The 108,638-nt window shown below is 43.2% G+C and overlaps 1 protein-coding gene and 2 pseudogenes across 1 annotated transcript; 2 read left to right on the forward strand and 1 right to left on the reverse strand.

Moving 5' to 3' along the window:
• Positions 1-11,765: 11,765 nt before the first annotated feature.
• On the reverse strand, positions 11,766-15,959 carry LOC119811457 (annotated as a pseudogene).
• Positions 15,960-18,581: 2,622 nt separating this feature from the next.
• Positions 18,582-88,936, forward strand: LOC119813648 (NACHT, LRR and PYD domains-containing protein 1a-like). Its single transcript, XM_038329044.1, is given in 20 exon segments — positions 18,582-18,652; positions 20,697-21,529; positions 22,324-22,464; positions 23,776-23,940; positions 42,931-44,578; positions 48,943-49,113; positions 56,034-56,204; positions 58,480-58,569; positions 66,945-67,027; positions 67,573-67,672; positions 68,819-69,042; positions 74,037-74,102; positions 74,105-74,146; positions 74,149-74,282; positions 74,284-74,295; positions 74,816-74,941; positions 75,796-75,937; positions 86,434-86,478; positions 86,886-87,155; positions 87,284-88,936. Coding segments are annotated over 19 exon segments (4,011 nt in total). The 5' UTR covers positions 18,582-18,652; positions 20,697-21,384; the 3' UTR covers positions 87,520-88,936.
• Positions 88,937-96,525: 7,589 nt separating this feature from the next.
• Positions 96,526-97,173, forward strand: LOC119813236 (annotated as a pseudogene).
• The last annotated feature ends 11,465 nt before the right edge of the window (positions 97,174-108,638 follow it).

Genomic DNA, 108,638 nt, shown 5'->3' on the forward strand with positions numbered 1-108,638 from the left:
TCCAGAAGCTGGTGGAAAGTCTGTCCTAATTCCAGGACAGAATTCACTTAGCATCTCTTTATGTAACTCACCAACAACACAAAATACAATTTTAAAACCAAAATGTTCTCATATAATACAATGTAAAGATATGCTAACTTGATTCTTAGATGCTGAAGAATCAAAATAGGAAAATATTTAAATCTTTATATTCCATAATGAAGCTATCACGTTTCCGTAAGAGCAGAAAATCTTGTATGTACAGGGGGAAGGGTCTGAATTTCCCATCACTTTATACAATTGAATTTAGGTTTCAATTCCTTAAGGATGAACAAGTTCCTTTCCCAACAAAAGACTTATCACAGTCGACAGAAGCTTAAGAGAGGACCCATGTCTCCCCCTCACCCCACTGTGATAAAGTTCACCCCAAAAGGAAAAATACCCTAAAATGGGAAGAGAGAAGGACCTGGAGTCCAATGCTATGCTCATCAGTCAGAGATTTTGAGTTATCATTCATTATCATAATATAATTTATATTATCGTTCATATATTACATTGTCCAAACTGTTAGCCCAAAATAGATCCCACTGGGACCCAACTCCATCCTCCTGTTGGTACTCCAGATGCTGGTTCCTACTCAACGCTCACAAATTTCTGCTACAAAAGATTCATCTTGGATCTGATGTCCATGTGCTTATTTCCCTGACCCGATCTACTCCTTAGGACCTGCTAAAGACAACCTATAGGATTCTAAACACCTCTCAGCCTGAATGGACCGCTGATTGCCAACTTTGCCTGGATTCACAACCCCCTTACTCTGAGGGTATAGTAGTGTCCACTAACTATATGCAGAGGGTATAGTAGTGTCCACTAACTATATGCAGAGGGTATAGTAGTGTCCACTAACTATATGCAGAGGGTATAGTAGTGTCCACTAACTATATGCAGAGGGTATAATAGCGTCCACTAACTATATGCAGAGGGTATAGTAGTGTCCACTAACTATATGCAGAGGGTATAGTAGTGTCCACTAACTATATGCAGAGGGTATAGTAGTGTCCACTAACTATATGCAGAGGGTATAATAGCGTCCACTAACTATATGCAGAGGGTATAGTAGTGTCCACTAACTATATGCAGAGGGTAGAGTAGTGTCCACTAACTATATGCAGAGGGTATAGTAGTGTCCACTAACTATATGCAGAGGGTATAATAGCGTCCACTAACTATATGCAGAGGGTATAATAGTGTCCACTAACTATATGCAGAGGGTATAATAGCGTCCACTAACTATATGCAGAGGGTATAATAGCGTCCACTAACTATATGCAGAGGGTATAGTAGTGTCCACTAACTATATGCAGAGGGTATAGTAGTGTCCACTAACTATATGCAGAGGGTATAATAGCGTCCACTAACTATATGCAGAGGGTATAGTAGTGTCCACTAACTATATGCAGAGGGTAGAGTAGTGTCCACTAACTATATGCAGACTTCAAAAGAGTCCTATTATGGATGGGCTAGGGGACAAACCCAGGTGTCACCTTAGAAATGGCGCACAGCATTGACAGTATTGTCGGCCAAAGGAAACAAATTCCCCTCACTGGTATACACCTTTGTAATGAGAGCCAAATCTTCCTCTAAGGTAGCTCAGACTCTCTGGTACCTCTGATCATGCCTTCAGGGCCTGCTCCTTAGGCCCCACCTCTTGTGTTCACTCCCAGATACTGCACCAAATGGGAGAATCCTGTATCTTGGTTCCACTCACACCTTGCATCCTCTATTAAACCAATGAGAAAGTAGAAAGACAGCTCCTTCCCTCCCCCAGGCCAGGCATAAAGGAGCCCTGGGAGTAGTCACTGCTCTGGTCTCAACTCTACTCAGATCTGGGGTAGCTGGGTCAGCAAGACTAGGGACTTCAGTTCCCACACTGCAGGACAAAAAGTTAACTCCCTAAGAGAAGCCATTGATAATGGCCTCTTAGAGCTAGGGAAATCCATCGTCCACTTAGAAGCTTCCTTCTCTTTCCTGGCTGAAGTTGTTTTGCAAAATCATCATGGCCTAGATTTATTGTTCTTCCAATAAGGGGGACTCTGTGAAGCCAGGGGAAATAGCTGTTTTTATTCTAACCACTCTGGAGTAATTAGAGAATCAGGGTCAAAACTAGCTCAAACAGCTGTTTAACTGGTGCTTTTGGTTCACCATGGTCCTCTCTGCAATAGACAGACTGATTTTGTTATTTCTCATTTCACTCTATGGTCCCTGCATTCTCAATGCCCCTGTAAGATTCACTAAGGAGTGAATCTCCACAGTTCAGCTAATGGTTTTAAGAATCCCAATACCAGCCCCTAAAACTGTCTCAAGGATTTGAGATGGAACCAAACTCAAGAGGGAATGAAGAGACTGAACTTCCCACCATTTGTACAACTGAATTTAGGTTTCAGTTCCTAAGAATGAACAACTTCCCTTCCTAACAACATCCCCTCTGACAGCAAGGATGAGGGAGAAAGCAGTACAATACCTGAGCCAGCCCCCACAGTGTCTCAAGGCAGTGACCAAAAAGGGCAGTTCTTGTTATTCCCCTGAAACATGTCCCACTGACCTGGCAGCAGAGGGATAGCAAGCAACCTCCACTAGCCATGAAAGCCCCCTGGGTCATACCTGGCCCAGCTTTGAAGTTTTTACTCTGCCCCTAATCCATCCTTTGTGTTACAAATAGCTTTGTTGCCCTATGTGAATCTTGTCTGAGAGTTTCTCATGGATACAAAGCCTATGCAAAATTTGGTTTAGAGGGAACCCAGAAAACCATGGTACCTCGGGAATCATATATTTGCACCTGGCATTGTATTTTTGGAAGCTTCATTCAATTTGTTTGGAGATATGGAAATCTACTAGCTAAAGTATAAATACAGGAAAAAAATAAGATGCCTAGAGATGAAGGGAAAATGGACTAAGCCCCCCTGCAGGTACAGAGGCCAAGCTCATTCTCCAGTGTCTCTGAGTCTTCATTTCAGGACCCGCGTGAGCCCACACACCTGGGGCCAAGTTACACACCACACCCAGACATGCCCAAATATGTCCAAAGAGGGTAAAACCAGAACCCCAGCCAGTGAAAGGTATACTAGTGTATACTGCTTGCTTGACCTATCATGTTGGAGATGACCTAACTGTTCGTGGAATTCCCCTAGCTATGCTTAAAAGGAGCCTGCATACTCCTCCAGTTGTAGCCATTTTGTACGAGTGGCCAACCCTGCGTGCTGGTTGTTTCTGCAGAATAAATGCTCTTGTTTTTACATACTACTTGAGCCTGCGGTCTTCCTTCAGCGGTTCTCGAACCCTCACATGCGAAAATGCTGTAATCAGAGCAAGCAATAGCCTGGACTATGAGCCGAGATGGTCAAGGGACATTCGTTCTTGTTGTGTGGTGTGCCACTTCATGCAGTGCCAAGTACTCATGCTGTGTGGCCAGAGCCACAGGTGCGCACCAGTCACGTGGTGCAAACCATAAGAAGCACTGCAGGTTCAGTGCACAGTGTGAATTAATCTTGGCCATTGCATACGCTCAGACCTGTTTGTTCTTGGCAAGATATTGCAAGCGCATTTAATTCTGTCATCCTATGGGGAGGGGGGGTCACAGTTTAAGAAACTGATGTGCGGTGCTAAGATGGGTGGCCGAGCAGCACTCACACCAGACAGCTCACAACTAACGCCATGGAACATAAACTCCGCGGGAAGCAGCACACTATTTTGGACTCCATGGGAACCCACACACAGCTGCACATTAAAATGCACATTTTCACACACACACACACAAACTTTTTAAATTTCTTAAAAGAATGATAATTCACAGTTGTCTCCACTACTCACACATCCCCCAGGAGTATCTATCTCACCAACTCTCACAGTGGCACTTGAGGCTTGAGAGGCTGTGTGTGCTTGTCCTGAGCGTTACCATTCTGCTCACCTTCCCTGTCCCCTGCTTCACAGCTTTCCCGCCCGCCCTCTCTATCAGACCAGGGAGGCTCATATTATCGCACAGCACATCCATCTTTTCAGAAGGCACTGGCGTGGACGGAGAAAAAAAGAATATGCAGAGCAAGCACACCAGTAGAATTGCTATAATCAGAATCATCTGTAACATTGCCAAGTGCATATGCAGATGCCATCGATGCGTTCCTGGGGCACGAGGTGTTTTCTCCTTGGCCCGCAAGTAACGCTCTCATTTAGCTGCCACCGGGTGCCAGTGGGAATGGCTTCACGCACCTGGGGAACTGCATGTGGAGGGAGGCTATGCTTTGCCGTCTCCAACATCAAGAGTCAAAAGTATTCAAAGTGTTTGGAACCTGAGAGCCACTCACTGAAATGAGTCTGTGGGCTGGACAGGCTACAGGGAGGAGAGGAAGTACAGAGATCCAGAGCACAAATCTGGGAAATCCGGGAGCTTTTGCTGTTGGCAATCTTGGGAGGCTGCGCTTTAGAAAGTGAGTGAAGTAAGGCTCAGACATGAGCCCTGCGCTCAGGAGGTGGGGCCTCTGCAGGCCTAGAAAAAGCTCTCAACCCTGACGCCTCCTCTATCCCAGGCAGAGATGTCTCAACAGGAAATGAGCCCGGTAATGTGGCGCCTCCACACCCAGGGTTCAGACAAAGAACATCTAGCAGTCTCTGACACCTGATTTTCTGGAGGACCCACTTTTAAAGAAGAGGCTTTCTAGCTGAGGAGCCTTGGCCAGGGACACACACATCAGTGAGCCACATAGAAGAGCAGGATGAGTAGTGGGAACACCACAGTCCACAAAGCTATGTGAGTTATGGAAAGATAAGTGTTGGCATGACTGCACTAAGGCATACTGTAGCAGAGATAGGGACCTGTCCTGAGAGCCAGGCTCCAGGCTCCAGCCCTGCTTGGAGAGTCTGCAGGCCAGCTCTGGGGTGGGAGGTTGCTGGGTTCACCTGTATGATTCATGTGCCTGTTCCTGTCATAGCCTATCCTGTACCCCCTCTCTCCTGTCTGACATGAAGCTGCAGGAATAAGGGTCATGAAGGAGAAAAGTTATATGGGAAGACTGGGGATAAGGAATAGAGAAGACAAAAGCAGCAACTGGGACCAGCAAGTCTTGCCTAAGCTGATGAATGAAGTCAAGCAAGCTTATGAGGAAGTACAGCATCATCCACACCATCTGAGGGATGGTGAGGCAGAGAGCTAAGTCAGACAATGTGTGAAGAGAACTCAGGGTCCATCAGACACGGCTGCCCAGGGGGAAGAGTCACTTCCCCAGAAGCTACAACTTAATTCCTCGGAGACACTGGCTCCAGTGTCAGTCAGCCCTCGTCAAGCCCACTCCTGGAAAAGGACAAGGAACTAATATTCCGTTTGTCCTTTCAAAAAGGCCTCTGGGAAAGTCTTGGGTGACTCTAAAGCCCCACACTTGCCCATGTTGCTCTTTGGTTTTCTCTGTGTAATGTGTTCTTCCTGCTGAGTTGTCTCTGCATTGTTCCCCTGTATGGTGCCCATGGATAAGAGACTTCTAAAGATTCCTTCACAGGGCCTAGCCTGAACTCAGACTGAGCTCTCGACTCCCCCTTTGCGCTACCTCTTCTCATTCTACCCTCAGATACAGTGATGGCTGAAGGATTGATCTCCTTAGAGTGGGACACTAGAAAAGGAAGAGGATGAGGAACACAGAGCAGTGAGTGTCCTGCACGTTCCATCCTTGCATCCTTCATCCCAGTCCTTGTGGGGGGAGGGGGGATGGACGCATGCATTTGTCAGATCAAAACCAACCCCGTGAGCTCCCCCTCGGCCCCAGCCCTGGGGCGGGTGCCAGAGGCTTTGGTGACTCTAGATAACCTCAGGCCAATCAAACGCCCACGGCCCCACTCCACCCCACCCCCACCCCGTGGCTGCAACAACCCATTTGAACATCTGCTCCTGGCAGCACCAGCTACTTCAAAAGGAAGATGGGCACTGAAGAGGCTCCTTACGGAGTTGGTTAGCCATTTGGGCAAGAAACTGCTCTTGCCTGGACTGATGCATAAACTGGACATAAAGAACCCGCAGAGAGAGGACTGCTGAACTTGCCTAAAGATGAGATGATCTTTCGGGGTTCCTGATTCATGAAAGGGTCTACGAAACATTCTGCAGGACACAGCAGATAGTGACTTAACTGTCTTTGAAATTCCCTGCTTCATGGAAAAGTCTGCTGGATACTATGGGCCTGAAGGCCAGAGATGGATGCCCCAATGGTACAGAATAACTTTGGGTGACTGTCCAGGCAGCGAGATGTCTCTGTCATTTCTAAAGTTTTGGAAGTTGCTTATTTCTTATTTGCTTAGGTAATATTATATCCTTCTGGAGTCTTTGATGGAGTTGAAGAATAGATAGTTACAGTTATAGTTTTCCTTTGTTATGATAAAAGATAAAATAGATATAAATATTGTAACTGTAATTCTTGCTTGATAACTGTTTTGATATATGTAATTTTACTATGTTAAAGTGAAAGCCTTTCTTTTTTGTTTAAACAGCAAAAGGGGAAATGGTGTAGGAGGGTTTTCTTTCTATGTGTTGTTTTCATTGGTTGAATAAAGGAAACTGCCTTGGTCTTTTGATAGAGCAGAATTTAGATAGGTGGAGTATGAATAATGCTTTACTAACTTCAAAATTTTTTTATGCTATTGAAGCAGGGACAACAGCTGCTGAAAGGCATGGGACTATGGGGGAAAAAAAAACCTGCTGAAGTGAGTCAGCCTGTGAACTACAAGGATGTTTTAACATCAGAATGGAAACCAAGAAAGGCGCTGTGTTGGGACTGAGGTTATGCTTATGTTTCTGCAGGAGATGGCAAGCTGTGGAAGAAAGATTCAAAAGCCTTTGAAGTGGATGACTGATTCTCCTACCTGGGGAAAGCTTAAGGAATTGTCTGATGAAGAAGAAAGAATAGTTCCACTGGCTGGGGAACCTTTGAATGCTACAGTTTGTTCCTTGTGATGCTTTTTATAGTAACTGCATAGGTAACAGGGACCAAGCACGCACAGGGGGCCAATATTCCAAATCCCCCAATTAACATAGGAGTAAATTGGGGAGATTTGGGTATCCCTGTGGTGGTTAATGAATCTTCTTGGCTACCTGGTCTTTATGACAACCGAGGGCCTGCCAAGCCTATGGGCAAGGTTAAGGAAATCATAAATTACACTTTAGGAGTGCAAGGAATTTCTATTTGTATGGGAAATGGAATATAATGTCTAAATATAACCTTTCAAGTGTGGTGATCTATAGTTAATACTACCCAGGATTTTTGTAAGTTTTACATGTTTCATGCATCTGGTTTTAGAGGACAGGAGAATAATGCTACTAGTTCCTTAAACCTACCATTTTGTGAGATGTGGGTTACCAACAAGGAATCTGGCTGGGTACATTGGCAACAATGTAAAAGTGAGAAACCTCAGTTGCTTATTAATATCTCTCGTGAAGAAATTGTTGATTGGAGCCCTTTTAGCTTCCCTCGGGGAAAATATTCTCACTCAGAATTGAGACAGCAATGGTGTAATTCAAATGAAACTATGGAAATTAGGTCTACTGTTGATGAACCTATCTGATGGCCTGGAGTTGAAACCCAAGTCAAGGCCTCTCTTTGTCAGATTATTGAGCTGATTATTACTGTGATTACAGGAATTCCTGCATTAACTACTGTAGCTGCTATGTCTTGGCCCATGCATCATAAAGAAATTCGTACTGTTGAGTTAGCTAGAGACAGACGTAACCACTCTACAGAACTTTGGACTCAACAGAATAAAATAGACAGTAAGACAGTTAATGAAATAGCTGACTTGAGACAAGCTGCAATACTAATGGGAGAGCAGGTAGATGTGCCGAGGGAACAGATAAGATGAAATTGTGATTGGAATGTTACATCCTGTTGCATTACACCTCTAAAGCTCAGGAATAGCAAGTATGACTGGGGAAAGACTAAGATGCATTTGATGGGTCATCCTAATTCTTCTCAAATGATTTCTGGTTTACAGAAAGAAACTAAGGAAACCTTTTCAAAAAGGTTACCTGATATGACAGGCATGGATGTTATCAAAAACCTTACAGATACCTTAGCCTCTTTTAATCCTGCATATCATCTTAATAAATTTCTTCTTCTAGTGATTGCTATCCTTGTTCGAGCAATAATAACTTTATTGGCTTTAAAATATATTTTGGCAAGGCTGGAGAAACGGTTCAGTGATTAAGAGAACTGACTGTACTTCTAGAGATTCTAAGTTCAATTCCTGGCAAATTTGAGGTGGCTCACAACCATCTGTAATGAGATCTAGTGCCCTCTTCTGGCCCAGCAGGCAGAACGCTGTGTGTATAATAAATCTTTTTCTTTAAATGCATGTTGGCTTATTTGCTTACGACTATGAAATAGAGAGAGGGCTGTATTTATTGTAAGGCTACATAATCTTCAATGTAATTAATTATAGCTTAAACAAAATGAGGAGACATAGTAAGGGATTCCACAGAGCCCTTGCACATAGCCTGCATTTTGTAGTGATAAGACCTAGGCTTTGAACAACCTTTTGTATATGTCAGAGATTGTTATCTAAGCTGCTCTTTTGAAGGCATTACAGAGCCTTTGCATAACTTATTCTTGGAGTACCTGGCAAACCAGGATGTCTCATGACTGAGAATTGCTTAGGCAAATGGTTCCTTCAAACAACTCCAGATAAGAGATTTTTGTATGCAGAAATTGGCTTGCTAGAGGTGTAATTTGTGTAACAATAAAGGCTTCTTCTAGCAATACAATTCTTTTTTATTATTAATTTTTTTAGGGAAAAACATGCTTTCTTTCCTTTCCTTTTTTTTAAACAGCACCTGTAAAAAAAATGAATATATATATGGATGGATTTGTAGATGCTGGATTGTCTAAATATTAACTGCATCACATTAATAGTTACTGAAGGCAAGGTAGGCTACACAAGGATATAATATTAAAACTAAAAATATTCATAGCAGCAACTTTTGAAAGATGATTTTTATTAAAGTCATTGCACTTGGTCATTTTATTGCTACAGCACAAGGCCATTCAACTGTAACACTTCTCAATTCTGATTGTAAAGATTGTCTCATTCTGCTCATACATTGTTTAAAAGTAAGCATAAACATTCATCAAAAAAATCCAGAGTACTGGCCGGGCGGTGGTGGCGCAGACCTTTAATCCCAGCACTCCGGAGGCAGAGGCAGGCGGATCTCTGAGTTCGAGGCCAGCCTGGTCTACAAGAGCTAGTTCCAGGACAGGCTCTAGAAACTACAGGGAAATCCTGTCTCGAAAAATCAAACAAACAAAAAAAAAATCCAGAGTACTTGGAGCATTTTCCTGTATGTGACCACCGTAGGGGAGTGTTAAACCAGGCCCGTTCCCTCTGCACCTTCCAGCTTCCCAGTGAAGTCCTGCATAGCTCTATAAAGGTGACAGCTTTATAGTAAGAAATAAGCTTAGTGGTCACAAGCACACCAAAATAACATTGAAATCCCATTAGAAACGTAGTAGTATTGTGTTTCAAAGAACAGCAAATCTGACATTCACTAGTAATTTGGAAATAATAGATTCAATGCTGTCTTTTATACTCATATGTGGGGAAGATTTACCTCAAAATAGAAGTTATTATTAATATCATTTTGTGATATTAACTTTAGGGAGAATAAAAGTTCCCATATCAGGGGCAAATACTGGCAAATTATTATTTTAAGGAAATCATTTATTCCCTTTAGTAAGTTCAAGCTTGCTTGTTTTTTTCTGAATTCTTTTGTTAATGTCAGAAAAGCAGACATACAGAATGACTTCTCCATTCTCACGGAGAAGGCAAAAGTGTGCACTGCAGCACCCACTGCCGTTCTGACTGTACAGGCGAGTTCAGAGCACACACTGTCACCATCATCACCACCAAAGGAAGATGGTTTCCTTTCTTACAGACCCTGGGTCCCTATACAGCACAGGCTGGCCTCAAACTCATGGTTCTCCTTCCTCGGTCTACAACCTACAGGCATGCAGTCACCATACATGACTCCAATAAACCTTTCAGTAGTTCACAGTATTAAAACATATGTGTCGCCAGGGCCAAGATCACCAAGCCGATAAGTGATGCATAATAGTTCAGAAAGGAACCACACTGCACAAATTTAATATACAATAGCGGATTGCGCTTCTATTTTCCTTACTCATGCTTATATCACATAAATTCAGTTTCCTGTTATCTTTTTCTATAAGAATTATTTTCTCATTTTCTGCATTTTAATTAGCATCTGTGAGCTACATATTTGTCCAGAAAGCATACATTAGTCACTTGCCTACTGTTGAATATTTACTTTATTTTTCTATTAAAATAAACTTCAATGGGAAAATAACAAAGCTTGACCTGCTGGAGCCTTTCCCATCCAGCATTGTGGAGGAAGACAAATCTCCAGTGTGGAAAGCAGGGGGTGATTCCTAAGATGGGATGATTTACTTTTATCTGAAAACTGTCATTAGGAGCTAATTTATTAACAAAAAGCAAATTGATTCATTTGACTAATTTTTTTTTTTTTTTTTTGGTTTTTCGAGACAGGGTTTCCCTGTAGTTTCTAGAGCCTGTCCTGGAGCTAGCTCTTGTAGACCAGGCTGGCCTCGAACTCAGAGATCCGCCTGCCTCTGCCTCCCGAGTGCTGGGATTAAAGGCGCCACCACCGCCCGGCATTTGACTAATTTTTTTGTTCATCAATAACCCCTCATTAGATGAGCTTAGACTTGAAATGGTTAAAACGGCTAGGCACAGTGGTGTGTCTGTCATCCTGGCACGCAGTGGGCAGAGGCAGGGGGATCAGAAATCTAAAATCATCTTTGCTACGTAACAAGGTTGAGTCCAGCCCTATCAATATAAGACCCTTTTTCAAACAACAAAAAAAAGCTAAGATGCACACTTGATGTACAGTCAATGCTGTCCCTAGAAGTTAATCAAGTGTAATTTTGTGTTGGCAATTCTACTATTTTCTACTTCAGTTCTCTTTTATTTGAAGCAACACAAGAAATTTTATTTAAAAAGATTTTTCCATTTTAAGATTAAAATGTAAAGAAAAAGTAAATTTTAAGAAGTATGATACCTCCAATCTGACATTAATTTAATTTAATAAAGTAAACCTTAAAACCTAGCTTGATTTTTACCAAATAATAACATTTCCTCAATGATTTTAGACACGTTGCCCTACAGATACAAAGTTTTAAATGTTTGCCTGGTCTGAGCCATACCACCCTGAATGTGGCTGATCTGGTCTAAGATGTTCCACTATTGATTTGTGATGCTGGAAAATGGCTAAGCATTCATTCTGAAATGGTGTTCAACATGGTCAATTATATTTGATTTTCATAACCCATAATATTACTATTTATGAAATACTAACACTCTTTTAGCAGTAACAATCCAAAATATCTCTAGGAGTTAGTGTGTTCTATTAGAGAAATTATGTCTGTAAAACCTGAGTTTACATTATAGCTTTCCCAATAAATTTCATTCTGAAAGTTTGAAAAGAGGCTTTGCTTCCTAAGGTTATCATTAGTGAAAATTGATGGAAGGATGCAAGGAGCTAATTATAAGATAATGAAATGAGTAATATTTAGAAGTGTAAAATGAGCACAGGAGTACAGCAATAAGGCTGGGGTTTACATTATTTAACATGTGCTGCAGTGTCTAGGCACAAATAAGAATTAGCATAACATTTTTAGATTCCTTAGGCCACATGAATGAGAACAAAGCTCATATTTTCCCAAAGATTAATTCAGTATATTTCAACTAACTTCCTTTAATGAATCCTATAGTGTGAGCATTATAGAACACCCTAGAAGTTTAATTTGCTTTTATTATCTCATTATTTGCTTTTTTGCTTTTATTATTTCATTATTCATTATGCATGGGTGAGATACCTGGTAATTAGGAACTCCTATTTTACCATCCAATGTACAAATAGCACTGCAGACACAGGTGCAACAGTGTAATCCTGGGTAAGAAGCTAAAAATGTGTGTGTGTGTGTGTGTGTGTGTGTGTGTGTGTGTGTTGTATGTAGTGCATTTTGCAAGTGTATGTCCTTATGTGTTACAGGAAAGCAGTGGTTCTAGTTGCTATAAAGCTAACCCGTCCATCTCAAATAGTTTATCTTACAGCTTATTTGTAAAGATAGTACAATATTTATAATATAGAACTCTTTAAAAATAATACAAGTTTCAATAAAAAAAACTATTGTGAACTTTCATTCCTTTTTATACAGATTCAGTAGTATTTTCAAGCAAACAACATAAATGATTGCTAGCCCAGCACAGTAGGAAATAAGGCCTCATTTCTCATATTGACAAAACAATATATATATTATTATATATAAAATTGTCACACTTCCTAACTTTTCGGTAGATATCACAGTTCATGTCCTCTCATTTCTTCAACACAACACCACATCTGCTGTCTTAACAAGCCAGTTAACTTCATAGTGCTGCTCCTAAATCACTGGAGCATTAAGAACACCGGGTCCACACCGCCTCAAGAAGACAGAACAACTTCCTTCAGCTTTACAATTCCCACCTCTAGATTACTCCTCGTGGCTTTCTCTTTTTCCAATTCTTTGCATAGCTTTTCCAGCTCTTTCCCATGATCCTTTTTCCAGTGCATCTACAATAGACAGTAATTCAATAATCTGGGCTCTAAATTCATCCAGAAGACTTTTTTTTCCCATCGCCTGTCTCTGCTTTAGCTTTGCGTTCTAAGGGAGTTAGGAAAACAGCTGCATTTACTTTAGAGGCACTTGCAGGTGTTGGAAGAGACGGCTCTGAAGAGCAGCGTGTATCCCTTTGAAGCTCCGCCGGCTTTAGGTTGCCACTATCTTCTTCTTTTGGTAACTACAACATTTTTTTTTTTTCTGGTCTTCAAGTTGGAGAATGTCCACCATTGAAGTGGCCAGGCAACCTGCTTCCAGGCATCTTGGGTCTATTTGTACTGAGATGTAACAAGTTCCCTGAGGAAGCTATGTCATCAAAATGTACCGTATCTGTTCTTTGGAGTATCTGGCTAAAAAGGCATCAAAGTCTACTGATTTTGGCCTGACTGGCAATTGTTCAGGATCTAACTTTGGTTTTGATACTGGCTCAGTTTCAATCTTGGAAGAAATTGTAGAAAGTTCTCCATTAATTTTGGCTGCTGGAGGTAGACGAGGAACTGGTTTGTCTGGTCACATTTGGGTTGCAGGAGACCCCCCCCCCCCCAAATTATTGTCTTTGGTAGGTGGAGTGGGCTTTTTGGGTGGGACTTGAGGAGCTTAGAAGATTTTCTATTCCAGTGATTTTTCATCTTTTTCTTCAGACTTTAGAGGAAAAGCTTTCTTCTCTGCAGCTAACAGGTCAGGCTTTGGAGCTGGACCCTTTGCGGAAGGAGGTGGTTTCTTTGGTTTTGGAAAGTCTTTATCTAGCTCACTTAACAGAACTGGGAAGTTGTGTGGAAACACTCCTTCTCTGCCATTATTTCACCCTTCCGCCAGCCTGCTTCTCCAGTGTCCTTATCAAATGCATTATCTCCCCTTCTTTAAAGGTAAGTTCATCTCCATTGGCTCCGTCATAAGCGAATAATGTTCTACAATGTTCCTTAGCTTTGCTCTGGTCATCAGTGTCTGCTTTGTCACTTCCACGTTCCAGGGTCTGGATCCCAGTGACTGCAGAATTAAGGGCTTTTCTGGTTTTTTTTTTTTTTTTCTCTCTTTCACTACTGGATGTTCTTGTCCTAAGTTTCACAGAGGCTTCTTTAAAAATATCTCCAAATCCAACTCCTCGGAAAACTTTCTTTGGCTGTGTATTGATCCAGGATCACTCCCGTTTCCCGGAGACAGTCATGGTGAGGTAGGGCCAGTCAAAGCTATTTCCGAGTCATCCTAACCTGTGTGAGTTTCGCCATCATCTGTGAGCGCTCTTTCACAAAGTTGGAGGGGGAAAGTCCCAACTTAATGTTCAGGGTTCCGCTCCACCAGCCTTCCTCCACCTCTTCATTAATATCAGCAATACCCCCCACTGTCAGCACCTGTTCATCCTCATTTTGTGGAAGGTAGTCAAAAAGAACTTTACACTGGTGCTTTTTTTTTTTTTTTTTTTTTTTTTTTTTGTCTTCTTGAGGGTTTTGATTTGTGGATGTGGCTGAATTCCTCCAGCTGGAAGTCCGTAAGTGCTGATTCGCTGTACAAGACTCGCTACATTTCCATGCCTTTCCCGTTTGATGGGCAAATTGTTATCCTTGGGTCCCGTCTCTCGCTTAATTTCCTTAACAAAATTATCAGGGAACATCCCTCTTCTCCCATCAGCCATCCTTCTTCCTGTGGTTTTCTCACATTTCTGCTGATTTCCCCAACTCGAATACTTAATTCATCATCATGTACAGCGTCAGAGTCATACTCCACCATATAGTCAACAATGCTGCAGCTCTGGCGGGGAGAGGGCGGAGAAGCCTCTTCTGGGCACCACCAGCTCAGGCACGGAGGGGAGGCAGCTACATGTACCAGCGAGCACTCTCTGCCACTCCCCACGCCTGCCTGGCCTCTGCGACAGTAAAGGAGACTTTTGCAAAGCCAAGATTGGTCACTCCATCAAGACTGACGCCTCCTACTTCTTTTGCTGAGCCTAAATTACATTTTGAAGTGAGCCTTTTTCTTCAAATGACCCATGAAAAACAGAACACCCACAGAGAGCTAACTGGGAATGGTGTGAGGTTTTGAAGCCTTTCGGGCCACCCCCTTGATACACCTCCTCCAACAAGGCCTTCTAATCCTTCCCATACAATCCCACCAAATGGAAACCAATCATTCAAATATATGACCCTGTGGAGGCCATTCTTACTCAAACACCACAGCATCACACACACTAAATAAATTAATTAATTAAGAATAAGAAAGAACAAGAGGGGTTCCCAGGTGTCCAGGAAGACGCCCCCAGCTAGGTCCTTGGGCAGCTGAGGAGAGGGTGCCAGAAATGTACAGATCCTATTGCCATACTCATGAATATCTTGCATATCACCATAGAACCTTCACCTGGCATTGGATGGACAAAATGACAGAGCCCCACATAGGAGCACCGGACTGAGCTCCCAAGGTCCCGATGAGGAGCAAAAGGAGGGAGATCATGAGCAAGGAAGTCAGGACCGTGAGGAGTACGTTTACCCATTGAGACGGTGGGACAGATCTAACGGGAGACCACCAAGTCCAGTCGGAATGGGACTGATGGAACAGGGGACCAAACCGGACTCTCTGAATGTGGCTGACAGTGGAGGAGGACTGAGAAACCAAGGACAACGGCAATGAACGTGAACTCTACAGCATGGACGGGCTCACTGTGAGCCTTGTCAGTTTGGTTGCTTACCTTCCTGGACTTAGGGGGAGCTGGGAGGACCTTGGACTTAACATAGTGAAGGGAACCCTGATGGCTCTTTGTCTTGGAGAGGGGTGGAGTGGGGGTATGGGTGGAAGGGAGGGGAGGGAAGGGGGAGGAGGACGGAAGGAGATGGAAATCTTTAATAAAAAAAATGAGGAAAAAAACAAAAAAAAAACAAAAAAAGAATAAGAAAGAACAAAACAAATCTCTCTGGACTCCAGCTAGAAGGCTCAGCAGGGGAAGGCACTGGTTTATAGCAACTTTATCTGAACCGAAATCTCCATGTTGGAGGGAAACTTGTTAAGACAGAGGATGTGTCACTGTCTGGTTTCCATTATCTTGATTAACACCGTGACTGACCACAAGCAGCCTAGGGAGTAAAAGGTTGATTTCACTGTACAGTGAAAGTTTCTGCCTTTCCTGAGGAGACAGGGCAGGAACCAAGGGCCAGAAGACTGCAGCAGAGGAGGGCTGCTTACTGGCTTCCTCAACCTGCTATCTTAAATGGTCCAGGACCACCTGCACTGGGATGGCACCACTCACAATGGGCATGGCCCTCCTGTATCAGCCATGTTTTCTCAGAAGAGATGCGCACAACGGGTGAAAGAGCACCGACCCACTCCAGCTAGCGGGTCTGGCAGACCTTGCCCTTCTCCCCAGTTCTCTCTGCCTTGGTTTAAAAAAAAAAGTTACTTTATATTCCTGCAGCTACTGCCCAAGGTCCATTTCCTTATTGTGCCAATCCCTCCTCTTGAGGCTGACTACCAAGAGCCAGCTAGTAAAATATTAAAATCCAACAATCAAAAGCCCCCTTTGACTCACCTAATTAATATGTCCAATTAAAATTAAACACCTCATCCTAATGCAGGGTTCCCCTTGAACCTTTATAAACCACCATTTCCCTATGTTGCCACCTTTCTATCCAGAGGCAGTTCTTTGTCTTCCAGGACAAACATCCCTTCCCCTTTCCATTGTTGCCTTCTTCTCCCTCTTCCTCTAGCTCCTATCTTTGCCACCTATCCCTGGCCTCTGTCCATCTGGGGCAAATAAATCTCCTTTGTGCTGAGAACGTGGTCTAAGAACTTGATCTTGGGGGTCTGAGCCAATACTTTATGTTTAAACGGGCGCCTGCCTTGAAGCCTCATGTCCTGAATTTGATTACACAGTTACATATGGTAGAAAGAGGGAACTGAATCCCAAGAGCTGGCCTTTATCTTGCACATGTACTCCATGGCATGTGCACACATACCACACACATACCAAACATACACACACATACACACACACACACCACGAGTGCACATCGAACTCATAACATTCAGACAACACTCACCACACACAGATACACACACACATACACCACAATCACACACCACACATATACATGCATACACATACACCACACAAATGCACATACCACACACAAACACAAATAAATGAATGTTAATATTAAAGAAATAACCACCTCTCAGAGACTGTGAGCACCTTCGTGCTGTTATTGTAGGTCAGGCACTGACTTGGGCCCATAGGATATAACAATCAACAAACATACTTTGCCCTGTCTTCCAAGAGTTTCCATTCTCTTTGTAGGTAGAAGTGACAGAAACAGATCAAGTTTGTGATGTTGGATAACAAGTGTTAAGCAGAAAAATAAAGGAGGGTAAACTCTGGAAGGGCAGTGCTGTTTCTGAAAGAGGGTAGCAGTCTTCTACCTAATAGAAAGTCATTCCGAAGGGGTGATGAAGCCAGTGCAAAGGAGAACAAGTTCCTGGTGTGTTCAAAGACTATGAAGGTAGAGCAGATAACACACAGCAGTGTTGCAAGGAGAGCCAGGCCACTTGTTCGTCCAGCTAGCTTAGCCCCAAAATAACTACACAGAAATTGTTTTCATTAAAACACTGCTTGGCCCATTAGCTCTAGCTTCTTATTGGCTAACTCTTATTCTAACTTAATCCATTTCTATTCATCTATATATCTCCACGTGGCAGTGGCTTACCAGGTAAAATTCCCAGTATCTGTCTCTGGCAGATCCATGGTGTCTCTCTGACTCTGCTTTCTTCCTCCCAGATTTCAGTTCCATTTTCCCCACCTACCTAAGTTCTGCACTATCAACTGGCCATAGCAGTTTCTTTATTCATTAATGGGAATCACAGCACAAAGAAAGGACTCCCACATCACAGCAGAGTGAGTGAAGAGTATGAAGTGGTATCTACTGTCAGAAAAGGGTAGGGTAGGATGGATTAGGTCATGTAGAGCCTCATGAGTCACTGAAGAAACCAGGATTTCATAGAACAATAAGAAAGTTTGACTAAAAGGTAACTTAAACTAATTTACATATTAGTTATTTGATTCTGGATTCAAGACTGAGAATAGACCATGAAGCATCAGCAGGAAGAGGTAGGAAGCTGGAGCACAGACCCAGGATGCTGGCTGGACCAGCAGTCTCCTTGAACACAGTGAGAAGGGTCAGATTACAGATGTGTTTACAAGCCAGTGTCAGGGCTGCAGCAATGGCTCAGTGGGTAAAGCAGTTGCTAATGCAGGCATGAGGACCTGTGCTCTGATCCACAGCATCCTCACAGATGCCTGCTGGGCATGGCTACAGGCTTGTGATCCCAGAGCTCAGGAGGAGGAAACAGGAAGTCCCCCTAGCTGTCTAAGTAGCTAGACTAACCATATTCATACACTCTTATGTCACACACATGCACACACATGTGACTTTACAAACACGTGCACATGTACACACACCACAAACCTAAAGGGAAAAAAATGTTAGTAGGAACCAAATACCAGATTTGAGATTCAGGAGAGTCCAGGAGTGAGAAAAGCCCCAGAGTTTGGGGCCTGCCAGCCACTTCTTGAAATGAAGAGCTTGTGAACTGGGCAGGCTACAGGAAGGAGAGGGAGTGCAGAGATCCAGCGCACAAACCTGGGAGATCGGGAACTTTGGCTTCACTGGGACCTGTCAACAAACCTGGGGGGCCCCACGTCAGTAGATGAGTGAAGAGAGGCTCTTTACTCAGGAAGCTGGGCCTCCGCAGGCCTGGAAGAAACTCTCATACCTGATGCTTCTGCAGAGACTTCACAACAGGAAATGAGCTGAACAATGCTCAACCTCCACTCGCAGGGTTCAGAGGAAGACCATCTACGTAAGCTCTGATGCCTGGCTTCCTGAGGGACTTCCTGGCTTCCAGAGTCTGTTTCACTTTTGAAGAAGATAGTTTGGCCAGAGATTCATGCATCAGTGGGCCCAGCGGAGGAGCAGGTGAGTAGTGGGACCAACAGAGTCCACAAAACCATTTGAGTTGTGGGAAGGTAAGTGCTGGCCTGACGGCACTAAGGCATACTGAGGCAGACATGGGGAATTCTTCCTTAGAGGAAGGATGGAGGGTTGAGCCACTGCTTGGAGAGTCTGAAGGCCAGCTCTGGTGGGTGGGAGGTCATTGGATTTCCCTGTATGCTTCATGTGCCTGTTCCTGTCATAGCCTATCCTGTACCTTCCTCTCTGTCTGTCGTGAACCTGCAGGAATAAGGGTCCTGAGTGGAAAGGTGTTAAGTGGGAGGACGGAGGATGAGAGATAAAGAACACAAAAGCAGTCGCTGGACCCAGCAGGGCTTGCCTAAGCTGAGATATTAGGCCAAACTAACTTACTAGTTAGTACCGTACCATTTATATTATTTGAGGTCTGGGTGGGTCAGTCAAGGTCAGCAGAGAGCTAAGTCAGATGATATTGGTAAAGAGAACACAGGATCCCTCAGACACAGCTGCCTTAGGACTGATAACTGCAGCCCAGGGGGAAGAGTCAGGCCCCCAGAAGCTACAACTTCAATTCCTCCAAGGCGCTGACTCCAGTGTCAGACTAGTCTTGCTATGTCCATTCCTGGACAAGGACACAGAATTAAACTTCCCTTTTACTTTTTCTCAGGTCCTCTGGGAAAGTCTTGGGTCACTCTAACCCTACACACTTGCCCATGTGGCTCTTTGGTTTTCTCTGGGTAATTTATCCTTCCTGCTTAGTTGCCTCTGGATTGTTCTCCCCTGTTTTCCCAGAGACAGGAGACTTCTAAAGATTCCTTCACTAGGCCTAGCCTGAACTCAGACTGAGATCTTGACTCCCCCTCTGTGCAGAATCTCCTCCACCTCATCCTCTGTCACCTCTGTCACCGTAATGACTGAAAGGTTGATCTCCTTAGCATGGGACGCTTTGGAAGAATCTGAGGAACACAGAGCAGTGCGTGTCCTGCACCCTCCATCCCTGTCTCCTTTATCTTCTCAGCTCTTGTAATCACAGCACTCCTTTCATCCATCCCTAACCCCTCACCCTTGATTAGCATCCTCTAGTCCTCCCAGCTGTCATGCTCCATGCCCTGCATCCTTCCATCCTCTTGCTTTCCCATCCCCACATTTCCCCACCCTCCAGTCTCCAGATGGCCACCTTCCCATTCCCCATCTCCATCACTTTCCATGGCTAGTCTTGGGCCAAGTCTTTGCTAGTGTGGTTCTTCAAAGTTTGATACCTAGATCTCCTGTCTGCTGCTGGTGGTGGGAACTGTGCCCTCCTCCAGGGAAAGCGCAGCTTCTGCACCAACAAACCCAAGCTGGTTGACAGGGCTCCAAGACTTAATTAGGGAGCTAACCAATCCCTTTGTCTGAGGGGCGTGCCCCCTCCAGGGCCCAAAATACCTTTAAAACATCCGTGTGCTTTTGTTTTCCGCTCTCTTTATTTCCTGCACTTCGCTGAAATTCTGGCTCTGTAAGTTTCTCCCATTTCCTCCTTTTATTAAAGCTGAGTATTTTAAAATAAAGCTAGTCTGGTTAATCATAACTGCCGATCGACCACGCCCTTTCATTTGGCACCCAACATGGGGCATTTGGGAGCCTTTAGCTCCTGACCCCAACGCCAGCCACACAGCTTTGGGCTTTTGATTGATTCAGTGGTCGCCCCAGCCCTGCTCCTACAGAGCACAGGACGCGCGTGACTGCCTGCCTCCTGGTGTTTGAGCTTGGGCAGCCGCTGTAAGCACAGGTACTGCTGTTTGCTAGGTTTGGCTCTCTTCCTTATGTCGATGACAGTCATCTTCCTTAAGATGGGCTTTTGTTCTCTACCACTCCAGCTCCTCCCCTGATCTCTCCATTCTTCCTCATCCTCATCCTTCCATTTTCTCTGCCCTTTAAAAGTTTCACACAAGTTCCTCCTGGATCAAATCACTGCCACCACTAGGTCCATATTAGGACAACGGCTACTGGGTGCCCTGTCTTCGGTCTCATCTTTCTCACTGTAGCCCCTGTCTATTAACTCTTTTCACAGGTTTCTCCAGGAGTGAATGACAGCAATCACAGGATCCACTGCAGCAGATCAAGTTACAATTGTTTTCCTGCTACATGAAGCCACCCCACAACTTAAACCCCCTTAAATCCAAGGACAGAGCCTGCTATCATCTCCATCATCCCCCTCCCACAGGAAGCAGCCAATGAGAGAGTACACCTCCTCTTCTTTTTATCTGTCCTCAGGGTCAGATAAATGACCTTAATGACCTAAAAGAAGAAAACTTAGACAAACCGAGAAACCCCTGGCTCAGCATAACAGCACACTTGACTGACAGGAAAGCCAAAGCAGTAAAGAGAACTTCCGCTGGCATCATTCATGAAACTATAGAGAACATATCCACTGATAAACTTCACTTCCCAGAGTTCCCTCTTCTGCCCTATAAAGACCAAGCCCCTGCACCTGGACACACAGGCTCCATCCCCAGGAAAGACCTGAGTCCTTTAGCTGTTCTGATCAGAGGACAATCTGTCCCTGTAGAGGCTGCTCTGCTCTTTCTTTATTCCCAGATTCCTCCATCAGTTCTGATCAAACACCCTTTCCCAGAGCAGAAGTGGGTGGCAGAGACAAGAATTCACTGGCCTCCTGCTTGGAGTTACAATAGAAGGAAATTGTGAAGCTGTGTGGGATTTAGCTGCATAGCCAGGCATCATCTGAGGGCTCTATCACCATGGGAACCACTCAGTCCAAGAAGGCGAGTGGCTCAAAGGAGGCTCAGCATAGGCATCTACTACTCTTGGAACAACACAAAAGGAGACAGATGGACCTGGAGCTGCAAGGGATCAAAACCCAGGTCAAGAAGGACTTGATGCTAAGTAAGTACACCAAGAACTACAACCCACCACTGCTGTGACCCCTTCATCACCACTGAGCCCTCCTGACAGGTTTCTATGGGCAGGCTAACCCCCTGTCAAAAGAGTTCACAGGCCCCAGGAGAGGTTGGAACAGAAAAACTGACAAGGTAGAGAAAGAATGCTGACTCACACACATTCTCCTACACTGGTGCGTTCTCAGGCTCGTGTGGTACTCAGAGCCCCTGGGGAGAAGCACTCAGAAGCTGTAGTGGGGAGAGGATTGTTTTTAGAAGGACTATGAGAGGGGTCAGCACAGGGTTCAAGCCATCTTCCTAAAGGAGTACCTGGTGACACTTAAGTTAGAAACCCAAGCCTTGGAACTGGGCAGAGGCTGACTGCAGCCTCTTGTCTCCATCTGGGAAATGGGGACTAAACAGCTGTCTCCTTGAGCTGTGGGAGTAAAGTGACAACCACAAGGAATATTCAACAATCTAATATTCATTAAATGTTCAATATATATAGTTTACAACCCTGTGGGACAGAAACTCAGAGCCCCACACGAGGGAGCTGAGGCTCAGAGAGGAATAGAGACTCACACAGAGCACTAGTGTAGAACCAGGACAGGTGAACTTTATGGTCACAGAGCAGGACCATTTCCAAGCAACACTTGTGACAGTGTCTCTCTACTCATGCAACTATAGAGAAGCACGTGAGGGTAAGCAGGAAGGACCCCAGCCTTACTTGCCTGGCTCCTGCCCCTGCCTCTCTGACTCTCTGTTAACACACAACCACTGTTTCTTCCTCCACAACCACAGCTCCAACCAGCATGGAATTCATTCAATGGATGAATATCAGGGAACGATTGTGCATGAGCCAAGAGTCTTGGAGACAATTTCAGATCTCAAAAAGGATACCTGGCGAATGGGAATCTGAGGACTCTGGATTTGGAAGCAGAGGTAAGCGAGGCTGTGGATGGAATTTCAAGTCCACAGAGATGATGTTTCTTCACAGGTGAGCCTCCAGTCCTATGGGGACCTAAAATAAAAGACTTAAATGGAAAGTCAAAGGAGCCATAGTGAAGTTCTAGGAGTCACAGGCTACCAATGATCCTTCTGAGTTCTGCAGTGCTGAAGCAGCATTGGACACAGAGGAAACTGGAACCCATGAGGTTAACAGTGTGTCTAGCCCAACTGATACCCAGAGCTCAGTGGAAATTATGAGTGGGAACTGAGGATCCCAGGGGGTCTATGTCCTGAAGGTCCGTGGTCTCTTCTCTTGAGCTGGACCCTGAAAAGAGGATAACCTCCTGCCTCAGCTGCAGCCAGTGTCCTCTACTGACTTCCTTATTTCATTCTCACTTATCCAGATCACACCCTTGCCTCTTCCTCTTCTCAAGCATAAAAGGAGCCACCTCTCTCCGGTCCACAAGGTCTAGAGATGGAGGTTAACTTGTCCAGGCTCACAGCACATAGAGGCAGATGCAGGGCTGAAACCTAGAATAGTGAGACCTGAGAAATGACTTCATCCTCCTTCATCCTGCTCTTGCTCTATGAAATTCCTGCCCACATCAAACTCTTGTCTCTCCCTTCAAAGTCCATTCTTCCCACTAAAGCTGGAGGAGCCTGGCTTCAGGACCAACCTGAGCTCCATAGTGAAATCCTATTAAAGTTACTAACCCCAAGGTGCTAGTCACTTGGTATGTCACCATGACAAAGTTACTAACCCCAGGGTGCCAGTTACTTGCTGTGTCACCGTGACAGAAGCAATTTGGAGAAGACAGGGTTTTCTTGGCTCACAGATCAAGAACAGAGTCCATCAGAGCAGAAATGTCAGAGCGCAAGAGAATGAAACCTCTGGCTCACGTTGTATTGAATCAGGAAACAGATGAATGCTGATCTCAGCTCACTTTTCCTTTGTATTCAGTGCAAGACTCCAGCCCTTGGGATGGTGCTGCCTACAACTAAGGTGGACCTTCCTACCTCAGATTACCTAACCTGACCCCACACGTGTTCCCGGGGACATTTCTGCTAGGAGCGTCTAGATCCTGTGTTAACTGACAATACTGGTCATCATACCATCTGACAGGATCCTTGTAAGAGTCCAAAGGGTAGCAGGACTGCTTCCCAGCAGCACTTGTGCCTGTGCTTTTCTCCTCATGAGATGACAGAGAAGGGTATGAGATTAAGCAGGAAGGACCCCAGCCTTGCTTGCCTGCCTCCTACGACTGTCTCTCTAATAAACACACAACCACTGTCTCCTTTCCATAGAACATTCTTCCTCCACAAACACAAGCTCAGCTGGCATGCAGGTCCTTGAATGGACAGATACCGAGAAACTATTGAACACAGACCATGAGTCTCAGAGACATTTTCGGATATCAAAGAAGGAACTTGATGAATGGGAACCTGAGAACTCTGGATTCGGAAGCAAAGGTAAGCTGATGACCGCGGAAGGGACTTCAAGTCCACATAGATGAGGTTTCTTCACAGGTGAGCCTCTAACCCTATGGGAACCTGGGACAGAAGACTTAGAAGGAAAGTCAGAGGAGCCATAGAGGAGTTCTAGGAGTCACAGGCTACCGGTGATCCCTCTGGGTTCTGCAGTGCTGAAGTAGCATTGGACACAAGGGAAACTGGAACCCATGGGGGTCAGCAGTGAACCTAGCCCAACCGGCACCCAGAACTCAGCTCAAAATATGACTGGGAACTGAGGATTCTGGGGTTCATACAGGTCCTGGAGTTCAAGGTCTCTTCTCTTGAGCTGGACCCTGAGAAGAGGATAGCCTCCTGCCTCAGCTGCAGCCAGTGTCCTCTACTGGCTTCCTCTACTTTCAACTTACACAGGTTATACCCTTGCCTCTTCCTCTTCTCAAGCACCAAAGTAGCTTCACAAGTGAGCCTCCTCTCTCCGGTCCACAAGGTCTAGAGATGGAGGTTAACTTGTCCAGGCTCACAGCACATAGAGGCAGACGCAGGGCTGAAACCTAGAATAGTGAGACCTGAGAAATGACTTCATCCTCCTTCATCCTGCTCCTGCTCTATGAAATTCCTGCCCACATCAAACTCTTGTCTCTCCCTTCAAAGTCCATTCTTCCCACTAAAGCTGGAGGAGCCTGGCTTCAGGACCAACCTGAGCTCCATAGTGAAATCCTATTAAAGTTACTAACCCCAAGGTGCTAGTTACTTGGTATGTCACCGTGACAAAGTTACTAACCCCAGGGTTCCAGTTACTTGCTGTGTCATTGTGACAGAAGCAATTTGGAGAAGACAGGGTTTGCTTGGCTCACAGATCAAGAACAGAGTCCATCAGAGCAGAAATGTCAGAGCGCAAGAGAATGAAACCTCTGGCTCACGTTGTATTGAATCAGGAAACAGATGAATGCTGATCTCAGCTCACTTTTCCTTTGTATTCAGTGCAAGACTCCAGCCCTTGGGATGGTGCTACCTACAACTAAGGTGGACCTTCCTACCTCAGATTACCTAACCTGACCCCACACATGTTCCCGGGGACATTTCTGCTAGGAGCGTCTAGATCCTGTGTTAACTGACAATACTGGTCATCATACCATCTGACAGGATCCTTGTAAGAGTCCAAAGGGTACTTGTCTGAAGCACAGTGGGCGCTAAGGAACTAGCTGTTTCCTCCCAGTCTTTTCTCACTCAAAGACCCCTGTTCACACTCTCAGCAAGCTTTTCCAGCCACACCCTCAGACCACAAGTTTCCGGACCAAGAGTCACCCAATCTTTCAATTTCAGAGGGGGTAACTTGGGCTGGAGAACCTCCATCCAACCCATAGAACAGTCAGAAAGCTCCTAGAAAGAAATGGCCTCCAGCAGAAAGTCTAAATTCACTGCTCAGGTGGCACGAGCTTCTTAAGGTGACACAAAGATAAGAACAAAGACTCAGTCCCCTGGGGCAACATGCCAGCATAGCACCCAGAGCCTGGAGAACCTTAGAGGGGCAGCCTAGACATCCTATCCCTGGAGTCTCTCACTGTTGGGCTCAGTGCTGCTCCCAGGAGGCCCGTGGAACTAGGGACAGTGTCTTCTCCAACACAAGAACACAGCTGGCGTATTGAGCAGGGAGCTGACACCAGGAGAATCCATTACCACAGGATCCCTCAACACTCATGTTCCCAAGGGCCAAAAGGTCATCAGGGATTTGCCAAGCACCCCACTTATGTCCGGCCCTGTGCCCAGGGCTTCACTTGCATCTCACAAACACTTTTGAGAGACTGCTAATGTCCCTCCTTGGCGAGAAGAGCAAGACTTAGAGAAGTGGACACTCACAGTGGAAGAACTGCATTCAACCTTCACTGTCACGATTCACATTTAACACCCCTCTCTCCCGCTCTCTTATGTCAGGTCAATGAGGACAATCACACCAAAGTCAGGGAAGTACAGGCTCTGAGTGCCAAGGGCCTGACCTTGAGCAATACAGCCTCTCAGTGCTAGGAGATGCCACCTTTGAAATCTGAGCTACACTCAAAGAAAAGCATTCCAATCCTGGTGGTAATGGCGCACTCTTTTTTTTTTTTTTCATTTTTTAAAGATTTTTATTTCTTTTTTTGAAAGCAGATTTTTTTATTACTTTATAAGTAATACCATTCAAAATTTCCACCTCCTCCCCTCCTCCCATTTCCTTCCCACTCCTCCACTCCCTCTATCCCCTCCCCCTCCAGTCCTAAGAGAGGGTACCCTGCCCTGTGGGAAGTCCAAGGCCCTCCTTGCTTTATCCAGGCTTAGGAAGGTGTACATCCAAACAGACTAGGAACCCAAAAAGCCAGTACATGCAGTAGAATCAAATCCCAGTGCCATTATCATTGGCTTCTCAGTCAGCCCAATTGTCAGCCACATTCAGAGAGTCTGGTTTGATCACATGCTCATTCAGTCCCAGTCCAGTTGGCCTTGGTGAGCTCCCATTAGATCAGGCACACTGTCTCAGTGGGTGGACGAACCCTCGCGGTCCTGACTTCCTTGCTCATCTTCTCCCTCTTTCTGCTCTTCAACTGGACCTTGGGAGCTCAGTCCAGTGCTACAATGTGGGTCTCTGTCTCTATCTCCATCCATCACCAGACGAAGGTTCTATGGTGATATTCAAGATATTCATCAGTGTGGCTATGGGACAAGACCAATTCAGGCACCCTCTCCTCTACTGCCCAAGGACCTATCTGGGGACATCCCCTTGGACACCTGGGAACCCCCCTAGAGCCAAGTCTCTTGCTAACCATAAAATGGTTCCCTTAATTAAGATATCTTCTTCCCTGCTCCTATATCAGCCATTCCTCCATCCCACTCCCCCAAGCTGTACCCAATTCTCCCCTTCTCCACTCCTTTAATCCCAGCACTCAGGAGTCAAAGGCAGGCAGATCTCTGTGGGTTTGAAACCAGCCTGGTCTACAAGAGTTAGTTCCAGGACAGGCTCCAAAGCTACACAGAGAAACTCTGTCTCAAAAAACCAAAAAGGAAGGAGGAGGAGGAAGAGGAGGAGGAAGAGGAGGAGGAGGAGGAGGAGGAGGAGGAGGAGGAGGAGGAGGAAGAAGAAGAAGAAGGAGTGTTCCTTCTACTGCCCACTTGCAGTAAACTTGTAGAATCCTTAAAATGTGGTCCATGCTTAAAGAGCACCAACTGACTCAATCAGTCCCACCACTTCCCAGAAACAGAAAGAAAGGGAAGAAGGAAAGCAAGAAGGACTTGAGGCATATATAGACACATACAAATGCAGTAACATCCGTGCAGTGCAGCAACCTTAGGAATGACAATAGCAAGTGTGAAGCCACGAGGACTAAAGAGTTGCTGTAACTGCACAGCCCATGGATTAGAGGACCCCGGCAGGCAGGGTGATGGGGAAGGGGGTTCCGTATTAGGTATTATCAACAGCAGAAACCAACTGAAGAGACAGTTTTCATTGATTCTAAGTCCCGACGGGGTGTCTTATCTGAGAACATAACATAATATCTAACAACAGCTTCATAGCAAATGTTCAGTCCACATGACATGCTTTGTGACGTATCAAGAGGAAAGGAGGGAAACTGAGTAAGGGACATGATGACCGATACTGTAGGCTCTATGGGTCTCAAAGATGAACAGATGACAGAACAACAAACAACCAACTGTGCGCCATGCTGTTTGCGGACACTACTTTTTGTTTGATTTTATGTTCTGCTGTGGTTGCAGTGCCATGCTATTTCTCTCATTGTACTGATTAGCATCCAGAGATGGGTTTCATGGCATACATACATACATACATATATATATATATATATATATATATATATATATATACATTCAAACTTTGTTCATATTTTCCCCCTGCTCTCCTCCCCTCTGTCCCTCCCTCTCTTCCTGAACCCTTCCTCTCCCAGATAGCCTCCCTACTTTCATGACACATGGGCTCTATTACCCTTTCTTGTCCCTCCCCCTCCCTTCAGATTTCTTCCTTTCCTTCATGGTCAGTCCTCTTACACTAAATAGTAAATTTTGGATTTCATATACTTCTTCTGACATGTAGTATTCCTCTCATGATTTTATCTGTTTACACTCATATCTATTTTTTCTATTATTTTCAGGTTTCAGCTAGTCATTATATACCCAGATTGCTCCCTCCTCGGTGTGTTTTACTGGGGTTTGTTAGCCCCTGGTCATGGGAATATAAAAGTGAACCTCATCAGGAGCATAGGAGCAGGGAATTTTCTAAGGGAAACCAAACTAGAGAAACAAAAGTTTTTCTCTTTCTCATATTTTAGATTAACATTTTTCTTATGGCCCCACCCTGCTCCCTCTCAAATTCATAATAGTCTCTTTTTCTTTAATTATTGTCACATACATATACGTATATATAAATACATATAGTCAAACAAATATTTACATATAACTGCTGAGCTCATGTAGTGTTGCTTGTATGTATATGATGAGAGGATTTCTCAAGACCACCTGGACCTGGATAACCATGAGGATATCATCCCTGGAGAAACTAAGGCTTCTTCTCACCTGTCATTAAGTGAGCACAGCTCTTCATCTAGGGATGGGCCCTGTGAGATACTCACATCCACAATGGCATGTCGTCAACTGGTGCTGTCATTGGTTATGTCTTGATTTCACGGGTGCAGCTTCCCTGCTGCATCTTAGACACAAACTTACAACAGACTTCCTAGTTTTCTGGCTCTTACAGTCTTTCTTCCTCCTCCTTCCACGATGTTCCCTGAGCCCTAAGTGAAGGAGCTGTGTTGCAGACGCATTGATGGGAGATGCTTGTCTCAGCAGTCAATATTCTCAGCATTTTAACCAGGTAGACTTTATGTAACAGTCTCCATCTGCTTCAAAAGAAGCTAATAGGTCATGGGGAAGAGCTACACTTATCTGTCAGTGTAAGCACAAGTCTTTAGAATGCAGTGAGGGATTAGACTGGTTTAGTACAGTGACAAGAGTAGACTCTCCTCTAAGCTCCATGATCTCACTAGCCATGGGTGCTTGGCTAGGTCTACAGTACAAGCCCAGAGATGGCACCACCCACCACAGCTCGGCCCTCCCTCATCAATCATCCCATAGGCTTGCCCACAACCCGATCTTATAGAGGCATTTTCTCAATTGAGACCCTAGCTTATGTCTATGACATAAAACTAGCCAGAACAGAAGGACTACTGATTACTGTCAGCCCTTGGTAATTCACTTAGCTCCTTCCAGACCTAAGAAAGCTAGTCCTCAGGGAGAAGTCTCCTGTGTCCAAAGTGTGAGGTGTTTCTGCAATAAGAACTTACTTCACCTTCTAAGAGGTAATCAAGAGCAATAGCAATAGCTTCTACTGTTTTTGGAAACTGTTGTATTCCCTTGACTAAAAACTAAAAGAAGATTTCTCATACCTCTTACTAGAATTTACATTAGAATTTACATTTAAATTTACATAAATTTCATTTGTGGCTTTATGAAACAATATCATCCCAAATGGATTATCTTCATTAATGTGTGTGTATGTGTATACACACTAGAATCAATATGTGTAATTTTAAATACATACAAATTGATATGATTCCTTAGTGTGGTTTATTCCTCTCCCCTCTACTTCTATATTCTCCTCCTTCCCTTCTCCCATTTACAGACCCCACACTTCACTTTTCCCATTTCCCTTTTAAAGAACCTGTATCATTCTATTCCCCTCTCTAGAGCTCCTTCCCAACCCCATGGTCCTTTCTTCTTGGTTTCTGCAGTTATTTTGGGTTACATAATGACTTCTGAAGATTTGGAACTAAAACCTACAATTGAGAAAAGATGAGCATGTTTTCCTAGGTCTCAGTTACCCCACTTAATACATTTTCTAGTTACATTCATTTACCTGCTGTATTAGTTTGGGTTTTTATTACTGTAAACAGACACCATGGCCACAGCAATTCTTAGAAGAAAAACACTTAATTGAGGGGACTCACTTACATTTTCAAGGTTGGGAGCAAGGTGGCATGCAGGCAGACATGGTACTGGAGAGATAGCTGGGAGTCCTACATCTTGCAGGCAACAGGAAGTCACTGAAACAGTGGATGGTACCCTGAGCATAGGAAATCTCAAAGCCCGCCCCCACAGTGACACACTTCCTCCAACAAAGCCATAGCTGTCGCTCCCCATGAAATTATGGAGGTCAATTACATTCAAACTACCACACCTTCCAAATTCATGTTTTCATTTTTTGCAGCTAAATAGCATTCCATTTTGTATATACACCACATTTTCATTAACCATCCACCAGTTGAAGGTTTTGCATTGTTTCTATTTCCTAACTATTGTGAATAGAGAGACTGACCATGGCTGAGCAAGTTTCTATGGAGTAGGATGTTGAGCCCTTTGAGCTTATGCCAAGAAGTGGTGCAGCTGGATCAGACGGTAGATCAGTTTTCCACACTGATTTTCAGAGCAGGTGGGCCAGGTTACGATTCACCAACAGCGAATGAGGTTTCTGCTTTCCCTGCATTCTCCCCAGCAGCTGTCATCCGCTATTTTCTTCAGCTTAGCCACTCTTACTGGGGTGAAATGAAATTACAAAGCTGTTTTATTTGCTTGTTCCTAATTGCGAAGGATGATCAACACTTTTTAAGATATTCCTTGTCCATTTTTATTTCTTCTTCGAAGAACTCTCTTCAGATCAATAGCCCGTTTTTAATTGAACCATTTGTTTTGTTTGCTTTTATTAAATTCATTCATTTTTCCATCCAGACTGCAGTCTCCCCTCCGTCTTCTCTTCTCATCCCCTCTCTCCTCTCCCACTCACCTCCCAATCCTCTCCTCTCTTTCTAAAACATATCAGAAATGAGCAGGCCATCTATGGGTATCAAGAAAGCATGGCATATCAAGTTTCAGTAGGGCTAAGTGAAAGACTCATAGAGGCACAACCCCTAGCAGGTAAAAAACAGACAGCTATACCATGCAGAGGGAGCTTGAATAGATAGTCTATCTAATGGTTAAGAGGATTGTGGAGGAAAGAGATGAAGAGAGAGAAAGAGAGAGAGAGAGAGAGAGAGGAAGGGAGGATGGGGAGGCAGTAGTTACCTCTTCAGAAGAAGGATGGACAGAGAGAGACAGAGAGAGAGAGACAGAGAGAGAGAGAGAGAGAGAGAGAGAGAGAGAGAGAGAGAGAAGATGGAGAGAAGGTACAAGATCAACTTACCTTGAGGGGATTAGGGGTGCACAGAGCTTGTCTCTTAAAGGGACAGGGTACACAGGTGACAAGGAAGGTCAGCAAAATGATAACATTTCCATCTTTGTCTTATAATAAAAAGGTAGAAATTAGGCATGGCAGGTTGAGGGGATAGGGACGTTGGGTTCTCAAGACTGCTCCTTGTGGATGTTGAGTCTTGGGGAGCCTAAGAAAGCTGGGTGCTGGGCACATTCTGGGGGTAGCTGACTGCTTTACTCTTGTCCAGGATTTGCAGTGTGAAACTGTCTGGTATCTCTTGGACCTGGTGAGGTGTTGGCAGAGCAGAGGACAAGGTTAAGTTTAGGGGGAAAAATGAATTTTCAGGACCAGGGAATTGACAGGTGTGTGTCTGACCCATGTAAGGTGAATCCTTCAATTCGGATCCCTAGAATCACAAGAATTTTTTGAGTTTGTAAAAATGTAAGTTTTAGACACATACATTGGATAAACAGCAGTATATTTATACCAGAATGCCCATGACAAATGTTTTTGTACAATGAAAGTGTCTTTAGAAAACGACAAAAGAGAATTTAAAATTTTGATCTTGCAGTAGTGGTGTAATAGCACTCTGCCATAGTTAGATTAATGCTTTATCGGCATTTTATTGATAATTTTAAGACTATAAAAGGCAGTGTGAGAGAAATTTGATAACTTGCATTTATTCTCAGACCTTCATAACTTGCAGGTCTTTAATACTTTAACAATTTGCATTAATATATCTTAAAACATCTTTTATTTAGAGCATGTTAAGAAGTTTTACTGAAATTTGTTTAGTGAGGTTGTCCTTTTAAACTGACAAAACCTCTCAGCTGTCAAACTGCATCAGAGATCTTTGAGAAGGATAAAATTTTACTTGAGTTATTGATTTTAAAATGACAGAGAACTTACTTGATTGGCACCTAGAGCTACTCCTCAGGGGCCTCCGTGGTCATTGAGGGCAGGGACTTTTAGGGCTGTATTTATCTTTTGCTGTTTAGCACAGGGCCTGCTAAGTTTTAAAAGATCCTGTGGGTTAGTAAATCTGTGGGAAGACAAGCCTACCTTGCCCTGAGCAGCTAGGCCGTTGATTCCAGTGATTCTGTCCACTGTCTCGAGATCTTCCATCTTTCATCTGGAATCTAGATGAAAGGCAGTTCTTCCCAGTGGTTAGCGCTTTCACTTGGTGAAGTGAATTGCCAATGGACGTTGTTCTGTGCCCCACCTGTCTTCTGTCTTCTTTGGAGGAGAAGAGGTGCTACTGCTAGGAATCAATCTGTTTCTCTGTTATGAAAAGTCTTTTAATAATTCAACATTTAAATGCCATATTTCCCAGAGCTCTGAGCACTTGAGGGCTGTTGATTGGGTATAGATAAGTTATGACTACAGTATAGGATCTTCCTGGAGAGCTGGGTCCAAGTTTGACTGTACTGGTTTTTAACTTAACAGGTAAGATTTATTCTTGTGAAAGACAGAGAAGAAAAACTGTTTGCAATAGAAGCTTAAGGGCAGAACTGACAATAGTGGAGAACAGCTTAACATATTTTAAAGCAGGGTTGGATTACATATACCATATTTTTGTAAGAGATTTCAAAGTACATACCAATTTAAAATATTTGAGATTTATTGCTTCTTTAATCTGAAATGAGATGCGATGGAGAGACTACTTAAAACATTTAAAAGTAAGTATACATACATTTACACACAGTTGAACTTAAGTTCCACATAAAGTAAAATGAAAAGTGAGTGAGAGAAATCTGGCTTTTGGGGGGGGGGAGTAGAGTCGTTGCAGGGACAGAGATGCACTGCAGGTGGTTCTCTGTGTGTAACAAAAGCTTCTGTGGGCCCTGCCAAGGGGAGCCATCACACAAATACACCAGACACAATAGAGCATAAAAGTAATTTTTTAAAAGCATAACTGATAGCTTAAAGGTAGCTGGTGACAGGTCACAGCTGGGCTAAGCCAAGCCACTACCTGAGTGCGCAGTTACCTGTTAACAGGCTGCCTGCACTGTTTGGCTAGGGGCCGGACTTCATGTGGAGAACCTGTTGCAGGTACTCTTTGGCTAGGGGTAGAACTTCATGAGTCTGTGGATCCTCCCTTTCTTAAGCTAAAAGATAATGGTGGCAGTCATGGTTGCCCACGTGTGTAACTCTTCAGTACATTTAACCGTCTGCTGGTAGAAGTTAGAAATGTCAGCCTGTGTCCGATGGGTGAGGCAGAAAAATAAATGACTGGCTCAGGCCACAAGATTCGTTCACAAGATGGGGGGAGCGGGGAGAGGCAGGCAAAGGGAGGGTAGTTGCCTGAGAGGTACTAGGCTGAAAAGGAACAATATCCCAAAAGGATCCATAGATCCGAGGGGGCCTGGGCCGGAAAAACAAACATGCTGCTCAGTGAGTGCAGTGCTAGCGGAGAACCCGAGAACCTTGCTCCTGGGAAGTGTCCCAGCGGACTGAGGGAAAGTTGAGAAGTGGGCTGATAGAAGGTCCAGGTCCAGGATTTTCGCGTGGCTTGGACCTTATGCCTTCCGTGCAGCGGTGGCAGAAATAGGGCTCCGTGAGTAGAAGAGAGACAGACTCCTCCAGCGCTGTGCGGGAGACAGCGCAGCACTGGTGGCTGTGGGACAGAGTGATTACGTGCCTGGGATGAAAGGCAGATAGGAAAACGTAGAAAAAGTAGGCTCTATTTCCAACTAACAATCGTGGGTAGAATGTAAGCTGATGATAGGCAGCTATGTAGCTTGATGGGGGAGGGGGGCACACTCCATGAGGAAAGCAAGAAGATCCAGAGACAGAACTCCAGCATCCCAGAGGTTCAGCATGGAACCCAGCTCAAACTGGCTTTGGGTCATCACTCTCAAAGTCCAGATGCCATAAGAATGGGTGGGCACAAACCATACCGCTACATCATCATGTGGAGTCAGGGGTCTGAGTGAGGGGCCTTAAGCCTGAAAGACAAGCGTTGACCAGTACTGGGCCATTCTTATGTGGGGGGGAACTACTTCCAAGGGATTGCACACTCTTGGAGGCATGACCAGATGTGTGGGAAGAACCTACCATTTGATGTTGGGTGTAGAATTGCAGCGATTTTAAGTTAGAAAAGCGACAGTATTGAAGGGCAGAGGATTATAGGATCCCTAGCAGTCCTCAGCTGCAAGGGATAGCCTGCTGGGTTCACAGCACTAATGAAGGATTTAAGAGGCTGGATCCTGGCAAATGGGAGACCCAATGGGAGACAGACAGATACGCCATGCAAGAGAGCTTAGGTATAGAGTTTATTTAATGGGTAAGGGGATTATGGAGGAGAGAGAGAGAGAGAGAGAGAGAGAGAGAGAGAGAGAGAGAGAGAGAGAGAGAGAGAGAGAGAGGAGGGAAGAGGAAAGAGGAAGGCAGTAATTACTTCTTCAGAAGAGGGACAGACAGAGAGAGAAGATGGAGAGAAGGCATGAGATCAACTTGCCTCTGTGGGAAGTAGGGGGACTGGGGATGGACAGAACTTGTCTCTTAAAGGGACAAGGTATACAGGTGACCGGGAAGGTCAACAAAATGATAACACTAAGCACCTCCCCTTGTATTAAGGCTGGGCAAGGAAACCCAGTATGGTGAGTAGGGTTCCAAAAGTCAGCAAACAAAACTCAAAGACAGCCCCTGCTCCTACCTTTAGGAGTCCCCGAGGAAGACAAAGATACACAATGTCACGTATATGCAAAGGGCCTAGGTCAGTCCATATAGGTTCCCTGGATGTTGGTTAAGTCTCTATGGGCTCCTGTGAGCCCAGGTTAGTTGATTCTGTAAGCTTTCCTCTGATGTCCTTGACCCTTCTGGCTTGCACACTCCTTCACTTCAACAGGATTCCCTGATCTCAGCCTAATGACAGCTGTGGGTCTCCGCACGTTTTCATCAGTTACTGGATGAAGGCTCTGATGTCATTTGGGGGTAGTCACCAATCTGTGGTTAGAGCAGAATATCACTGGGCATCATTACATTGACTTTTTTTCTCCAGTTGTATTTAGTTCTATCGTAGGTCTCCGTGCTACCCAACCTCTGGGTCCTAGCACTCCAGGCAGTGTCAGAAGTGGAGAGAAATCTTCTGTCAGATGTATAGACGGCAAATATTTCCTCTTACTCCATGGGCTTCATTCAGCTTATTGTTTCTTGGATGCACGGAAACTTTTTAGTTTGATGAGGTCCCACTTATCAGTTGTTGGACTTAATTGTTGGGCAAATGGACTCCTATTCGGGAAGTCCTTTCCTACACCATATCCGGTAGCCTGCTTTCTTCCAGCAGTTCCACACTTCAGGTTTCACAGGCTTTTGATCCATCTGGATTTGCTTTTTGTGCAGGATGACGAAGAGGAATCTAGCTTCATTCTTCTAAGCATATCCAGTTCTGCCAGGGCCACTTCGCGAAGATGCTGTCTTTTATCTACCGTACACTTTTGGTGTCCTTGTTAATTATCAGTTGGCTCTAGTTAGGTGGATGCATGTTAGAATCTTCTATTTCCCCCCCCCCCCCACTGGCCTCTATGCCTATTTTTGCTCTGGTTTCAAAGTGCTTTCATCACTATACCTGAAATTACCTGGCACGAGTGAGAAGGAAACACGGAACACGCAACAAACCGACTTAGGAGTTTATTAAAGGGGTCATGTACAGACCTGGGGAATTGGTGTGCACAGAGAGAGAAAGATGGAGTGTCCAGCTATTTAAAAATTGCCTAGTGCATGCACATGTGGGGGGGGGGAGAGGGTTGACATGGCTACATCATATGCAGATGATGTGGCTCACACATGCACGCAAGGGCTTAGCTGAGTCACACATGGATGTAACCACATGTGCACACATGGGTCACAAGGGGCCCTTTAACATTCAGGCACTTCTGCCTAAGGGTTTGTCTGCATGTTTGGCTCTAGAACCTGGAAGTGCAGCCTTATTTGTGGCTGAATAATTACATTCCACCCTTTTGTTTATTATGAAAATTTGGAAGTTTGGGGGTCTTTAATGGGTGGGAATGGGGCCGTAAGGTCTTTTGTGACTGCTTCATGCCAATTTTGTGGGCATCTTGCTGGTTTTGTGGGCATTGGGAAGTTGAGATGCTTGACCACGTCCTGGGGTGGCTGATTACTTTTGTGTTGTTTCCGGGCTCTGTGGAACTGGCTGACTGGCAGCTTGAACCTTGCAAGATGCTGAAAAGGCAGAAAATTACATCTGGAAAAAATTTTAGATTTTGATTAAAGTGATTAAGGGAGGACAGTCCCAAAATGGAAGATAGAGAGGGGTTCTTTTGGGGGAGGGGAAGAAGGAATTTCCCAGGGGTTCCCAAGACCAGAAATGATAAGGGAAGAATTAAATGATACTTATTCTGGGCGAGACTGATCTGTTTAGGTAAGTTCAATTGGCTCCCTGAAGCTTATGAAAAAATGTTTGAAAAGAAATAAATTTTAGACATATTAAAAGCTTATGATTACAATGGTATAGTGTTGGAATGGAAGATGGTGGGGAGGGGGAGGAAAAGAAGGGGGAATTATTGAAAAAGGGAATTATTAGACCTCTTAATGTTTTACCTGAAGTAAATCTTAAGTCACTTGTTTTCCTTAAGCATCATGGTATTACCTTAGTGATAAACCTGTATGTTAAAGTCTGTTTTGTGAGTTTTTGGAATTTGGGGCTGCAAAATCATTATTGTTTCTTACCACCTGGGCTTTTGATAGTCCTTGTACCTCCAGCTCTATGTTTAATGATGGTCCCCATAATAACAGCTGAGCGGTTAACTGGAAAATTAAGCATGACATTGGAGATATAGAGAAGTTGGTAAAGCAGATAGGAGAAAGAGGAAGAGGGAGAGTATGTGGAGATTTTGGCACAGGAGAGTTGAGTACAGTGATGAGACTTTTATTTTTCTGGAACTGGAGAAAGAGTGCCTGATCTTGGTGCCCTCTGGAACTTAAGGGAACAGGACCCCGTTTGAGTTACTGTATACAAGGGACTATCTTGAGCTGGAAGAGTAAAAGGTTTAAGATGGGACAGATGGATCCAATGAGAGTCCCTCAAGCTTGGCAGCTGTGGAGTTACAAGAATTACTTTATAGGGCCCTGCCATTTAGGGGAAAGGGCTTGCTGGAGTCTCTGAAAGGGTTTAGTAATGGGATAGAGAAGGAGCTCATGCAGAAAGCTGAGAGCTGCCTTGTATAAGGGGCAGGAGAGGAGAGAAAAGAAGAGGATCCAGAAACACAGGAAGCCAGCTATTCCTAGGACTGATGATACCTCTTCTTTTGTAAAAGGAATTCCAAGGAACTGAATTAGCTTTTTTCTGTCTACGGTAATAGCTTTTTGGGTTGGGGTAATAGTTAATCCCAAATAAATAACCTGAGAGGTAGACAGTTGGGCCTTAGAAGGTGAGATTCCATAGCCCCTTTTGGACAGAAAATTTAAAAGAGTGGAAGTATCAGTTTTGCTGATCTCCAAAGATGGACTGCAAAGTAAAATATCACCTATATACTGTGTGAGTTTAGACTTAGCAAGAGACAGTGAAAGTAGATCAGAAGCTAAAGCCTGACCAAACAGGTGTGGGCTGTCCCGGAATCCCTGGGGAAGAATGGTTGAGGTGAGTGTCAGGGTCAGTCCAGGTGAAGGCAAAGGTATTTTGAGATTGAGAGCTGAGTGGAATAGAGAAAAAAGCATCCTTGAGATCTAGAACTGAGAAGTAGGAGGTTCCTGGAGGGACAGTGGAAAGAAGTGTGTAAGGGTTAGGCGCTACAGGATGAAGGGGGGCCACTGCAGAGTTAATGAGCTGGAGGTTTTGAACCAGGCGATAGATTCCATTAGGTTTTTTAACAGCAAGTGTAGGGGTGTTAAAGGGAGAAGAGGTGGAGCGAAGTAGCTTTTTTTCTTAGAAGGTCAGAGATAATAGGCTTAAGTCCCCTAAGGCTCTGGAGAGAGGGGGGGTACAGAGGTTGGGTAATGCACTTAGTAGAATCCTGTAATTGGATAACAATGGGGGAATGATTTTTTAGCAACAGAGGGGTTTTGGGTGTCCCACACTTGGGGGTTCATCTGAGAGGCTGGTAGAGGAAAAGACACATTGGGGCTGGGAGGTTGGGAGATCAGACGGAGGAGGAGTGGAGCTGCTGGCGAGTCTGGAGTAAGGTGAATGGAAGGAGCAAATGAAATGGAAGCTCCTACTTTTGCTAAAAAAAATCTCTTCCCATAAGAGGTACCAGGGAGGTGGGCATGACTAAAAATGAATGAGTGAGATAAATACCCCCAAAAACACAGTTATGTGGTGGAGTCTGCTGAGATAGATAAGGTTGTCCCCATTCCCCGACAATAGGGAAACCAGAAGGAGAGGTAGCCCCCAGAATTTCCTCAGTACTGAATATGTGGTTCCAGTGTCCAAGAGAAAGGAGATGGGCCATCATGATACCATAATGTTTACCCAAGGCTCCCTGTTACAGATGACAGTTGTGGTTGAGTCAAAGGAACCCAGGCAGCCTTATTTGTCCATGGCCAGACCTAGAAGGTCAACTTGGGAGTTTTCTGGGTTTGATGTCTCCATGCCACTATGTGCACAAGGACAATCGACTGCCCAATATCCTTCCCTATGGCATCTCAGACATGATCTTGCGGGACCAAGATGAGGATTAGGGCATGCTCAGGCCTGGTGACCAGTTCCACAACATTTGAAACACGAACCTGGTGATTCTCGAGCCCCCGGGGGCAAGGCACCAGAATCATCACAGAAGAGTCCTGTCATGGTGTCAGAGACCAGCTTCAACAAAAATACCATAGACCATAGCCTCGACAACCTCAATGGTATCTAGATTGCTGACCTTGCTCTAAGAATATATAAATTTTCAAAGGTCGAATTTAAAAGCATACTTAACACAGGTATGAGGGTATAGCATTCACAAACGATGCTGTAATAATCAGGCTGACATTGTACAGGCTCCTTGGGTAGTAAGTGTTAGGAATATTTTCCTAAAACGAGCCTCCCTGCTGATGCAAATAATCCCAATCAGACTGAATCAGACCAAATTAAAAGATATCAAGGTTTAATTGAATACCTGAGCTCTCAGGTGGCCCAAGGGGGGAATGGAAAGCCACCAACATGACTACCAGAGAGGAAGAGGGAACACCATGTGATTATTTTCTAGGGAGCAGTTTACATAGCCTGTGGGAGTGCTCTTGACCTGTGCTGGGGAGGGATCAAGGTTTGGCAAGCTCCTTTGACCCTCCCTGAGGAGGAGTCATGGTTTGATGGGCTCAGGGGAGTGGACTTCTAAAGATGGAGGCCTGAGGCTGGGATTGCAGTAAGGAAGTGGTACACATGGCAGAAAAGGACAACTTTGATTTAGTCTAAAAGACAAAGTATATTTACCTTCCTTAATGTTTCATTTTCCTTCTCACACCTTACAAGGGTTGAAGCAAGTTAGACAGGATGGAAGAAGATAAATGTCTGTTCCAACTTATTTTCTTTCCCTAAATCCTGTAACAAAAGTATGTTGTGTCTTCAGCAATAGAGTCTTACTTAACTCTAGTTCTGATAGACTACCAAGAGCAACAGCAACAGATTTTGCTGTTTGTGGAGTTTCTGCATGACCAGTAACTCTTAGGAGGTATACCATGCTGGGCATTTTGCATCCTCCTAGCCAGTAATTCTTAGGCGGGTATGCCATGCTTGGTGTTCTGCATCCTCCATGACCAGTAACTCTTAGGGAAGTACTCCATGCTAGGCACTGGGATCTCCCTTTAATAACTCATGTCTTCTGAGGAAAGCACTGTGCACCCATTGCTCATCAGCCTATATTTATTTGAGTTATATTTTTGATTAGTTTACAAAATGGTGTGTTCCTTAGGGACTTTCATACATTGTTAGTTTTGGTTAATCCATCTCCACCCAGTCCTCTCCCCTATCCCACAACCCCTATCCTCACTTCAACTTTGAATGTCATTTTCATATCGCAAGTATTCTCCTCTACACACACCACTTAAGACCCCTTACCCTACCTGTCTCTTGGGCTCATTATACTTTCCTGACCTCTAGAAATACCCTAAATAAGTCTCACATGGTCCCACCTCTAGTTGAAAAGCTACAGGCAATCAATGGAAGCTGAGAGAGGGAGACTCAGTTCTCTCCAGAGATGAGTACCTTGTAGGTTATCAAATTCCAAGAGGTCATCATTAAACACATAACAGTAACACTAAATGGACTCAGCAGAATGTGTGTATGTATGTATATATGTATGTATGCATGCATGCATGTATTACCAATCAATAGAGAAGAAAAGGTGATCTTAGTGGGAAAGAGGGGACATAGGAGGAGTTAGAGGGGGTAGAGAAGTTAAAGAAGGGTGAAGATGATGTAAATATAGTATAAACGTAGGAGATTAGAAAAAGTTAACTTAAAGTAAACTTTAAAAAACAAAGTAAAAATATAAATTTAAATATACCATGCTAATATCCACATATGACAGAAAATTTGGCATTTGTCTCCCTAGGCATGGGTTATCTCACTTAGGATAAATCTCATTTTCTGTAGATTTTTTTAAAATTGGACTTTCCTTTTTATGTGTATTTGTATGCTGTGGATACATATGTGCATGCATATTTGCATGTGTTGGGCATACATATGTTGGGAGTTGCACTGTGTATGTATGTGAACACCCTAAACTGATGTCAAGAATTTTCCTCAGCTGTTCCTCCCTCTTTATTCATTAAGCAGAATCTCTCATCATCCATATTCAGAGCTTGTCAATGGAACTAGTCAAGCTAAAGATTTGCTCTGGGGAACACCTGACTCAGCTTACTGAGCCTGAAGTGACAGGTGCCACAGTGCACACACAGAGTGTGCATGTAGAGTCTTAGAATCCAAGCTGTCCTGATAGCTCTTTAACTTCTGAACTATCTTGCTGCCACGGGGTCTTTTGACGTGTGACAGAACTGAAGAGGATTTAGATGTGTGCATGGAAACAGATACATTCCAGCTGAACCTACCCCTTTGCACCTGGGTCAGACATGGCCTGAGCCAGGCAGACCTTGGCCACAGATAGGAGTGGGCAGCCTGTTGCACTCAGGAGATGGTAGAAGTTTTCCTACAAAAGACAACAAGTGCAAATCTATAGATACTTATTTCAGAGTCAAGTGACCCCTGAAGCCAGTTTCTCAAGGGCTGATTGTGGGAACTGATGCTATACTCTGTGCCCTACCCAAATTTTCTTCAGCACTTTGGCCAAGGCAGGACAAACAGCTGCCTTGTATTTTGGGAAACCTGCAGATGCTGAGGGATGAACTTGGATTCTGGTCCATGAGGCATTCTCCTGTCTGTCTTGCCTTGAGTTTCTTAAAGAAGAGGCTGAGATGAAATTTATTTTCAGGCCCAAAAGTTGTGAGAAGACTCTTCAGATGCACTGGTTGGAGGAAGGGTGAGTAGGGCAAGATGCAGGAAGCCAGAAAAGTGTGCTGTGTAACAGTGGAGCAGGTCACATCAAGAGCAAATGTGTTCATTTGATTCTATTGCCAGCATAGAAACCAGAGATTGGGTAACATTTGTTATTCTTGTTCTTTGTTTGATTGACTGACTGGTTGATTGATTGATTGATGATTGATTGATTGATAATTGATGATTGATTGATTGATTGATTGATTGACTGATTAGTGATTGTAGCTCAGGAAGTTTCCAAACTCACTATATCTAAAGCCTGGCTCTGAGCTCCTGATTCTCCTGCCTCTGAGTGAAGAATTACAGGGCTACACCACCATACCCGGGGGGGGGGTTGTTTGCCTGTTTGTTTGTTTGTTTGTTTAGAATATGTATATTAAATCATAGTTCTGGAGTTGGGGAGTCCAAGTGGAGACTATGACTCCTCAGCTTAAGGAAAAAAAGGTATACAGGCAAGCAGGTGCCTGCAGGAAAGAAAGGAAACCCTTTCCCCGAAAAGCTTGAACATTTGTTTAAAAAATATTGATCAATTAATAAGGGCCCTGCCCCCATGACTACACTAGACCTTTGTCCCCTTACTGCTACATTGGCAACTAAGTTTCTACACGAGTTTCAGTGGGGACAAAGGACAATCCAAACAGTAGTCACAAACAAGGCTTGTTGTTACAAATGATGTCTGGAAGGCCCTACAAGATAAGCTTGGGATTGCCAGTGCTGGGAACAGGAGCAAGTCTACGTCCTGAAACACACACTCTAAGGCATCCCAAGATCATCTCATCAGACCTAGAATCTCAGAACCTACAGAACGATGTTGTCAGGACTGCAATTGTGGGGTCTGTGCAATCTATCAGGAGCAGACATTGACTCCACTGTCTGTAATCACCCCATTACTCCAAGGCCTCCTACAGGAGAGACCACAGCCCCCAAATTCCAGATGGGAACACTGAGCTCAGTGGAGCCATGGTATCATCACACGGACGGAATGAGGACAAAGCTGTGTCTGTGAACTCACCCTTTATTCTCAGCCATGAGAGCAGGTCTGGCACAGAGTAAGACTTTGGTGAATACCTGACATGTGGATGAAGGTCACACAGCATTGTTACAGGTGAAGTGATACTTAAACTAGACTCTTCTATTCTCTAAAGTGCAAGTTCTTTGCGCTGCACTGTTCAGAATCTCCCAGCACCCACAGCCAGCCCGTTGCACAGCTTAGACAGATGCCTAAGCAGGTCCAGTTGTGTAGATTGGAAAGAAGGAAGATAGGAAGGAATGAAAGAACAAACAACTCTACTGTGTACACTTATATTTCATCTTTTTCTCCCTTATTTAGGAAGCGTTCCAAATAAGGAAAATGATGATCTTTATAAGACAGAGTCCTTGAAAACAGAGGGCTTGCTCCAAAATTTCACACAGCTACAACTCCTACAAAAATCTTGTCCAAGAGACTGGGAGACTATGGTTGGGAAAAGCTGGAATGAAAGTGTAACAGAGAACAGAGGACATCTGATTGAGATCCAAGACTTATTTCAGCCAAACCCAGATACACAGGAAACACCTCAATTAGTTGTATTACAGGGGGCTGCTGGCATTGGGAAGTCAACACTGGCCAGGCAGGTGAGGAGAGCATGGGGAGAAGGCCAGCTCTACAGAGATCACTTCCAGCATGTCTTCTACTTCAGCTGCAGAGAGCTGGCCCAGTGCAAACAACTGAGTCTGGCTAAGCTCATAGCAAAAGACCAGACTGTGCCCCCAGTTCCCATCAGGCAGATCCTGTCTCACCCTGAGAAGCTGCTCTTCATCCTGGATGGCATAGATGAGCCAGCATGGGTCTTGGAAGATCAGAATCCTGAGCTGTGTCTGCACTGGAGTCAGACACAGCCTGTGCACAGACTTCTGGCCAGTTTGCTGGGGAAATCCATCCTTCCTGAGGCTTCCTTGCTGCTCACAGTTCGGACCACAGACCTGAATAAGATCATTCCTTCTTTGGGGCAGCCACATTGGGTGGAAGTCCTGGGCTTCTCTGAGTCTGGACAGAAGGAATATTTCTACAAATATTTTTCAGAAAAAGGAGAAGCAATTAAAGCTTTCAACTTGGTTGCCTCAGACCCGGTTCTCTCAACACTGTGTATGGTACCCTGGGTGTCCTGGCTGGTCTGTACTTGTCTGAAGCAGCAGATGGAACAGGGGGGACAACTCTCACTCACCTCAAAGACCACCACAGCCCTCTGCCTGAAATACCTTTCCCTGGTTCTCCCAGACCATACCCTGCTGACCCAGCTCAGAGGGCTCTGCTCCCTGGCTGCTAACGGGATCTGCAGAAGAAGGACCCTGTTCAGTAAGAAAGATCTCTGTGAACCAGGTTTATCTGATTGTGTCATTGGCACATTTCTGAAGATTGGTATCCTTCAGAAGCAGCCCAGCACTCTAAGCTACAGCTTTTCCCACTTGTGTCTCCAGGAGTTCTTTGCAGCAATGTTCTGCATCTTGAGGGATGGTGATATGAAAATATACAGAATTGTGGAAACACTGATAGAAGTGTATGGGAGAGAAGAACTGTTTGAGGCACCCACCATACGCTTCCTGTTTGGCCTGTTGAGTAAACAAAGGGTGGGAGAAATGGAGAAGTTCTTCATCACCCGCTTGCCTCTGGACACTGTGTGGGAAACACTGTATAAAGCCAGGGCATTGCCCAAGCACCTGGATCTCTGTTCTCTGGGGTTGTTTCACTGTTTTTATGAGACTCAGAATGAGGGATTCCTGACACAGGTGATGCACAATCTTCAAACAATAAAGTTTTGTGACCCGACAGATATGGCTCACCCAGTGTTCCAGACAAATGTGAACCACCTGATGGTCCAGACAGACGTGGAGCTCATGGTATTCACTTTCTGTATTAAGTTCTGCCGCCATGTGATGAGGCTTCAACTGAGTGGGGATGGACAGCAGAGACCAACACTTTTGGTCCCCAGGATGGTTCTGTGAGTATCCAGACACAGCCCTCTCTCCAACTTCTTTGTGAATCCCATGCGCACACATGTTCTGAGCACCAACAGCACCCTAGGCTGGCTCCAGGGCAGCAGGATACAGGTCACCAGTGGCATCTAACTGGTCACCTTTCTCTATTTGCCTCTGTGTGCCTGACTATACAACGGGGCTATGAGCGTTTACCTTTCTCTCTGTCTCGGTAAGGACCACACACCTGCTCTGATTCAAATCTTCTTCACCCTTCACAAGGTTCAAAAGGCCCACAGTTATTGGTTTCACCATGCTTTCTTTCTAAGAGACTGTTCATCCAGCTCCTGCAAGAACCATCCTCTCGCCCCGTGACAGTGACCTTGATGCTGATGTCTTGCCCCATCTCCTCAGAATTCATATGTATGAGAATCCCTATGTTTTCCCTACCCAGCTTGTGTCCGTGTAGGCAGTCTAGTCCTGGAACTCAGCATGAAGGATTCCTAACTTCCTGACAATCCAGCAGCAAGATAGACCTCCCCTTCCAAAATAGCCTACACTTGGCAGAATGCTGACTGGAATCAGCATGTGTCTCTCTCCCTTCCAGATGATTCACTCCAAAGCATTGTTTTTATGGCTGGCCCTAACAATCAATTACAAGGGGAAAAACTGTTGCTCTCTGAGTACGTCAAAAACTGATAAAAATTATTCTCTGATTAAATTCATCTCCACCCTTCACAAGGTTCAAATGGCCCACAGTTAGCTGATCCTCTTCCACACCATGCTCTGTCTCTAAAAACCTGCTCACTCAGCTCCTGTAGGCACCATCCACTATCCCCAGGACAATGACCTTGGCCCTAAGGTCTTCCCACCAACACCTCAGGATGCATACTTGTAAGAGTCCCTGTTTTTCCTGCCCAGATGTCTTTCTTGTATGTGTCATGAAGGCAGCATGGCCCTGGCACTAAGCCTAAAGGCTTCCTAACTGCCTTCCAGTCCCAGCAGCAACACAGACTTTGCCTTCCACTGTACTATAGTGGTGACTCAGTGCCAGGATGTGTCTCTCTCCTCTCTAGATGACTCACACCCATCAATATTCATTAAGCACTCATTTTATGGCAGGCATAACCAATCGGTTACAGGGAGAAAACTACAGGTACTGCCAAGAGGATCTCAAAAAGTGGAGATAAGGCAGGCAAGCACACTAATTACATAGGGCATGACACTTGCAACCATCAGGCACACACCAAGTATCGGGGAAGAGAATGCTCACTCAAGTGGACCAGAAAGGAAAATATTCACAGAGGAGGAAGAGATATTTTCATTTTGAGTCTTCTGTTTCTACACACTGAAGCTTTTGCCATATAAGTTGAGTTGGCTTGCTAGCAAAAGTTTGAAATTCCATTATTCTGATGGTTAAAACTGGGATATTTCTTGAGTTCTGGCTTTGACACCAACGTGAGCAACACAGCAAAAGCTGTGAAAAGCCCACATAAAAAGCAAATGACTTAAAAGTAGCGTAGCAACTGTTAGAGAACAGGAAGGGAGTAAAGAGAGAAAAGAAAATGAGTCAGAGAGCACAGACATGATCAAACTATGTTATACACATATGGGAAGTTGTCTCAATGACTCATTTGATTAGAATGACCTAATTAAAAACCTACTTGTTGTAAAAGAGTAAGGATATATCAATTATCAAAACAAAAAACTATCTTTCAGCCGGGCGGTGGTGGCGCACGCCTTTAATCCCAGCACTCAGGAGGCAGAGGCAGGCGGATCTCTGTGAGTTCGAGGCCAGCCTGGTCTACAAGAGCTAGCTCCAGGACAAGCTCTAAAGCTGCAGAGAAACCCTGTCTCGAAAAACCAAAAAAAAAACTATCTTTCATAATTCCAAGTATCAGGAAGGACAGCCTTAAGAATTGGGGTAGCTGAACTTGGTCTTGCACATCTGTCTTCCCAAACTCAAAAGGTTGAGGCAGAAGACCAATATTTCCCAGTACAGCCTAAGCTACCTAGTGTGAGGCTGTCTCAAAATATTACGGGCTAAGGATGTAACTCATTGGTAGAGAGATTGACTACTGTGTTGGTTAATTCTCTGCTGCTGTGATAAAGCATGAAGGTCAAGGCAGCTTTCAGAAGAGTTTACTTGGGCTTCTGGTCCCAGAAGGCTCAGGGTCCATTGTGGCAGAGGGAAAGGATATGACTGGAGCCCAGCTGAGAGCTCATTCTTGAACCACAAGCAGGAAGCAGAGAGAGTGCACTGGGAATGGCTCAAGATTCTGAAGTCTTAAAGCCTGTGCCCTGTGACATACTTCCTTCCACAAAGCCACACCTCTGGAGCATTCTTAAATAGTGCCACCAAATGAAAACAAAGCATTCAAATGCCCACGACTCTTGGTCACATCTCATTCAAAACACCACATTTAGGGATCCCAAGACCCTAGATTTTGTACAGAGCATGAGGTAAAGAATTGGAGTATAACTATTAATCTTTTTTCTATATACTTTTCTATAGTATAACTGAGTCACACAATATATTATATTCAAGTTTATTTTCTTAAACTGTCTTCTCTAGTTACTAAAAGTCTAGTTACCATTCTGAATAACTCAATAAAAACAGTTAAAAAAATAATATTCCCCAGGGAGAACACTTTGGCCAGTTGGACAGTTTTTTTCTGTTCTTGGCTATTTAAGGTAGTTACTGTCTATGAATAAACAAGTGAGCCTTGGATAACCTTGCTACAGATGCTGAAAGCAGAAGTGGTCTGATGTGGACCTTTAGAAGAATTCTAAGTCGGTACAGAGACAGGCCAGATAGCACAAGAGAAACCAGGAACAGCAGCCTGCTTGAAAAGGACAGTGGCCTTAGGAAACTGGGACAATTCCGTGAGAAAGGGAGAGGCTTCAGCTGCTAGAGAGAAGGGAAAGTTGAGAGGGAAAGTCAGCCAGACAAAGCAGGGAGGCAAGCAGGAGGCCACTGCACACTTGGAAAACATTTCAGGTGTGAAGACTGGCCAAAGCCAGGGGAAGGGAAAGAACCAGTCCAGGGAATTAAAGCATCAAAGATTACAAGGTGAGCAATTTCTGTATGTGGCTCATAATGGCACTTCTTGATTTTGGAATAATGCATTCTGAAGCTCCACTTTCAGTCAGTGTAAATACTGACCATGCACCAAAACTGCCATCCTTTGCGGGCTGGGAGGGGTTCTGTGGTTAAGATCATTGTTGGTCCTGTAGAGGATATGGATCCATTCCCAGCACCCCATCAGATGGCTCACAACCATCTTTAACTCAGTCCCAGAGGGTCCAAAGCTCTGATTGTATCCTCTGCAGGATCCTGCATGCACAGAGCACACACAGACAAGCAGGAATACAAATGTACACATAAAGTAAAAAAATAAGTAAATTCTTTAAAAATCTACCATTCTTCAAAGTTTAGTATTTTATTTCCTTGACAACTCTTTGGTTTTATGAAACTGGAATGAAATATTTTATAGTTTTTGTTCCAGTTAATGTTGGTCACTTTTCATCTGTGTTTCTGGAGTTGTGATCTTGAGTTGTTATTTTGTTTTGTTTGTGGAGTTTGGGACAGAATGTTGCACAGGCCAGGCTTGAGATGCTCCCAGCCACTTCAGGTTTGTAGCTTAGGCCTTCATATGTTTGCTTTTTACATTAAAGGAATTCACTACCACTCTAAGATGATCTCTCTCTCTGTCTGTCTCTCTGTCTGTCTCTCTCTGTCTCTCTCTCTGTCTCTCTCTCTCTCTCTCTCTCTCTCTCTCTCTCTCTCTCTCTCTCTCTCTCTCTCTCTCTCTCTCTCTCTCTGTCCCTTCTCTGCAGTCTTCTAGTCCTGTAAAGATACAGGGACCATGTGAACCAGCACATCTGTAGTGTTTTTGATGGTGCTCAACATCCCATCACAGGCATGCTCAGCTACCTCTGCTGAGCTCTCTTCCCATCTCCCCATTCCAGGTTATCATTATGAAACTCTAGAATTCTTTTCCAAAGGAAATCAGGTATATTCACATCAAAAGGAAGAAGGCTTTGTGCCAGGCATTGTACTGGGCATTCTAGAGTAAAAAGAAAAACCGCCAGTTACCTCTTCACACCCTGTAGGACACCTAGACTAGTCAGACACATACACACAAAATAAGCACACAGCATTCAATGTTAAAGATGTAGATGAGGAACCACCCAGAGAAGAGGATCAAGATGCTGGAACAAAGGAGGAGGTAGAAGTTGGTGAATTCTAGGGGTGGCATATTGAGGCCTGGTGCTCAGGCAGATAGGAGCCTAACCTGCTGTGTAGGGCTGTGCACATCAGACCATGCACACACAAGTTACATCCCTTATTTCTTCTCCCTGCCCCCACCATATCTCTCTCATTCAGGTCGAAGTGGATCCCTTTCACAGATACCAGTTGGCAGATTCTCTTCTCCATTCTTGAGATCACAGGAAGCCTGAAGGAGCTGGACCTAAGTGGAAATCCAATGAGCTATTTGGCACTGTGGAGACTTTGTAGGACCCTGAGATGCCCTGGATGTCAACTAAACACATTGTGGTGAGTCAGGCTTTGGTTCTTCCCTGAAGCACAGATGGGTGGATGGAGACCAAATGCAAAACCTGAGTCTAGGGTGAGGCCTGGTATTCATCAAATATTCACCAAGCTTTCTTGACCACACCTGTGATAAATGCCAGATTAGCTATGATAAACAAATGGGGTTCTGTTTTTAGAGCTCATGAGAAACTGACATGCAGAAAGGAACCTCACTACCAACTGACCCATGAGGTCACCAGTGAAGCAAACTTTCTGAGAAAGGGATTAGGAGAGTTGCAGAACACAAAGACAAAGTGGAGCAGGAAAATAGAAAACTCCAGGCCCAAGGAATGTCAGCCCCCATTTCCTCCTGCTCTCTGCCCTTGCAACCACCTTCTACTCCGTTTCTATGGACTCCATCTTTACTAAAATTCCACATGAGATGTGAGATTATGTCCTAGTCTATGGCTGGTGAATGTCACTTCAGATGGCTCTTGAAATAGACCAGTGAATTATTAGATATAAAGCAAAGGATAACCAACCTACAGCCCACAACCTCAGAGGACCTAGACAATAAAGCAGACCCTAAGAGAGACATACTTAGGAAGGAGAAAAAAGACAAGATCTCCTGAGTAAACTGGAAGTGTGGAGGAGGGATGGGGATGGTAGAAGGGGAGAGGGGAGAAAGGAAGGAGAGTGGGAAAAATGTCTAGCTTAATTTTACAAAATTTAAAAATTTGGAAAAAATGAAGTAGAGCAGGTCTGAGGCAGCAACCTCCACAGGAGTGACCACAAAGGGAGCAAGCTCAAGTCACAGACTTCTGCGGGACTGGGCCTGAGTCAGGGACCTCCGAGGGAGTAGGTCTGAGTCAGTAACCTCCACTGGAGAAGGCCTGAATCAGTTCTCTCCACCTGAGCAGGCCCAAGACAGCAACCTCCACAGAAACAGGTACAAGGGAGAAACCGCCGAGGGAGCAGGCCAAAGACAGGGACCTTTGTGGGACCTGGCCCAACTCAGGGACCTCTGCAAAAAGAGGCTGAGCCAGCCACCTCCCTGGGGGAAGACATGAACAATCTCTGGGATTTCAGAGGGACCCCTGGGAGCACTTAGCAACCTCCAGGAACACCAAGTGACCTCTGGGGTGACTAAAACCGTGGCCCTGACTACACCACAAGGAGTAACCATCTGAACTTTAGGTCCACTAGCACCTGGAAGACTGATCATCAGAAACACAGAGGAAAAGATGAGTAGAAAAGGTAAGAACACACTCAACACCACAAAGAGCAACACAACACCAACAAAAACTAGTGGCTCTACAACTGCAAAAACATGAACACCCCAATATAGATGAAGCAGAAGAAAATGACCTACAAAATAACTTTAGGAGAATGTTTGAGACCCTTAAAGAGGAAATTAAAAATTCCCTCAAAGAAATGGAGGAAATGAAAAACAAAAAAAAATGGAAGAAATCAACAAACCCCTTAAAGAAAATGAAAAAAAGCAATCAAACAGATGAAAGAAATGATTCAAGACTTGAAAACTGAAATGGAAACAAAAAGGAAACACAACCAAAGGAATTTTGAAAACAGAAAATATGAGAAAATGATCAGGAACCACAAATGCAAGCATAAACAGCAGAATACAAGAGATGGAAGAGAGATTCTCAAGCACTGAAGATACAATAGAGAAAACATTAAATCTAACAAAAACTTAATACAAAATACTCAGGTAATATGGGACACTATAAAAAGATCAAAACTAGCCGGGCGGTGGTGGCGCACGCCTTTAATCCCAGCACTCGGGAGGAAGAGGCAGGCGTATCGCTGTGAGTTCAAGGCCAGCCTGGTCTACAAGAGCTAGTTCCAGGACAGGCTCTAAAAAAGCTGCAGAGAAACCCTGTCTCGAAAAACCAAAAAAAGAAAAAAGAAAAAAAAATATCAAAACTAAGAATAATAAGGATAGAAGAAGGAGGACTCTAACACAAAAGCACAGAAAATATATTCGACAAAATCATAGAAGAAAACTTTCCCAGTGTAAAGAAAGATATGCCTCTGAAGATACAAGAAGCTTACAGAACACCAAATAGACTGGATCCAAAAAAAGTCCCTCACCCCATAATAATCAGAAATACTAAAAATACAGAATAAAGAAACAGTATTAAGAGTGGCAAAGGAAAAAAGCCAAGTAACATATAAAGGCAGACCTATCAGAATTACTCCCGACTTCTCAATGGAAACAATGAAAGCTAGATTTTCCTGGCCAAACATTATGGAGACATTTAGAGACCATGGATAACAGCCCAGACTACTTTATCTAGCAAACTTTCAATCACCATAGATAAACAAAACAAGATGTTCCATGACAGAACCAGATTTAACCAATACCTAGCTACAAACCCAGCCCTATACAAAGAACTAGAAGGAAAACTCCAACCGAAAGAAGTTGGCTACATCAACAAAACACAGACAATAGGTGATCACACATCAACAAATTCCAAAAAAGGAAAAAAACACACTCAATAACATCACCAACGATGAAAACTAAAATAACAGGAAATAGCAATCACTGGTCATTAATGTCCCTTAATATAAAAAGACTTAACTCACCTATAAAATAAAGGCTAACAGATTGGATACAAAAACAGAATCCTTTCTTCTGCAGCATACAAGAAACACACCTCAACCACAAAGACAGCCATTGCTGCAGAGTAAAGGGTTGGGAAAAATATTTCCAATCAAATGGACCTAAGGAACAAACTGGTATAGCTATTCTAATATCTAACAAAACAGACTTCAAACTAAAATCAATCAAAAGAGGCAAAGAAGGACATTTCATATTAGTTATAGAAAAAAAAATCAAGAAAAAAATCTCAATACAGAACATCTATGCCCCAAATACAAGGGCACCCTCAGTGTAAAAGAAACACTTCTAAAGCTTAAATCACATATTATACCCACACATTAAACAGTAATAGTGGGAAACTTTAACACCTCACTCTCACCATGGGACAGGTCTGCCAGACAGAAACTTAACAGAGAAATAAATAGAAGATTCCATCCAAACATAAAAAAATATACCTTCTCAGCACCTCATGGAACTTTCTCAAAATTTGACCATATACTAGGTAACAAAGCAAACCTCAACAGATACAAAAAAAAATGGAATAACCCCATGTATCTTATCATATCACCATGGCTTAAAATTAGAATTCAACAGCAACACTAATTCCAGACAGACCACAAACACATGGAAATTAAGCAATGCTCACCTGAATCATCAATGGGTCAATGAGGAAATAAAGGAAGAAATTAAAGACTTCCTAAAATTCAATGAAAATGACCACACAACATACCCAAATTTATGGGACACTATGAAAGCAGTGTTAAGAGGAAAGTTCATAGCACTAAATGCCTACATAAAGAAGCTAGAAAATCCCACACTAATAGTTAACAAAACACCTGAAAACTCTAAAAAAAAAAAAAAAAAGCTAATTCACCCAGAAGGAGTAGAGGGCAGGAAAGAAAACAATAAAGAATCAATGAGACAAAGAGTTGGTTCTTTGAGAAAATCAACAAAATAGGAAAACCTTTAGCAAAAATAACCAAAAGGCAGAGAGAGAGACTATCTAAATTTAAAAAAATCAGAAATGAAAAGGGAGATATAACACCAGAGATGGAGGAATTTCAAAGAATCATCAGGTCTTATTTCAAAAACCAGTGCCCAACAAAATTGGAAAACTTAAAGGAAATGAACAATTATCTAGATAAATATCACTTACCAAAATTAAATAAAAACCAGATAAGCAAATTAAATAGACCTATAAATGCTAAAGAAGTAGAAACAGTCATCAAAAGTTTTCCAACCAAAAAAATCCCAGGACCAGATTTCAGCACAGAATTCTACAATATTTTCAAAGAAGAACTAACACCACTACTTCTCAAATTGTTCTGCACAATAGAAACAGAAAGAACATTGCCAAACTCTTATCATGAGGCTACAATTACCCTGATATCCATACCACACAAAGACAATACTAAGACAGACAATTATAGACCAATCTCACTAGTGAACATTGATGCAAAAATACTCAATAAAATAAGGGCAAACTGAACCCAAGGACACAACAGAAAAATCATCCTCCATGATCAAGTAGGCTTCATCCCAGAGATGCAGGAATGGTTCAACATACGAAAATCTGCCAATGTAATCCACCATATAAACAAAATGAAAAAAAAAACCCACTTGATCATCTCATTAGATGCTGAAAAAGCCCTCAACAAAATACAACATTCCTTCATGATAAAGGTCTTAGAGGGAGCAAGAAAATAAGGAAAATACAGAAACATAATAAAGGCAAAATTCAGCAAACCAACAGAAAACATTAAACTAAATGGAGAGAAACTCAAAACAATCCCACTGAAATAAGAAAAAAGACAAGGTGTCCACTCCCTTTGTATCTATTAAATGTAGTCCTTGAGATTCTAGCTAAAGCAATAAGACAACAAAAAGATCAAGGGGGTACAAATCAGAAAAAAAAGTCAAACAATCACTATTTGCTGATGATATGACAGTTTACATAAGCGACCCCAAAAATTCTACAAGGAACTTCAACAACTCATAAACACTTTCAATTATGTAGCAGGATAAAAGGTTACATCAAAAAAAATCAATAGCCTTCCTTTACACAGATGAAAATTGGGCTGAGAAGAAATCAGAGAAACATCGCCCTTGACAGTAGCCACAAACAGTATAAAATATCTTGGAGTAACTCTAACCAAACAAGTGGAAGACCTGTATGACAAGAATTTTAAATCTTTGAAGAAAGAAACTGAAGAAGACACCAGAAAATGGAAAGATCTCTCATGCCTTTGGGTAGGTAGAATTAACATAATAAAAATGGCAATCTTACCAAAAACAATCTACAGATTTAATAAAATTCTTCACAGATCTCAAAAGAACAGTACTCAACTTCATATGGAAAAGCAAAAAACCCAGGATATCCCAAAGAATCCTACACAATCAAGGAACTTCTGGAGGCATCACAGTCCTGGCTTCAAACTCTACTACAGAGCTACAGTACTGAAAGCAGCTTGGTATTAGCAGAAAAACAGACAGGAGGACCAATGGAACTAAATCAAAGACCCAGATATTAAACCACACACCTTCAAACACCCACCTGATTTTTTTAAAGTAGACATTTTTTACTTAGAGAAGAGAGAGAGAGAGAGAGAGAGAGAGAGAGAGAGAGGAGGAGGAGGAGAGAAAGAGGAGAGGGGAGAAGCAGAAAAGTGGGGAGAGAGGCAGAAGCGAAGCTGCCTCTCCAAGAGGAAGATGGGAAAGAGCCACCCACCTGATTTTTGACAAAGAAACAAAACATATAAAATGGAAAAAAAGCATATTTAACAAATGGTGCTGGCATAACTGGATATCAACATGTAGAAGAATGAAAATAGACCCATATCTATCACCATGCACAAACTCAAGTCCAAATGGATCAAAGACCTCAACATAAAACCAACCACACTGAACCGCATAGAAGAGAAAGTGGAAATTACACTTAAATTCATTGGCACAGGAGACCTCTTCCTAAATATAACCCAGTAGCACAGACACTGAAAGAAATAATTAATAAATGGGACCTCCTGAAAGGGCTGAGAAGCTTCTGTAAAGCAAAGGACACAGTCAACAAAACAAAATGGCAGCCTACAGAATGGGAAAAGATCTTCACCAACCCCACATAAGACAGAGGGCTGATCTCCAAAATATACAAAGAACTCAAGAAACTAGTCATCAAAAGAACACATAATCCAATAAAAAATGGGATACAGACCTAAACAGAGAACTCTCAACAGAGAAATCTGAAGTGGCTGAAAGACACTTCGGGAAATACTCAAGATCCTTAGCCATCAGAGAAATGCAAATCAAAACAACTCTGAGAATCCATCTTACACCTGTAAGAATGACCAAGATCAAAAACACTGATGATAACTTATGCTGGAGAGGTTGCGGAAAAAAGAGAACACTTCTGCATTGCTGGTGGGAGTGCAAACAGGTACAGCCACTTTGAATATCAATCAATATGGCGGTTTCTTAGAAAATTAGGAAACAACCTTCCTCAAGACCCAGCAATACCACTTTGGGGTATATATCCAAAGACATGTGCTCAACTATGTTCATAGCAGCATTGTTTGTCATAATCCGAACCTGGAAACAACCTAAATGCCCCTTGACTGAAGAATGGATAAGGAAAATGTGGTGCATTTACACAATTGGATACTACATAGCGGGGAAAAAATAATAACATCCTGAATTTTGTGGATGAATCTAGAAAACATCATATTGAATGAGGTAACCCAGACCAAGAAGACAAATATCATATGTACTCACTCATAAGTGGTTTTTAGACATAAGGCAAAGAAAAACCTACAATTCACAATCCCAGATAACTTAGACAACATAGAGGACCCTAAGATATAGATAGATGGATAGATAGATAGATAGATAGATAGATAGATAGATAGATAGATAGATCTAATGTACATGTGAAATAGAAAAAGATAAGATCTCCTGAGTAAATTGAGAGCATGAGGATCATGAGAGAGGGTAGAAGGGGAGAGGAAAGGAAGGGAACGGAGCAGAGGAATATATATATATATATATATATATATATATATATATATATCAATAAAAACAATTAAAAATGAAATATACCAGTGAGCTGTGCTGGGCCTTGTGGAGCAGAGCAGTGGTCCCCAACCTGTACTACACTGCTCCTGCTGCTCAGTTGTGGGAAACATGGAATTACACACCCAGAGCAGACAGAGCACTCCAGAGAGATAAGTGCTGCTAACACCGCATGCCAGGGCTCACAAAGGGAGACCTGAGCTCAGTTCCCAAGAGCAGTGATCCCTGGAGAATCTGACGGTGAGCATCTCTCATGCAGGCTTGTCAACTGTGGCCTCACATCCAGCCACTGTGAGGACCTGGCCTCAGTGCTCAGTGCCAGCTCCAGCCTGACTCAGCTAGACCTGCAGCTGAATGACCTGGGAGACCGTGGTGTGATGTGGCTGTGTGAGGGGCTCAGGAGTCCTGCCTGCAACCTCAGAACCCTGAGGTAAGTAAGACCCCTTAGGCAAGTGACATTCTTCTCTAAAACTCAGTTTCCTCACCTATTAAATGGAATGCCATACCTACCTCATGGATTGCAATGGCACAAAATGTGCTCATGTAAAAAAGAAGGTAACACTAGGTAGGTAGCTGGGCTCAGTGGAATCTTATCTATTAGCAAGGCTGTGTATCCTGGGAGACTCCCAGGTTTGCCTTACTCCAGGACAATGCTTCAATCATTTATTCATTCAAGAATCCATGCATGCATCCATATCAGGCCTTATATAAGTTAGCATTGCTCCAGACCCTAGGGATACAATCACAAGCACACACGGCTCTGTCCTGCTGAAGCTGGGTGGAAAGAGACAGACATCGATCACATGACTCTGTGTTGACGGGCTCTGCTGAATGCGGTGAGTCACAGTATTGTGAGACTGCCATGCTGTGAGAGGTGCAACTTTATTGAATGCCAGGAGGGTTGTCTGAGGCCTGAAGGAGAAATAGGACTTGTTTGGGCCAACCTGAGACCATATAAAGGCAGAGTTGGGGAAAACTCTAGAACAGAAAGAGCCTGGAGGCCTGGAGGGTCACCAGCTTTCACTACAGGAGCCTGAGATAATTCTCTGTACCAGAAACAGAGCCATTCCCCCTGAACTGAGTTTCACACAAGCGAGGCAAGTCTCCAAACTACAGCCCTGGAGACCCTCGTCCTCCATACAGCCCCTTCATGCTGTCTCTAAACTTCTTCCTCCCCAGCATGAGCCCACAGCCAGCTTCTGGAGAACTTCCCAGAGGTTGCTGGACAGTGTCCTTAATGGACTCAGAGATCCACAGAGATCTGACCCCTGTACCCAGAGTCCCAGCCAACAGGAGAAGTCCAGCAGTCCTGTTCCTTGGGACTCCCCTCTGTCAGGTCTTCTGCTCCAACTCTATTGTTGCTGTTATTATTATTGTTATGTTAATTATTTTGTTTGTTTCTGTCGGTGGTTCTCAACCTTCCTAATGCAGCTCCTTGTGTTTTGGTGACCAAAAACCATAGACATTTCTCTTCATTACTTCATAAATGTAATTTTGCTACTGTTATAAATTTCAATAAATATCTGATATTTCCAGTAGTCTAGGCAACTTCTGTGAAAGGTTTATTCAACACCCCCACACACAAGTCACAACGCACAGTCTGAGAACCGCTGTTTTATGTGGGAGCAGGTGCCCCCAGAGACCAGAGGAGTCAAAATCCCCCAGAACTGGAGTTACAGGTGGATTTGAGCTGCATGAAGTGGGTACTGGGAATTGAACTCAGGGTCTCTGAAGGAGTAGTATGTGCTCTTACCCACTGAGCCTTCTCTCCAGCTCTCTGATCCAATTTTAAGCACACAGGAGCAGCTGGACAGTGAGGAGTCTTCCTCCACTTCTCTGGGAGCTGAAACCTACACAGCTGCTTGTCACTGCTGTTCCCCAGCCTGCTTTCAGCCCTGACAGTTTCTCACAAGGTGAAGAGCCTGTTCAGAACTGGCCTCTGCTGCACCTGACAAGGCGCAGCCTCTCACAGGAACCTTTCCCTCCTGCCTTGTCTGTGCCTCACAGTGGGCAGATGGGAGTGATGGGTTTGTGTTATGGACTGAGGATGTGGAAACCCAGAGGAGGACACTACCCCAACTCCCAGAAATCCTGCAACTTGAAGATCCTAAGAATGCAACTAGCAGAACTCAGGCTGTGGCTGCTGCATGAGGACAAGGCTTCCTCCCTCAGCACTAAAGGAAATGGGGAGGGAGGCGAGAAGGGAACCAAGGTTCTTAACACCCATGATCCCAGCACTATATGTTTACTTTGAAGAGCTGCCCAGAATCCCTTTGAGGATATGACCATGACATCCAGCCACTGAGAATTCTGATGGCTACTGTGCTGCTCTTTGCCAACATAAGTGCCCCCATCTCTGGCCATGTTCCCCTCCCTGAGACAGTCTGTTTCCAATGACTGATATGCGGCGGAGATATATAAATGTATAAGTGGTAAGACCCTTACTTCCGCTCTGCAAAGTTCCAAAGGTCCTCATCCTGAAGTCAGCTCTCCCTGTACACTGACCAACCCCACTGAGACAGTGTCGTGGACACATCTCCCTCTGCTCAGTCTGCTGCTCTCTTTGTCCTGGATCTCACTCAAAAATAAGCTTACATAAGGCTACTCACTGGCTCTACAGGCAACAGAGTCCAGGGTCCTGGACTCTGAGGCCTCATGATCCTGTGGTGGATCCCACAAGAAATAGCCTCCTCTTTTCCTTGCAGGCTGGACCAGGACTCTCTCAGTGACCATGTGATGAAGAAGCTCTGGATCCTGGAGGCAAAGAATCCACAGCTGCTCATCTCCAGCATATGGTAAGGGGTAGACGCAAAACTCCTACTGGTCAGCCTAGGCCCTATGTGCCTGCTCCAGTGTTGAGAGGTGGGAAAACTGTCCTGAGGTGATGGGAAAGACAAACGGAGCCAGGAAGAAACCAGGAACCACAGCAACCAAAATGAGGTGTGTGTGTGGGGTGTGTGTGTGTGTGTGTGTGTGTGTGTGTGTGTGTTACAGTTATGTGAGTTTAAAAAAATAGAATTATATCATGCCTTCTTAATTTTTTCAGTCAGGATATAATAATATAAAAAGCTGAGGGAGTGGTGACTCCTCAAGCCCTACAAGTGTGATGACAGTAGATAATAGTAGCCAGCGGTGAATCCAGGCCACAGGAACAATGAAAGCAGTCACCACACTGAGGAGAGAAAGACACAGACAGAAAGACTATCCCAATCCCAATCCCAATCCCAATACTCAGACACATGTGCACACACATGCACACACAGACACACATACACATACACACACACATATACACACACTCACACATGCTGTACTATGGGAGGGGGAAGCTATAGGACAGGAGAGTCATCTTCCACTTGAGAGACTGCTGAAGCCCCACATTCTCCAAGTTTAGTCAATATCTGTTCCCAAGGTCCTAGCTGCTGACACACATGAAATGGAGGGGGACTAAACGCTCAGAGGGTCAGACATTCATTGAACAGACATTCCTGTAGACCTACTGCACATCATGCACTATTACAGGATCTGAGGGTAGATCAGTGAATAAGGTAGACATGAATCCATATAGAAGGGAGGAGATGTTTGTTCTCCCACAGTCCGCGCAATTGTACCTAGGAAACCTATGAGGGCAATGGTGGTCCTTATGACCTCATCCAAAACTGAAATGAGCGGAGGTGAACTCTCAAATATGGGAATGAGGGATGAGTAAAAAAGAAAAAAATTCATTCAGACATAGAGGGATTTTTAAAAAAAAAAAAAAAAACTTTTTAAATATATATTTATTAGACCATAAACAAATCACCTCCTACCTCTCAGACACTGACACACGGGCTTGAGAGGCAATCTCATATACAATAAGTTTACTAATCTGCCAATCACAAAACCTATTGAGAAACCACCAAGATCAATCTTCACAGTCACTCGGGATGGACGGGAATGTGATGAAAAGAAGCATACACAAAGAAACAAATGGAAACTCAGAAAAGTGAACTGATTCCACAGGTCTCATGCAACTAAAAGGCAGGAGGGACCTGAGTCCCTCCTTAACATCAGGACCCCAGGACTCTGCTTTTTGTTTGTTTGTTTGTTTGTTTTGTTTCGTTTCATTTCGTTTTGTTTTAGGACTCTACTTTTTTAAATTTTATTGATTTTTATTGAGCTCTACATTTTTCTCTGCTCCCCTCCCTGCCTCTCTCCTCCCCTTCAACTCTTCTCCCAAGGTCCCCATGCTCCCAATTTACTCAGGAGATCTTGTCTTTTTCTAATTCCCATGTAGATTAGATCTATGTATGATTCTCTTAGGGTCCTCATTGTTGTCTAGGTTCTCTAGACAGCAATGATTTGTAGGCTGGTTTTCATTACATTATGCTTAAAAAATCGCTTATTAGTGAGTACCTGTGATAATTGTCTTTCTGGGTCTGGGTTACCTCACTCAAAATGATGTTTTCTAGCTCCATCCATTTGCCTAAAATATTCAAGATGTCGTTAGTTTTTTTTCTGCTGTGTAGTACTCCATTGTGTAAATGTACCATATTTTCCTTATCCATTCTTCAGTCAAGGGGCATTTAGGTTGTTTCCAGGTTCTGGCTATGACAAACAAAGCTACTAAGAACATAGTTGAGCACATGTCCTTGTGGCACTTTTGAATATCCTTTGGATATATTCCCAAAAGTGGTATTACTGGATCTTGAAGAAAGTTGTTTCTTAATTTTCTGAGAAATCACCACACTGACATCCAAAGGGGCTGTACCAGCTTGCATTCCCACCAGCAATGCAGGAGTGTTCTCTTTACCCCACAACCTTTCCAGTTTAAGTTGTCATCAGTGGTTTTGGTCTTGGCCATTTTTACAGGTGTAAGATGGATTCTCATAGTTGTTTTGATTTGCATTTCTCTGATTACTAAGGATGTTGAACATTTCCTTAAGTGTCTTTTAGCCATTTTAGATTCCTTTGTTGAGAGTTCTCTGTTTAGGTCTGTACTCCATTTTTTATTGGATTATGTGTTCTTTTGATGACCAATTTCTTGAGTTCTATGTATGTTTGGGAGATCAGATCTCTGTCTGATGTGGGGTTGGTGAAGATCTTTTCCCATTCTGTAGGCTGCCATTTTGTCTTGTTGACTGTGTCCTTTGCTTTACAGAAGCTTTTTAGTTTCAGGAGATCCCATTTATTAATTGTTTCTCTCAATGTCTGTGCTGCTGGGGTTATATTTAGGAAATGGTTCCCTGTGCCAGTGCGTTCAAGTGTTCTTCCCACTTTCTCTTCTATAAGGTTCAGTATGGCTGGCTTTATGTTGAGGTCTTTGATCCATTTGGACTTGAGTTTTGTGCATGGTGATAGATATGGGTCTATTTTCATTCTTCTACATGTTGATATCCAGTTATGCCAGCACCATTTGTTAAATATGCTTTCTTTTTTCCATTTGATATGTTTTGCTTCTTTGTCAAAAATCAGGTGTGCAAAGGTGTGTGGATTAATATGTGGGACTTCTATTCAGTTCCATTGGTCCTCCTGTCTGTTTTTCTGCCAGTACCAGGCTGTTTTCAGTACTGTAGCTCTGTAGTAGAGTTTGAAGTCAGGTATTGTGATGCCTCCAGAAGTTTTTTTATTGTACAGGATTGTTTTGGCTATCCTGGCTTTTTTTTTTCTTTGTCCTTCAATATGAAGTTGAGTACCATTCTTTTGAGGTCTGTGAAGAATTTTGCTTGGATTTTGATGGGAATTGTGTTGTATCTGTAGATTGCTTTTGGTAAGATTGCCATTTTTAATATGTTAATTCTACCTACCCAAGAGCATGGAAGATCATTCCAGTTTCTGGTGTCTTCTTCAATTTCTTTCTTCAAAGATTTAAAGTTCTTGTCATACAGGTCTTCCACTTGTTCAGTTAGAGTTACTTCGAGATATTTTATGCTATTTGTGGCTATTATGAAGGGTGTTGTTTCTTTAATTTCTTTCTCAACCCATTTATCATCTGTGTACAGGAGAGCTACTGATTTTTTTGACTTAATCTTGTATCCTGCTACATTACTGAAAGTGTTTATGAGTTGTAGAAGTTCTTTGGTAGAATTTTGGGGGTCGCTAATATAAACTATCATATCATCAGCAAATAGTGAGAGTTTGACTCCTTATTTACCAATTTGTATCCCCTTGATCTCCTTTTGTTGTCTTATTGCTCTAGCTAGGACCTCAAGAACTAATATTGAATAGATATGGAGAGAGTGGACAACCTTGTCTTGTTCCTAATTTCAGTGGGATCGCTGGGAGTTTCTCTCCACTTAGTTTGATGTTGCCTGTTGGCTTGCTGCATATTGCCTTTATTATGTTTAGGTATGTTCCTTGTATCCCTGCTCTCTCCAAGACCTTTATCATGAAGGGATGTTGTAATTTGTCTAAAGCTTTTTCAGTATCTAATAAGATAATCATGTGGTTTTTATTTTTCAGTTTGTTTATGTGGTGGATTACACTGACAGATTTTCGTAGGTTGAACCATCCCTGCATCTTTAGAATGAAGCCTACTTGACCACTGTGGATGGTGACCTGATATGTTCTTGGATTTGATTTCCCAAAATTTTATTGATTATTTTTGCATCAATGTTCATGAGTGAGATTGGTCTGTAATTCTCTTTCTTAGTAATATCTTTATGTAGTTTGGGTATCAGGGTAATTGTAGCCTCATAAAAAGAGTTTGGCAATGTTCTTTCTGTTTCTATTGTGTGGAACAATTTGCAGATTATTGGTATTAGTTCTTCTTTGAAAGTCTTGTAGAATTCTGAGCTGAAACCATCTGGTCCTGAGCTTTTTGGGTTGGGAGACTTTTGATGACTGTTTCTATTTCTTCAGCAGTTATAGGTCTATTTAATTTGCTTATTGTTCTTGATTTAATTTTTGGTAAGTGATATTTATCCAGACAGTTGTTTATTTCCTTTAAGCTTTCCAATTTTGTGGAGTACAGGTTCTTTAAATAAGACCTGATGATTCCCTGGATTTCCTCCATGTCTCTTGTTATGTCCCACTTTTCATTTCTGATTTTGTAAATTTGGATACTCTCTCTCTCTCTGCCTTTTGGTTAGTTTGGATAAAGGTTTGTCTATTTTGTTGATTTTCTCAAAGAACCAACTCTTTGTCTCATTGATTCTTTGTATTGGTTTTTTTGTTTCTTTTTTGTTGATTTCAGCTCTCAATTTGATTATTTCCTGCCTTCTAGTTCTCTTGGGTGAGTTTGCTTCTTTTTGTTCTAAAGTTTTGAAGTGTTCTGTTAATTCACTATTGTGGGATTTTCCCTGCTTCTTTATATAGGCATTTAGTGCTTTCAACTTTCCTCTTAACACTGCTTTCATTGTGTCCCATAATTTGGATATGCTGTGTGGTCAATTTCATTGAATTTTAGGAAGTCTTTAATTTCTCCCTTTATTTCTTTATTGACCCATTGATGATTCAGGTGAGCATTGTTTAATTTCCATGTATTTGTGGACTTTCTGGAATTAGTATTGCTGTTGAATTCTAGTTTTAAATCATGGTGATCTGATAAGATACATTGGGATATTCCAATTTTTTTTTTTATTTGTTGAGGTTTGTTTTTTTACCGAGTATGTGGTCAGTTATTGAGAAGGTTCCATGAGGTGCTAAGAAGAAGGTATATTCTTTTCTGTTTGGATGGAATATTCTATAGATGTCTGTTAAGTTTAATTAAGTCATAACATCTGTTAGCTCTCTCATTTCTCTGTTCATTTTTTGTTTGACTGACCTGTCCAGTGGTGAGAGTGAAGTATTGAAGTCTCCCACTATTAGTGTGTGGGGTTTAATGTGTTACTTAAGCTTTAGAAGTGTTTCTTTTACATATGAGGGTGCCCTTGTATTTGGAGAATAAGTGTTCAGTATTGAGATTTCCTCTTGAAGAATTTTTCCTATGACTAATATGAAATGTCCTTCTTTGTTTCTTTTGATTGATTGTAGCTTGAAGTCTATTTTGTTAGATATTAGGATAGCTTTTTTCATAGATCCATTTGATTGGAATTTTTTTTCCCAACACTTTACTCTTTGGCGATGTCTGTCTTTGAGATTGAGATGTGTTTCTTGTATGCAGAAGAAGGATGGATTCTGTTTTTTTATCCAGTCAATTAGCCTGTGTCTTTTTATAGGTCAGTTGAGTTCATTTATATTAAGGGATATTAATGACCAGTGATTGCTATCTCCTGTTAATTTAGTTTTCGTTATTGGTGATGCTAATTTGTGTGTTTTTCCTTTCTTTGGAATTTGTTGCTGTGTGATCATCTATTGTCTGTGTGGGTTTTTTTTTTGTTTTTTTTGTTTTTTTTTTTTGGTTTTTCGAGACAGGGTTTCTCTGTAGCTTTGGAGCCTGTCCTGGAACTAGCTCTTGTAGACCAGGCTGGTCTCGAACTCACAGAGATCCGTCTGCCTCTGCCTCCCAAGTGCTGGGATTAAAGGCGTGCACCACTGCCACCCGGCTATTGTCTGTGTTTTTGTTGATGTAGCCAACTTCCTTGGGTTGGAGTTTCCTTCTAGTTCTTTTTATAGGGCTGGGTTTGTGGCTAGGTATTGGTGAAATCTAGTTTCTCAAGGAATATCTTGTTTTGTTCTCCTATGGTGATTGAAAGTTTTGCTCAATATAATAGTCTAGGTTGTCATCTGTGGTCTCTTGATGTATGCATAACGTTTGACCACAATCTTCTGGTTTTTATTGTCTCCAATGAAAAGTCGGGTATAATTCTGATAGGTCTGTTTTTATATGTTACTTGGCCTTTTTCCTTTACAGCTCTTAATATTCTTTCTTTATTCTGTATGTTTAGTGTTTTGATTATTATGTGGTGAGGGGACTTTTTTTGATCCACTCTGGTTTGTGTTCTGTCCGCATCTTGTATCTTCATAAGCATATCTTTCTTCAGGTTTGGAAAGTTTTCTTCTATGATTTTGTTAAATATATTTTCTGTGTTCTTAAGTTGAATATCTCCTTCTTCTATAGCTATTATTCTTAGGTTTGGCCTTTTCATAGTGTCCCGTATTTTCTGGATATTTTGGGTTAAACTTTTGTTAGATTTAATGTTTTCTTTGACTGATAAGTCTATTTTCTCTATTGTATCTTCAGCACTTGAGATTCTCTCTTCCATCTCTTGTATTCTGCTGTTTGTGCTTGTGTTTGTGATTCCTGATTGTTTTCTCATGATTTCTGTTTTTATGATTCCCTTAGTTTGTGCTTTCTTTATTGTCTCTATTTTAGTTTTCAAGTCTTGAATAGTTTCTTTCATATGTTTGATTGCTTTTTCTTGGTTTTCTTTAAGAGATTTGCTCATGTCTTCCAATTTTTTTGTTTGTATTTTTCTCCATTTCTTTGAGGAAATTTCTCATTTCCTCTTTAAGTGTTTCAAACATTCTCCCTGCAGTTATTTTTTAGGTTATTTTCTTCTGTTTCATCTATATTTGGTTGTTCAAGTCTTGCTGTTGTAAGGTCTCTAGATTTTACTGGTGTCGTGTTGCTCTTTGTGGTGTTGTATGTGTTCTTACCTTGTCTACTCATCTTTTCCTCTAATTGGTGTGCTTGGGTGTGTCTGTGATTCTGATGATTAATCTTCTAGGTGCCAGTGGATCCAAGGCTCAGATGGTTTTTCCTTGTGGTGTAGTCAATGCCACAGTTCTAGTTACCCCGTTGGTCACACTGTGTTCCTGCTGGTCACTCAGTGCTCCTGTGCATTGTTCCACTCCCATGGAGTTTGCTGTTTCAGGCCTGCTCTGGCCCAGTTTGTTGGCTCAGACCTGTTTCAGTAAACATCCCTGATCTGGCTCCATTCCTGCAGAGGTCCCTGGCTTGGGGTTGGTCCTGCAAAGGTCTCTGGCTCTGATCTACTCCCTTGGAGGTCCCAGATTCATGTCCAGACCTGCAACAGTCTCTGGCACTGGCCCACTTGCTCAGTGGTTGTTCCCTATACCTGTTCCTATGGAGTTTGTTGTCTCAGGTCTGCTCAGGCCCAGGTCACTGGCTCAGCCCTGCCTCTGCAAATGTCCCTGGTTCTGAATCCGCTCCTGCTCCCATGGAGATCCAGACATAGAGGCTTTAAGAAAGCAGAGAGATTAGCTCCATTGAGAGACAAGAAACCATGTGTGAGACCATCTGCTCTGCCTCACCATCACCAGGAAGCTCCACAGAAATGCAGGTTCTCAGACCCCACTCCATCCCTGCTGACTCAGAATCTCAAGACGGGCAGCTTCTTTCAGTGAACTTTCTGATTTAGCCTGTACAGGTGACATTTTTAACACAGTGACTTGAGAGACACTGGTCTAGATGTGAGCAAGAAAGAGTGACATAGGAGGGTCATGAGGTGAACAGGAACCAAAGCAAGGTCTATGGACCAATGCTAAGGACCTTCTTTTTTCTCTCCAGAGAAAATGAGAGGCAGCCCAGTGGTTCAGTCATGAAGGGGCATCTCCACCCAGTTTATATGGCCAGCTACTATGTAGAAAATGATCAAGAAGGGACCAGACCTGAAGCAGGGATGCCTGCCAGAGGTTCAGGACAATGCTCACTCCATCCTGGGACAAGAATAGAGTATGTGGGGGCGGGGAGAATAGAGAACAGAAAAGAGAGATTCAGAAGGTCATGTCTAGGTGATTGGCATTCAGGGCGAATGATTATTTGTTTTGTGCAGCTTTAACACATTGTCTGACACTGGGTATTTATCATAAAAAATTGAAATTATTTTTTGCAGTTCTGGATACAGAGAAGGGAAAGTGCATGAACTCTACATCTAAAAATCCTTCTTCCTGTTCCATCTGAGGGATGAGAGTGAAAGGCAAAGGTGACTTTTGTGACAAGTCCTGTCAGGGCACAGGAATCTACTCCTGTGATGATGTCATTAACCCCTTCATGGCAGCAGAGCACTCGCGACCTCATTGTGTCTTATCCTTCATCCTGACACACTGTGACATTAGGTGTTAACTTTCTAATAGGTAAACACTAGGGAACACATTCAAATTAAAGCAAAGAAGGGGTCAAGATGATCTCAGGTCTGGGTCATGGATACCTAGGAGAATAGGGTCTTCATGGAGTTCTGGACCAGAGAAGAAGCATATGACTGAGTCACATTTCAAAGACTTAGATTTTATGTGGGAATATCATGTTTCTCCTGACATCTGAGGGGAAAAACATATCTATGTTTAGGAAGCCACATATACCCGAGGACTCAGATGAAGAAGAAATGTGTGAGACCCCGATCTCAATCAAGCAGCAGAGACTACAGTCAGGTACGTGAAGGGTTCAGACCCAGAGCGTCATGACCGTTGGATGGAGGGGCACCTGAGGGAGGAAGTCATCATGTTTTTCTTTAAATTATTTTGTTATCTTTTTAGAATTTCAAACATGAGTAAGAGTGCTGTATTTATATCATTTCTACCCCTCTATCTGCCGACTCCAAATCTTGTGACCACCCACAACCAACACTTCTGGATCAATAGGAAATGAAACACAACAACTAGATTGGGATCAGATATTGGGGTGCTATGGTTGCCCAAATGCAACTAGCAGTAAGAAAACAATACTATATGTTTGTGAGTATACATATGTATGATTGTAGATAGATAAATGGATGGATGGATAGATAGATAGATAGATAGATAGATAGATAGATAGATAGATAGATAGATAGATAGATAGGTAAACTCAGGAAGTGGGCTGGTCAACCCAGAAAAGAGATCTGAGGAGACACAGAGCGAGCACTGCCTGGCCTCTTCTAGAAGAGGAATACTTGCACAACTGGATCCCTTCCATCCATCTTCCCCTGCCTCTCCAGGACATAAACACATGAAGCCACAGGGGACTGATGACGACTTCTGGGGTCCTACAGGGCCTGTGACTACTGAGGTGATTGACAGAGAGAGGAACTTGTATCGGTGAGTGAGTTCTTCCTGGCAAAGGTTGGCTTTCCCCAGCACACTTTCCACGAGGGATCCCCCACAGATAGCATCCACCTAGTCTCTGCTGTGTCTCTTCCTCACCCCACCAACTCAGGAAGCAAGGCTAGGACTGGAATAAGAAGTTTAGTTGTTATAAAAGATAATAGGGAGTTTTTTCTTAAAATTTTCAGATATTTACAAAACTGGAGAGCACAAGAACTTCTCTGTCCAGTTACTCAGCTCCAGCAGCCATTTTTCCAAGTTCATTTCAACTCCTTACATTCCCCATTCATCATCACTGTCACAGCAGTGTGAGTCCAGGAATCAGGTGATTTAAACATAAACGTTTCACTGGAACCTCCCACAGTTAAGACAGAACCTCATCTTCCTTGATCTTCACCCACAAACATTTACCTAGGACCTCCCCTGTATGTAAGACAGGACCTCGTCTTCCATGACCAGCACACCATTACACATCAACAGAGCTGATGTGAGTCCTTCATTCCATCTAAAAACAGTCCTGGGTTCAACTTTGCTTATTATCTTGTGGTTTTTCTGCAGATTATATTATTCATGTTTTAATGAGTATCAGGCTCCCTCATTATATTCGGGTTTCCTTTGGTCTCTTAACTTCAGGAACATAAAACCTAAAAACTGAAGATGAACCTCAGTGGTAGAACCTTTGTCGAGTGTGCAAGGTCCTAGCTGGATCCCCAGAACTTAACACACACACACACACACACACATACACACACACTCACACATACACACACACACACACTCACACATACACACACACACTCACAGAGAGAGGGGAGGAGGGACAGAGAGAGAGAGAGAGAGAGAGAGAGAGAGACCTATTTCATCATCACAGGAATATCTAACTCCTGCAGGTATGTTACTTGTAGGTTTGCCTTAGATCAATCAGTACTTACAGGTCTACAAGATGATGTCATCATCCCTCTGTACAGATGAGGATTTGGGGGTTAAGTGACTTAGCCAGGGATCCACATATAGCTAGAAGTGGAACCAGAACTCAAACCATCTGGCTCAAGTCTGCAGGGTCCGCAGTCCTGCACTGGGTCTGCACCTAATGGAAGAGCAGAGCTGGTGTTCACTGGTGTCTGTCTCTCCCTCTTCTAGAGTTCAATTCCCTGTGCCTGGTTCCTACCACTGTCCCAACATAGGACTCTCCTTTGTGGTGACGAGGGCAGTGACCATCGAGATTGGATTCTGTTCCTGGAGCCAACACCTGAACCAGACTCCCTTGAAGTACAGTCACATGGTGGCTGGGCCTCTGTTTGACATCAAGGCTGAGCGGGGAGCTGTGGCTGCTGTGCATCTCCCTCACTTTGTGAATCTCCAAGGTAACCAAGGGAAGGATAAGGAGTCAGGTGGAGGTGATGGGAGGACCTGCCATGTCCTATAGCAGAGCACAGGGTGATGGTGATAGAGAAAGATCTATGACTTCCTTAGTGAGGCAGAGCAGACTGTGAAAGTGGACACTGAGTTGTTTTCTCATCCCCTCTTTGAAGCACGTATCTCCCAGCCTTATGATTTTCTTTCTTCTTTACCTTATGGAGTCCCTTAGTGGAAAGTGATGACCTCAGTAGCAAATTAGTTGATGATTATTAAATGTTCTTTACACATCTAGTCCCTCGGGGGCCCAGCACAGAACTGAGAATAACTGAGAAATTTAAAGGGATTGTTGCAATGTAAGAGTAAGAAAACTAACAAGAATCATTTGGTATTCAGGGTCTCTCAACACTGTGAGCCATTACACTGCTACAGGCAGGGAGAAAATGATGTCACCAGATTCCACTTGAGAACTGGAAAAACAGAAGGGAACCTAAGAGAGAAACTCATAAAGTGTCCCAACCTCCATGATTTCCAAAGAATCCTTCTGAAGATTTTTTTATTTTTATTCATTCTTATCTCATAACATACATCTCAAACTGCAGCCTCCCTCTCTCCGTTCCACACAGTTTGCCCTCCCCTCCCCTCTGTTTTCCTTCAGAAAATAGCCAGGGTCAAAATGATATCAACCAAAGACAGCATAAGAAGTTGCAGTAAGACTAAGCACAAACCCTCATATCAAAGGTAAATGAGGCAATCTGGTAAGAGGAAAATGGTCCTAAGAACAGGGAAAAAACAGTCAGAGACAGCCCACTCCCACTGTTAGGAGTACCACAAGAACACCAAGCTAAACAACCACAGCATGTGACCAAAAAGAACATTGTTTTAGTATATAGAATATTCTTAGTGACAGATCTCATAAAGAAAGCCATTACTGTATGTCTGTAACCAAGAACTCCTGGGGCTGAGGCAGGAGAATTTAGAATTCAAGAGCAGCCTGGACTAAGCAGCCAGACTATGCCTATGAAAGAAAAAAGCAACAACATGAAGGAACAAGGTGTTGTACAGTGGCTTCTGAGACCAACTTCCTCTCCTGCTTCAAGGAGCACAGCCATCTGCTCCCCATAGCGACCAGGAGAATCCAGTTCACTGCAGATGGGGATGGTGTTTGTTCATGGTGATGGAGATGAGGAGTAGGTCCAAGAAGGAAAACCTGATAGTTGAAGAAGTCATAAAAACTAAAGTAGAAGAAATTCAGACAGTTCCAGCTGATATAAGAACCATGAATAGAAAGCAAAGTATCCCTCAGATTAAAAATATTCTCATTTAATGCCAAGCCCCAAGAAGAAAACAAATGAAGATGAAGTAAACAAGCAGGACTCGGTTGAAAAGAACTCACAAGACAAAGAAAGGCAATAGTTACATTCATAAACTCATGAGGTCTTGCACTCCAGACCCTGACACAGGAGCGCTGATACCCAGATGGTGACTTCCCAGTGTGCCTAAGGAGGCCAGTCAAGCAGGTCCACACAGAGCTCCTGGTCTCTCTAATAACAACACTTCCTCAGTCACCACTCCAGCTCTTCCCTGCAGGCCACCACCTTTCCTATTTCCTACCCCCACTCTCAGATCAAAAAATTACACAGTTGGAAAAAATATAAATATATATGATATATATGATTCTGTTAAAGCTTATAGAAGACTGGAGAACAGTCACAGGGTCTGGTGGTGGCACATACCTGTGATCCCAGAGTTCTGAAGGCTGGGCAAGAGTAGGGTGACTTCTACCTAGAGATATATAGTGAATCCCTGTATCCAAATCCCAAAAGAAGAAATAGAAAAACTTACCAAGTCATCTCAGATGCCTCAGGAAATTTCTGGTCTTAACAAAGGAAGTTCATCCCCCCCCACATTCCCCTCAAGTCCTGAGAAGGTTATGACTAGAGTTTATCCTAGCAAGAAGGGAAGTTGGAGAGGTACAGCATCTTCTGGGACTCTGAAAATTGGCACAGCACAAAGCATAGGCAAGTCAAGGGTCTGGTGCTGGGGCTGAAGCTGACCTAGAGAAAGTCAAGGTTTCAAGGCCAAGATCTGTCACACATAGGGCATTTCAGTGCAATGTGGTTCTCTATTTCACCCTAATAGGTAAAACTATTAGCTAGTATGTCATTGAGGGAAATCCTAAACTGTATATAACCTCATGCTGGAGCAATTTTATTGTCTTATTTCTTAATAATTATTGATTCCAAGCAATCACCTAAGAAAAATAGAAATGTTCCCTGCTAAACAATACACACTGCAACACTGTTTGTCATGGTGCAAGTTGAAGCAAACTCAGTGCAGAAAGGACAGGCAAATGGTGGATGGCAGAGCAGTGCCTCCATTAGCAGGGGTCACATCATGGTGACAAGTTACATTCAACATCGTGATTCTATCCAGTGTCAACTTGAGACCCAACACATCACTAGAAAGTTTCATAACTTTCTACCTCATGTCTCTAAAGTTTCAGCTTTGTCTCATAATGCAAAATACAATTTCAAAGGTCCCCATAGTCCTTAATAATTCCAACAGTTTAAATGTTCATAAAGACTATCTCTTATCAGATATTCAAGGCAATGTCTTAAATATAAGCTTTTATAAAATAAAAAAACAAGATACATTCTTTCAACAAACAATGGCACAGAATAAAGATTGCCATTCAAAAATAGAAGAATCAGGAAATCAAATGATCAGACCACAACAAGACAAAACTCTGTCAGCATAAACACCGAATCCTGCAGCCTCATAGCTGGCTATTGAACGCATGATGTCATTCACTGGACTCCAAACAACTCCACCCCTCCAGTTCCATCACATGAAGCACACATAGCCTTTCCTTAGACCATCTCTCTACTCCTTGCCTAAAACTTTATTTAGCAGAAAATATGTGACTCTGGCTTCTACAACATCCAAGGATTTCCATCCCACCTTAAAATTCACTTTCAAAGGTCCATGGAATGAGCTCTGAGGATCCTTGCAGAATATTTGATACAGGTACATTGACTTTCCTCAGCTTCCATCTGAAACTGTGCAGCATGACTCGGTGATCCATCAATCTAGCATCTTTCAACCCTAAAAAAAAAACTACAGGGATGACACTGCCAAGTTCTCTTGATAGCTTGAGATGTGGCCTGGCCACTGCTCCCCTGGACGATAGTTCTAAGATGTGCTGACCATGGGGAAACACTTCCATGGGCATTTACATTTGTGGAACAGGGAGCACCATAACTGAAGACTTTTCTGCCTTTAAATGAATTTGGATCTTCACAACATGAGCCTACAAAGAGTGAGAGTTTATCCTCAGGACACTTTCCCATTGTCACCATGCAGGGCAGCTTTTCCCTTCGGTGATACTGATCCCTAACAATTACAGCTGATTTTGTATAATTAATTCTGAGTGTTTTCTGTCTTGAAGCTTCTCCTGACAAATTAGCTCCTTATGGTTAAATTCATCTTCACATATTTGGGGCATTAACCCAATAAATCTAGATTCTTGCCTAAACTGTTGGATGAATGGATCCTCTTACCGTTCCCAATAGAAACCTTGCTATTCTCTGCAACAGTGGGCTGGCGTCCACTGTCTCTGTCAGCATTCTTGTCTTCCTGCTTCCACCCAAGTGTCCCCATAAGCTCTGTCATCAGCATGGACGTGAGTTCCTAGTCCTGGCTACAAACTCACATTCCAGCCATAAATAGTTTCCAGAGGCTTAGGAACCACATGGTTGTTTATTACAGCAAAAGCCTGAGTGCCTGGTATCAATATCCTGCCCTGTTAACCTTTCTTATAACTCTCACAAAAGACTTGACCAAAGAAGCTTAAGAAAGAAAGGATTTTATTTTCCTTCCAGTCCAGAGGAACCGTTCATCATGACATGGGAGTCTGAGAACACAGAGCTTGTGGCACCTGGTAAGCCTGTGTGGACAGAGCAAGCAGAGAAAAATGAATGCTCATGCTCTTGTGACCATCTCCATTTTACACAGCCCTGGGTCCTAGTCCATAGACTGGTACTATACACAGTGGATAGGTCTTCCGTACTCAATTGCTCCAATCAGATAATCTCCTCCTCTCATGATGCCCTGAGGCCTACATCCAAGATGATGCTAAATTTACATCAGGTTCACACTTGACATTAATCATTCCAGGGATCTATCCCATTTGTCTTCTTGTAAAAAGATACCCGTGGGTCTCTTTAATAACAGCAAAAACTCTATTCTGCAACTCAGAATTTAGAGAATACTGCAAATCCCAAGACACTGAAGCTGGTGATGGCAGCACCTCAAAGAACTTGCTGATTTCCAGTTTCTGACAGAGGTCGTTGAGGCTGTGTTCTGCACAGCATCTGTGAATGAGAAAATCAAAAACTTCCACTCCACTGTAATGCTCCCCTATCAACTAGCAGGGCAAGGTAAACTGCTTCCAAAGGGTCAGTCTGCATGAGTCGCCACTGGCAGCAGCTCACACTCACCTCCCTGGCACGATGAATGGATAATGAAGAAAGAGCTGAGAGTTGATGAGTTCTGTTACATGAATAAAAAACTTAAATTTTGTATCATAATTTTTCTCATAAGCATCAAAAAGTAAATACAAATGAAATAGAATCATAACCAAAGAGATTTACGGAGAAAGGTTTTATCGGGTCTTAGAGTTTCAGAGGGGGAGTCCATGACCATCATGGCAGAAAGGGGGCAGGCTTGGCCATGGAGCAGTAATACTGAGAAGGAGGAGAAAGTAAAGAAAATTGGAAAACATCCACAAGCCTTTTTGAAATGTCTAAGCCCACCCAAGTGGCACATCTTCTCCAACAAGTAACATACCTCTTACTCCTTCCCAAGCAATTGCACCAACTATGGTGGTCATTTCCATTCAAACCACCACAATCATTTTAAGTCCTAGGGCGCTTATTTTTCTAGCCAGAATGGCTCACAGGAAAACTATATCTACATCTTTAAATCTCTTTTTTCACAGAGGAACAGGTGGGCATCGTATTCCGTGTGGCCCACTTTAAAGAACATGGGATGGTCCTAGAAACTCCGCCAGAGTGGAACAGATATATGCAGTGCTGGAAAACCCAAGCTTCTCCCAGTGGGAGTTCTAATAAGAATGATTCCTGGTTTTGTACGCTTCATCCCCATCACTTCCATCACACTGATCTACTATCGTCTCAATCACAAGGATATGACATTTCACCTCTACCTGATCCCCAATGACTGCAACCATTCGGAAGGTGATACTGAGCACCAGAAAATGAAGCCAGGGGTGGGCTGGCAGAAAGCAATGAAATGTAGACAGTGAGCCCCTTGGGGAGATTCTTAACTGGTAGTGTGGATTACAGTTCTATAAGAAGGGAAAGTGTTTGTGTGTGTGTGTGTGTGTGTGTGTGTGTGTGTGTGTGATTCTGCTCTGTTTTTGGCCCCCTTACACCAGATTCTCCCCCAAATGCCTCTAATGCTCATTTACCAATCTCTGAACATCCTTCTATGACCTCTTTCCCCCATCAGAAGGTGGGAATTCTCCATGCACAAGTGTAGCCAGCTCTTTCTTCTGGTACAAACAACCCTGTTCCCACAATGACATGACAGGGGTCAATTAGTCGAACAATCTGTGTTCAGAAACACAGAGTTGGTCAGGAGGTGTCACCAACCAATCCCCCCAAAAATGTACTAAATGTACTAAATCTCACCTTATTCAGACCAGATGTTGTGACCCAGAAATGTAGATAAATTGCTGTCTGCAATGTTCCCTAGGCCATTGATGATGAAGAAATAAAATTCCGATTTGTTCGAATAAACAAGCCACCCCCAGTAGACTCCCTTTATATTGGTTCCCGTTACATCGTATCTGGTTCCAAGAAGCTGACAATCATCCCAAAGGTGAGCATCCAAGTGTTTGCTACTCTTCAGGGTCAAGTGTCAGGCTTGGTAAACCTGTGGGGCAGGTTACAAGGCTTTGCAGTAAATTGAAATTGGGGAAAAAGCAAATGAGATTTGGAATGAGCAAGAATACATCAAAGTTAGGTGGAAAGCAGTTTAAGGGGCCAAACAGGAGTGTAGGTTGAACCTGAAGAGCGAAGAATTTAGATTCAATATGTCCCAGAGGAGAGTCCAGCGCTTAGAGAGCAAGTCCTGGCTTAGGCAGTGTGAACTGGACTTTCGGGATGAGCTCTCACTCATCCTCAGATGTTGGTGTTTGGATCTGAAGACTCCTGCACATGTACATGTTTAAACACTTAGTCCCCAGTGAGTGATAGCATTTTGAGAGTTGTGGGAAACAAAATATGTGAGACCTGGTTATCAGAAGCAATGTCATTAGTGTCAGGCCTCAGGCTTATAGCCATGCCCTGCTTCCCACCTCAGGTATGATTTGCTGATCCATCTGAGGATATAATGCTCCCGGCAACAATCTCCTGCCACAAAGAATTGACCTCCACCTTATATAATTTCCCACGATGAAACTAAACAACTAAACAAACTAAATCAGCCCTTCCTAAGTTTCTTTCTGTCCGTTTTTGTCAGAGTGATGAGAAAGAATCAGCAGGATGTGGGTCCCAGTTGGGTCCTCAACCTTCTGAGTAAAGTCGTGTATGCAAAGGCTGTGGGTTACCTCAGTGTGAAAGATAGCTAGTATCTAATGTGATGAACAAGATCATTAAAGTATGGAGGTGGGGACAGCCCTCCTTCAAAGGATTGGTAGTTGATCCTCACATAGTAATTCTTTCTCTCTTCAGGAGTTAGAGCTGTGCTACCGGAGCCCCGCGGAATCCCAGCTCTTCTCTGAGATCTCTGTTGGTTACATGGGTTCAGGGATTAATCTGCAAATCAGAGACAAGAAGAATAAGAAACTTATATGGGAAACCTTGCTGAAACCAGGTAAAATTTGTTTAGGTCCAGATACCGCGTAGGTTAAAGAAAGGCAATGAGTGGGGAAGGTGTGTTGTCATTAATTCTTGGTGTCATGAAATGACCAGATTAGTTATGTGGCTTCTGCTAGATCCAAAACAGGGGGTCTGACCACAGTTTAATCTGATGCTGTGTTAGTCGGTGATTCCTAATTTTGACAAAATATGTGAGAAAAACAACTTAAGAACAAAAAGTTTTGCTTTGATTCATGGTCTTAGAACCAAGTTTCAGTCCATGGTCAACTGCCTCCATCTCTTTGAGCCAGAGGTGAGACAGGATTCCATGGAGTAGGAGCTTGTAAGAGATGAGGCTCTTTACCTGGTAGCTCTGAAGCAGAGAATAAGGATCAGGAGTTAGAATGAAGAGAAGAGAAAGGGGAAATGAAGGAGACAGGGGAAAGAAGAGAGGAGGAGAAGGAGAAGAAGGAATAAAGTCCATGCAAATATTCTCTTCCAGGTCATGCCTCCAGTGGCCTACTTCTTCCATTGTACACTCTTATTATATAGTGTCCATTCGCAGTGCTCACACAATTATGAGTGCATTAGTGTATGATGTCATTCATAAATTCACAGTCCTCAGAACCATCACCTTCTAATATGGCTGTAGAACTGGTCCTTCAACACATGAGCATTATCATGTCCAAATCACCACATACTATAAAGTCTCATTTTCTCAGTCTTGTATCCTAATTTCCTCCCCACTGCCCTTGAAGTGACAGATTTGGAGATGCACAAAGCATCTGGCTCCAGTTCACATATTATCTCAGCTTTAAAATGAGGGGACTTTGCTAACATGAGATAATCAATCTCAAATCCATACATTTTTAAAATAAAATTTGTTGACAGTTTTATACATGCATGCAATGCATTCTAGTAACTCCACCCTAAACACGCCTTCTTATCTCCCTCCTACTCCTGCCAGCCCCTCTTCTTCAATACAAATCTCTCTTCCACATTCACAGCATTTTGCTTTGTGTCTCACAGAGTTTAACTGGGACCAACTGTGTGCCCATGGGTTTTTGCGCTAGCCAGTAAAACCCAGTGAGCTCACCAGCAGGCACACAGATGACCCTTGTCCTCATAATCTATTATTTGCCAGTAATTTCGCAGTAAGTGGTACTGTCCCTGTGAACAGCTTCCCCATGTCCAGCTGAGTGACGGGCAGGCCCTACTTGTGTGGTCCAGAGACAGTAGGTGCAGGTGCTATGAGTCCATGATGGCCATGGTCATGTCCTGATGAGAAGAGAGCACGTCACAGCCCTTCTCCATACCTTCTGTCCCTACATTCTTTCCACTTCTGAAATTACCCGGCGCAAGAGAGAACAGATCACAAAACACACAATGAAACCCACTTTAAGAGTTTATTAAAGAGAAAGATACATGCACACAAGCCTGAGAAAGTTAGTGCGGGGGAGAGAGCTTGGACCTGTCCTGCTGTTAAAGCTTGCCTATCACATGCGCACAGTGGCTTACATCATACACAGGTGACGGAGCTCACGCATGCACACAAGGGTTTATGTAGCTGTGACACGCATAGGTGACGTGACCGTGTTGCATGTATGTCACATAGAGCCTAAGGACCCTAGGTGGCTGTTTAATTTGCCTGGGCACTGGTTGGTGCATGCATGGCCCTGGAGCCCGGAAGTGCCGGCCACAGCGCTGTGCCATAGGAACCATAACATTACACCCTTTTGTTTATTATTTTTTAAAAAAATGGGGGTTAGGGGTCTCCAATAGGTGGGAATGGGACATTGGGTCTCTCAAGGTTGCTTTCTGCTGGTTTTGTGGGCATCGGAGAGTTGGGGTGCTTGACCAGGGGTAGCTGGTTACTTCCTTGATCCTGGGCTCTGTGGAAGTGGCTGACCAGCAGCTTGGACCTGGGAAGATACTGGCAAGGCAGAAGATTATGTTTAGAAAAAAAAATTAGATCCTGGTGATTGAGGGAGAAGAGTCCCAAGATGGAAGATGGAGGGGGGTTCCCTGGATTCCCGAGGTGGAGGAGGAACTTTCCCAGGAGTCCCAAGACCAGGAATGAAGAAGAGCTAAGTTTTAAACATATTAAAAGCTTATGGTTATGATAGTATAGTGTTATAATAGAAAATAGTTGTATAGTGGGAGAGGAGGGAAGAGAAGAAAGGGGAATTATTCGACCTCTTAATGTTTTAGCTGAAGCAAACCTTAAGGCACTTGTTTTCTTTAGCACCATGGTGTTACCTTAACATCTAGGAGACACTGCTGCAGTCAGTGATAAACCTGTTATGCTAAAGCCCCTTTTGTGAATCTCCCTTTGAAGTCTGGGGCTGTGAATGTCCCCAAACTTATTGTTTCTTACTGCCTGGGCCTCTGAAAGTCTTTGTACTTCTGGCTCTGTGTTTAATGATGGTCCCTGTAACAACAGCTGAATGATTAACTGGAAATTTAAGTATAACATTGGAGATACATAGAAATTGGCAAAGCAGATAGGTGAAAGAGAAAAAGGGAGAATTAGAAAGGGGAGCATATGGAGTTTGGGCACAGGAGAGTTGAGTACGGTGGTGAGACTTTATTCTTCTGGAACTGAAGAAAACGTAGCTGATCTTGATGTCCTCTGGAACTTAAGGGAGCAGGGCCCTGTTTGAGTTACTGTAAACAAGGAGGAGCTGTCTGAAACTGGAATAATAAAAAGTTTGAGATGAGACAGGTGAATCCAATGAGGGAGGCCCTTGAGCTTGACAGCTATGAGAGTTACAAGAATTACTTTAAAGGTACCCTGCCATTTAGGGGAAAGGAGTGAGGGGCATTGGTCTATGGGGGGGGGGGTATAAAAGGACCTGGTCTCCGATTTTAATTGGAAATGGGCAGGGGTTGGTGTATGGTTGAGGTAATGAGTATTCAGTAAAATTCCGTAATAGGGAGCAAAGATGAAATAGCAATGGCATAAGCAGGTGATCAGGTGAGAGGCCGGGAGTTAAAACCAGCCACCAATACATTAGTTCAAAAGGAAAGATGTAAAGAGGGCTTTGGGGGAGTTAAAACTGGCCACCCATACATGAGTTCAAAGAGCGAGATAGAAAGGGGGCTTTCCGGGAGAACCCAGAGCCCAGGAGCCAAGAACGAGGCCATGGGCTCTTCACCCAGTCAAGGTGAAAGCTACTGTGACATCCTAACAACAGCATTTTTTAAAGGAATGGCTAATGGTAGTTTGTCTACCTTCCCTGAGGACTGAGGATGGTGTGGGATATCAAAGTGTGAAGAGCCTTAGATAAAGTTTGAGAGATCTGGGAGGTAAATCTGGGTCATTATCTGATGAAGAGAGGTTGGGATTTCAAACCAGGGATAATTCTCAGAGAAGAACATCAGAAACTGTCTGGGCCCTCTTATTAGTGGCGGGGAACCCTTCAACCCACCTAGACATGGAAATATTTAACTCATTTAACTCATCTGACTGTGAGCATATGAGTAAAATCAAGCTTCCAGTCAGTTCCTGGAAGGGAGCCCCTGGCCTGATGAGTGAGAAAAGGGAAAACTATAATATTTGAACTTGGAATATGGCTTTTGACAGATTTTACAAGAGAGTGCTAGTGATAGCTTTTTAAGATCTCTAAGTCCTCGGGAGTGGGTTGGAGGTGAACATTGCTATTAGGATGAAAGAGCTGATGTAGATAGGACAGAATTTGCCAGGTGTCAGGGGGTGTCTGTGAGAATGTGGGCTGTACTGTATGAACCCCCTGAAGTGACTGAGGTAGGTTTGGGCTCTGGAATGCTGCTGTTATAGCTGCTTGGTCAGCCCGGTTATTTCCCTTGGAAATAATGGAACTGTCGGTCTGATGAGACTGACAGTCAATAATTCCTATAGCTTTGGGGAGATAGGAGGCTTTTAACAAGTCCATAATGTAACCTGAGTTAGTTATGGAGCCTCCTTTTGTCATAAGTCTGTGCTCTTTCCAGATAGCTGCGTGGGACAGGAGGATATGAAAGGCGTATTTGGAGTCTGTGTAAATATTTAAAGATTGCCCCTGTGCTAACTGGAAGGCACGGGTAAGGGCTATTCAACCCGCTGATTAGCGGTATGGGAGGAGAGTGCCTGTGCCTCCACTACCCCAGTACCTGACACTACGTAATAGCCTGCTCTACGGGTCCCCTCACCTAAAAGGGAGCTGCCATTTGTGTACCAGGTATAAGTGGCCTGGGACAGTTTGCCCTCCTATATATGTGAGGAGTGGGGTAGTACATCCTCTAAGGTTTCTATGCAGGAATGAGATGGGGAATAATTAATATTAGGTTGAGGTAGGAGATTTTAGATATTAAGGGGTGGGCAAGGTTGGAAAGTGAAAAGTGAGTGTGGCATCTTCCACTAGTGCCACCTGGAAGAAAAGAACTCAGGAAGGAAGGAAGGTTTGTGAACCTTTATAAGTTAAAATATGGGACGCATTGTGGTGTGAGAAGACAGTGGTAGGTGACACAAAGGTTAGTTTCTTTGACTCACGAATAAGCTTAGCGGCTGCTAAAGTGCATATGCAGGGTGCGCAGCCCTGAGAAGTGAGGTCCAGCTTCTTTGACAGGTACGCTACCAGTGCAAAGGAAGGTCCCAGCTGATGACCTGGAACTCCAAGGGCATATCCCTCCTTCTCTGTTACACAGAGGGAGAAAGGATGAGTTAAATCTGGGAGATGGAGAGCTGGAACCTGGATAAGGGCTTGTTGGGATCTCTGGAAGGACTTAGTAATGGGATAGAGAAGGGGCTCGCACAGAGAGCCAAGAGCAGCCTCATATAAGGGGTGGGTGGGGAGAGAAAAAGAGAGGATCCAGAAACACAGGAAGCCAGCTATTCCTAGGAATGATAAAAAAAAAATCTCCTCTTTTGTAGAAGGAACTGCAAGGAACTGAATTAGTTTTTTTTTTCCTCTCTAGGGTAAAAGCTTTTTGGGTTGGGGTAATAGTTAAGCCCAAATAAATAACCTGAGAGGTAGACAGTTGGGCCTTAGAAGGTAAGACTCTATAGCCCTTTTTTTGGATAAGAAATTTAAAAGAGCAGAGGTATTAGTTTTGCTAATCTCCAAGGATGGACTGCAAAATAAAATATCATCTACATACTGTATGAGTTTAGACTTGGGGAGGGAGAGTGAGAGTAGATCAGAAGCTAAAGCCTGACCAAACAGGTGTGGCTGTCCCAGAATCCCTGGGGAAGGACGGTCCAGGTGAGCTGTGTGAAGAGGTGAGTGTCAGGGTCAGTCCAGGTGAAGGCAAAGATATTTTGAGATTGAGAGCTGAGAGGAATAGAGAAAAAAGCATCCTTGAGATCTAGAACTGAGAAGTGGGAAGTTCCTGGAGGGATAGTGGAAAGAAGTGTGTAAGTGTTAGGCACTACAGGATGAAGGGGGACCACTGCAGAGTTAATGAGCCAGAGGTTTTGGACCAGGCGATAGGTTCCATTAGGTTTTTTAATAGGAAGTATAGTGGTGTTAAAAGGAGAAGAGGTGGGGCAAAGTAACTTTTTCCTTAGAAGGTCAGAGATGATTGGCTTAAGTCCCCTAAGGATCTGCAGTGAGAGAGGGTACTGAGCTTGGGTAATGTATCTAGCAGAATCCTGTAATTGGCTAACAATGGGGAAATGGTGTTTAGCAATAGAGAGGTTTTGGGTGTACCAGACTTGGGGGTCCACTTGAGAGGCTGACAAAGAAATGACACGTTGGAGCTGGGCGGTTGGGAGGCTAGGAGGAGGAAGAGGGGAGCTGTTGGCGAATCTGGGGTGAGGTGAATGGAAGGAGCAAACATGATGTAAGCTCCTGCTTTAGCTAAAAAAGAAAAAAAATCTCTTCCCGTAAGAGGTACCGGGCAGGTTGGCATGACTAAAAATGAATGAGTGAGATAAATACCCCTAAAAACACAGTTAAGTGGTAGGATCTGCTGAGGTAGATAATAAGGCTGTCTACCTACCCAGACAATAGGAAAACTAGAAGGAGAGGCAAGTCCCCAAAACTCCCTCAGTACTGAGTATGTAGCCTCGGTGTCCAAGAGAAAAGAGATGGACCATTCTGATACTGTGATATTTGGCTCCCTATTACAGATGATGTTTGTAGTTGGGTCAAAGGGCAGCCTCAGTCATCCATGGCCAGACCTAGAAGGTCAGTTTGTGAATTTTCTGGGTTTGATTTCTCCATGCCACCATGTGCAGGAGGACAATCAGCTGTCCAATGCCCTTCCCTATGGCATCTTGGACAAGGTCTCGTGGGACCAAGATGAGGATTAGGGCATACTCTGGCCCAGGGACCGATTCTACCACATTTGAAACATGGGTCTGGTGGTTCTTGATCCCCCTTGAGGGGGGACAAGGGAGCAGCACAGACAGCACGGATCGGGCAGTCTGTCGCCTCAGCTAGTCGGGTGGCCAAGGCTAGCATTTGACAGTTATGATTATGAATTTTATCATTCCTTGCATGGTACACCTTAAAAGCCAACGGTAAGACTTCTGCCTGTGGGGTCAAGGAGCCTTTCTCCAAATGCCTAAGTTTAGCCCTAATGTCAGGGTAGCTCTGAGAAAAAAAAATTAAGTTATGAGTAACTGTCTGCCCTCTGTGGTCTCTGGATTTAAGTTAGTATATTGTAACAGAGCTTTAGTGAGGCATTTTAAAAAATACAGGTAGATTTTCCTTCATATCCTGACTAACCTCTAAGAGTTTACCATAATTTACTGGCTTGGGGGCAGCCTTACAGAAACCCGCAAGTAACAGCCTTACAGAAACAAGCTGGTCTCTAGCTGAAATACCACCTGCTCAGGGACCGCCTCTGCCCCCAGAGGGTGTGCTGCATTAGTCTGGTGAACCTCATCTGCATGTACTCTGGTCTGCTCCCAAACTCACCTGTGCTCCTCAGGAAGTAGGTTATTAGATAGGATTATATAAGTATCATGAAAGATGAGACTATAAGATTGGGTGAAGTATTGGAATTGCTTTATGAAAGAGGTAGAATTAGACATATAATAACCCAGCTTTTGCTCTATGTAGGAGAGTACTCAGAGGGAGAAAGGAACATGTACCTTGACCAATCCATCTACGCCAGCCACCTCTCGCAACAGGAGAACTTCAGCGGCTTGGCTTGGTCAGGGTTGGGTTCTTTAGCAGCACGTGAGAATGTGAAAGGAGGAGTAAAAATGCATGCTAGAGCCGGGCAGTTGTCGCAGCATGCCACCAGAGAGGAGGAAGGATCCAGAGCGGCTGACTGAGTAGTGAGGGGAAGAGGTTCGGAGAGGCAAAGAGGTAGATGTAGCTGCCTGCTGAGGTCAGAAAGGTGGGGGTTCATTAACAAGCTCCATAGCATAAGTGGGGTGTTCCTCCAGCTTAGATGGCATAGTCAGGAACATGTGAGCAGGTGAACAGCTTGTAAGGACAGAGGGCTTAGACTTAGAGCTCAGATAGTAAAAGGGTTAGATAAAAGGAAACTCCTTTCATCTGCCTGTGCGCTAACAATAGTTAGAAAGCTCCTACAGAATATTGGGATCAAAGGTGCCATTAGGCAACCACTCTAGGTTATTATCTAAAGGATACCCAGGCCATTTTGTGAACAATATTCTCTCAAGGGCCTAAGATCTCCAAAGACCTGAGTTTGTTTGCTTTATCAGTTTAAAAAACTAGAAATGGATATTATCTTGTGGAGTGGGCCAAAGTGTAATCAGGGAGCTATGGTTGCTCCCATCATACTTGTGCCACTATTGCAGCAAAGGGACCATCCTGCCAGGCAAAATGCAGAGTTTGCTTTCTGAGCCTGGCTTATCTTCCTCATAATTTTTCCTATTGTGTACACTTAGGTTTCATAAGGCCATTTTCTTCACACCTGAATAAAATTTCATTGTGTAAAAATGCCACACAATTAACTGTTGATGGACAGTTAGGCTTGCTACATTTCCAAGATATTGTGAACAGAACATCAATGAGCATGGTTATCCAAATGTCTCCACAGTAGAATATATATTCCTTTGAATATATTACCAGGAGTGGTGGGGTTTGGTTATATAGCAGTTCTATTTATAGTTCTTACGAAGCCTCCAGATTGATTTCCACAGTGGCTTCACTAGTTTGAACTCTAACGTGCTAGTGTATAAGTGTCTCTCTGTCCCCACATACATCCCAACAATATTTATCCTTTAGCTTTTTGTTTGTTTGTTTGTTTGTTTGTTTGTTTTTGTAGACAGGGTTTCCTGTGTATGGCCCTGGCTATCATGGAATTCTCTCTGTAGACCAGGCTAACCTTGAACTCACAGAGATCCACCTGCCTCTGCCTCCTGAGTGCTGAGATTAAAGGCGTGTGTCATGACCTCCTGGCATTCATTAACATTTATGTCTTTGATATTGACATTCTCAAGGGATGATATGGAATCCTAAGTAATTTAAACTTGTGTTTCCCTTATAGCTAAGTGTTTACTTGCCATGTGCATTTCTTCCTTTGAGAATTCTGTTACTGCTGTGGCCAATCATAGAATTGGGTTATTTTCTTGTTTAGGTTTTTTAGTTCCATAGGTATTCTAGTTCCTAATCTCCTGTCTCATGTTAGCTGGGAAGTCATTTCTTCCTCTCTTCACTTTATCATCACTCAACTGAGTCTCCTTTGTCATACAGAATTTTTTTAGTGTCCTGGATCCAGTTTATCAGTTATTGGATTTATTTCTTAGGCTGTCAGAGTTTTAGTCACACAATCCTGACTGTGTTGCAATGTTCTCTCTACGTTTACTCTACCAGTTTCAGGACACTAGGTCTCACATTGTCCTCTTAGGTCATGTGGAGTTGGCTTTTTAAAGGAAAGACGTTTTGTTCTTCCATGTGTTTCCTTGTAGTCTTTTCAGTATCTTTTGATGAGCAGGCTGTCCTTTCTTCAAAGAGTATTTTGGATTCTTTGTCAAAGGCCAAATACTGGTTATGGAGATTTTATCCAGGTCTTCTATTCTGTTCTATTGATCTGGACATGTTTTGTACTGGCTATAATATTAGTTTGAAATAAGGTGTGATGAATCTTTCCACAAAATTGTTTTTGTTCAGAATTAACCTTGGACATCTATTATCTTGTGGTTCCACGTGTATTTTGCATTTTTCTCACTCTGTTTGTGAAGAATGTCCCTGTCATCTTTATTGGGATTGTTTTGAGTATGTAGCATGCTTTCTTCCAAACAATGGCTGTGGTGAAGATGTCTTTGCATCTTCTAAGGCCTTCCTCAATTTTTTTCTTTGATGCTTATCTTTAATTTTTTTTTTCTTATAGAATACTTTGATTTCCATGGTTAGGTTTTTCTGTCCAAAATTGTGGGTTTTGTTTATTTGTTTGGCTATTGTAGGCTCATCCATGTTTTCAAGCTGACAAGAGATAAACAAATAGTGAAATTTCATAAGTACAGTTAACAATACAGTCTTAATCCAGACCCACAATGCCAAAACTAAGCTTCTGTCATTAGTAGCTCTAGAGACACCCATGCCTTGTTAGCTGTGAGACAGTAGTGGTTCCTGCTCTTGAGCTGCTACTCACAGGCTCCACACATGGCCAAAGAATAGGTTTTGCTCAGCCTTGACCTGAGTGAGCCACAGGTGGAGAACTGACCTGCCCCAGCAACAGGCCAGCATTTGAATCTCACTCAAGCACTTATTCCTTAGGAATCTTGAAAATGACTTAACTCATTTGTGTCTAACCTTCCTCACCTGAAGATCAGAATGAGTAACTCGTAAGATGGTTGGAAAGGTTAAGCACTGTTCATAGCCATCTAATAGTGTGATCCTTAGCTGATGGGGGCAATGTTGCTATTTCTTTATATTAAGCCAACCTCTTCTACGTGTTAATTATTTTTTCTGGGACTCATTAAGATCTATTTCCTTCCATGTGGGAAAGAATTCAGATATTAGAAGATTATAATCATAGCTCTCTTGTCTCCTCAATCTTAAATTTTGGCTTTTAAATCCGTGGTCACTTGTTGTCTTCATTATATGTTTCAGTCAGGATACACCAAAATGGCCCACTTAACATGGAGTGTAAGGAATATCATCTTTCCTTAATGCAAATGGAATCAGGGCTTCCAATACTACAAACGAAGTCCTTCAGATGGCTTCCCTAAACTGTTAGAGAAGAGTGAATTTAGAATTTTGTTGCCTTTGAGTGTACAAGGTCAAACAAGGACAAGAAAGTAGCTTTCTACCCTGAATCAAATGTCAAATAATTTAAGCCAGCAAAGGACTTGATTATTTCTCCATGAGGAATTCAGTCTAGGATACAATTGAGGCTGTGGTTATGTGAAAGAAAAGCCTTTTGCTCGTTCACATGTCTTCTCCCTCAACGATGACAGGCCTGGTGCCTAGATTCCCTGTGTGAGTAGGGAAATGTTCACCTTCCAGATTATATCAGAATTTCTGTAGTTCATTCTCAAAATCTCAGGCACGGTTGAGAGTTGCACAGAGAGCACTGAGTGTTGGTGACAGACATCCTTACAGATGCTTCATCTCTCCTTTCTTCCAGGGGATCTCAGATTTGCACTGCTCATGATGCCTGCAGTTCACAAAGGTAAGAAACAACTATATGAGGCCAGAGAAACCAATAGCATTCTGCTGGGAGATCACCTGACCCTTGGTGAGAAAGGCAGGAATCACACTGCTTCACCAGGACAGGTAGAAGAGGTGCATGCTCAGGACAGAGTTTCTCTCATGCCCCTTGCTGCTTTCCATGGAGACAATAACTCCACCCACTCCCAACCTGAACACCCTACCATGAACCCCTGCCCCAGTCATGCAAATTGCCAGACTAGTAACTGACCTCAGGAAGGTACAGATATTTTTCAAATGACCTTTCATAGGAAGAAGGGAGCCAGGGGTGCAGATGAGATGCATGATAAGAGCAGGAAGTGGGCAGCCAGTGAGAGAGTTCATGGAGAAGCCTTTCTATGCTCAGTGTCAGTCCCATCTTCGCCCCAGATGCTCCTGCCTTGCTACACTTCGTGGACCAGCATCGGGAGCAGCTGGTGGCCCGAGTGACATCAGTGGACCCTCTCCTGGACAAGCTGCATGGTCTGGTGCTGAGGGAAGAGGAATATGAGGCGGTGCGAGCTGAAGCTACCAACCAAGACAAGATGCGGAAGCTCTTCAGCCTCAGCAGGTCCTGGACCATGGCCTGCAAAGACCAAGTCTACCGAGCTCTGAAGGAGACCCATCCTCACCTGATCATGGACCTCTTTGAGAAGTCAGGTGGGATCTCTGAGGGGTGAGCACTCTCCTTTGAGTCCTGGCTCTGCCTGACCATCCTTTGGCCCTTGGTTTCTCTGTTTATAAACCAGTGGCCACCTGAGTTGCCTTTCTGATGCCACTGTTTCCAGGACAGCTCTTTGTGGACCCAGATGTTCCCTTTTGGCCTTGCCCAGCCTGTTCATGTGGGATGAGCATCTCAGGAAACTTCCAACAGAGTCAGCAAGTCTATTCAGGCCTTGGCCAGCCTGCTCTCATGAGTGACCAGTCTCAAAACATCCTGACCAACCATGATACACGCAGAACTGGGAGCATGGGGATGGAGACAATGAGATGGTGCTTTCCCTGGAAAGTGAGTGTCTTATGATTAGGGAAGGAAGGGAGCTTCTTAAACATTTCCTGCCTCTTTTTCCCACATAAATTTTATATAACCCTAGGTATATAGATATATAAGAATATAAACCAAACATTATTTACTGAATTTCAATCTTAAATAAATTTATATTAAAATAGCTTCTTGTTGTAATACAGTTTTACCATTTGATAAAGATGACAGCAAATTTGAAAACTACTGAGGTGGATTATTTTTTGCATAATGAATGAAACCTCTGTTGAAGATTTGATGCTGTAAGATATAGATAAACTTCAGTGTATCTGAGTTGGTGAATTGTAGTGATATTTCATTTGTATTTTAATAAATAAAGCTTGCCTGAGGATCAGAGAGTAAAACAGCCCCGCTGGTCAGACTTACAGACCAGGCAGTGGTGGCACACACCTTTAATCCCAAGAGCCACACTAGTTTGCCATAGAAACTGGGTGGTAGTGGTGCATGCCTTTAACCCCAGCACTAGAGAGGAGTATAAGACAGAAGACAGCTCTCTGACAGCGTCTCATTCTGAGATTCCTAGAAGCAGGATGACCATTTTGGACAGAGGTAGAGGTAAGAGCCAGTGGCTAGCTGTTTTACTTTTCTGACTTTCAGGTTGAACCACAATATCTGTCTCTGAGTTTTTATTAATTGTGCTACAGTGGATATTTTGCATCCTTTTTGCTTTACATAGACATGCAATGCACATTTCAGAAGCTGGTGGAAATTCTGTCCTAAATCCAAGCCAAAATTTGCTTAGTATCTCTTTATGTAATTCAAGTCAGCAACTAAAAACACATATTTTAAAACCAAATGATTTCACATAATAAAATACAAAGATATGTTCAACATGATACTTACATGTTAAAGAATTAAAATAAAAAAGAATTAAAATGAAAAATATTTAAATCTTTATATTTCATGATGAAGCTATCATGTTTCTCTAAGAGCAGAAGATCTTATATGTATAGGAAAATGTTGCAATCACAGTTAACAACAGTCGAGACCTAGCCAAGGTGTTTCAGGTACATCATAGGGGTTGTGTGTTGTGCAGGTTCATGCAATACAAAGTACTCAGGCTATGTGCTCAGATCCACAGATGTGATGAAGTCACGTGATGCAACATAGCACACACTTCAGAAACACCTCAGATTCAGTGCACATTTGAATTAAGCTTGTTGGATCCCTAGAGGACAGGCCTTTGCACCCCCACTTGATCTGTTTTGCACTCTTGAGGTTGGTTGAAAACAGGAACAAAAACAGGAACAATCTGTTGTTTTCAGCAATGTTTCTAAGGATGTTTACCCCTAAGCCATTGAGTTACATTGATGAGCTTCCTTCTATTGCTGGTTTGGCCTCCCCTGCTGAGGGCTATATATACTTGTGAGAATGTGGAATAAACGACTTGTCTACAGAACCTGAAGTGTGTTGCGTGTTAATCCCGACGTCCCTCGCTCAGAAGAACGACAGTTGCCATGCTGGCACGGCAAAGTGGAGGTTCCACCGAGATCTGAGAAAGAAGGGGTAGCAGACGGGGTCGTCCTAGGCCGGTAAGGACAGATTGGGTAAAATGGGATCCACAAGCAGTAAGAGAGACCTGATATGTCAGATAGCTAAATTGTTAGAGAAACAAGGAACCTTGGTCAAAGAGAGAACTATAGAAGATTTTTTAAGAATATAGCTGCAGCAAGCCCATGGTTTTTGACAGGTGGAGGTTTGAACATCTCCGATTGGAAACAGGTAAAAACGAATTTGCAGAAATGGCTGCAAAAGGAGGGTGCCGATAGGGTCCCTATATCTACCTTTTCGCTATGGCGCCTGGTTCTTGATGCCCTGCTTACTGACAAAGTGAAAGTGAGACCAGAAGTCATAGCGGTTAAAGAGATACTTGAAGAAATGCAGAAGGAGGAGACTCTCTGGTCCATAGGATCGGCAGAGTCACATAGGGACCAAAAAGAAATGTCAGAGGTACCAGGAGGAACTTTGGAATCTGGTGCAGGACTAAGGCTAGCGCCAAAGTCTGCCCGCTTTTGGGCGCAAAACCAGATAGCAATAACCTCTGAGTCAGAAAATGTGGAAGACAGCCTCAGCTCTAGTGCAGAGAATTGTTTATCTGATGAGGAAGCACAGCTAACGCAGGAAATTAAGGTGCTTGAGAAAAGGTTGAAGCGCTGTAAGGCGAAGGATTCCTTATGTGTGCCGTCAGCCCCACCTGCTTTTAATGAGGATTGGGGAAGGAGGGATTCCCATTGGGGACTGACAGATGACAGGGAGGCCAAAGAGGGCTCAGGAAGAAGAGGAGGTGTCTGTTTTCGGCCCCGGCACACAGTTGCTCCGGTTATAGAGATACCTGATCCTAACAATCCAGGACAGGTGCTGAGACATGTGGCCTTGAGCTTTAAGGAGATAAAGCAATTGAAAGAGGCCATGGCGGTATACGACTCTCAGGCCCCGTTTACTCTTGCCATGGTAGAGTCTTTTGTGGCATTGAATCTTATACCTAGCAATTGGCAGCAGCTATGCCATGCGGTATTATCAGGAGGAGATTACTTACTGTGGAGGGGAGAATATCAAGAAAATTGCTTACAAATGGCTAGGTTAAATGCGCAAGCAGAATAGGCACAGCGCAATCTAGACATGCTAACTGGAGCAGGAGCTTATGCTGACTTGGCCAATCAAATTGTGCTTGATCCTGCCGTATGTCTCCAGATGGCGACTGTAGCTACCAAAGCTTGGAAAGCCCTGCCAAACAAGGCCACGGGGGATCAGCTGTCAAAAGTTTTACAAGGGCCTTCAGAACCATTTCAGGACTATGTGGATAGGATATTGCAGTTGGCAGGGAGATTATTTGGTGATGTGACCACAGCTATGCCCATATTTAGGCAGCTGGCATTTGAGAATTCAAATAAAGACTGAAGGAAGCCTTGCGGCCACATAAGGCAAAAAGCTTAAATGAATATATCTGGATCTGCCGGGATATTGACAGGCATTTTATTCAGGGCCAGGTGATTGCCGCTGCCATCAGGCCTGGGCGAGGATCCCGGACAGCTGGGGATGAAACCTGCTTTAACTGTGGTGCCCTTGGACATTTTAAAAAGGAATGTCCACAACTCACTCGGGGAACTACTGCCAAACCAGGAAAGTTCCCACACTGTAAAAGGGGGGCCCATTGGGCAAATGATTGCAGATCTAAGACAGATATAGATGGAAGGCTTCTGCCAGTCCAAGGCCAACAGCAAGGAAACTAGTGGAGGGCCCCACTCCAGGGCCCCAGAACCTCAGTGTATGGAGCAATGACACCAGGAGTCAGGGGATCCCACCCCAGCAGTGGCCATATCCAGTTTGTTCCACAGGGCAATCCTTTTGCGTTGCAGACCTTGCCTGCACCACCCCAGGAAGTGCAGGACTGGACCTCAGTACCTCCGCCCGAGCAGTCTTGACAGCCCAAATGGGGATTCAGGCTTTACTCACTAATGTTTTTGGGCCGCTCCCTAGAGGGACCTTGGGGCTTATCTTAGGAAGAAGTAGTACTATCTTGAGGGGAATTCAAATTCATCCTGGGGTTGTTGATGCAGATTATCAAGGAGAAATAAAAATTATGACATCAGTTTCTCAAGAAGTTACAGTAATTCCTCAGGGGGGTCGTATTGCCCAATTGGTCTTAGTACCCTTAGTTAACACCTCCAACCCCACGGCCAGGTTCAGTCGGGGTGCTAAGGGTTTTGGTTCATCTGGCACTGCAGCCTTCTAGGTAGCTCATATGAAAGAAAGGCCACGATTGGAATTAACTATTGATGGGAAGTCATTTAATGGAATTTTAGACTCTGGAGCTGATGTCTCTGTCCTGTCCTTAGAATTTTGGCCTAAGAAGTGGCCATTAGAAAGTAGTACTGGGGGCTGGAGAGATGGCTCAGTGGTTAAGAGCATTGTCTGCTCTTCCAAAGGTCCTGAGTTCAATTCCCAGCAACCACATGGTGGCTCACAACCATCTGTAATGAGGTCTGGTGCCCTCTTCTGGCCTGCAGACCTACACACAGACAGAATATTGTATGCATACTAAATAAATAAATATTTTTAAAAAGGAAAGTAGTACTGCCACCCTACAAGGAATAGGTCAAGCAAGTCCCAAGAAGAGTGCAAAAATATTAAAATGGCAGGATAATGAAAGTCATGAGGGTTACTTTCAGCCATATGTCCTCCCAGGACTACCTGTTAATCTTTGGGGAAGAGATAGATGTTCTGAGTGAGATGGAAGCTGCCTTGACCACTCAGCCCACACCACCACCACCAGCATCCCAAATTATGCAGCAACTGGGATGGAGACCAGAACAAGGGTTGGGAAAACATCTGCAGGGCCAGTTGCAGCCAGTGACACCAGATAAACAAATTACCAGACTGCTGGGAGACCGAAGTGGTCTAGGCCATTTTTAGTTAGGGTCACTGTTCCCATGCCTGCCCCAATTCCTATAACTTGGAAATCTGATGATCCAGTTTGGGTGGAGCAATGGCCCTTGACTCAAGAGAAATTGCAGGCTGCTCATGCCTCAGTCCAAGATCAGCTATAGGCTGGGCACATTGTCCCCTCTACTTCCCCTTGGAATACACCCATATTTATTATTAAAAAGAAATCTGGAAAATGGAGACTATTACAGGACCTCAAGGCTGTCAATGAGGTAATACAGCCTATGGGTCCTCTTCAGCAGGGATTGCCCTGCCCTTCAGCCATACCCTGGGACTAGCATATAATTATAGTGGATTTAAAGGATTGCTTTTTTACTATTCCTCTAGCCAAACAGGATTGCCCTCGTTTTGCTTTTAGCCTCCCTTCAGTTAATTTTAAGGAACCAGCTTTGCGATTCCATTGGATTGTACTCCCACAGGGCATGAAAAATAGTCCTATCATATGTCAAACTTATGTTGCTGCTGCCTTGGAGCCTGTCCGCTGTCAGTTTCCACAGTTATATATTGTTCATTATATGGATGATTTATTAATAGCACGGCCTGATCAAGATCAACTGCTCAGGGCTTATACTCAAATGCAACAGGATTTAGAGAAGGCGGGGTTGATCATAGCTCCTGAGAAGGTTCAAATGCAAGCCCCATATTCCTACCTTGGATACCAATTGGACATGGATGGAATTAAACCAAAAAAATTAACTATTGACACCTCTCATCTTAAAACCTTACATGATTGGCAGCAGTTACTGGAAGATGTACAGTGGATACACCCCTCCCTAGCAATCAAAACATGTGACTTAAGACCATTGTATGATATGCTCTTGGGAGACTCTGACCCAACTTCTCCCCGAATATTAACACCTGCGGCCAGGCAGGCCTTAAGGCTTCTTCTGGACAACATTGAAAAGGTCCATCTCCAGCAGATTAATTATGATCAATCATTAAATTTTGTAGTTCTTGCTTCCAATTTTGCCCCTACAGGAGTCTTTTGGCAGGATGGACCTATTTTATGGGTACACATGCCTGCCGCTCCAGTGAGGGTAGTCACCCCATACTATGAAGCTATATTACAATTACTTTGGAAAGCTAAGAAGGTTGCTGCCCAGACATTTGGGAAGTATCCTGACAAGATTATAATACCTTATAGTAAAGACCAGCTAGTACATTTACAGCAGTACCATGATGAGTGGACCCTTTTCCTCACCTCCTTTTCTGGAAGTTTTGATTCTCATTATCCTCAGCATCCATTAATGGTCCTATTAAAAAATCATCCTGTTATATTTCCCAGAGTGATTAGAGGATCTCCGATACCCTCAGCTTGTGCTGTCTTTACAGATGCTTCCCCTAAAGGTAATGCAGTAGTGGTTTCTGGAGGAAAATATGGAAACGTCCTCTGGGGGATGTATCAGCCCAGGCTGCAGAGGTAACAGCCTGCCTCATTGCACTCCAGCTCTTCCCTGGGGAACCTGTAAATTTGTATACTGATAGTGTGTATATGGCCCACATCTTTAAGCCATTGGAGACATCTGCCTATATAACACCTACCTCTAAGGTCCATCATTTGCTCAGCTGTGTTCAGCATTTGATTTGGCAGCAGACTGAGCCTTTGTTTGCCAGACATATCCGCAGTCATACCCGGCTGCCTGGGCCATTGTCAGAAAGTAATGATTTTGCTGATAAAAATACACGTGTTTGCTTTACTTCGGACAACGCCCAAGAAATTCATGATAAATTTCACCTTAATGCATGCTCCCTTCGCCATCATACTCGATGCACGCGAGAAGTAGCCCAAGCCATTACATCGTCTTGCCCTCAGTATGCTCCTTTCCTAAGCAGCCCCAATTTAGGAGTTAACCCACGAGGGTTACGACCAAATTAGTTATGGCAGATGGATGTTACACACTTGCCTGCCGCAGGGAAACTTAAGTTTGTCCATGTATCAGTAGACACCTTTTCAGGAGTAGTTTTTGCATCCTTACATTCAGGAGAACAAGCAAAAGATGCCATTGCACACTGCCTTTCTGCGTTTGCCTATATGGGCAAACCTGAGGTTATTAAGACAGATAATGGCCCAGCATATGTCAGCAAAAAATTTTCATCCTTTTGTTCATTCTATGAAATTTCCCATAAAACAGGCATCCCATATAACACAATGGGTCAAGCAATCGTGGAAAGAGCCAATCAGACCCTTAAGCAATATTTTCAAAAAGTAAAAAGTGGGGAGTTCATATTCTCCCCAGCAACTCAATTATCCACCATTCTCTTTATTTTAAATTTTTTGACTGTGGATGCTGAAGGGCGCTTGACTATGGAGCGCCATACACAAGTTAGGGCTCAGAGCCTAGGATGGGTTCATTGGAAAGATCTGCAAGCAGGAAGATGGATGGAACCAACCCCCTTGTTGGCAAAGGTGAGGGGGCTGTATGTGTTTTTCCTCCAGGAGTTGATAAACCAATTTGGGTGCCAGAGTGGTGTGTAAGGCCAGTGACCCAGAATGAAGACCGCAGTGCTCCTTCTGCTTCAGGTGATGACTCTGGTAACAACAGAATTATGAGTGATGGAGAGTCTGGTGTGAAACCCCCCACTTTTAATGCCAGTTAGTATTGCATAATACCTATGGTCCCAAACCTGCTCTTCGGTGTTGGGATGCTGATAGAGATTTTAATCTCCACCCTACAGTTATATGGGGAGAATGTATCACTCAAGAGTCTGATTTGTTATACTGCTGGACGCAATGACTATTTGATCCTCTGCTTGCGTTCCTGCCCCATTTTTCTTTGTATTGTGGAATGGCACTTTGGGGGGCGATATTCTTATTTGTTCTTCCAGGATCTGCAAGCTGAGTAATTGCTGGGACGGTTCTGATGGAGCTTTGATCGTTCGAGTGCCTGCTGTGATTCCTCTGCCGGTGCTGGTGTCCCAAGAACATCAGGAGATTATCCCTTATCGACAGCGGGTGAACAGCTGCAATTGTTGCTGCTATTGCTGTTGCTGCCACTGCGGCTACAGTTGCTGGAGTTGCCATTTCGCAGATAGCTGTGACTACAGAGACTGTGGATCAGCTGTCTGGAAGGGTTAGCAAGTCCCTACAGACACGGAGTACTCTGGACTCTCATACTGAACTTGGACTTTTAAATTTAAATCAACAAACTGTGCTTTTGCAAGAACAGGTAGATTCCCTTTGACTCCTGCAACAAGTGTCTTGTACGTTACACCTGCTAATGTTATAAATGTTTCTGATGTGGTTAAACAGTTGAATGCATGTTTGGATGGCCCTTGGAATTTCTCCTTTTTGAATTTCACCCTGCAGACAGCTTATCATATTGTTAGTATTAATAGCACGTGGGTCCCTGCTGTGTCTGGATCCAGTCAGTAGAATGCCATGGCCCAGCTTGGGGGCTGAGTCCAGTGATTGTCTGGAATGCCCTCATTTGTACTGATATTGCTATTGGAGTTATCTGTTTTTGGTTTCTCTGCCACTCTGTGCAGCAATCCCACATACAGCACACTGTCACTCGACAAGTGTTGCTTGGGCTGTCTTCCGGTAATCAGGAAGTGCCCCGAGTCTGCCTGCAGATGCTGCAGAAGTCATGAGGGATCCCTATGATGGGCAACTGTCCTGGTATAGAGAGATCGCCTAAGACAGGGATTAAGACCTCCCGTAGACGGGTAAGAGTCTCTATCTGGGGGAGTCCTAAGATAGGGGCTCTCATGCTTTTAAAATAAAAAGGGGGGAATTGTTGGATCCCTAGAGGACAGGCCTTCGCACCCCCACTTGATCTGTTTTGCACTCTTGAGGTTGGTTGAAAACAGGAACAATCTGTTGTTTTCAGCAATATTTCTAAGGATGTTTACCCCTAAGCCATTGAGTTATGGTGATGAGCTTCCTGCTACTGCTGGTTTGGCCTCCCCTGCTGAGGGCTATATATACTTGTGAGAATGTGGAATAAACAGCTTGCCTACAGAACCTGAAGTGTGTTGCGTGTTAATCCCAACGTCCCTCGCTCAGAAGAATGACAGTTGCCGTGCTGGTGCGGCAAAGCTTAGCCATTGCATATGCACAAACATTTTGTTCTTGGAAAAATTTTGCAACAACCACATTTAGTTCTGCCATTCATATGGAGGGTGGGATTCACAGGTTAAGAAAGTGATGCACAGCCAGGTGGTGGTGGCGCACGCCTTTAATCTTAGCACATGGGTGGCAGAAGCAGGTGGATCTCTGTGAGTTCGAGGCCAGCCTGCTCTACAGAGAGAGTTCCAGGACAGGCTCCAAAGCTACAGTGAAATCCTATCTTGAAAACCAAAAAAGGAAAAAAGAAAAAGAAGAGAGAAAGGAGAAAGAAACTGATAAACTGCAGTAAACTGGGTGGTTGAACAGAAGATTCCATGATTCAGGGCTCTTCTTTTATTATTATTACTTTATAAATAACACCAATCAAAATTTCCACTTTCTCCCCTCCTCCACTCTCTTCCCACTCCCCCACACACTATTCCCCCTCCAGTTGTAAGAGAGGGCAAATAGGAGAGTCTTTTGGAAGGATTGCTGCCATGGCCGCCCAGGGAGAGCGGCAGGTCCAGTTCAAGCCTGTCCTGGTGGGCGACAGCGGCACCGGGAAGATGACGTTCGTGAAGCGCCACTTGACAGTCGAGTTTGAGAAGCATGTAGCCACTCTGGGCGTGGAGGTGCACCCGCTCGTCTTCCATACCAACAGAGGATCCATCAAGTTCAACGTGTGGGACACAGCCGGCCAGGAGAAGTTTGGGGGCCTGCGCGATGGCTTCTACATCCAAGCCCAGTGTGCCAATATAATGTTTGATGTAACATCAAGAGTTACTTACAAGAATGTACCTAACTAGCACAGAGATCTGGTACATGTGTGTGAAAACATCCCCATTGTATTGTGTGGCAACAAAGTGGATATTAAAGACAGAAAAGTGAAGGCAAAATCTATTGTCTTCCACCGAAAGAAGAACCTTCAGTACTATGACATTTCTGCCAAAAGTAACTACAACTTTGAAAAGCCTTTCCTCTGGCTTGCCAGAAAGCTCATTGGAGACCCTAATTTGGAGTTTGTTGCCATGCCTGTGCTTGCCCCACCTGAGGTGGTCATGGACCCAGCTTTGGCAGCACAGTACGAGCATGATTTAGAGGTCGCTCAAACGACTGCCCTCCTGGTTGAGGATGATAACCTGTGAGAAAGTGAAGCTGGAGCTCTGCGTCAGAAGTCTAGTTTTATAGGCAACTGTCCTGTGATGTCAGCGGTGCAGCATGTGTGCCACCTTATTTAGCTAAGCAGATCATGTACTTCATTGGATGCTGAAGGAGATGAATGGGCTTCGGAGTGAATGTGGCAGTTAAAACATGCCTTTTTTTTTTAACATACCTTCATTTTTTTGGACTTGCATATTTAGCTGTTTGGAACACAGTTGTTTCCTGAATTTTAAAAATAAGACTGCTCCAGTCACATCACACTATTCAGTCAGTGGTAAAATCTTGTTCCTGTCATTCCCATTCTTTTTGTTTAGAATCAGAATAAAGTTGTATTTCAAATAATCTAATAAAAAAGAGAAAGGGGGCAAGGTACCCTGCCCTGTGGGAAGTCCAAGGCCCTCCCCACTCCATCAAGGTTTAGGAAGGTGTGCATCCAAATAGAATAGGATCCCAAAAAGCCAATACATTCAGTAGAGACAAATCCCAGTGCCATTATCATTGGCGTCTCAGTCTGCCTTAACTGTGAGCCACATTCAGAGGGTCCAGTTTGATCCCATGCTCTTTCAGTCCCAGTCCTTCTGGATTTAGTGAGCTCCCAATTAGCTCAGGCATACTGTCTCAGTGAGTGGACCAACCCCCCGTGGTCCTGACTTCCTTGCTCATATTCTCCCTCCTTCTGCTCTTCAACTGAACCTTGGGAGCTCATTCTAGTGCTCTGATGTGGGTTTCTGTCTCTATCTCCATCTGTCTCCAAATGAAGGTTCTATGGTGATATTCAAGATAGTCATCAGTCTGACTATGGGACAAGGCCAGTTCAGGCACCCTCTCCTCTACCGCCCAGGGTCCTAGCTGGGGTCATCCCTGTGGCCTCCTGGGAACCCTTCCAGAGCCAAGCCTCTTGCCAACTCCAAAATGGCTCCCTCAATTAAGATATTTCCTTCCCTGCTCCCATATCAGTCCTTCCTTCATCTCAAACATTCCACTCCCCCAAGCACTCCCCAACCCTCCCCTTCTCTTCTCTCTCTCTCACCCTCTCCCCTTCCCCCTACTCCCATACTCCCAACTTTTACCTGGTGATATTGTGTGTTTCCAATTTCCAGAATGATCTACATATGTTTTTCTTTGGGTTCACCTTATTACTTAGCTTCTCTAGGATCACAAACTATAGGTTCAGTGTCCTTTGTTTATGGCTAGAATCCACTTATGAGTGAGTACATACCATATTCATAGTTTTGGGTCTGGGTTATCTCACTCAGGATAGTGTTTTCTATTTCCATCCATTTGCATGCAAAATTCAAGATGTCATTGTTTTTTTACTGCTGAGTAGTACTCTAATGTGTAGATGTACCACACTTTCTTTATCCATTCTTCTATTGAGGGGCATCTAGGTTGTTTCCAGGTTCTGGCTATTACAAATAATGCTGCTATGAACTTAATTGAACAAATGTTTTTGTAGTATGATTGGGCATCTCTTGGGTATATTCCCAAGAGTGGTATGGCTGGATCCTGAGGTAGGTTGACTCCCAATTTTCTGAGAAACCACCATACTGATTTCCAAAGTGGTTGCACAAGTTTGCATTCCCACCAACAATGGATGAGTGTTCCCCTTACTCCATACCCTCTCCAGCATAGGCTATCATTGCTGTTTTTGATTTTAGCCATTCTGACAGGTGTAAGATGACATCTCACAGTTGTTTGATTTGCATTTCCCTGATCACCAAGGAAGCTGAACATGACCTTACGTATCTTTTGGCCATTTGAAATTCTTCTGTTGAGAATTCTCTGTTCAGTTCAGTACCCCATTTTTCATTGTGTTATTTAGAATTTTAATGTCTAGTTTCTTGAATTCTTTATATATTTTAGAGATCAGACTTTGTCTGATGTGGGGTTGGTGACGATCTTCTACCATTCAGTAGGTTGCCTTTTTGTCTTAATGGCTGTGTCCTTTGCTTTACAGAAGCTTCTCAGTTTCAGAAGGTTCCATTTATTCATTATTGCTCTTATTGTCTGTGCTACTGGGTTATAAATAGAAAGTGGTCTCCTGTGCCCATGTGTTACAGGCTACTTCCCACTTTCTCTTCTATCAGGTTCAGTGTGGTCAGATTTATATTGAGGTCTTTAACCCATTTGGACTTGAGTTTTGTGCATGGTGATAGAAATAGATCTATTTTCATTCTTCTACAGGTTGATATCCAGCTATGCCAGCACCATTTGTTAAAGATGCTTTCTTTATTCCACTGTATAATTTTAGCTCCTTTGTCAAAAATCAGGTGTTCATAGGTGTGTGGATTAATACCTGGGTCTTTGATTCGATTCCATTTGTCAATGTCTCTGTTTTTATGCCAATACCAAGCTGTTTTCATTACCGTAGCTCTGTAATAGAGTTTGATGTCAGGGATGGTAATGCCTCCGGAAGTTCCTTTATTGTATAGGATTGTTTTGGCTATCCTGGGTTTTTGTTTTTCCATATAAAGTTGATTATTGTTCTCTCAAGGTCTGTGAAGAATTTTGTTGAGATTTTGATGGGGATTGCATTGAATCTATAGATCGCCTTTGGTAGGATGATCATTTTTACTATGTTGATCCTACCAATCGAAGAGCATGGGAAATCTTTCCATTTTCTGGTATCCTCTTTCAAATTATTTCATCAAAGACTTAAAGTTCTTGTCAAATAGATCTTTCACTTCCTTGGTTAGTGTTACCCCAAGATACTTTATGCTATTTGTGGTTATCATGAAAGGTGATATTTCTCTGATTTCACTCTCAGCTTCTTTATCCTCTTGTGTATAGGAGGGCTATTGATTTTTTTGAGTTGATTTTGTATCCTGCCACATCACTGAAGGTATTTATTAGCTGTAGGGGTTCTCTGGTAGAGTTGTTGGGATCACTTATGTACACTATAATATCATCTGCAAATACTACTTCCTTCCCAATTTGAATCCCCGTGATCTCCTTATGTTGTCTTATTGCTATTGCTAGACCTGCAAACACTATGTTGAAGAGATATGGAAAGAGTGCACAGCTTTGTCTTGTTTCTGATTTTAGTGGAATCTCTTTGAGTTTCTCTCTATTTAATTTTATGTTAGCTGTCAGCTTGCTGTGTATTGCTTTTATTATATTTAGATATGATCCTTGTAACCCTAATCTCTCCAAGACCTTTATCATATAAAGGGGTGTTGAATTTTGTCAAATGCTTTTTTGGCATCTAATGAAATGATCATTTTGTTTTACTCTTTCAGTTTATTTATATGATGGATTACATTGATAGATTTTTTTTGAAATTAAATGAATTTTATAAATTTAATTTTACAAAGCACTATGATGGAACACTGAATTTCTTTTATTTATATTATTATTATTAAAAATTTTCACCTCCTCCCATTTCCCTCCCCCTCTCCCCACTCCCCCTCCTCCTCCCTCTCCAGTCCAAAGAGCAGTCAGGGTTCCCTGCCCTGTAGGAAGTCCAAGGTTCTCCCCCGCTCCATCCAGGTCTAGGAAGGTACGCATCCAAACAGACTAGGTTCCCACAAAGCCAGTACATACAGTAGAATCAAAACCCAGTGCCATTGTCCTTGGTTTCTCAGTCAGCCCTCCTTGTCAGCCATGTTCAGAGAGTCTGGTTTGATCACATGCTCCATCAGTCCCAGTCCAGCTGGCCTTGGTGAGTTCCCATTATATCAGCCCCACCATCACAGTGGGTGGGCACACCCCTCGCAGTTCTGACTTCCTTGCTTATGTTCTCTCTCCTTCTGCTCCTCATTTGGACCTTGGGACCCTGTCAGTCCAGTGCTCCAATGTGGGTCTCTGTCTCTATCGCCATCCATCGCCAGATGAAGGTTCTATGGTGATATGCAAGATATTCATCAGTGTGGCTATAGGATAGGGCCAGCTCAGGTGCCCTCTCCTCAGCTGCTCAAGGAACAAGCTGGGGACATCTCCTTGGACACCTGGGAACCCCTCTAGAGTCCAGTCTCTTGCCAACCCTAAAATGGCTCCGTTAATTAAAATATATACTTCCCTGCTCCCATATCCACTCTTCATCCCAACTGTCCCATTCCCCCAAGTTCTCCCCATCCTCCCCTTCTCACTTCTCTCTCCCCATCTCCCCTTACCCCCACCCTATCCCCACCCCCAAGTTCTTGTTGTATGTTGAACTAGCCCTGCATCTCTGGGATGAAGCCCACTTGATAATAATGGATGATTTTTTGATGTGTTCTTGGATTCGGTTTACCAGTATTTTATTGAGAATTTTGGCATCGATGTTCATGAGTGAGATTGGTCTGTAATTCTCTTTCTCGGTTGAGTCTTTGTGTGGTTTTGGTATCAGGGTAACTGTAGCTTCATAAAAAGTGTTTGGCAATGACTCTTCTGTTTCTATGATGTGGAACACATTAAGATTAAGGAGTATAGGTATTAGCTCTTCCTGGAAGTTCTGGTAGAATTCGGCACTGAAACCATCTAGCTCTGGGCTTTTTTTTTTTTTTTTTTTTTTTTGGTTGGAAGGTTGTTGATGACAGCTTCTATTTCCTCACAGCTTATAGGTCTATTTAAATTGTTTGCCTGGTCTTGATTTAATATTGGTATATGGTATTTATCTCAAAAAAAATGTCTATTTTGGTCCGGGCGGTGGTGGCGCACACCTTTAATCCCAGCACTCGGGAGGCAGAGGCGGGCAGATCTCTGTGAGCTTGAGACCAGCCTGGTCTACAGAGCTAGTTCCAGGACAGGCTCCAAAGCTACAGAGAAAGCCTGTCTCGAAAAACCAAAAAGAAAATGTCCATTTCTTTTACATTTTCCAATTTTGTGTCATACAGGCTTTTGTAGTAAGACCTAACAATTCTCTGAATCTCCTCAGTGTTGTTATGTCCCCTTTTCATTTCTGATCTTGTTAATTTGAGTGTTCTCTCTCCACCTTTTGATTAGTTTGGATAGGGGTTGGTCAATCTTGTTGATTTTCTCAAAGAACCAGATCTTTGTTTTATTGATTCTTTGGATTGTTTTCTGTGTTTCTATTTTGTTGATTTCAGCTCTCAGTTTGATTATTTCCAGTCTTCTACTCCTCCCGGGTGAGTCTACTTCTTCTTCTTCTTTTTTCTTTTTTTTTTTCTTTCCGGTGTGCTATTAAGTCTCTAATGTGAGCTTTCTCTGTTTTTTTTTTTTTTTAATGTGGGCACTTAGTGCTATGAACTTTCCTCTTAGCACTGCTTTCATAGTGTTCCATAGGTTTGGTTATGTTGTGTCTTCATTTTTGTTGAATTCAAGGAAGGTTTTAATTTCTTTCTTTATTTCTTTCTTGACCCAGGTGTGGTTCAGTAGTTGACTGTTCAGTTTCCATGAGTTTGTAGGCTTTCTGGAGGTGGTATTGTTAAATTCTAACTTTACTCCATGGTGATCCAATAATACACAGGTGGTTACTCTAATTTTTTTGTATCTGTGGATGTTTGCTTTGTTACCGAGTATGTGATTAATTTTTGAGAAGGTTCCATGAAGTGCTAAGAATAAGGTATATTCTTTCCTGTGTGGGTGGAATGTTCTATAGATGTCTGTTAAGTCCATTTGATTCATGACATCTGTTGGTTCTCTTATTTCTCTGTTAAGTTTCTGTCTGGCTGACCTGTCCATTGTCGAGAGAGGAACGTTGTAATCTCCTATTACTGTGTGGAGTTTGATGTGTGATTTAAGTTCTAGTAATGTTTCTTTTACATATGTGGGTGCTTTTATATCATATTATATTTTATATTATATTTTTATATATAGATATTCAGGATTTAGATTTCATCTGGATGAATTGTTCCTGTTATAAGTATAAAGTATCCTTCTCCATCTCTTCTGATTGATTTTAGTTTGAAATCAATGTTGTTAGATATTAGGATAGCCACACCCACTTGTTTCTTATGTCTGTTTGATTGGAAAACCTTTTCCCAACCCTTTACTCTGAGGTACTGTCTGTCTTTGAGGTTGAGGTCCATTTCTTGTAAACAGCAGAATGCTGGATCCTGTTCTCATATCCATTCCCTTAACCTGTGCCTTTTATAGGTGAATTGAGTCAATTTATATCAAGTGATATTAATGATCAGTGGTTGTTAACTCCAGTTATTTTTTGGTGGTAGTGTTTGTGTGTTTCCCTTCTTTGAGTTGTGTTGGTGGAGGGTTATCAGATGTCTGTGCTATTGTGGGTGTTGTTGGCTTCCTTGGGTTGAGGTTTTCCTTCTAGTACTTTCTGTTAGGCTGGGTTTGTGGATACATATTGTTTAAATCTGTTTTGTCATGGAATATCCTGTTTTCTCCATCGTGAAAGAAAGTTTTGCTGGGTATAGTAGTCGGGGTTTGTATCCATGGTCTCTTAGTGTCTGCAGCACATCTGTCCAAGACCTTGTGGATTTCATGGTTTCCATTGAGAAGTCAGGTGTAATTCTGATAGTTTTACCTTTATATATTACTTGACCTTTTTTCCTTTGAAGCTCTTACTTAATATTCTTTCTTTATTCAGTATGTTTTGCGTTTTGATTATTATATGGTGAGGGAATTTTTTTATCCAGTCTATTTGGTGTTCTGTAAGCTTCTTGTACCTTCATAGGGATATATTTCTTTAGTTTGGGAAAGTTTTCTTCTATAATTTTGTTGAATATATTTTCTGGGCCTTTGAGCTGTAATTCTTCTCCTTCTTCTACCCCTATTATTCTTAGGTTTAATCTTTTCATAGTGTCCCAGATTTCCTGGATGTTTTGTGTTAAGAATTTGTTGGAGCCGGGCGGTGGTGGCGCACGCCTTTAATCCCAGCACTCGGGAGGCAGAGGCAGGCGGATCTCTGAGTTCGAGGCCAGCCTGGTCTACAAGAGCTAGTTCCAGGACAGGCTCTAGAAACTACAGGGAAACCCTGTCTCGAAAAAAAACCAAAAAGAAAAAAAAAGAATTTGTTGGATTTGATGTTTTCTTTAATCAATGAGTCTGCTTCCTCTATACTATCTTCAGCACCTGAGATTCTTTCTTCTATCTCTTGTATTCTGTTAGTTATACTTGTCTCTGTAGTTCCTGTTTGTTTACCCAGATTTTCCACATCCAGCCATCCCTCGATTTGTGTTTTCTTAATTACCTCCATTTTGGTCTTCAAGTCTTGAACTGTTTCCTTTACTTGTTTTATTGCTTTTTCTTGGTTTCCTTGGGTATCTTTGAGGGATTTATTAATTTCTTCTAACTTTTTGTTTCTCTTTTCTTCCATTTCTTTAAGGGAGTTTTTCACTTCCTGTTTTAGGGTCTCCATCATTTGCATAAGGTTACGTTTTCTTCTACTTCTTCTGGGTTAGGATGTTCAAGTCTTCCTGTTGCGTGTTCACTGGATTCTGGTGTACCATGTTGCTTTTCAGGATGTTGGAGGAATTCTTGCATTGGTGCCTACCCATCTCTTCCTTCAAATGAGAACAGCAGAGTCTTGGCATCTTGGTCCAATCTTTGCTGTGGCTGACTGTGTACTTGGGAATATTTCTTAGTCTGCCCTCTCTTAGGTCCCCTCAGCACTGGAGCAGGCTCTCAGATCCCCTCAACCCTGAAGCAGGCTGTGGTGGGGGATCCAAGGACCTCGCAGATGAAAAGGCGGGCTTGGGGGGGCAGGGTGGAATGGGGTAAAGAAAGCCAGCAGCAGGGAACACACCCTGCTGTATGACCAGAAAAGCTTAGGAAATTGTAGGAAGCCCGGATTCAGACCCATGGGACTGTCCAAGAGAGTGGCATTTCAGGCTGTCCGGCCATGTGGCCACTTACTCACCTCTCCTGCTCCCCTCAGCACAGGAGCAGGGTCTCTTGAAGGGATCTAAGAACCTTGCAGACAAAAAGCCAGAGCTCTTGGTGCTCTTGCAGAGGATCAGAGCACTGCTCCCTGCACCATAATCAGGCAGCTCACACGTGTGAATCCAACTCCATGGGATCCAACAGACTATTTTGGACTCCATTAGCACTGACACACAAGTACGCATTCAAATACACAAATAATTTCTTAATTTTTAAAAAGAATGACAAAAAGGTGGGATTCCTCTCTACTGCTCACTCACCTGCCACAGTGGCACTTGCAGTGGCTTGCAATACTGTGTACTTGTCCCAAGGGTATCCCTGCCAGTCTCTTTCCCCAGGCCACCAGGTTTCCCTCTAGATCAAGCCTCTGCTCCCTACCTGCCTGGCCCTGGGCCAGAGCTGCTAGCCTCGCTTCCCGGTGCCTCCCATCTTCTCCTCTGGACTCTGCAGGTGCAAAGTACAAGCAATCTGGACAGTGGACAAGAGTTTTGTTGTGTCGCCTATATAATGGCACATTTGCAAGGACAACAGTTAGAGAATAGAATATCTTGGTATTAATTTTCCAAGAAATGTTACGATGCCTTTTCTGTGCTTGGCATTTCAAGATGTGATCTGCGCAGCCTGCGTAGCTATTGTCAGTTTAGTGTGCACAGTGTGGTGTCACCAAGAGACGCCTGAATCTGCCGTAAGTTTCAGATCTTTAATAAGTCCTAAAGAGACAATAGAATTTAGAAATGGAGACTTTAAAATACACTTTCATCCAACATGAGCCAGTGACTTGGGAGAGATCTGCTTTACACAATGAAAGCAAGGAGTTTATTGACAAGTTTGCACCTTTTGTGTTATTGATAATAAGCATAATTGTAACAGGAAACATCTGAAAATTGAACTTAAAGATGACTAAGGGCTGATTGTTTTTAAATGTCCTAAAGTCAGTAGGTTGCATAAGGAAAATTCATATGACATTAGGCTGTAAAATGTCAGCTATCTACTTAAGTGACTGTCTGCTGGGGGAACAGATTTATTTCCCTGTAATACAGGTTAGTGAATGTTTTCTGTCAAGTTACCATCTGTGGCTTAGCCATCAATTTTTAAAAAGTGCTTATCAGTGTGATCTGACATCAATAGTCATAACAGAAGACTGAGGGAACCTGCTTCTTTGCTGGGAGTGTGGGGGAGTGAGGGGGTGGCTGTATTTTCCTGCATGGTCCTTCCTCATATTGTAGCAATTTTTTACTTATTACAAAACTTAAAACCAAAATCTTTGGCTCTAGATACCACAAAAGTTTTACAGGGTTTTTGTTTTGTTTTGTTTTGTTTTGCTTTTTACCAAAACATCTTTATTTTTTAGTCTATAAAAAAACATTATTACAAAATAATCATGATTAGCATAGAAAATGGGCATATGTCTTCAAAGTATTTCCCTTTAGCAAAAACTCTGTTTTGTACAATAGAAACATTAAAAGTCCAGGGATGGAAGGGCAGGGAGTGTTGTAGGAGGCCGCTTGTTTGTTCCTGGCTGCTCAGACCCGAAATAACCACACAGAAACTATATTATTTGAAATATTGTTTGGCCAATAACTTAAGCATATTTCTGGCTACCTCTTATATCCTAAACTATCTCCATTAATCTGTGTATTGCCACGTGGCTATAACTTACCGGCAAAGTTTTGGTATGTCTTTCTCTAGTGAAAGCTCCATGGCTTCCCACTTACTCCACCTTCTTTCTCCCAGCATTCAATTTAGTTTTCCCCTCCTACTTCTATTATGATCTGTGTAGGCCCAGTTTCTTTATTAACCAATGGTATTCACAGCATACAGAGGGGAATCCCACATCACCTCCCCTTTTCTGCTTAAACAAAAAGAAAGGTTTTAACTCTAATGTAGTAAAATTACATATAATAAAACAGGTATCAAGTAAGATTACAGTTACAATATTTATATCTACTTTATCTTTTATCATAACTAAGGAAAACTGTAACTATATATTCTTCAACTCCATCAAAGACCTGAGATGGGAAATAATATTACTTGAGCAAGCTGGAAGTGCAATCAAGTAACTTCCAAAATGTGCAACAATGACAGAGACAACTGACTACCTGGGCAATCACCTGAAGTCTCATTTGCAACATTGGAGCAACCAACTTTGGCTAAGACCTAGAGTAACTGACAGACCATTTTCAGAGGCAGGAAATTTTCAAAACTGTCTTACTCTGTCTTGGCAGGATTTAATAGTCTTTTTTTCTTGTATCCTGCTTGTCCTGTCTGGACATCATGCATTTTGTCAGTGATCGATGCATGGTCAGTTCCTTGCTCAAAGGCCAGTTTTGCCAGGAAGAAAACAAGCTCCTAGTGGAGTGTGTTGGAGGGGAGCCGAAATCTAATATAACTCAAAAAAATACATTGTTACTTCAGTCCCTTGTTCTACAGGAACCAGCATTGTTACATTGCTTCCAGTTAGTAAAATCTAGTTTAAGTTTGTATCCTTTTTAGTTCCGGCGTAATTTCAAACTGTGACACACCATAGTGACAAGATCACCAAATTCTAAAACTGTACCAACAATTTCTTTATCGCTCCTCATGACAGTGTCAATTCTTAATCCTATACTCTTGTCTTTAAGGACTAGCGCAGGGGCTGAGACAGGTTTCTGGGCCTGTTAGCTGCTGTGGCCCATCAGGAAGAATGTTTTGCTTAAAACAAGCATCTAGTGCTTCTTTTCAGATGTGGCCACTGTGAGGGGTCTGGACTGCGTGCCAGGGGTGAATGGCACAGACCTGTGAATCTTGTCCTATCCATATTACAGCAAGACTGAATGGTGCTAATCTGACTTGTTTGACCGCAGCGATACAAGCGAATCTTCCCAAGATGGGCACTGTTTGTTCAAACCCCAGAATCTCTGATAAGGGCAAGAACTGACTACCCTCTGAGCCTGGATCACCTCTGCTGCTTTCACACTAGGTGGCGCTAGGAAGCAAAGTTTCTTTCAATTCAAAGGCAGACAAAGTCAAAGAATTTATGAGATTGGTGAGAGAGGGTGGGGGCAACTTCAGATAAGGGAGTCCCTGCAAACGTCTGGGGTCTTGCATTGCTCTATGAATAATCGCTAATAGATTCATTTCTATTAATTAAAATGAGCCTAATGAGTCAAAGGTCAGAAGTTAAGTATAGATATTAATTTTACATCTCCCCAGAAGTCACACGATTGGTCAATAAATATTTGAGAATACAGAAAAGAAACTACACACAAGAAGTAGATACAAACTATGTATAAAAATGTATATAATCAAGTGTTGCTAAAACATTATTTGATTATTTAAAATCAGGAAATTTAACTTTACTTCTTGTTTCTCTTTTTGTCTCGTCTAAACTGTCCAAGTTATAATGATTCTACAAAGTATATGTAGAAAGTGTATGGTTTTCAGACTTCTGGGACCACACCTTAATAAAACAGACTAAGATTTATAAATCCAACCATGAAGTTTTAAGATAAATTAATCACCTATTCTTGCAGTGTTTTCATACTGCAGTAACACAGCTTGAAATTCTTTTAATGTAATTCTTGAATAGCATATCAAATTTTTTTAGCTCCAAACAATCTATTGACTAAGAATCATTGGGTGGAAAATGTTTTAGATGATAAAATAAGGGGGTTGTTCTACAGTA

This window comes from Arvicola amphibius, chromosome 4 (genome assembly GCF_903992535.2).
Source record: "Arvicola amphibius chromosome 4, mArvAmp1.2, whole genome shotgun sequence".
In the NCBI taxonomy this organism is placed as follows: domain Eukaryota; kingdom Metazoa; phylum Chordata; class Mammalia; order Rodentia; family Cricetidae; genus Arvicola; species Arvicola amphibius.